Raw genomic sequence first — 144179 nt, 5'->3', positions numbered from 1 at the left:
TTTGACTGAGGAAATTTTAGACGCTGTGTGACAGGTTTTGTCCAATTTCTATTCTTCTCTTTTCTACCTGAAAATATCACATATCTTTTCTCCTAAGTTTGAAAATGCAAAGCCTATGTTGTAAGATTTTCCTTGTAAAAACTCATTTAATTGATTTATACTATTCACACAATAGCTTTTCTCTATTTAGTTATTTATTTACATTATTTCTACATCACTCTTTCCAAAAGACCAGTTTTCATCTTACGTAGTCCTATAAAAACCTTCCTTAGAGAGTAAAGAAGAAACGATCATATTTCAATCTTCCACCAAGAAGATATTTTACGATATTTTTGTGGCCTCCTCCCGAGACCAATATAATTATTCATATTTCATCAAAAGGGTGCTTAGAGAAGATATATACTCTCAAAAAATGATTGAAAGAAAAAATCATTCGAGTAAGGAATATTGATTTTTTGAAAAGCAGGAGACATTCATTATTGTAAGAGTAGAAGTCTCCCTGGTACAATTCCCACCCTGACATTAAATGAGTACATATTAAAATGATGAAGACAGTAATAATATAGTAGAGGAAACTGTCTTCTAATTGCTTCATATTAATATTAATGAAACAATAATTTCTTCCATCAAGACTCAGTATGGCTCTGAATAGTATTGCTCATAGTGAGGTCCATCTGTTCACTGTGGAGAGGTACCCAACGGAAGGGACCTTCTTTCCCTTCCTCCCTGGCCCCATAGGCATGTTCTTGAGGCTCCGTGAAGTTTCTCCATCTTTTGAAAGATTGTGTATACGAATGATAAATACCCTTTCTAATTTTGAATATGACATTGCAGAACCATATTATATATCGCATTGCCCAAATTTATGTGCTTATGATCAAGCTTCTGTCAAGTAAGAGCCAGAAAATTTTGCCCACTGTGCAAATAAAGCCTCTCAATAGCTCATGTAGCAAACACAGATATGCAGGCAGACAATTTAAAACAATAGAATGAGATAAAGTAACAGGGTTCATACTTATTCTCCTACCTCAAAAAGCCAGGCAAACACTCACATAATGGAAAGCTGGCTTTCAGACGTGGTGGCAGGTGGCAGAGCAATGTGATTCCTGAGGCGAGGGCAAAAGTAAGCCTACAGAAAGCACCTGCTTTGGAGGCGGTTTCTGGCATGAACCCCACGGAAATGGAACCCAGAGAACCCGACATTCATGATGAGGTGAGGAGACTGATTTCCAAGGTCCGAAAGAGCAGAGCAGATGGAATGTGTGGAGAATCCTGGACATCAGCAGGCATCATAAAAAAGAGAGTTCCAGAGATGTGCATGAAGATACTGGCAATATTTGGCTAAGCACTGAAGTGTGTGCTGGTAGGAGGTACCTAACTACTCCAGGCAGGAAAATCCACAGAAGGGGATAGGTAGATCCTTTTCTGGAGCTTGCAGAAGGCTGGCAATATTTTCATTCCAAAAGCCAGTGGAGGAAAGAACTTACAACATGAGAAGGCATCAGATAAAGCCCTCAGAAGCATGTTGCCTAAGTAGGTTACGAGGTGGGTACCCCCACAAAGCTTAATAAAAGAAGCCTTACAGACATCTAACTAATTCCAAGTCACTTAGCTCTGTGCCAGAACAAAATGTAACAGTCTGTAAAGGAACACAACAAAATTAAGCAAACAATAATGTATCATTCACAATGTCTGGCACCTAAACACATATCATTCATGCAAAAAAAACTGCAGGAAAATAAGACTAATAATTGGGAGACCATTTATAGAAAGAGATACAAAAAAACACAGAAATGATGGAACTAGTAAACAAAGGTATTGAAAGAGCTAGTCAAGTCATTATAAATGACTTTATATGTTTAAGAATATAGAGGGAAACGTGACAATATGTGGATAATTCTTTCCAAAAAATGGTAATGCTGGAAATGAAAAACACAGCACCTGAAAAAAATTCGCTGGATAGGGATGAAAAGAACACTCCAGAAGTAATGGTTCATGAACTTGAAAACAGAGCAAAGGTCTTACCCAAAATAAAGAGCAGAGAAATTAATCTTTAAACAATCAACATAGCGTTAGTACCCTATATCTCACACAGAAGAAGGAGGGCATTACAAATATATTTGAAGAAATAATGGATGATTTTTTTTCCAAATCTGATCAAAATGAGAAGACCACAAATAAAAGATATTCAGTGAATCAGGAGCAACATAAAACTCCAGTAGGGAATACCAAAATCAAATGGCTGAAAACAAGTGATAAATACAAAACGAGAGGAAGAAAAGATATCTGTATACACAGAGGAACGAAAGGGATGACAATAAAAATTTGCTTGTCAGATATCCTGTGAATCAGGAGACAACGCGCAGATATCTTTAAAGTTCTGGAGAAAAAATCAACTTATAATTTTTTACCCAGCAAAATTATTGAAAAATTAAGGTGAAGTAGAGACTGTCAGACAACAAAAGCAATACAATTCAGATAATGGAGCAGACTTGTGCTCTATGCAGACTCAGTGTTATTAAGATGTCACTTCTTTCAAAATAAATCCAGGGCAAGCCCAACGAAAATCCCAGCAGTCTACTATGGTTAGAACTTTGCAGGTTGAATCTAAAATCTCTATAGATCCCAAGAAACTCCACCAACTAAAACAATTTCCAAAAGATCTAGCCAAGTGTAGTCTGAATTCAAAAAAGCTTCAGAAATCCAGATGGTTTGATTTTGGCGGATGTTTAAATATGTAGAGCAGCAGAACAGAAAAGAGACCTCGGTATATGTTGCCTGGGGTATTTTTTTTAATGACTGTCCAAGATATTGTCAGAAATAATAATCAACAAATGGTTTTGGACCATTTGGAAAACATTGAAACCTCATTTTACGCCATGTAAAACCTAACTAGAAATGGATCACAGATCTAAATGTAAGCAGCTAAAAATATAACACTTAAAAAAAGATTTTTTTTCCCTCATTGGGGTAGGAATAGTTTTTTTAGGCAAGGCACAGAATTAAGAAATCACCAGAAAAACAACCCATACACTTCATTAAAGTTTAAAAATTTATTCTTAAAATGATACACTTGTAAAGAGTAAAACACAAGTCACAGATGTAACTTATATTTGCCAAATATATATCCAGTAAAGAATTACTTCTAGAATATATAAAAAATGCATCCTGATATTAAAGGGGCACAAACCCAATAATAAAAAAAAATGAGTAAATAGTTACTTTCATTTTATGAAAGACTATTTTTAAGTGACAGGAGAACACAGGAAAATTTGCACAGCACCATTTGCCACTAAAGACACAAGATGAAAACCACAGTGTATTTGTCTATGCATCTACCAGAACGTCTAAAATAAAAAATTGCCTTAAGAGTTGTGATCATGGAACAGGAGGAAGTCTCATATGCTGTTGGTGGGAATGCAAACTGCTCCAGCCACTTCGACAACAGTGTGTAGTTTCTCATAAGTTAGGATATCATGTGATACAGAGAAATAAAAAGAAATAAGTCCACAGAGAAACATTTACCCATATGTGCATAACAGCTTTCTTCCTTGGGACCTGGAGAGGAAAGAAACTAGCAAGACGAGAAAAGGAGCAAACCAGTGATACATGCAATAAAATGGACGAATCTCAAAACCAGTCAGCTAGATGAACAAGACCCATACAAACCATGACACCTGCTCTGATTCCATTTGTATTAAATTCTAGCAAAGTCAAACTATAATGAGCGAGAGCTGGGAGAGGGAGCAAGGTGTGGTCTTGACCACAGAAGATGCACAGAGAACACTATGCACATGACGACTGAAATATTGTAGGATTGTTTTGATGGTAAAAAACAAAAAACAAAACCAGAAGCATTATTCAAATTGTACTCTTCCAGTTAGTGAATTTTACTCTATCCACATTATACCTCCATAAATCTTAAATAAAGCTTACTTTCCAAATAGCAGCATTGATTTACATTCTGAATTTGTACAGGTCTTGAATCTATCACCTACTAGGATGTATCAATTTGCTGTATTTTCTTAGAAAGTGGTATTACATATGTATTAGGTCTTTTGCTCCCAAAACAAAATTTGGATTAGGTATTCATTTAGTATACTTTCCATTGACACTAAATTTTAACAGTATATTGGTGGAAAATACAGTTTTGGTGTTAATAAATGGTGGGTCCCCAAAGTGGCAATTTTTTCTTCATGGGGTTTTGATAAGTCTGAACCTTAACTTATATTTTTCCCTGGCAAACAAACACTAAACATTATTAATTTTATGTGATATGGCAGAGAAATATAAAAAAAGATAAAGTATGATATTATTGAAGTCAGAGAAAAGAAAAAAAGGTCAAACAGAACAAAACATGGTACAAGATTTTTTTTCTAATTTATGTCTTAAATTGGTGATTTATTTCCAATTAAAATAATCATCCATCATGCTAAAATATTGTTCTTAATTAGAATTTTACATGCTTTGGTAATTTTGTGTGTGATTAATTTATATAATTTATTTTGGTCTTGTAGCTGAATAAGCACTATGCATGAGGTGTTGAAACTTAATTTATACATGTGACATTAACACTAAAATAACTATAATTTCAATCACTATTAAGGGAACAATATAATTGCATGTTGTTGAAATCACCCATACACTATTCGAGTTTGAGGACTAAAGTTGGGGACAAGTTTGAGGATTAAAAGAAGGATTAAAAATATATTATACACATACTTATAATTGATACACAAAAATATATAAACAAATAATGCATTTCAGTGGAAAAAATAGTACCTTACATTATTTTGTTCTCAAAATTCACTTTGTAAGAGACCATTTTTTTTGGCACTGTCTGGAAATAGATGCTGTGACCTTGAGCAAAAGCAATATGCCAAACTTTACTCATTCGTATAGTAGAAAATTTTTTCTTTTTTCTTATTTTTATTATTTTGTGTTAGTCACCATACAGCACATCATTAGTTTTTGATGTAGTTCCATGATTCATTGTTTGCATAAAACACCCAGTGCTCCATGCAATATGTGCCCTCCTTAATACTCACCACAGGGCTAACACATCCCCCCCACTCACCTCCCCTCTAAAACCCTCAGTTTGTTTCCCGGAGTCCATAGTCTCTAATGGTTTGTCTCCCCCGCTCTTCCCCCCACCCTTAATTTTTCCCTTCCTTCTCCTAATGTCCTCTCTGCTATTCCTTATGTTCCACAAATAAGTGAAGCTATATACTTGTCTTTTTCTACTTGACTTATTTCACTTAGGATAATCTCCACCAGTTCCATCCATGTTGATGCAAATGTTGGGTAATTGTTCTTTCTGATGGCTGAATAATATTCCATTGTATATATGGACAACTACTTCTTTATCCATTCGTCTCTTGAAGGACATCTAGGTTCCTTCCACCGTTTGGCTTATGGACATTGCTGCTATGAACATTGGGGTGCATATGGCCCTTCTTTTCACTACATCTCTATCTTTGGGGTAAATACCCAGTAGTGCAATTGCTGGGTCATAGGGTAGCTCTATTTTTAACTTTTTGAGGGACCTTCACACTGTTTTCCAAAGTGGCTGTACCAACTTGCATTCCCACCAGCAGTGTAAGAGAGTTCCCCTTTCTCCACATCCTCTCCAACATTTGTTGTTTCTTGCCTTGTCAATTTTTGAATTCTAACTGGTGTAAGGTGGTATCTTGAATTCCCCTGATGGCTAATGATTTTGAACATTTTTTCATGTGTCTGTTAGCCATTCGTATGTCTTCATTAGAAAAGTGTCTGTTCATATCTTCCACTCATTTTTTTACTTGATTATTTGTTTTTTGGGTGTTGAGCTTGAGAAGTTCGTTATAGATCTTGGATACCAGCCCTTTATCTGTAGTGTCATGTGTAAATATCTTCTCTCATTCCGTGGGTTGCCTCTTTGTTTTGTTGACGGTTTCCTTTGCTGTGGAGAAGCTTTTCATCTTGAAGTTCCAAAAGTTCATTTTCGCTTTTGTTTCCCTTGCCTTTGGAGATGTGTCATGAAAGAAGTTGCTGTGGCCGATGTTGAAGAGGTTAGTGCCTATGTTATCTTCTAGGATTTTGATGGATTCCTGTCTTACATTGAGGTCTTTCATCCACTTAGAGTTTATCATTGTGTATGGTGTAAGAGAATGGTCGAGTTTCATTCTTCTGTATATAGCTGACCAGTTTTCCCAGCACCATATATTGAAGAGACTGTCTTTTTTCCATTGGATGTTTTTTCCTGCTTTGTCAAAGATTAGTTGACCAGAGAGCCAAGGGTCCATTTCTGGAGTCTCTACTCTGTTCCATTGATCTCTGTGTCTGTTTTTATGCCAGTACCATGCTGTCTTGGTGATCAAAGCTTTGTAATATAGCTTGAAACCAGGCAACATGATGCCCCCAGCTTTGTTTTTCTTCTTCAACATTTCTTGGTGATTTGGGGTCTTTTCTGTTTTCACACGAATTTTAGGATTGTTTGTTCTAGCACTTCGAAAAATGTCATTGGTATTTTAATCAGGATGGTGTTGAAAGTGTAGATTGCTCTGGGTAACATAGACATTTGAACAATGCTAATTCTTCTGATCCACAAACATGAAATGTTTTCCCATCTTTTTGTGTCTTCTTCAATGTCTTTCATCAGCATTCTGTAGTTTCTAGAGTAGAGATCCTTTACCTCTTTGGTTAGGTTTATTCCAAGATATCTTATGGTTTTTGGTGCTATTGTAAATGGAATAAATTCCCTAATTTCTCTTTCTACAGTTACATTGTTGGTGTATAGACAAACAGCTGATTTCCATGCACTGGTTTAGTATCCTGCCAATTTATTTAATTGCTGTATGAGTTCTATTAATTTGTGGGTGGAGTCTTTTGGGTTTTCCACATAAAATATGTCATCTGCAAAGAGATAGAGTTTGACTTCTTCTTTTCCAGTTTAAATACCTTTTATTTCTTTTTGTGGTCTGATTGCTGATACTAGGACTTCTAGTACCATGTTGAACAATAGTGGTGAGAGTGGGCATCCTTGTCATGTTCCTGATCTTAAGGGAAAGGCTCTCAGCTTTTCCCCATTGAGAATGATATTCTCTGTGGGGTTTTCATAGATTGTTTTTATGAAATTGAGGAATGTAACCTCTATCCCTACACTCTGAAGAGTTTTAATCAGGAAAGGATGCTGTACTTTGTCAAATACTTTTTCTGCATCAATTGAGAGGACTATATTCTTGTCTCTTCTCTTATTAATGTGTTCTATCACACTGATTGATTTGTGAATGTTGAACCACACTTGCAACCCAGGGGTGAATCCCATCTGGTCATGGTAGATAATCCTTTTAATGTACAGTTGGATCATATTAGCTAGGATCTTATTGAGAATTTTGGAATCCATATTCATCAGGGATATTGGTCTGTAATTATCGTTTTTGATGGGGTCTTTGCCTGGTTTGGGGATCAAGGTAATGCTAGCCTCATAGAATGAGTTTGGAAGTTTTCCTTCTGTTTCTATTTTTTGAAACAGCTTCAGGAGAATAGTTATTATTTCTTCTTTGAATGTTTAGTAGAATTCCCCATGGAATCCATCAGGCCCTGGACTCTGGTTTTTTGGGAGGTTATGATCACTGCTTCAATTTTGTTACTGGTTATTGGTCTATTTAGGTTGTCAGTTTCTTTCTGTTTCAGTCTTGGTAGTTTATAGCTTTCCAGAAGGCATCCATTTCTTCCAGGTTCCTTAATTGATTGACATATAGTTGCTGATAATAATTTCTAATTATTGTTTCTATTTCCTTGGTGTTAGTCGTGATCACTCCCCTTTCATTTTATTGATTTGGGTCCTTTCTCTTTTCTTTTGGATAAGTCTGGCCAGTGGTTTATCGATCTTATTTATTCTTTCAAAGAACCAGCTTCTAGTTTTGTTGATCTGCTCTAATGTATTTCTGGCTTCAAATTCATTGACCTCTGCTCTAATCTTTATTATTTCTCTTCTCCTGCTTGGTTTAGGTTTTATTTATTCTTTCTCAAGTTCCTTAAGGTGTAAGGTTACCTTGTGTATTCAGGATTTTTCTGGGTTTTTTTTGAGTGAGGCTTGGATGGCTATGTATTTCCCCCTTTGGACCGCCTTTGCAGTGTCCCATAGGTTTTGGATTGATGTATTTTCTTTCTCATTGGTTTCCATGAATTGTTTAAGTTCTTCTTTAATTTCCTGGTTGACCTAAACATTCTTAAGAAGGATGGTCTTTAGCTTCTAAGTGTTTGAATTCCTTCCAGATTTTTTCTTGTGATTGAGTTCCAGTTTCAAGGCATGTGGTGTGAGAATATTCAGGGAATAATGTCAATCTTTTGATATGGATTGAGACCTGATATGTGACCCTGTATGTGGTCTGTTGTGGAGAAAGTTCCATGTGCATTCGAGAAGAATGAATATTCTGTTGTTTTGGGGTGGAATGTTCTCTATATATCTATGAAGTCCATCTTGTGCAGTGTGTCATTCAAAGCTCTTGTTTCTTTGTTGATCTTCTGCTTAGATGATCTGTCTGTTGCTGAGAGTGGAGTGTTAAGGTCCCCTACTATTTACATATTATTATCTATATGTCTCTTTATTCCGGTCAACAGTCGGCCTGTGTAGTTGGCTGTTCCCCTGCGTGGGGGCATAGGTATTAATAATTGTCAGATCCTCTTGTTGTATACGCCCTTTAAGAATGATATAGTGTTCTTCTGTATCGCTTAAAATCTAATTTGTCTGATATGAGAATTGCTACCCCAGCTTTCTTTTGAGGTCTGCTGGAATGAAAAATGGTTCTCCATCCCTTCACTTTCAGTCTGGATGTATCTTTAGGTTCAAAAAGAGTCTCTTGTAGACAGCATATGGATGGGTCATGTCTTTTTATCCAATCCACAACCCTGTGCCATTTTATGGGAGCATTTAGGCCATTCACGTTGAGAGTGATTATTGAGAGATATGATTTTAATGTCATCATGTTGCCCATGAAGTCCTTGTTTCTCTAGATTGTCTATGTAAATTTCTGTTTGGTATCACTCTTGGTGTCTATCTCCTTTTATAGAACCCCCCCTTAATATTTCTTGTAGGGCGGGCTTGGTGGTCACATATTCTTTCGTTTTTGCCAGTCTTGGACAGTCCTTGTCTCTCCATCCATTCTGAATGACAGCCTTGCTGGATACAGTATCCTTGGCTGCATGTTCTTCTCATTTAGTACCCTGAATAGGTCTTGCCAGACTCTTCTGGTTTGCCAGGTCTCTGCACACAGGTCTGACATTATTCTGATGTTCCTCCTTCTCTATATAATAAATCTCTTCCCCCATACACTTTCAAGATTGTTTCTTTGGATCTGAGATTTGCAAACTGTACTATTATATGTCTTGTTGTTGGTCTATTCTCATTGATCTTGGGAGAGGTCCTCTCTGCCTCTTGGACACAAATGCTTGTTTCTTTTCTCAGATTAGGGAAGTTCTCAGCTATGATTTGCTCAAATATATCTTCTAGACCTCTCTCTTTCTCCACCCCCTCAGGGATCCCAATAATTCTGATATTGGAACATTTCATTGAATCACTAATCTCTCTCAGCTTAATTTCTTGAAATTTAATTTGTTTTTCCCATGCCACCCCATTTTCCTTCTTTTCTATCATCTTATTCTCTAACTCACTAATTCATTTTTCTGCCTCATTTACCCTCACAGTCAGAGCATCCAGTTTAGACTGCTTTTCATTTATAGCATTTTTATGTTTATTCTGATTAGATCTCATTTCTGCCCTTAGAGATTCTATATTTTCACTAATATTTTTCTCAAGCCTAGATATCGCCTTGATAATTATTACTCTGAAATCCATTTCTGACATCTTGGTTATATCCTTATCTATTAGTTCTGTGGCAGAGGCCAGTTTCTGTTTCTTGCCTTTTGTTGGGGGTTCCTCTTCTTAGTCATTCTGTAGAGGGTTGGTTGCACGTGTTTTATAGGGACCTTAGGATTGTGGGCCTCTTTTTCTTCCAGCCTGGGGGAGGGGCCTACTGCACTGTTACTCAGGCAACCCTGTTTAGGCAGAGTTGTCCTGCCCCCTGTAGGTGGGTAGGAATGGGCTCAGTGAAAAATGTTTTTGGGGGGCTTTTCTTCTCTGGCAGCTTTCCCTGGTGACTTTCCATGTCTCTTCTGAAAGTCAGAGCAAAAGTGACTGTATCCAAACCTCTGTCTCAGAACAGAGAGATCGCAGTCTGCTCTTCACTGATCTCTCCAGGCCACACTGACTCCACTTCTGTCTTTGCTCCTAAAAACCTTCAATGTCCTGGGTTGTGCACCCCACAGCCGCTCTCCCACCCTCACTCCCAGGGCTGGGCACGTGTCTGTCCTTCATCCTTCTATAACCGCCAACCACCTCCGGTTCCCACGCATGCCCCTGTATCTCCAAGTTTCAGTCTGAGGGACTGTCCTAATGTCCTTTCCCACTGCTACCGGTCTACAAGCCTGTGCCTGGTCCCCAGAGTGGGAGGCTTTGGACTTCCTGGTGCAAGAGCACAGAGCCTCCCTCCCCCTTCTGTTTATCTTCCGATATCTGCCCACAGAATCTTAGCTCCCCATTTCATACCTCGAGACCAATTGCTGGAGATGTTCTGTTTTTAGAGATCCAGATGTATCTTCTTACATCTCAGGCTGATTTCATGGGTGTTCAGAATGATCTGGTAGATATCCAGCTCAATTCAGGGACCAGTTGAAATAGGGTCCCCTACTCCTGTCCCATCTAGCCCCCATCTCATAAAAGAGAAATTATTATACCTTTTCCTTCATGCACGCTGGTTTGTTATAGCGACCCACAGCTAAAAGTGGTCCATTTCTGCACAACATCTGTAGAGAAAGTGTTCATTTCACGGATTCCATACATTATTCAGTTAGAAATATGTAATCAACCAATCAATCCAGGGACAAAGAATTTCTGCTTCCTGATTCCTTTTAAAAATTTGGTTTTATTTTTTTCATTATTGCATTTTTGTCTCTCTGATGTGGTGAAGATTATCATCAGCTTGTCAATAGGAGTGCTTTGAGAAAAAGGAAGGAATCTTGCACAGATTTGCATCATTTACAAATTATTTGACTGGTCACTTCTTTGGAAAAAAACCAAGTCAGCTAGCTGTTAGAAAAGACTGGCTCTCCTTATCATTGATCTTAGTTATTTTTCCCTCTTTGAGAGGATCTCTTATGCATCAGAATTTTATAATATTAAACAACTACATGGGGCACCTGGGTGGCTCAGTTGGTTAAGCCTGCAACTCTTGGTTTCAGCTCAGGTCATGACCTCAGGGCCATGAGATCAAGTCCCAATTTGGGCTCTGCACTCAGTGCAGAGTCTGCTTCAGATTCTCTCTCCCTCTCCCTCCCACTCTCCTCTCCTCTCTGTCCCTCTCAAATAAATAAAATTTTTAAAAATAATAAAGTGAATGACCACATCAACATAAAAGATCATATACAATGACCACACACGCACACACACACACATACACACACACACACACACTGCTTTATTGCAAAGTGTTCTTCAAAGAAAAAATACATTTTTTTAATTATTTAGTTTCCAAATGCTTGTGACAACCTATCATTGAGTACAGTTCATTTTCATATTTTGTTTTCTAGGTAAATGTTGCCTTTCTACATAACTATAGTTAGCATACAGAATTTCTTCTTCATGTTGATCATGTTAATGAGACTAACAGATGCATGTCAGTAATTGCTTTACTGAAAGATGTAATATTTTCAGCTCTTCATGGCTCTTACTTATGAAATACCAAACAGTATGGCATACAGCCAAATAATCATAAACCATGATGACTTAGCTTTTCTGAGTTGTAATAAAAATAACAACAAAAATTACTTTTATTGCTGTTGCTCCAATGATGAGGTTACCTTCCATGTTTCTGGACTGATTGTAATGACAAATGAATGCCTTCCCTTAAAATTTATTTTTCCAAAGACTTCTCTCACATTTAATTTTTGACTGATCAGTAGGAAATTCTGCTATTTTCAAATGATTTTGAGGAGAGGTTATAGATACTCTTATAAAAACGTGTCACTTATCTTTAGCATGGTGGATTTTGGTCAGATAATACTGATGATGCTCCCCCATGTGGAAATTTTGAAAAGTTGGTGTATGGTTTAGATTTATGTGAACAAAAGAAAGAGAGGAGTTGCTGTTTCTTCGAGGTCAAGTTATCAAAACCAAGGGTCTGGGGCAGAAAAAGCACCCCTGAGACTTGAACAGGTTTGTTTTGGGTTTTTTTAAGGCAAAAATAAAAACTGATCAGGTAGAATGATCAGTTGTGTGCTCGGGACTATGGAAGCTAATATGCACACTTGCATGTCTATGTATCTACTGTTACTTAACCTTTATAAGGTCAGTGGTTATGCCTATATTTTAATCCTTTTATAATGAAATATACAAACAAAACCCCAAAGCTATAATGCGTAAAAAGAGAATAAGGAACATAAAATTTTTCTAAAGATAATTCAGGCACTCAAAACTCACTCACAAAATTGATCATAATTTTAGGTTAATCCTATATTTTAAACAAGCTAAAACAGCTGAAAAAAAACTATAGAAGCTAGGAGAACAATATGAATCAGAGATAAAAACTGAGAAATGAGATAGAGACATGTATGATTGGAAAAGAGAACTGTCAGAATTTAGACAAGAGTGAGAAAAAAATAATATATTTCAAATTTGAAAATGAAATCATAAAAGTGCATGCACACACACAAAATCAAATAAACACCACACATAATTCCTAATAAAAAATGCAAGTTGAAAGGAGGAAAATAAAAGTAAATTCAAAGATGTGAAGAAAGAGATAAGAAAAGCTTAAGAGAAATCAATATGTTTTAGTGTCTTAGTTTGGAGACAACTGTCGTGCAGGCTGTCAGTGAGAAAGGCAGGAACAGTATTCCTGTTCTGGAAACTTGCAGGGGCTGGCATCCTTCGGTTTGAGAAAATGCCAGCCTCATTTTTCCCGGCCATTTTGGACTAAGGAAAGCAGAGATGGATAAAGGGAATTTAGGATTTACTTTTTTCAAGTGGGGAAAATAATGTGTTCAAAATGTTGTGAACAGTGAATGCTAATTCATTATGAGTAAACTGTTTGGGATTTCCCCTGCTTTTGTCTGCATGAATCCTATAACACTGATTCTGAGCTTTACATACACAGAAGCAAACTTTGGATTCATAATGGGTCTAGTTGTTCAGCATACAGTCCCTTACTTCTTCTCACCGTGCCCTTCATTTCTGTCTTGCTTTATTAGGCCATTCATGGTCATTTCAGCTTATGTCCTCACATCCTTGCTCCTCCCCTCTTTGTGGTCTGTCTCTTGCCCTGCTTGTTCTCTTCATCCAGCTCCAGCTCCAGTTCAATCTCTCTCCTTGCTTCTGCTGGTTTCTCTCTGAACTTTTTATGCTTATCACAAAAAAATCATTGTTTGCATTTAAATGGGCGCCAAAGACATCCTACACATTTTTTTTTCAACCTCTTACTGTGCCTAAATTTGAAGGCTTTCTCTATCCCAAGCTAGCAATGAGCCCTTGGTCAGGTTTTATAAAAATTGTTAAGAAAATTGGCAAATGCTTACCTTACAGGTATGTTCTCAGGATGTCATGAAATTCTTTAAGGAACAGCATCTAACCTGGTTTCTCACATGGTAGGGATTCAGTACATCTAGCTTTTAATGTTGGGGTTATGTTTTGCCCCAGTTCTGGCTGCAGGAGTATCTCCCTTGTCCATGCAGCTTCACTAGCTAAGTAGTAACACTGGAGAATGTTCTCCAACATCAAGCCATTGAAGGCACCCCTGAACTGTCTTGGAGAGCTTCCAGTAAAACTGGGTGGTGACAAGTGGAAGTGGATGCATCTACAAGGGCTTGAGCCACTTCAGTAACGAGAAGCAGTTTTGAGTCCAGTAGGCAGCGCCGGGCGTACAAATGTGTCTGGCGTAGCTGGCGAATAACACAGATAATTCTGGGTAAACATGCCAGAATCAGTGTGTCCTACACTAGGAAGCCCCCCACAGACACATTCATTTTTGCTGACCCTCTCTTCACCTGCCATCTTCTGCCCTCCATCTCAGGGACTGGTTTCCCAGTCGTCCTTCCTTTGGCCAATTCCTAGTGCTACTAAATAGATTTCTCTTTCCACTGGTTCGTTACACAAAATCACATTATTTTTCCTCTAACTTCCCAATGGAAGCGTGTGTTCCTTTTGGGCCTAAGGCTGTGTTTTTCTCTTAATAGCCATAATGTATGATTACAATTATACTTGTACCATTTCCCTAGGATATATAATGTTTTTAGATGACTAAGAAGTCAAAAGACTGCCCAACTATGCTAATGAATAAGAGGCCTATTTAAGTAATAATAATAGATGTCTAAATTGAGATTCAGTTGCAGTGGACCCTGATTTCTGGTGCTCCATGCCCACTTTCCTTGGTGTTCCACTCAGCGTCCAGAGGGAGAGTTGCTATAGTCGGAAGCAGAACTGACCCAAGGCTGTGTGAGGGGGCTGTCTGTGAGGACACAGATAGGGAGAGCATGTTGGAAAATTGGTTCTGTCTCTGCCACATTAATGTCACATCCTGCCACTGCAGCTATCATGGGACAGTCCAATCTCAAGCAAAGTGGGATGCAGGTTCAGGTCCCAAGAGCAGTGAGAAAAAGAAGTTTTGGAAGGTACAGCTTTAATTACTCTAAATAAAAAAGTGTTTTATATTTCCTGAGTTGTTTTAGTTTGACAACTCCCTTAAGCAGAGTCTGAGTCAAGGATTCGGGTTAGGTAGTTTATCTGAGACTTTATCTAAGAAAGCAATAAAGAAGAGGTGGAAAGGACGTGCATTATTGAGGACAGCAGGGTAGGCAACCCATAAAAATTGCACCAGGACCTCTAAGAAAATTCCAGAATATTTTCTTGAATGATTCATCCAGTTGATGGGACGTTGAGAACTATGTCTGGTCAGATTCTTTCCATTTTCAACCTGTGTTTTTTCACATGCTGAGCATCTCCATGGCTTCAAAAGAAGCTGCAAGATGGAAAAATGGGTCACCAGGTTCAGAACCATGGTGAAGCAGGCCCCTGCCAGTAGGACCCTGAGCATCCCTGTGACTGTAGCTGAGAAAAGAGAGCATCCAAGAGGATGTTACTCCAGTTCTGCTGAGCTGCCGTAAATTAGACATTGTCTGTAATCTGAATGCCCAAGGATGAAGAAGAGATCATAGAAACATGTCCCAACTTATTGACGTATTTAACCTTTATTACCTACTATCTGTTGTTGTTTGGAAATAGTACAAGATGGGCAAACGCCTGCTTTCTTGACACTCTCCTCGGACACAAAGGAGAAGGTTGGAGTCATTTAAACCACAAATGTGGACCAAATCGGGTATAAATGTAGCAAAGGTGGGATTGGTGGACACTCCAATGACTGACACAATGACTGCTTAGAGGAATGATTTCTAAGCTAAGCATGAAGATTCAGCTGGAATTACATAGACAATGAAAGGAGAAAATACTTTCTAGTTAAGAAAAAATAAAACTTTCTAATTCCCGCATGACCATTGATAAGACTTTTTTCATATTTTGTATGTGGCTCTGAAATGGACCGGGACCTATTTACAACATGTGTTAAATCTTCAGTAAGTGTTAGCTCTATTATCACATCATTATCGTCATCATCGATACGTTATATACCTAAAATCATCCCAGGTAATGCCAGCATTTCAGAATCCCTTTGCTAGTACAGTGTCCCAAGAATGCAGAGCTGAAAGCTGACAGTCATAGAGAGTGGCAGGGCCTGGGACCTGTGGGAAATTAATGCAGTGGGAAGTATCTGGTGGCTCATAAGAAGTTCTTGTAAGAAACTTAAATACTGGGAGACACACTGTAAGAGAATGGTTAAGAATCCAGAGTTCATTATCAGAGAGATTTTGTTTTAGCTGTTTCCATTGATCAGCTTTGTGATTTTGATAATAATAAATTCTCTGCCTGCTTTGATTTCTGGAACTGTGAAATGGGTGTATGAATTACATCTAGCCCATGAAGTCGGTAGAAGGTTAAAACATACCCTTCATGCACAGCATTTAATATAGTGTCTGAAAGATCTTTACTTGTAAATAAATGTTCATTATTACTATTTCCTCCTTGTTTTTGAATACTCAAGTGAAGTGACCATTCAACCAAACCACCAAAAATAGTTTCTATAATGGTCCTTTCTTATGGTATCCAGTAGGACCACCCCACTATTCTAATAGTTTCGAGATCACATTGCCTTCCTGCAAATTGCTCGCAAGAATTCATATTCTCTCCATGTTGTTTTAAGTTATAAGCACTTTAGGTATCAATAAAATTCGTTTAGAAATGAGCTCCTTATGTTGAAGTGATTCACGAAGTGACAGAAACAGGTACCTATGGTTGGATCTGACCGAGTTAAGTAGCTAGGGTTAAGACGAGTCACCCACTCTAACCACGGGGAGAACAACCTTCCCCAGGTCAAAGATGGTGCACTGTGTGTCCCTCGGTGCTGAGTGAATGGACAGAAACCAGGCAGTGGGACCAATATCAATGCAGCCTAACTCTCTGCTGCCATTTAGGGGGAGCTGATTTTGTTGTCAGGGTTCACATGCTGGTGAATGAAGGGCACAAAGTGTGCTTCTCAGGCAACATAGGTTACGTGAGGCAGGAAGGTCATGTAACTCTGATGCTCTGAAGAGAAAGCAGTTCTGTCTCTTCATTTCATTATACACCAACATCTCCCTGGGTATTCATCTTCAAGTAAAATTCCCCCTCACGTGTGACTTCTTAGTTTTGTCCTCTGCTACTCTCTACTCAACGGTCTCACTGCAGTGTTCAGATGAGTTTATACAGCTCAGTACAGACAAAGCCATTCTCTTGTTTAAGCTGCTTTCAAACTTCCAGAAGGGAAATGCAGATGGTTTGGGCTGGTATCCACGGTCCTACCCAATCTGCCCAAACCCAACCTGCCATACTTTTTTTTTCTTTAAGATTTTGTTTATTTATTTATTTATTTATTTATTTATTTATTTATTTATTTGACAGAGAGAGAGCACAAGCAGGAGAAGAGGGAGAGGGAGAAGCAGGCTCCCCGCTGAGCAGGGAGCCCAACACGGGGCTCAATCCCAGGACCCTGAGATCATGACCTGAGCTGAAGGCAGATGCTTAATTGACTGAGCCATCCAGGTGCCCCAGCCTGCCATACTTCTGTCCTCACTGCTTGTCTGGATGTGACTTACCACACACTCATGATTATTCTCAAATACACCATTTAATTCATACCTTTATAGCTTTCTGCATGCTGTTTCTGTCTATCCAAAACTGTGTGCCTTAATTTTGTTCACCTGCGAAGCCACCTCAAGGGTCACCTTCTTCATGGAGTTTGCCCTGACTGCCTGAGGCAAAAGCCCCTCTGACCCCTTAACATTGTGCCTGCGTCTTATAACACAGCACGGGACATCTGACCCATGCAAGCAAAAGTGGTCCGTTCCAGCCTCAATCTTCCATTGATTAGAAGCCGTTAATGTCAGAGACCACATCTGATTCAGTTCTAAAGCCCAGCATGCTCTCTTGCATGTAGTAGGCACTCCGACAACAGAACACTACACACAAACTGCTACAGAGCTCACCATTTAAAAATGAAATGTGAAATCAGATTAAGTTCAGCTGAATCAATTTAAAATATTTATACATATCGAAGGGGATCAGCTGAGATATAACTGTACATTGGTGAATTCTGTGCTCAAACAGATTAGTAGCTCCTCCCTGTCGGAGCACAGCACCTCTCGTGAGGAGCGCTCTGCCCAGGGATTTTAACCAACAGAGGATTCCTGGTTATGTTATCCTGAAATATCTAAAAAGACATATTTATACTTCTATGGGAAAAAAGAGTGTTTTTTAAAAAAACGTTTATCAGCAGTGCATCTAATTGACCTCTTGCTAATTACGTGAATTGTGAAAAATATGTTTTATTCCCTGAGTCTGATTTCACATCTCTCACATTCACCTTAGTCAAAAGAAGTTTCTCTCACACACAAAAAATGTCTTGTTAATGAGATTTCAGTAAAAATCAATACTGTGGCACTCAGAACAACGAGAGAATATTCTTGAGGCACCTGGGTGGCTTAATTGGTTGAACATCCAACTCTTGATTTCGGTAGGTCGTGATCTCAAGGTCATGGGATCCATTGGGCTCCCCCCTTAGCAGGGAGTCTGCTTGGGTTTCTCTCTCCTTCCCTCTGCCCCTCTCCCCCCACTCACGTGTTCTCATGCTTTCCTTCACTCTCTAAAATAAATAAAAATAAAATCTTTTTTAAAAAAGAGAATATTCTTTAATTTCCTAGGGAAAGTTCTTACGAAATTTAGGCATGTGAATTTTACTAAAATGGAGGAAGGAAGAAAATGACAGCAACCTATCCAGCACAGATTGTAAGATCCTAGGATGCCTTCCATCATCTGTTTAATGTGTCACATATTTGTTAGTAATGATGAATTATTGAAGTTTGCAAATTATATGTATGTATATATGAATACACACATGTATATATCATATATATCATTTAACAAGTAAGAACCAATATCATCACTAAAATCATTTGTTTTGAATTTCAAGGGAAAAATGGTGGTTGTGTTTATACCCGAAGAATTGCAAAAATTCTTCACTTCTGCATAAAAACTATGGAGAAATACAGGTCTTTTAAAATTATTTACTTTGTTTCAGGAGACTACTAATTTATGTGCAGTCAAATTACTAGAAAATTGCTGAGCATATGCTTTGTAGAGAGAATTATTTTATTATTTATTTATGGAGAATTGAAAGAATTAAAAATATCTTCCCTTTCTTACATGGTTTATATAGATTTGGAGAGATAGAAAATCTTACAAAAGAATATATTATAAATGTAAATAAATTGAAGAAGATATTATTTACATCCTATATAACTATATAATTCTATTTATGCATACGTATGTATGAAATAAATATCATACCCAAGTCATCTGGGCTGCTCTGGTCAGTGCTTACCCATGGTCAGCAGCGAACAAACAACAACAAAAACCAGAAGAAAGACAAGCAGGGGGAAGAAAGGCACAGTGTTTGTAACTCAATATATTTTTCTCTAAAGAAATCGTGGCTGCTTTTAGAACATTTTTTAAATCCCTTCTTCTAAAATGAGAGCTTTATTATGGCTGGGATGAGCATTTAACTTCCTTTGTGTGGCTAAGACCAGGTATGACAGTAGATAATCAATAAACCGCTGCTGATGAATAAATTAATTAATAAAGGATTCCCCTTACTGGCCTTCCTGTGCATTTAGGTTCAACCATTCCTCTTGCTTTGATTGCTTTATACCTGGCCCGATCAGCCCATAAATGTTGAGTTGGAATTCTGTTCCACCCAATTTTTTCTTTACTGTCATGTAATAGGTGAGATCCAGTATGCATTGGTGGGTTTCCACCGAGACTGGAGAGTAGACAGATCTTTCTATTCCTTTCCTGTAACTGGCCCATTCACCCACAAATATGGTGGGCGATCCTCAGCAATAGTTCAACTTCCCTCTAGTACTTAGATTCTAGTCCAAACTGAAAATCTATATTTAATCATCAATTGTTGCTAATACTGGGACATAATCTCACTAGTGGTTTATATTTTACATCACTGTAGCTGTTCTTGTATGATCGAATTAGTTGGTCATTTATCAAAGCTTTCACATAGGGGAAATAATCCAAGTGACATGCCGTGAAAGGTAGAAATATGCACATACTTGCTATAGTGCATTCGCTGTATTTTTATAGTATGTTAGTACAGTTTTTCTTATTATTCTAAGCATTTCAAAGTTAAGGTTCAAACTCATTATCTTCCAAAATGATGCTTTAAAATAAAATATTGACTTTTTCATACATACTAATCACTCTGCTGTAAGCAAGATAGAAGTTGCTGTAGGAAAGCCAAGGAAATATTTTAAAAAGCTTTACTTTCAAGTGTCTTAGAGTAAATTGGATACACAGACTAATTTAGGTGGCACAATAAACAAACAATACAAAACAACACATTGTGTGATGATAAAAATTACGAACATTTTCATTTTTTAAAAGATTCTATATATTTATTTGAGATAGTGAGAGAGAGAAAGCATGAGTGGAGGTGCAGAGGGAGGGGTAGAAACAGGCTCCCCACTGAGCAGGGAGCCCCACAGGAGGCTCCATCCCAGGACCCTGGGATCATGACCTGAGTGGAAGGCAAATGCATAACTGAATGAGCCACCCAAGCACTGAATTTTTATTACTTTTTAAAGTTTTTACTTAAATTCCAGTTAACTTACGGTGTACAATATAGTGATTCAACACTTCCATATGTCAACCCGTGCTCATCGCAACAAGTGCACTCCTTCATCCCCATCACCTGTTTCCCCCATCCCCCCACCCACCAGCCCTCTGGTGACCATCAGTGTGTTCTTTATCATGAAGAGTCTGTTTCTGGGGGCGCCTGGGTGGGTGGCACAGAGGTTAAGCGTCTGCCTTCGGCTCAGGGCGTGATCCCGGTGTTCCGGGATCGAGCCCCACATCAGGCTCCTCCACTATGAGCCTGCTTCTTCCTCTCCCATTCCCCCTGCTTGTGTTCCCTCTCTCACTGGCTGTCTCTATCTCTGTCAAATAAATAAATAAAATCTTTAAAAAAAAAAGAGTCTGTTTCTGGGTTTGCCTCTCTCTCTGTCTCTTTTTTCCCTATTCTTCATTTGTTTTGTTTCTTAAATTCCACATATGAGTGAAATCATATGGCATTTGTCTTTCTCTGACTGACTTGTTTCACTTAGCAAGCTCCATCCATGGAGCTCCATCCATGTCATTGCAAATGGCAAGATTTTATTCTTTTTTATTGCTGAGTAATATTCCATTGGATATATACCACATCTTCTTTATCCTTTCAACAGTTGATGGACATCTGGGTTCTTCTCAAATTTTGGCTATTGTAAATAATGCTGCTGTAAACATTGGGGTTCATGTATACCTATGACTTAGTATTTTTGTATTCTTTGGGTAAATACCTAGTAGTTCAATTGCTGGATCATAGGGTAGTTTTATTTTTAACTTTTTGAGGAAACTCCATACTGTTTTCCAGAGTGGCTGCACAAGTTTGCATTCCCACCAACAGTGCATAAGGGTCTCCCTTTCTCTGCATCTTCACAACACCCAGTGTTTCTTGTGTTGTTGATTCCAGCCATTCTGATAGGTGTAAGTTGATATCTCATTGTGGTTTTGATTTGTATTTCCCTGATGATGAGTGATGTTGAGCATCTTTTCATGTGTCTGTTGGCCATCTGGATGTCTTCTTTGGAAAAAATGTCTATTCATGTCTTCTGCCCATTTTTTAATTGGATTATTCATCTTGGGGGTGTTGAGTTTTAAGGGTTTTTTTTAATGTATTTTGGATACTTATTCTTTATCAGGTATGTCATTTGCAATTATCTTCTCCCATTAACAGCAGACAAATTTTAATAAAATAGCATACAAATAAAGCTAATTTATAATGGTATCACATGCTAACAAAGACAGTGACCTTTGCTCTTCCAGCATATCATGGGAGTCTGACAGTAATGTCAAGTAAGTCTCCATATAAAGTAATGATGTCAGATGCTGTTAGCTAATGGGCGATGTTTTCTTACCCATCTCCCTTTTCTTAACCTCAACTATGAAACTTTCTTTTGATGTTAGATTCCCTTGAAACTATTCTTTACTGTCCAAATGATAGTTCTAGTTAATGAACTGAGAAGTGGCAGGCAGAATTCTAGAATTAAGTGGAAATTAGACTGACATAACCCATTCTTTCTTTTTATCATCTGGGACACAGGTGTGATTCTGGGGGCTGCAACAACTGTTTTGTCTCCCTGAGTTAAAGGCACATGCACGCACGCACACACACACACACATACACCCATACCAGGATGAGAAGATGGAAAGATCCTGGATTTGAACATTTGTTATCTCCTGCATCAGTCCTAGATTGCCTACTTCTGTATTTCTTTGTGAGATTTTTTTGATATTTTATTGCAAAAAGCACTATTAATTGAGTTGGTATCAGGTGCAGTTTAAAACCTCGATTCACTATATTTGCAAAGGACACTACAGATAAAGGACTGGTATCCAAGATCTACAAAGAACTTCTCAAACTCAATACGCGAGAAACAAATAAACAAATCATAAAATGGGCAGAAGATATGAACAGACACTTTTCCAATGAAGTCATACAAATGGCTAACAGACACATGAAAAAATGTTCAAAATCATTAGCCATCAGGGAAATTCAATCAAAACCACCCTAAGATACCACCTTACGCCAGTTAGAATGGCAAAAATAGACAAGGCAAGAAACAACAATTGTTGGAGAGGATGTGGAGAAAGGGGATCCCTCCTACATTGTTGGTGGGAATGCAAGTTGGTACAGCCACTCTGGAAAACAGTGTGGAGGTCCCTTAAAAAGTTAAAAATTGAGCTACCCTATGATCCAGCCATTGCACTACTGGGTGTTTACCCCAAAGATACAGACGTAATGAAGAGAATGGCCATATGCACCCCAATGTTCATAGCAGCATTGTCCACAATAGCTAAATCGTGGAAGGAGCCGAGATGCCCTCCAACAGATGAATGGATTAAGAAGCTGTGGTCCATATATACAATGGAATATTACTCAGCTAATCAGAAAGAACGAATTCTCAACATTTGCTGCAACATGGACGGCACTGGAGGAGATAATGCTAAGTGAAATAAGTCAAGCAGAGAAAGACAATTATCATATGATTTCTCTCATCTATGGAACATAAGAACTAGGATGATCGGTAGGGGAAGAAAGGGATAAAGAAAGGGGGGTAATCAGAAGGGGGGGGGGGGGGTGGGAATGGGATAGACCAGTGATGGGTATTAAGGAGGGCACGTATTGCATGGTGCACTGGGTGTTATACGCAACTAATGAATCATCGAACTTTACATCGGAATCCGGGGATGTACTGTATGGTGACTAACACAATATAATAAAAAATCATTAAAAAAAAAAAAACTAAAAGGGAAAAAGGGGGAATGTTTGAGAACAAGCATATCATAAAAAAATAAAAATGATTCTTAAAGTTAAAAAAACAAAAAAACAAAAAACCTCGATTCACTGATATGATACGGATGAGCTGTGGTCAAAAGGTGAATGGAAGTCATCAAAACTAATGAGGAAAGGAGAAAGTATTCCCAGGACAGAATATTTCTACTTAAGGGTAGTTTTTTCTAATATTTTCCTGGCCTTCCTAAAGCTCTTCCCATCTTGCTGATAGCACCATAATTAATATATGTGAAAAATAAACACCTTATTATTAAGTGCATCCTTTTGGGAATAAAACAAACAAAGTGGGAAGACTTCTCTGTCAGGCTTCTATTTTATTAAGCCAACTAAAATAAAACAAAACAAACACACAGTAAAAGTTTACATTGAATTCTTCTTCCATATTGCAGAGAAAAAAAATCATTTTGAAAAAAATCCAAGTTTATTGCCTGTTACTTTTTGTCTTATATTTTTATTTTAGTTCTCTCATAGTTGTAAAATTACGACACACTTTTCTAGGAAACAGCTTAGATGACTTCATAGTGAGAATTATAAGTGAGAATAGACAACATGGAGAATGTTTATTGATTACGGTTCGTGGTAACACTCAGTGTTAGGAGCCTCCTGCTGTGTTGCAAGTAATAAAAGAAACTCTCAACTATTCAAGCTGTTCATATTATAGAAGATGTCTAAGCTCACTCATACCCATGAACAGAGCCCTTAAATGCTGCTTTTAAACATTTTGCCTAACTGAATGTTTTTATTATTTTGTTTATATTTGCTAGCACGCATGTAGGCAAAAAGATTTGTGATTATATAAAAAAGAAAATTAAAAGTACAAGTAAAGAATACAATAAACCTCATCATCTCATACTTTTAGACCATTAAAAAGGAGGCTTGAAAATAATAAAGAACCCACATGTGGTATAGTGTACAGGACATCTTTGTCTTCAGATAGACTTTGAGAAAAATTCCATCTCTTCTGCTTTTTGTTGTATGCTTCCTTGGAACCTGCAAAAAAGAGAAAATCATAATCAGTATCCTGTGAATGCATTTACCTTATTTAGCATCCATAATGATTCTACAAAGTGGATATTTTGAAAATTATCTTCAGATAAGTAGAGTCTTTATTATAATGACCGGTACCTAGTGGACTTAACAAAAGTTCCTTTGCTAAGACCCTCCCAAGACATTTTTACCTTTTCTTTAGACCAAGACTAAAGCATACAGGAATAGGGCTAAGCTAAAGATGAAGAGAGAAAGTTGATGCACAATATGGGCATGTAAACACTAATAAATCAATTAAAACTACTATTGATATAGCTATTATCAAAAAGGCAAAACATAAATGCTTGTGAGATTGTGGAGAGAAAGGAGACTATGCACTGTTGGTACATATATAAACTGGTATAGCCACTATGGAAAACATTAGAGATTCCTCAATAAATTAAAAATAGAACTAACATATGATCCGGCAATTCTACTTCTGGGTATACATCCAAAGGTAATGAAACTAGTATTTTGAAGAGATATCTGTACTCTTGTGCTCATTACAGCACTATTTATAATAGTCAAGGTATGGAAAAACCTATGTCTCCATCAACAGATGAATGGATCAAGAAAATATGCTGTATATTTGCAACAACGTGGATGAATTTTGAGGGCATTATGCTAAATGAAATAAGCCAGATGGGGAAAGACCAATACCTATGAGTTTGTTGGCAGCAGACATGTTTAAGATATTAACAAATAAGACATGAGTAATTTTAAAGTAGACAAAAAAGATATTATTTCAGAAAATGTTAAAGAATAAGATCTAAGAGATAAAAAAGAGATACCGTATAGGAGATGTTAAAGAAGGGTTCCAGGCAGAGGGAATATAATACTATATGGAAATTTGAATCTACACAAATGAATGAAGGGAACTTAAAAAGTAAATAATGAAAATAAATGCAAAAAGATGTCTTTTTCCTTATTTTAATTATTTAAAAGAAATAATTGACTGTCTAAAGCAGTGTTTACCAGTACAGCCCATTCCCAAAATCAGACTCATGGCCCTAGAAGCTAAGGTTTTTGTTTTGTTTTGTTTTGTTTTACATTTTAAATGATTACAAAGATGAATACAAAAAGAAGAAAGAAAAAGAAGACGCAGCAGCAGCAGCAGCCACAACAACAAACATCATATGTGACCCACAAAGCCTAAAATACTTACTATCTAGCCATTTGAGAAAAAATTTTCTTATCTTTGATCTAAATCTAAAGTAAAAGTGGTGGCAATGTATTGTAAGGGTTATAACAAGTAAAGCACACAAAAGACACATACGGCAGTTATAATACAATGAATAGGAGAGAGGAAATGGACATATAATGTTGTGACTTTTCCCACATTATACATAAAATTGTATAATCTTATTTGAACATAGACTGAGATGAGTTACATATGTATATTTAAAACCTTGGAAGGTCTCAACCGATACCAAAAGACTGAAATTATTCCCTGCATATTCTCAGACCACAACGCTTTGAAATTGGAACTCAACCACAAGGAAAAATTTGGAAGAAACTCAAACACTTGGAGACTAAGAACCATCCTGCTCAGGAATGATTCGATAAACCAGGAAATCAAAAATCAATTTAAACAATTTATGGAGACCAACAAAAATGAAAACACAAAGGTCCAAAACCTATGGAATACTGCAAAGGCAGTCCTAAGGGGGAAATACATAGGCATCTAAGCCTCACTCAAAAGAATAGAAAAATCTAAAAATGCAGTTTTTATATTCTCACTTCAAGAAGCTGGAACAACAACAGAGGGACAGGCCTAATCCACGCACGAGGAAGCAGTTGACCAAGATTAGAGCAGAAATCAATGAATTAGAAACCAGGAGTACAGTAGAGCAGATCAACAGAACTAGAAGCTGGTTCTTTGAGAGAATCAATAAAATTGACAGACCACTGGCAAGACTTATCCAAAAGAAAAGAGAAAGGACCCAGATTATTAAAATTATGAATGAAAAAGGAGAGGTCACGACGAACACCATTGAAATTGGAAGGATTATTAGAAATTTTTATCAACAGCTATATGACAATAAACTAAGCAATCTGGAAGAGATGGAATCCTTCCTGGAAACCTATAAACTACCAAGATTGAAACCGGAAGAAATTGATTCCTTAAACAGGCCAATTAATTATGAAGAAATTGAGTCAGTGATAAACAACCTTCCAAAAAACAAAACTCCAGGCCCGGATGGTTTTCCTGGGGAATTCTACCAAACATTCAAAGAAGAAATAATACCTATTCTCCTAAAGCTATTTCAAAAAATAGAAACAGAAGGAAAGCTACCAAACTCATTCTATGAGGCCAATATTACCTTGATCCCCAAACCAGGCAAAGACCCCATCAAAAAGGAGAATTACAGACCGATTTCCCTAATGAATATGGACGCCAAAATCCTCAACAAGATACTTGCTAATAGAATCCAACAGTACATTAAAAGGATTATCCATCACGATCAAGTGGGATTCATACCTGGGATGCAAGCGTGGTTCAATATTCGCAAATCAATCAGCGTGATACATCATATCAACAAGAAAAGACTCAGGAACCATATGATCCTCTCAATCGATGCCGAAAAAGCATTTGACAAAATACAGCATCCTTTCCTGATTAAAACCCTTCAGAGTGTAGGAATAGAAGGTACATTTCTCAATCTCATAAAAGCCATCTATGAAAAGCCTACTGCAAATATTATTCTCAATGGGGAAAAGCTGGAAGCCTTTCCCTTAAGATCAGGAACTCGACAAGGATGCCCACTCTCGCCACTATTATTCAACATAGTACTAGAAGTCCTTGCAACAGCAATCAGACGACAAAAAGGGATCAAAGGTATTCAAATTGGCAAAGAAGAAGTCAAAATGTCTCTCTTTGCAGATGACATGATACTCTATATGGAAAACCCAAAAGAAGCCACTCCCAAACTATTAGAAGTTATAGAGCAATTCAGTAACGTGGCGGGATACAAAATCAATGCTCAGAAATCAGTTGCATTTCTATACACGAATAACGAGACCGAAGAAAGAGAAATTAGGGAATCCATCCCATTTACAATAGCACCAAAAACCATACGTTACCTTGGAATTAACTTAACCAGAGACGTAAAGGACCTATATTCTAGAAACTATAAATCACTCTTGAAAGACATTGAGGAAGACATAAAAAGATGGAAAGATATTCCATGCTCATGGATCGGAAGAATTAACATAGTTAAAATGTCCATGCTACCCAGAGCAATCTACACTTTCAATGCTATCCCGATCAAAATACCAAGGACATTTTTCAAAGAACTGGAACAAACAGTCCTTAAATTTGTATGGAAACAGAAAAGGCCCCGAATCTCCAAGGAACTGTTGAAAAGGAAAAACAAAGCTGGGGGCATCACAATGCCGGATTTCGAGCTGTACTACAAAGCTGTGATCACAAAGACAGCATGGTACTGGCACAAAAACAGACACATAGACCAATGGAACAGAATAGAGAGCCCAGAAATGGACCCTCGGCTCTTTGGGCAACTAATATTTGATAAAGCAGGAAAAAACATCCGGTGGGAAAAAGACAGTCTCTTCAATAAATGGTGCTGGGAAAATTGGACAGCTACATGCAAAAGAATGAAACTTGACCACTCTCTCACACCATACACAAAAATAAACTCCAAATGGATGAAAGACCTCGATGTGAGACAGGAATCCATCAAAATTCTAGAGGAGAACATAGGCAGCAACCTCTACGACATCGGCCAAAGCAACCTTTTTCATGACACATCCCCAAAGGCAAGAGAAACAAAAGATAAAATGAATTTATGGGACTTCATCAAGATTAAAAGTTTCTGCACATCCAAGGAAACAGTCAGAAAAACTAAGAGGCAGCCCACGGAATGGGAGAAGATATTTGCAAATGACACTACAGATAAAGGACTGGTATCCAAGATCTACAAAGAACTTCTCAAACTCAATACACGAGAAACAAATAAATCATAAAATGGGCAGAAGACATGAACAGACACTTTTCCAATGAAGACATACAAATGGCTAACAGACACATGAAAAAATGTTCAAAATCATTAGCCATCAGGGAAATTCAAATCAAAACCACACTAAGATACCACCTTACGCCAGTTAGAATGGCAGAAATAGACAAAGCAAGAAACAACAATTGTTGGAGAGGATGTGGAGAAAGGGGATCCCTCCTACATTGTTGGTGGGAATGCAAGTCTGTACAGCCACTCTGGAAAACAGTGTGGAGGTCCCTTAAAAAGTTAAAAATTGAGCTACCTTATGACCCAGTCATTGCACTACTGGGTATTTACCCCAAAGATACAGACGTAGTGAAGAGAAGGGCCATATGCACCCCAATGTCCATAGCAGCATTGTCCACAATAGCTAAATCGTGGAAGGAACCAAGATGCCCTTCAACAGATGACTGGATTAAGAAGTTGTGGTCCATATATACAATGGAATATTACTCAGCTATCAGAAAGAACGAGTTCTCAACATATGCTGCAACATGGACAGCACATGAGAGACTATGGACTATGAGAAACAAACTGAGGGCCTCAGAGGGGAGGGAGGTGGGGGAATGGGATAGACCGGTGATGGGTAGTAAGGAGGGCACGTATTGCATGGAGCACTGGGTGTTATACACAACTAATGGATCATCGAACTTTACATCAGAAACCAGGGATGTACTGTATGGTGACTAACATAATATAATAAAAAAACATTAAAAAAATAAAACCTTGGAATAAGCCAATAAATAAATAAATTAATTAAATAACTAATGACCCAATAGTGGAATTGAATTGGAATCATAAATACCCAATCATAAAAAAAAGATAGGAAAGAATGACAAGAATAAAGGATAGGAAAAATATAAGATAGCTAGCAAATGGTAGATTTAAATCCAGCCATATCAATAATTTTATTACTATGGATGGTCTGAACAGCCTGGTTATAAGTCAGAAATTTTCAAATTAGATAAAATATATACTGTGTACAAGATACCTACTTTAAAGACATAGATAATTTAAAATTAAAAGTTTAGAAAAAGATATTGATACAGTTGGATTGCCTGTATTAATATAGCACAAATTAGACTTCAGAATTAGGAGCATCATCAGGAATAAAGAGAAGCAAAACATTTATAAAGAGGTCAATTCAGCATGAAACTATACCAATCTTAAATGCTTATGCAGTAAATAATATATCTTAAAAATACGTAAAGCAAAACTGATAAAACTGAAAGGGAAAATAGAAATAGAGAAAGAATATAAACTCCCTCAATATTTTTTTACATTAATTGAATATGAAAGATAATATATTGGATATATGGTATTAAAGAAAAATATTATTAAAATAATTTTATCTGCCTCTACTGTTTTAATGCAGCTATAGAAAACTTAAAGTTATGTCTGTGGCTAACAATATATTTCTATTTGACAATGCTGCATTAGAGTAGCTAAATAGTAGTGCATTAGAACATGTTTGGATTATTATAAACAATAATCTGTTTCTGGGGTAGTCCCTTCACTGGGTATTCATTGCCTTATACTGTACTCAATTTATACTATCAAAGAGATTATAGTTAACAAAATACAGAAAACTGCTTTTCCTGGGTTACCTCAGTGCTCTCTTAAATCACTTCTCTGATTGTCATACTTTTACATGTTTCTATATAAACAAGTTCAAATGAGAGTAAGTGATTCATTTGGAATTCTTCCAGATAGGATATGAAATTACTAGAATCAGGTATTTTTATTGATTGGTTTATTTTTAAAAAGGCGAGTGAGTGCAATAAATGTGTTTGCTTATTTTTTAACTCCTTCCTTATTTAAAAAAAAACTTGTGAGTTTTAAAGAAGAAAAATAAAACAAGATACAAAAAATGTATTTGTAGCTGAGGTATGAGACACACGAAGAAAACATAGGTGGGAATATCAGATGAAGCTAGTTATAAAATTTAGCCCTCAAGGCACATGTCAGGAGATCCTATAACTTTCACCATCTATAGGTCGGACTTGGGCTTTGTATTTCCTAGCTGCCCTAGAAAAAAATGAAAACACATTGATTTACAACAAGATCCACAGTGTAAAAACAAAAACCAAAATAAATAAGTGAAAATAAAACTTGCTCAGCAGAAGCAAAACTTACTTTAGGAACTAAAATATGTTTCTTTATTTCTTATAGGATGCAATGTAATTACGAGACATAAAGGCATTCTAGTCATAAATACATAAAACCTTTGGGGTACACTCAGTAGTGCAATTGCTGGATGATAAGGTAGCTCTATTTCTAACTTTTTGAGGGACCTCCACACTGTTTTCCAAAGTGGCTGTATCAACTTGCATTCCCACCAACAGTGTAAGAGTGTTCCCCTTTCTCCACATCCTCTCCAACATTTGTTGTTTCTTGCCTTGTCAATTTTTGCCATTCTAGCTGGCGTAAGGTGGTATCTTAGTGTGGTTTTGATTTGAATTTCCTTGGTGGCTAATGATTTTTTTAAATAATATTTTTGTTATTCTATTATGTTAGTCACCATACAGTGCATCCTTAGTTTTTGATGTAGTGTTCCATGATTCATTATTTGCATATAACACCCAGTGCTCCACGCAGTATGTGCCTTCCTTAATACCCATCACCAGCCTATCCCAATCCCCCACCCCCTCCCATCTGAAGCTCTCAAATGGCTAATGATTTTGAACATTTTTTCATGTGTCTGTTAGCCGTTTGTATGTCTTCATTTGAAAAGTGTCTGTTCATATCTTCTGCCCATTTTTTGATTTGATTATTTGTTTCTCATGTATTGAGTTTGAGAAATCCTTCATAGATCTTGGATACCAGTCTTTTATCTGTAGTGTCATTTGCAAGTATCTTCTCCCATTCTGTGGCTGCCTCTTAGTTTTGTTTTTGTTTTTGTTTTTGTTTTTGTTTTTACTGTTTCCTTGGCTGTGCAGAAGCTTTTTATCTTGATGAAGTCGCACAAGTTCATTTTTTCTTTTGTTTCTCTTGCCTTTGGAAATGTGTCATGAAAGAAGTTGCTGTGGCCGATGTCAATGAGATTACAGCCTATGTTCTCCTCTATGATTTTGATGGATTCCTGTCTCACATCGAGGTCTTTCATCCATTTGGAGTTTATCTTTGTGTATGGTGTGAATGTTTACCCCAAAGATACAGACGTAGTGAAGAGAAGGGCCATATGCACCCCAGTGTTCATAGCAGCACTGTCCACAATAGCTAAACTGTGGAAGGAGCTGAGATGCCCTTCAACAGACAAATGGATAAAGAAGATGTGGTCCATATATACAATGGAATATTACTCAGCCATCAGAAAGAATGATTACCCAATGTTTGCAGCAACATGGACAGGACCAGAGGAGATTATGCTAAGTGAAATAAGTCAAGCAGAGAAAGACAATTATCATATGGTTTCACTCATTTATGGAACATAAGGAATAGCAAGGAGATCAGTAGGAGAAGGAAGGGAAGAATGAAGGGTGGTAAACAGAAGGGGGAATGAACCATGAGAGACTATGGACTCTGGGAAACAAACTGAGGTTTTCAGAGGGGAGGGGGGTGGGGATTGGGCTGGTGATGGGTTAAGGAGGGCATGTATTGCATGGATCACTGGGTGTTATATGCAAACAATGAGTCATGGAACACTATATCAAAAACTAAGTATGTACTGTATGGTGACTAACATAACATAATAAAAAATTAAAAACAAAAACAAAAATAAATAAATAAATACGTACATACATAAATACATAAAACCAAAATCAAAAGGCTATTTGCCATTACACTCTTCAGCGCGTATCTTTTATATAACAACAAGGCACAATTTCATAAATCTGATGAACAGGAAAGGTAAATATTTTTTTTCTGAACATGGGCATCATGATCTGGTGTAATGCAAGGATACAAGGCAAACTATGAGAATGATGGATTTCATATCATATGGATAATCCTTACATTTATCTAAGACCTAAGATTTTGATTAGTGTTATCCACTACAGAATTTATAGTGAAGAGTTGCTAACAGATAGCAGGGAGTAACACCATTTCAGTTTGCCAATTCATTCAAATGAAAGTGGAATTAACATTTCATAATGGAAATAGGAGACATCTTCCAGAATAAGAGTTTATCCCACCTCCACTAAAGAAAGGAGAATGAATTTTGAATAAAATGCTTATTTTCCCTTGCAAAAGCATATTTATTCTCAGCCAAACATTTTCACCCTTATATAGGAATTATCTTTAAAAAATACTGTTGTTCAAAATTAAAGGGAAATAGAATGCACACTGGCAACTTGGTTTTTTATTTTCTATTGACACACACATTTAAAAATTGCCATACATTTGAAACACACAGTCTTCCTGTCCAGAATGAGTATTGGCTCATAACTGCAATGTGGGAAGATGAAAGAGGTAAACAAAAAACTGGAGAAGGAAAGAATGCTTCTGGAGGCATTCTATCTAGTAGTTAGTTATAGTATTTGAAAATCATTTAGGTTTAATGTGCCAATACAAATTATGGTGGAAGGCAGTTCTGGGGCTCTGAATAAACAAACAAGACAGATCATGTGTTGCAAATGTTTTGTTGTGTTTGTGTTAAATAAACTTAACATGTATGTTTTCAAGGTTCTTTAGACTCAAATTAGCAAGCAGCACTTGACTATTGATACTGTATTAACATATTTTGCTTTGAGTGATTCATTTTTCTAAAAATGGAACATGCAAAACAAAGATATTGCTATGTAAGGACACATTTTTATATATAGTTTATATTTTTAGCCAATCACCACACCCAGAGGATATGAATGCTTGAATTACCAAAACACACTTGGGTTGTATGAATACAGCACGTCTCTTTTCTGCACCTGTATAGATCCCAATTAAACCATTCTGACTAGAGATTATAGTATTTCCATGGTGCTTTTACATGCATCCCTTGTCTTTGTGGAGATCGGGGATTCTGATCAACAGGGAAGGCTTATCTGTGTGCTTAAGGGCAACCAAAGCACAATGTTATCTGATGCAAAAAATAGTGAATGTCTTCATTAAAGTAAATGAAGTTTGATAGAGAAATGTAATGTTCCAAGGAAATATTCATAATATTTAGATGTTAATTAACTGCCCTCCTCTAAAAAATGTTTATTAAAAAACGTATCGGATTTCCTTTTCATTATTTTAAGTTATTTGGGCACCAAAATTTTCTGTAATGTGGATTTCTTTTTTTAACCAAGGTACAACTAAATGACAATGAAGTCCCCATTTGGCATTATGCTTCAAAAACACATGTACTGGCTGGCAGTAAACAATGGGGGTGTCCATATTTTTACCATCATTCAATAAATAATTTTATTAATATATAGATATATTGTGCCAAGTAAATAACATTTGTGCTTGTCTCTTAATAAAAAATATTAGGGGAAGATTCTTTCTGTACTGCCAGTCATTCTTGAATATACTGCCTGGCACCAGACACAAAGTAGTTAGTTCATTATATTTGTGTGCTGAGCAAATGAATTAATGACCGTTTTTCTAACCAAACACCACACCTTAAAGAACATATTGAAGTATGACAGATAGATAGATGATGATAGATAGATAGATAGATAGATAGATAGATAGATAGATAGATAGAGATGATAGACATATACACACACACATATGTTCACATGTATTTACATATTGTATACTATATCACAAATCATGTGTGCATAGATCCATGAATTTTTGAAAAGTGAACAGATTGAGCAAGCATCTAAACCAAGAAATAGAATCTTATAAGTGCCCGGAAGCTCTCTTATTTTCCTTCCAGTCACTTCCAAAAGTAATTTCTATTCAGACTTCTAACTACAAATTAATGTTGTGTGTTTTTGAGCTTTATATATGTGGAATCTTATGGTTAGTACTATAGTGACTTTGGCTTATTTCACTCAACATTATGTTTGTGAGATTCATCCATATTTTTTTAAAGATTTTGTTTATTAATTTTTGCTGTATCATTATATGTAAAAATGCTTTCCTACTTATTACATCCATATTAAAACTATATATTAAATTTCAATATGTAGCTAAAATATTGTCTTCCATTTTGTGGTTCCCACTTTTGATGGTGTCTTTGATAAACAGAAGTCATAGTTAAATATAGTCTAATTTATTATTTTTTTTCTTTATGGTTAGTACCATTTGTGTCTTGCTTAGGAAATATTTGCCTACCTCTGAGATTATAACCACATTTTCCTGTTTTTCCTCTAAAACATTTTTATTTCTCTATTTCCATTTTGATTTATAATATATTAAGAATTAAGTTTTGTATATAGTGTAATAGAAATTCACAAACATTTTCCCCCATGTGGACATACAGGTGACCCAACACCACTTATTTAAAAGACCATAATTTCTCACTCTTACGCAGTGCCATCTTTGTGTGTGTGTGGGTCTGTGGACTCTGTTCTATTCCACTGATCTATTTGACTATACTTGTACCAATAGCATACTTTCTTAATTAATGCAGGTTTAAAATATGTCTCAATATTCAATCTTGTATCTATAATATCTATATGTATAAGTATCCAGAATTGTTCTTCTGTGTTTGTTGAACACAGTCTTTGTGTTCACAATTATGTATGTTACACTTTATCTGTATTTTTTCTATTTTTTTAATTATAAATGAAAGCTAATATGGTTTTTATTAGAATTCAAATGTATCTATAGATAAAGTGGGGAGAATTTCCATCTTTAAAATATTAAGTGTTGTAAATCCCTTTATATATTTAAGTCTATTTTACTTTATCTCTATAATCTTCTATTGTTTGCAATTTCTGCATGTCCCAAGTCAGTCTCAGAATTTATGTGAATATTATTAGGACAAATTCAATGACAAGTTGAGCTCAGCTCTCTATCCCTCTAGTGTACTGAAATTTTAACTCACTGAAGTCTCTGATATTGTCTCTCTGCATTCTGGAAAACTGGCAATAGTTCTACTGAGTTTCCATGTCTCTTTATCAGATAAATATACTATGGAACATCCATACAATGGAATATTATGCATCTCTAAAAAATGAGCTATGAAGCCATGAAATGACACGAAGGAACCTTAATGCATATTACTAACTGAAAGAAACCAATATTAAAAGGCTACATACTGTATGATTCCAATCATATGACATTATGGAAAGGGCAAAACTATGATGACAGTAAAAGGATCAGCAGTTGCCAGGGGCTGGGGAGGTGAGCAAGAGGGATGTAGAGATGCAGCACAGAGCATTTTAGAGAGGTGAAAATACTCTGTATTATGCTATAATGATAGACACATTTATTACATTTATCCAAACTCATGGAATGTATGATACCAAGAATGAACCCTAAGGTGTAGCCTTCAGATGAGTATGTCAATAAGGGTTCATTGACTGTAACAAGTTGCAACGGTACTGGAGAGGTTATACAAGTGTGGGTCAAGGAGTACATGGGAAATCTCTGTACTTTCCTTTTTGCTGTGAACCTAAACTTCTCTTAAAAAATAAGGTCTTTATAAAAAATTAATAAACCATCAATAACAAACAACTGCTCCTAGACAAGATGTGATTGCTAATCCTACACAAGTGTGATTTTTACTAACTGAATCTGCATTAGAATGAGTATGATTCCATTTAAAACAATTCTTTGTGTTTCTCCTCTTTTTCTCCTTTAAATACAGGCCTCAAAGTAGCTAGTTGCTATGGTAAGACTAATTACTTTTAATGACTCGGAAAACCTGTGACTAACCTTGCTCTTAAGTGTAACAAAGAAAAGAGCAGCTTCACTTCAGTCCTTGCTTATTATGTTCCCTCTGAATACATTGTCTTTTCTCATACACAGTTTGAGCTCTGAGCCAGAGACAGGTTGAAAGACATCCAGTAATCAGTGCAGGTCTCTAAGCGATGGAAACGTAACCAGTTCAAGCAAATGGAGGGAGGGAGGCCTTCCTCTCCGAACAGAACGTAATTCATCATCACAAACCATCATGAGCAATTTGTTCATGGGAAATCAATGCGGTCCTTAACCTTTCCTCTACTCTGTCTCTCTCAGCAAACAAATTACTTGGGACTATCTGAAACTCAAGTGATAAAAATAAAGGAAATTTCATACTGAAGAAGACAATACTTCATTTAATTCAGGATCCCGTTTTTATAATATTGTTCGGAGTCAGTTTTGAGAAGTGTGTGATGGGTTTTTTGTTTTGTTTTGTTTTGTTTTTGATGTCTGCATAAAAAAAGTAATTCTTAAAGTGATTGAATTGGTTTAAGTATTCTGTTTATGGCATGGACAAGAATTGTGGGCTGCTTTGTCCCTGGACCCTAAAAATGCCTTACAAACTGTCACTCAAATATTTTTTATGACTAGAAGTTGAAACTGTAAATACATTTTTATTCTTGTTTTAGTTTTCTCTTTTTGATAATTTTGTCTCTAGAAAGCCCAGCCATGGATTGATGCATTCTGAAAATTGTAATTTTACTTTATGTACTTTTTAAAAAGATTTTATTTATTATTTGAAAGAGAGAGGGAGAGAATGTGAGGTGGAGGGGCAGAAGGAGAGGGAGAAACAGACTCCTCACTGAGCAGGGAGCCTGACGCGGGGCTCGATCCCAGGTCTCTGGGCTCATGACCTGAGCCGAAGGCAGACGCTTTACTGACTGAGCCACCCAGAAGCCCTGAGAATTGTAATTTTAAAAGAAAGATAAATGACAACACTTCCCTGTTTAAGCAATGGAATACTATGCAGCCATAAGAATGAACAAATGATAGCTACAACTAACGATATGGATGAAACACCCAAGCCTAACATTGAATAAATGGAGCCATACACAAATAGGTAATGATTCCATTTACATCATTCAAATGATTAGAATCATTCAAAACGGTTCAAAATGATTACAGTTTGATTCCATTTATACAGCACTCAAAAGCTGCACAAGTAGTGTGAAAGTCAAGGTAGTGGTAACTCTGGGTGGAGGGAGAGGAATGAAGGGGTCTGTGCTGCCAGTAATCTGGGTGCTGGTCACATGGGAATGCAGCCAAGATGTACAACTATAGTTGTTCCCTTTTTGATGTATAAATCAATGAATTGCTAAAATATGTAAGCATTTAAAATACTATTAAAACAAGGCCATTTACTTTTGCATGAAAACAGTTGCGTTAATACAATTTATTTTTTTTTTGCACAAAAAACACCTAGAAGAAACATTACAGTCATGTCATCTGATTAAATTTACTATGTTCATATTAGAGTTTAACTCTACCTGAATTTGGAAACGCTGTGATTTTGCCCATTATCTTCTGTGTTCATGCCAAGAAAACACCCTGTAGGTGTCAGATTAACAAGAGGCAGCACCCAGGTTGCAAGAACTCACTGTTTTCCCCAACAACTTGTCTGTGAACGTTCTTCTCCTGAGCAGCCACGTCCCATCTCATCCCAGTTAGAGAGCTGGGTACTGGAGTCGTGCGTAGTGAGTCATGTACATCAGCGCGTTGTGGGCTAGGCAGTTGTGCTCACCACAATATCACACACTTGTTTGTTGAGCACATTAGAATTGTCTGCAGTAAGCGCTAGTATGACTTAGTGCTAGTGTGGTTTGTTTCCTATCATTTGTTTTCAACACCAAAGACTGAAAATTGTTGCCCCAGGGGCTCTCTATGATGCAAACATGTATTTTGCTTGATCTTCAAAGTTTCTTAAAGTAAGTGAAGGAAGTATTTTTAACATCTGGATCATTCGCACTTTAAAAAAAAATCATATTTTTTATCTTTCTTGAAATAGTGGACCTTTTGGCCTCACTAGGCCTATGTTCCCAGAAGCCAAAAGATGCTTAGTAAACACTGCATCCTTGAGAGAGGGCATTGTACATGTCAGTTCAGAGCATTCCTCAGCTTTCTTTTAACTTCACAGCAGTGATGCCAGAATCAGTTGTCATTATTCTTAAACAACTATTTTTTTACAGAAGACAAAAATGTCTTATGACAAAATCCCTCTCACAAGCAGGAAAATAATATTTAGACTTAAAGCCTGCATATTTCAGGGAGGTTTGGTGAGCACACTTCTGTTTTGTTTCAAGTGAAGACTATTTTTAGAATTTAATATGCAAAAAAAATGTCATTTATCTTATACTCAGATTGTTTCACTCATTTGCAACATGCACGACCCCTAGAGAGAGCCAAATTTTACTTTTTTTTTCCTAAAAAAATTATCATCTACCTTGCAAGCAGTGCCCCTTGCTCTAGCCCAAGTAAGTTTACAGAAAAGACATATGTAGGGAAGAAAGAACAATCACAAAAGATGTGAATGGTGCCCTGGTAAAAAGATGAAAAATAAAGAAGGATCCAGAGCAGCCCAAAGAGACACTGAAAAAGAAATACAAGCATATCCACAAATGACTATAGAGAACAGTCTTCTGCCTATATTTGTCTTTAATTTAAAAAAAAAAGTCAAATGAAAAGATTGGTACGTACCGGTGGATAAAGTTACAAAATCCCCTGCAGGTGGACACGAAGAAAGACAAAAGGAATGTCTTGGAAACAGCAGTGCAGTTTTTGTGTGCATGTAGGGGTGTGGCAAGTGCGTCTCCTCAAACATTCACTTTGACCTAGAATCCCATCCAGATCCGCTGACTGTGAAACTGGATCCTGATCACCAGACACCGGTCAGAGCTCCACACCCCTGGGCTCCATATTGACCTTAATTAGAGCAGTCTCAGATCTTTCCTAAGTAGAAAAATTCTTGGACCCTAAGGACAAACTTATTATATGTCAGGACCCATTGTTTAGACACATGCCAGAACAAAAAATATATATTTTTTTCATACAGTGACACCCCAAAGCCAGGCTGCAAGCTGCTTTTCCACTTGTGTTTAAATAGAAGTAAGAATCCAAAAAAAAAAATCTTCTCTTGTTTCTGATGAATAATTTAAATTAAAATAATGCAAATGTGTATGTCATAGTTTTATGTGACCGTTGATTATTTTGCATGCCTTATGCTGGCATAAAGCTAAAGCTTGCCCAGAATTACAAAGCAAACACCCAGTAAACACTCTCTGCTCTCATGTAGGACTTAACATCTTCACTGATATCCTTTTCAGCTCTTCTGCATTAGCTTGATCAAGAATGAGGGTTCCCAGTGGCAATGGAATACAGAGGAATTTTGTCTTCTGGTCACTTCTTCATCTCAATTCCAGTGAAGGTAGAAACAGTGACTTCTTACTGAGGGCAGAGCTCAACTACTAGATTACAGCTTTCCTTGGCCAAAAAAAGGAGAGCCACAATGGTGGTAGAGCCTAGGAAACAGTAACTTGCTTGTTTTGATGAAAGCATAAGGAAAATTACTTCTGAGACCAGTGGGAAAAGTGAATTTAGATTTAAATTGGATCAAAACAAAGCAAAGCCAGCATTCAAAGATCATTCTATGCTGATGAACATTTGCGGAATCCTTTTAAATGAGCAGAAATCCCATTTGATTCCGAGACCTTATTTGGACTTACCTCCTAAAGCATTTCTGAATGTACGGTTAGGAATTGAGATTTGACTTGTGAAAGCAAAAGTGGCACTGGACAAATTTAAACAGACGAGGAAGACTTTATTCAGGACTATTGCAACACAGAGAGAGGCCAGAATGGAGTCTAAACTCAACTCCACTGGAGCAAATGACAGTGGAGTTTTATAAACTGGGGTGAAGGGGAGATGGTAAGCCATCTGTGTTGGCTAATTGGCTTTAGCCAAAGGAAAAATAAACTTTTTCTTCTTGAGAGGAGGTAGTGTTACAAATTGGACTTAGGAATCTGCTAAAATTAGACTCCTACCCTCCAATAGGAACTGGAGGGAGAGAACCTATTTTCCTTGATGATGACATTTCAGTGGGATGGCTCGTATGTCCTTGAGAAAGATAGTCCTGGGTTGCAAGAGTGGCAAGAGGCTTTTAAAAAGACTTACATCTCAAGAGGCACCTGGGTGGCTCAGACTTGAAGAGTCTGCTCCCGTCGCGTCGTGATCCCAGTGTCCTGGGACCTGTTGGGCTCCCTGCTCAGTGGGGGGTCTGCTTCTGCCTCTCCCTCTGCCTGCTGCTCCCCCTGCTTGTGCTCTCTGTCAAATAAGTAAATAAAATCGTTAAAAAAATAAAAATAATAGATTTACATCTCTAAAGGCAGAGAAGGATTTACAAGGACAAGTTTTCTAAAGTAAATCTTCTAAGAAAAGGAATGTCAGTGTCCTAAAATCAGGAAGAAGCCTAAGGTTTAGTCAAGCTCGGGGGAACATTAAGGCCACCCTGGTCAGACTCCCAGCACCCAGCTTCAACTTCTGTTGTTCTGTTAGAGCCTTCTTATTGTTTCTGTCATCATGTGTATGAACATATCAAATATTAACACATCTGCTGCACATTTTTAAATGTTCATAGCAGTACCAAAGGGGCATATGCTGTCCTTAATGTTCTCAAAGTATCGCAAACAAATTGGTAAAGCAAGATTTTCACAAAGGTATTTGAAATTCAAGAACTGGGTTCAGAGCCTTCCTCTGAATATCACTAGTCACATGGCCTTGGTTACTCTACTAAACCAGTATAGTTTTCTTATCCACAGAAGAGAGTGTAAAAAAAAAAAAATTAAAGTAGGTTGAATAAAAAATAGACACTTTCCAAACCCTATCTCTTGGGAACTCAGTGAACACACCCTCTAGGTGTCACCTCACCCCCCCAGCATGATCCCCACCTCCTGGAGTTCATGCTTTTATTGAATCCCCTCCCCTTGGGACTGTTTGCTCCTTGGTGAAAGAGCGGCAGGATGTCAAGGAACTTCTGGACTCCGGGTGCTGAGGGCAGCCTCCATTGACGGACCTGGATTTTTATCTGTGGAGCATCTTTTCACTCCTTGTGAGCTAGCAAGTGACTATCTTGCTGAATCTCAATTTACCCACCTATAAAATGCAGGAATGATTGCAAAACTCCCATTCCATTCAAGAGACCAGAGCACTGCAAACACTTGAGAGGCTCATAAGTTAGGAAGTTTAGAAGCAGCACGTACCTCTTTTCTATGGACAGTTTAGTTGATGAAATGACTTAACACCCTATTTTTTTTACATTTCTCCGTATGCCACTAATGATACTTACTTTTTCACCAAGTATTTGGTGCTTTGCGACTTCTTTGATGCTTAATATTGCACTAGACACACAGAAAAAAAGTATTGCTTAAAACAAGAAGGGCAGATTGTAATCACACCATTTGTTGCTATACAAAATATGAAATGAGAGTATCATTAACTTGATCATGTTTAAACATAGTTGGAAGGGGAAGTGCTGCTGGGAAGTTCAGAAGGTGATGCTTCTCTTGTACCAAGAATAAGAAAATTATCTTCTTGAAATGTTTTATCAGAGTAGCAAACCCTCTTCAAGTCTTAGGTGATTCTGAAATCACGGAGTCTTTACTGGATATAGAGGTTATTCAAAATGTATTTGCTCCAGGAACTCCCAAAATGTTTTGAAAAGCCATGTGTATCCTGTCCTAAGTTCAAGTCAGCATCTAAAACCTTATATCACAGGGTTAAATAATTTATAAAATTGTAATTTTCAGTGATCAACATTGTAAAGCAAAACAAATACTTAAAATATATATATAAAAATACACGTGACACAGTGGTTTAATACTTCCAATTCAATTTAAAAAATAAATGGGTGAGATCTTCATTAGCAATTGGAAATATTACATCATTTTCTTATTTTCCTGGAATCATAACTATCTCAGATTCTATCAATGTTTTAATAATCTTTTAAATTTTAGAATGGTTTTAGATTTATAGAAAATTTACAAAGATAGCACAGAATCTGATGTTTCCCACGCAGAGTTTACCATACTACTAATATGCTAGATTCGTGACATCTTACAGGAGTAATAATGAACCAATACTGACACATTATTTTTAGCCAAATTTGGTGCTTTATTCAGGTTTCTTAAGTTTTCATCTAATGATCTAATGTTCTTTTTATAGTTTAGTATCCCATCCTGGTACCGCATGACATTTGGTTGTCATGTTCAGTTAGGTTTCTTTTGGCCGTGACAATTGCTAAGTCATTTTTGCTTCTGATGATCTTAACGGTTTTGAGGCGTACTGGTCAGATATTTTGTACAATGTCCCTCAATTCAGATTTGTCTGATGTTTTCCTCACAATTAGACTGGGTTTACTTTTTTCTGGGAGGAAAGCCACTAGGGTAAAGTGACATTCTCATCACACCATATCAAGGCTGTAATAGCAATGTGGCTTCTTACTGTCGATACTGACCTTGATCACCCACTGCAGTTTTGTCATATTTCTTCAACATAACATATTCCCACACTGTACTCTTTGGAAAGTAGTCACGATTCCTAGCCCACACTCAGGGACAGGGAGTTACACATGGTAGTGGTTGACGCTGTTTGTGCATGGGAGCAAGGGCTGTACAGGGACCTCTGTTGTTTCCACTCAGTTTTGCTGTGTATCTAAAACTTCTCTAGGGGCGCCTGGGTGGCTCAGTCGTTAAGCGTCTGCCTTTGGCTCAGGGCGTGATCCCGGCATTCTGGGATCGAGCCCCACATCAGGCTCTCCGCTGGGAGCCTGCTTCTTCCTCTCCCACTCCCCCTGCTTGTGTTCCCTCTCTCGCTGGCTGTCTCTCTCTCTCTCTCTCTCTGTCAAATAAATAAATAAAATCTTTAAAAATAAATAAATAAATAAAAATAAAACCTCTAAAAAATTAAGATCTATTTTATTTTTTAAAGATTTATTTATCTGGGAGAGAGAGAAAGTGGGAGAGGGGCAGAGGGAGAGAATCTTCAAGCAGATGCCCCGATCAGCTCAGAGCTCCCCTTGGGGCTCGATTTCACGACCCTGAGATCATGACCTGAGCTGAAGCCAAGAGCCACACACTTAATCGAATGAGCCACGCAGGTGCCCTAATAAGATCTCTTTTTAAAAATTAATAGGCCCCTACCCTCCTGGAAGCAGCTTAAAACCTACTTGGAATACATTACCCAAGTGAAAAATGAAGTTCTTTGCTAGATTTTTCCAAAAGAAGATATTCAGGAGTAGGTTAAATAAGGACTATCTTGTCTCTGAGAAAAGGCAAGGATCAGACAAGAAGGTTTGTAATTATGACTTAGATGGAATGGAAATCAAGAGGTTTGAGACACATGAAGTATAGACAGGGGATTGTAATGCTGGTCCACAGGATTAACCACATTTTCTTAAGACGCGATCCTGTCTTCTCATTTTCTAGAGTAATCACAAAGCCTTAGGAACTTTGAATCCAACCTCTCACATATTCTTACAGTTATTGTTTTAACTGCCATTCAAACTTTAATTGATGCTTTTTAAAAAGATTTATTTATTTATTTATTTATTTTAGAGAGAGAGAGAGCACACACTTACAGGGTTGGGGGGCAGAGGCGGGGGGAGAGAGAACTCAGGCAGACTCTATGCTGAGCATGGAGCCGGGTGCAGGGCTTGATCTCACCATCCCGAGATCCTGACCTGAGTCAAAACCAAGAGTCCAATGCTTAACCAACTGAGCCACCCAGTTGCCCCTTAATTGATGCTTATTAAAAGCCTATGAATTGCTAGGTTCTGCACTGGAAGGTGGAGATAAAATGATGAGAAAGAGACTATTCCAATCTTCAGAAAGCTAATGAGTGTTTGTTTTCCTTTGCCTGCACACCATAGGGGAAAATGCATGCAGATACCTCATGCCTCCTCTTCCTTCATTTCCTGGGACACTCTGGATTGGAAGGCATTCAGTTCCACATTGATCACCATCCGGCTTAACCTTTATACAGTTAGTCCCAGCCACACGTGCTCTCCTTCAGGCAGGGGCAGCCGGAGGTGCGTGTCTTTATGGGGCTGTCTCTCTTTTTCCTTGAAACCACCACACTGGAGGTCCAATCGACACAAAAACCTGCACATGTGTGCTACATACAACTCCTTGAGTTTGGCAGTAAATACGCTCATGAAACCATCACCACATCGAGGCCATAGACTTATCGATCACCTCCCAAAAATGTCCACCTGTCTCCTTTAATGTTTTTTAATTTATTCTTTAAAATATTGTGTGTGTGTGTGTGTGTGTGTGGTAATGGTTCTGTATTGTACAGTTAATTTGCTAAAACAGCAGATCTTATGTTAAGTGCTCTTACCACAAAAGAAAAAAAGCAAACAAACAATGTGGGGCTCTCTTGGAATCAGAGGCTCTTCCAGAGAGCTGTCAGCCCACCCTGCCCTGTAGCCTGGTTTGGATCCCAAGTATGTAATGTATTTGTTCACTTGCAGAGTGACACCTGTTGTTTATTGCCTTATCAAAGCAATCTTGCCAACTCAATGATACAGTAGTTATCATTCCTCCTTTACCCAGGAAGAATCTGTGGCAGAATTAAAGGAATGGTCTGAGATCTCTGAGGTTTGGGTAGGTATGAATCTAAGTGGAGACCTATGGATTTTCAGTTCCGTATTCACCATATTCACCTCGCCATTTCTGAGGAGTTGTAATGATGCCACCTATTTTTCACCTTTGTTCTTGTCTGGGAACATATCCTTTTTGATAGGGTCATCTTTGAAGTTAAATCCATGATTCAACAATGATTAAGGACTCCTAACTTTGAATGAGTTAGTTTTTATCGCATGCTCAAAATGGCAGGATGGGGTATGACACTCTTGCTTTTACACCCTTCTAGTTTATGCCTTCCAGTAGCTTCTTATTTTTAATTTCTACTTTGCAATATAAAATTACATATATTTCCACATTCATTGATTTCTCTTATGTTCATAATATCCTCACATAGAATTTAGTTTTTGTTCCCAACCACCAACTGTGTGAGGTGGTTTAAACCAGCATATAGTGCTTTATAATGAAATTCCCTTCCGGCTTAATGTTTCTACAGCTTTTATCCTTATAATTTATTGTAAATCAGTTCTTGGTTTTCATAAATAAAACTCCTTTCAGTGCATCTAAAATGTTATCTTTCTTCGCAGTCTGCTTATTCCTTCTGAATTCTGTTTTCCACCTAAAATGATCCGTATTTACTTATCATACAAAAGAAGGAATTAATGGTGTGTGTGAATGGCAGGGAATGGAGGGTGGAGGTGTATATATACATTTGAAATTTTATTCAAGTCTCAATACTAGATAGACTTGTGATACGTGGTAACTGTAATTTTAAAGGTTAAGTTTAGGGAAAGGGGGCCTGCTTGTAATTTCTCATGGAAATTCTTTTAGATTACTTTGCAGATCATTGCCTTGAACTCTCCGGTTCACCCCAGCTTTGTTGTCCCAGGTCTGTGTGTGCATTTTGCAGTATAAAAGTCTCCATCAATAAACATCCTCACGAGGATGGAATTTATCACAATCAGTAACTAAGCTGGATCACCCAGCATATTTATTTAATAATAAAGAGCCCATGCATATCCTTTCCTGTGGAATTGGAAATTAAGCTTGTGTGATGACTTTTTGATACTCATAAAATAGCTTTACACTGGGATTTAAAAAATGTTTTACAAATACTAATCCTTGTAACACTTCAACAGATAAGGATTATAAATTGTATTTTCTGAGAGAAGCTAAGAGATCATCCATTGGTGCCCCAAATTGCCAAATGTGAAGCCAGCATAAGAAATAGATTTTCACCGTCCGCTACTCTCTGGTACTCATTCTAATCAATGGATGCCCTGCTCTCAGTAAATGCCAGCCACCAGCCTGATTCTAATTCAAAAATGAACCTTGAGAAATTCAACGTTTCCCAGAAGAAAGGAAGATAATATGTGAGAGAAAAGCAATGAAATATCCTCTCAAAGACACAGGAGTACACTGTTGTAGGTTATTTTGAGAAATGTTCGTTCTGTAGAATGTTTAACAAAACAGTGTCTTCAAATTCACGGTTGTTATTAACACTGATTATCCTTATTTTGTCATGTAATTATTGTAACAGGGCAGTGAGCTATATCTTTGCTATTCTACCAGAAGGAAGTCAAGACTCAAAGACATAAAATATGTCTCAGTTGGTGTCTCAGTTCATTAGTCGTGAAACCAAGATTTGGGCTCTTCGCTGGACCATTTTGCCTGCTAGGGGACTATCTATCATTTATTAATTTATTTAAAAATCCCCAAGCAGTCAGTATTTGTATGTTCTTTACACTCTCAAACTTGATAACTTACAGTGGATGGGCAAAAGGAATCACAACTCACACGCTACTCTCAGAAGCGTTCCAGAATTCAAAATGTAAAGCATGGAGTCGAATAGCAACATGCCGCATGTCTGGAAACTCACCTCCAATGCTCTGTAATAGAGCAACGTGAGTGACTGTTGACAGCCAAAGCACCTCCACGTAAACAAAGCTGGGGTCGTCAGACACGGGAACTAAAAATCCATTAACTGTGCATATTGATGGGGCCTCCATTATATCGAAAGGCAGATTTGGAATTTAAGGCAAATTATAAATAAAATTTGGGGAAAAGGCAAGGAAACTACTGTAGGTAGTAAAAATGGTGAAAGCGAGAGTTTATTGCAAAACAGGAAGAGTTTATTGGAAAAGTGAAACAAGTTACATTTAGGAGCAATCATCCATATTTTATTCGGGAGCGTTTTGACAAAAGACAAACATATTCATCTGAATAGGATTTGTGGGCATCACTGTACTGTAACATAAGTTCATTGTGAATGACCCTGTGGCATGCAGAATTCTAAGGCCTGCGAGGTTCTCCCCCATCCTGCTGTAGGCGCCCTTCATAATCGCTGGGTCTGTAGAGACGACGGTTCTACCCCCACAATTAGGTTATGTTATACAGTCCAGTTGACCTTAAAATAGGGAGATTATCCAGGTATATTTTAATCACATAAAATAGAAAGTTGTTCCCAGCTGGTGGAAAAATACAAAGTCACTCTGGCCTAGAAGAAAGTAAACATCCATGCCTATTGTGTCACAAGAAAAAAGGACCTGAAAATGGCCCCGGGAGCAAAGCAGTCTAGCAGACAGGCCGAGAGGGGGCCTCCATTCTACAACACAACCTAGGCCATTCTTTACACAACAACAAGGATCTTGGAAGTGGATTTCTTCTCAAAGCTTCCAGAGGAGAGCTCAGCCCAGCTCAGACAGGTGTGTCAACCCTGCAGTAATATCCCGAGCAGAAAATGCAGCCATGCCTTTCCAGACCTCTGACCTGAGAATTGTGAGCTCAGAACTGGGTGCTATTTTAAACTTTGACACTTGTGCTGATTTGCTGTACAGCAACAGAAAAATTGAACAATTTCTACTAATGAAACATTAAGTTGCTTATAAAAAGTATATGTTTTAGAAGCATCTGGGTGGCTCAGTCAGTTAAGCATCTGGCTCTTGATTTCAGCTGAGGTCGTGATCTTGGGGTTGTGGTATCAAGCCCTGCGTGGGGCTCCGTGCTGGGGGTGAGGGGAGTCTGTTCGAGATTCTGTCTCCCTCTGTTCCTCCCCCTCCTTCTCTCTCTCTCCCAAACAAACAAAAAGGATGTGTTTTAAATTTTTGTGCCTAAACCCCCATTTGTCATCAAGAATGATTCATGCTCTGGAAGGTATGGATCCCTAAGGAGGTGACATCTGAAGTTTCTCATGTATAGATGCATATGGTACACACATTCAAATCTGATCACCTCTTCATTGCTAAAGATGTATCTGAGTATTCCAATTAGAGTCAATGCATACTTTCCTGTTTAACTGATTAACATAAATACTTGGATTTGATGAACAAATACAAAAGTATATTTGTATACTTGAAACTTCAGTTCTTACCATGATGAATAGCATTTATAATGCACAGTTCATTCTAGGAAAAAAAAAAAAAGCTTGATTTACTCTCATTTAGATTGCAACAAATGCATTAGTTGAAATTTCTGAATAACTTTCAGCAATTTTTCTACATTGTTATAAATCTATTTCAAAAGACATTGGTCAACTGCAATGATGCTAATTTAACATTTTTTAATTATGAAAGACTTTGCACTTACTACCAGAGGTGGAAAAGAACTAAGAGTTTGCAAATTAATGTTTACATTTCCAAATAGTCCAGGGATTGGGAAGACTTCAGGAAATAAGTAGCAATCGAGAGGTAGACCAGGAGTTAGTATTTCTCAATGGGGGATGACGCAGAACCTCAGTGAGGGAGCAGTGAGCACAATGGTGGCCTGGAAAACATATGACCTGTCTAAGATGGGGGCAGCTCCGCTCAAACTGATTGTTGACATACAGGAATGTGTGGTCTCACCTTCAGATTTTTCCTGTTGACACCAGAGACCTGAATCTTTAGGTGAAACTTCCTGTTTTTAAAAGCACTCAGTAAGCCAAAACTATATGAAAAGAAGAAAAAGGTAGGCAAACTTGTCTTCAATTGCATATAGTATAGTTTGTAAGTTGTAAATATGCCCTCTAATTTTCTGTGATTTATTTTAAGAATGTATTGCAAAGAAATCCAGGTAATTGAGAGCAGTGAATAACTGAGTTTGGCTAAAAAATAATTATCCTATATGAAACAGTGACTTTTTGTCACTCTGCATTTATGTGGAAAACTGCCTGAATTTAAATGCATTTTTCAAGATTCTTTTGGAAGCAGCTATTTTGAGTTAAATTTGTGTGATTTTTAGATGTTAAGTGTAACACTGAACTCTATTATACTGCAATTTACCATATTTCTAAAATATCTCAATCTTCCACAAGCACATTATTATGTTTCCATTTTTCAGAATTAAAGCATTTGCTGTTTTTTGGGGTACAGTATAGATACTTTTTGAATACAATTTTCTTTTCAGTGAAGGTCTGAGAAATTTGGAGCAGGAGTTAGAGGGAAAAACAAATATTGATGTCATCAGCCAACCTATAGATTATTTATAGATAATGAAATTATTATTAGCAAATGTTTATCAATTTGGGTAAATAAGGATTCATAGAACAAAGAAGTTTGTTTAGGTCATCAAGGACGAGATAGGATAAAAACTGAATTGTATCATATTGTATTATATCATATGCATTATATTACAGTGGAAATAATAGGAGCATGTGGATATACTGGCATAGCAATGTAATTTAAAATTTAACAATGTTATTTGTTAACAAGTTAAAGACAAGAGGGAAATCTAGTGTGCAAAAGATATGTGACTATTTTAAAGGCTAGTCTGAGTTGCTCTGGTGACTAAGATGAAGAGAAATATAAAAGGAAGAATCTTCAGAGTTTGAAGAAAATAAGAAGTGGAAAGAGATCACAAATGTTGATGTGGTTATACAGGGAAGTGAAATAAGCCAGGAAGAGCAGGTTAGAAACTTGCCAATCATGGAAACAATTTTGGCCATCAGGAGCCCATAAGACGTTTTGACCAATAATGGATATTATGAGTCATGATAATACATTCTCTTCCAAACTGACTAACACAGTTTTAGCTTGGAAGAAAGGCCAAGCAGTTGGGAAAGTTTTGGCAATAGACAAAGAAAGAATAAGCTCAGACTCAAGAGTTTGTAAAGAAATTGTCCTGGACTCATGTGGTGAAAACCTTCTTGAGAATTATATATGTTATTACTTCTTTATATGATACTGTGTCATTCAGAGTGAGTGAAGTAAATGCTTTCATGGACCCAACTAATCACACTGACCCATACCTACCAACAGGAGTACAGGGAAGGGATTCTGCAGGAGTTAGTCTGGTGGGGGGCACCTGGGGTATGGAAGAGTGTGGGGGGTCATTGGAGATAGACTACACACTCACCAATTGTATTTCAGCCATTCAGTAATTTAGATTTCAGATAAATTCTGCACTAGTGATATTTGTTGTAATTATGTAAATGAATGAACACTTAGCTAATTGATTTTAGGTCTTAGGAAAAGTAAAAGATTAACTTACAATTGTTATTAAGTCTCAGTTTTTACATAATGGATAGGCATTATGTAAATGTGATGAGAGCATCACAGATCGAGGTATTAACAATCAATAGGAAAATCAATGGAAATAAAATAGCAGCTCTCTTGATATTTAACTCAGCATCATTAAAATTTACCGATGAGATGGTTATTTGAATAAGTATTGGTTGCAAATTGAATTTTAATCTAATTTAAGAGACACTAGATTTATTTTGATAGTAGGCTAAATTGGTTTAAAAAATCAATAAAATAACTACAAAACCTTCACCATGGAACAGAGTGACAAAGCGAGATAAAGTGTTGGGGATTTGGAGACAGGAATTAAAACTCAGATCTCAGTGAGTTTATTTAGCTAATTAGCACTTCTTTGAAACTGAAATTGAGGTCTTTATTTTCCTCATCCACAGACTCCAGGGGTTTTGTTTGCTGGCATGTTTTGTTTTGCTTTGTTTCACTGAATGTGTTTACTTGGAATGCAGGAGGATGAAGGAGCCCAGTGGAAGGTTCTGTGACAGCCCGTGTAGGATCTTAGCCATAACTGCAGTCTGAGCGGCCTCACAGGAGGCTCATTGCGTCTCCTACACAATTCCATTAAAAATTGCTAAGGGATTCTGCCCAGACATAGGGCTTTAGTTCTGTCAGAAAACACACAGCTGCTGATTGCCATTAGGAACCCACCTATCATCTCATGTAAAATGACGGTTATACTTTTTTTTAAAGATATTTATTTTAGAGAGACATCTCGAGCAGGGGGAGAGGCAGAGGGAGAGAGAGAAGCAGACTCCCCGCTGAGTGTGGAGCCTCATGTGGGGCTCTATCCCATGACCCTGAGATCACGACCTGAGCCGAAACTAAAAGTTGGACGCTCAACTGTCTGAGCCACCAGGGTGCCCCAATGATGGCTATACTTTAAAACAAACAAAAAAGAAGTGACCAGAGTAAAAATTTCTGATTTGAGGAAAAGTAGGCACTGCTGTTTACTCAGTTCTTGAAACACTTACTCAAGTTGAACAAATATGATGAAACTACAGATAGAAATATATTAATTGCTGGAGGGCTCTGACAAGATACTTGGTGTAGCTTCTGACTGCCCTTTGTCTTTTCTTAAGTATTTAATATTTAAATCTGAGACAGGGAAAACAAGAAGACTTCTAATTTTCCTCTAAGTGTTATTCTTTCAAAATGGTTTTCAATTTCCACAAAATAAAAGCTATAACTGTCTGAATATACTGTCTTGATATGAATCATAAACCTATGAATACATGTGAACATTTGGCCATAATGACCATGTGGTTATAGCTTTCTAATGTTTATTCACAGAAAAAGCATAATGTTCATCAGTTTTTAATATCCTCTTATGTGAACCAAAGAAAAAAACTGAGTTTTTATTGATAGGCTCTGTTGTCTCAGGGATAAAATAATATTTTATATTATATTATATATATTCCAATACTGGAATTCATGTGTTCCTTCACACATATATGACATCCATGGAAGTTTTCCAGAAAAAAAAAACAATAGTGTATTGTGTGGGTATAATTTCTAAAGTTAACAGTATACAAAAGTTTTTATGTCAGTAAAATTTATAATTTCAGTAACTCCATATATCTCCATTTAAAAAATATCACAGAATTAGGGGTGCCTGAGTGCTCAGTCGGTTAAGGATATGACTCTTGGTTTCAGTTCAGCTTATGCTTGCAGGGTTGTGGGCTCGAGCCCCACGTCAGGCTCCACACTCAGCATGGAGTCTGCTTGAGTTTCTCTCTCGCCCTCTCCATTTGCCCCTCCCCCCACTCACATGCACACTCTCTCTTTCTCTCTCTTTCTCAAATAAATAAATAAATCTTTTTTAAAAAATACTACAGAATTTATTTACCTAAAATCATTATCTTTGGGTGTTGAGATTTCCCTCCCCATTTATATGTAATTAATTGAAATAAGCATAGTTTATTTAAATAACTATGCCCACTCATAACTGTCCTTAGAACACTCAAAAGTAGAGTTAAATAAAATTTCTTGAGATTTAGAAAGCCTTTCATTTAAATTTTTCTTTTTTTCTCCCTTAAAAAATTCTCTTCTGGCTTTCTGTTAAGTCTTACCAGCTTGCATCCGGCTGTATGTATAATAACACATTCTTCCCCGCTCTTTCTTCCATTGAAGGAAAAAAAATAGTAATTGTAGTAGTAAGTAGAGATTAGTTCTCAACATTTGTTGCAACATGGACGGCACTGGAGGAGATAATGCTAAGTGAAATAAGTCAAGCAGAGAAAGACAATTATCATATGATTTCTCTCATCTATGGAACATAAGAACTAGGAAGATCGGTAGGGGAAGAAAGGGATAAAGAAAGGGGGGTAATCTGAAGGGGGAATGAAGCATGAGAGACTATGGACTATGAGAAACAAACTGAGGGCTTCAGAGGGGAGGGGGTGAGGGAATGGGATGGATTGGTGATGGGTAATGAGGAGGGCACGTGTTGCATGGTGCCCTGGGTGTTATACGCAACTAATGAATCATCGAACTTTACATCGGAAACCGGGGATGTACTGTATGGTGACTAACATAATATAATAAAAAAACATTAAAATAGAATAAAAAAATAAAAAAAAGAAATCTATTGTGTCTGCTAATTTGATAGACGAAAATTGTTACTGCATTTTAATATCCACCGTTCTGACTGTATTTTGTGTTTGAATTAGAATATATGTGTTTGAAGCCAGGGGTTTTGTCGTGTTGTGCTTACGGCTGTCTTCCAGGCTCTTGAGTGATGCCTGGCATGTAATGCAGATGGTGCTCTCGCAATGATGCTTGAGAAGCAGGTGTGGGAGCCATGCAGATGCCTTCATCCCATTGAAGGGGTCAGACTGCCGCTCTGAGGAGAAGGGGCATCTGGTGGTTGGGGTATGGGATAGGTACATGAGACAGCTGGCTGGGCAAAGTCCCGTGATGGAACAGACTCCACTGGGTGGGGAACAGAGCAGGCTGGAGGAACCACAAATGCTCCAGGTGCCCTGATACACATTAATATGTCTCAGTCATGGTGAGTGGTCCTCTGTAATGAAGAGGTCCTCTGCAGGTGCTCTGCATTCTGCCACGGCCACGTAAGGATCTAGAAACGAGGCACTCTACACCAGGTGCATGGCTCGACGGGAACAGGAAGGACACCTAAGATCAGCATGAGATGAGACAGTTAGTAGATCAGGCTACAAAATATGGCGGTTTTCCATACAGAGACTGAGCTGGCTAGGATTTTGAAAAGGCGGCTTTCGTGACAGGCTTTGCTAATATCGGCTTCAACAACAACAACCATAAAAAAATCAAAGTGTGATCTTTCTTTGAAATAACATCATGAGTGCAGCATAGCTCAACACTAGTCGTAAACACTGTTGGCCACACTATTTCTGATCGTGAAGAAGAGCAGTCCAAGCCAGTGTACAAAGTTCTGGGACAAACAGAAATAAGATCCCTCCCCATTTTTAGTTTTTGATTCCATGCCATGCTTACACTTACAGTTAGTAGGATTCTATTCCATCCACATGTATCTGCTTTAACCAGCTGATTTGTTGCTTTCCTAAAGTCATTTGAGTTGACTTCTGTAGTGTTCATACATTGGTGCGTGGCAAATACGCCAAAGCTCAGAGGCATACAGCAGCATTCTATTGCTTACACATCTGTGGGTCAGCTGGTGTGGCTCTCCTCACTGTGTTTCTCCTTCTTCTGGCAGGAGCAGCCACACAGGGCATGTCATTCTCACTGTGATGACAGAGAGGCAAGAGAGCAGGTGTATTTCGAGCCCATGCTGAATTCACATCCAGTAACAGCCCATTGACCAAATCAAATCTCCCAGCCACGGCCAACGTCAATGAGACATGGGATCATTCTCTCCCCACAGGAGGAAGGAGAGGTAAGCAAATATTTACTGATTAATGTTCAAAGTATCCTACTCACGAAGCCAGTTAAACAAGCTATTTGGAATTACACAATTTAATTAAGTGCTGTGCAAACCAAGCATATATATACCCCGGTAAGAGAGTTGTTTTAAAAAGCCAGTGCTTTGGGTTGACTCAATAAAAAATAGATGCCAAAAAAATGAATTTTGTTGAATCAGACATAGTCGACTTTATTGTAAAAAGGGGAAGTGGTGACAAGGTGAAATGAAGGTCTAGATGATTCTGCCCTCAGATGGCTTTGGAATGATCTTTAACTTCTCATTGCACTTTTAAAAACTAATTCCTGATTGTTGAGTGACTCTAGTTAACTTGAAATCATGTAACACTCCAGCTGGGAATTTACAGCACTAGAATGGCCTCAGCTGGACATCAAATGCGGGGTGTGTGTGTGTGTTTAAATTTAAAATAAAATATTTAGAATATTTATTCATAGAGAGTTGTGATTTTCTAGAATATCATTCTTTTAATTAACTAAAAAATTACTGCCCTTGATCATATCAGAAATAAGGGCATCCTGGTACTAAAAGTGGAGATTTAATCATTTAAAGGGAAAAAAAAAACAGATTTTAGCATGTTTACACCTTTAGCTAAGTACCAAATCTTCAGAAACTCACTTGACCCTTCTCCTCTTGAGGACAAGATGAGTAAATTAGAAAAGCAGTTTCAAGCGAATAGAATTCCCAATGAGATTTGTAGCACTTTGATCTCTTTATTACTCTGGGAACATTAGCAAAACAGCCTTTTATAAATGTCTCCTTTCACCAGATCACCTTCTGATCAGTATGTTCAAACAAAGGCGCTGTTCAGTGAAATTAACCAAATCCTACCCCGGCTCAGGAGACCTTCGTTTACAACTGACGCTTAAGACAATGTGCGTGCCTGCTTGAGAGGGTCTTTCTTACCTGCCCAAGTTCATGGACAGATAGGGTTTTGGCCCTGGGAAAACCACCCAAGAGAAGTGTGTATGGTTAATGTTTCAACTGAATTTAAGCTTTAAAAATTGGTCTAGATATATTTTCTAGGCTTTATTTTTAATTATTTTCCACATAGAACATAATGGATTCCTTCATTTTTTGTTTTCTCTGTACTAATAACTGACAAGTTTGGTTAAATTCACTTTCTGCATGTTTTCAACAGCTTCCTGCTTTGTTTTGTTTTGTTTTTTATTTATTTTTGTTTTAAGATTTTATTTATTTATTTGACAGAGATAGAGACAGCCAGAGAGAGAGGGAACACAAGCAGGGGGAGTGGGAGAGGAAGAAGCAGGCTTATAGCGGAGGAGCCCGATGTGGGGCTCGATCCCATAACGCCGGGATCACGCCCTGAGCCGAAGGCAGACGCCTAACCGCTGTGTCACCCAGGCGCCCCTTGTTGTGTTTTTTAAAAGTGACCTCTTCAATTCTATTTTTGTATCAAACTGCTTTAGTAGAACTGATTCTTTTAAATAAAAAGCTACCACTTTTTTTTTATAAGTTTCCATTCCATTATTTAATATTGAATTAAAGATATGATTGCTGTATTTTCCTAATGGTTTCCAAGCTAGTGTCTTCCAAGCAAACCAAGTACAATGGATCAATTTATTTCAGGGTCTTCGGTTTCTTTTCTTTGCTGATGGACCATGTAAGATAATTCTATGATCCTTGAATCACTCCTTTCCTATACACTGTCAGCTTCATCTTCTTAAACACAGTCACATTCTTTAAAGTGCAAGTTTCATCTAGAAATCTTTCATTGCATTTTCTTGACACCGCTAGTTAAATGCTCTGCAAACATACAGATGGACAGTACCACATGCTGGCCAAAAATAGATCTTCCATTATAAAGGAAGCCTTTCACAGATCCAATATCGTGATGAACTTAAACATATCTGTGTACAGTTTACCCACTTATGTTGTCATAGAGCCTGAGGTAAGGAAAGGATATTTACAATGAAACATTTATTGACTAATCACATACATACACTCTTAATCCTAATAGGAGTCTTTCTTAATGCTCTTAAAATAGTTACCGCAATACAAAAGAAGAAACAAAAGATTTTTAACTCTTTGAAATGTTTTTATTATCTTCCTATAGTGAGTTTTACCAGGTTATTACTACCTAGAATTGGTGAGGCATTTAAAATACATCAGGAAAGAATTGTTGGTTCTTCTGCCCTGTAGCAAGCCACTTTTGTTTTTCTGTAAGATGTTTTTCAGAAAGCAGCATGCACAACTAAAATTATTGTAGAAATTCATGGCAATTCCCTTTTGAAGTTGAATTCCTTAGAAGATGGTCAGAGAAGTAGAAAAATGAAGTAGAACGGTTCTTACAGTTTGAATTTTCTAAATTTAGTTGATTAGTGCTCCTTCCATGTGGCATTTTAGATGGGGTAAGTGCTTACGAAAATAGCCAGGCAGGGAAGTAAAATATTCAGCCTGACCAAACACAAGTCAATGCAGTGGGTTTTATTATGTAAACTAATGATTATGGCCATTATATTCAAAATTAGAGTGATTGTATTCTTTGTTAGATAATGGGACCCACAATATATGAACTTAATAAATGAGGTGTGTTTGTTACATGAATTGTGAGATAAACTTTATGTCACTTTTCCTCTGATTTTTGACTCTTGTTAACTGTTGGAGAACAAACAGTCTTTTGTTCAACAAACTCAACTAAGTTATTCTAATGAATAGTGAACAGTAGACTAACCAATGGGCTGGGCATCGACGCGGTCCTAACTCACCCGATACAGTCTGGCTGCACGAACTCTGGCAAATGCTTTCTTCTCTGATTTTTCATTGGGGAATAAACTTTTGAAAGAGTTGAAATCCAAGATCTCTTACAGAGAAATTTTAGGATTCTACTTGATGGTAAACATTCTCAAGCATTCTTCTCAGAAAAAAAAGGAAAAGGGTCACCTTAAAAAAATTCAAGCGCTACTGCAAAACAGCTGCCACTTATTTTGGTAAACAGTGTCAAGAAAAAGGCCTCCTAGTTAATGTTTTACAGAATTAAACAATTATCTACGACCTACTAAAAAAGAAGAAGCATTTATAAAAATTAAAATATAGAACCCTTCTAGTCATTCAAGGCGTTAATCTCGAGGTTCAACCACTTGGCCATGTTAAGATGCTGGTTGCATCTGGTTAGCTGCGGCGGTGTGTCAGCAGGGGGCGCTCTAATACTGTTTTGTTTTAGATTTGTTCACCACGGATTTAGGGGAAAGCACGTATTTTTAATTTGGTTGTGAACATTAATATTTAAATCTGGTAAACCTCCAAATACGATAGTACCGCTTGTTCAAAATGCCATTATAACATTAAAATCTATTGTGAAAATTGTCAACTATCTTCACAAAATTCATCTTTGGTAAAGTATGTTTCTATTGATTATTCAGAACCTCCATGAGTTATAGGAATATAAGATGTGTGTAAGTTGTGTGTGTGTGTGTGTGTGTGTGGTGTGTGTTAGTGTGTGTGTGTTTCCAATTTAAACATGAAGAAATTGAACTGCCAACATGTTCATATTCTTTCAGAGTGGTCACAAAAGCAAATTTACTTGCTCCAGTTGGAATGTTTTTTTTTTGCCATTTTTAACAATACTTTTCAATACTTTTCATAATTCTGTGTACAACCTGTCCAATATCCTTGTGAGTATTGTTTTTCCAGAATAATATTATCTAAATGTGAGCACAGAGAGATTAAATGAGATTATCTCCATGACCTAAAATCTTATATATCCAGACGTACTCAAGATTAATCCATCATCAGGGATCCAGGTGAACACTAAGATGGCAAGATAGTAATTTCTTCTGCTTTTAAAACGAAAACTTGGGGGCACCTGGGGGGCTCAGTCAGTTAAGAGTCTGCCTTCAGTTCAGGTCATGATCTCAGGGTCCTGGGATCCCCATGTTGGGCTCCCTGCTCAGCAGGACGCCTGCCTCTGCGTCTCCCTCTGCCTCTCCCCCTTGTGTGCTCTCTCTTTTTCTCTCTGTGAAATAAATAAATAAAATCTTAAAAACAAAAACAAAAATTGTGTATGAAAAATGTGGCATTTCCATTGAAACGGAAATATAGGAAATAATTTGTGAAGCTCTTCATATCCTCTCCCTTGTCCTAATCCCTAAAGGTAATAATCTTTTGGAGTATAAGGGGCCCTATTTGGCCAATAACATTGCCTATCCCTTGTCTAAAGCACTGCTTTCTCACGTGTTAATATGAATATCATTCACCTGGGGATCATATTAAAATACAGATTCTGACTCAGTTGGTCTGAAATGAGACTTGCACAAGTGGATCCGTAGCGCCCTCGCAGGGCTGCCCCTGCTCTTGTCCCTGGACCATGCTTGGGTGCAGAAAGGAGATGCCATCGAAATCTCCCATGCTCCATATCTTCACTGTTCTTTCCTTGCTGTCAGCTGAAAATGACCATGGAAGGCATGCATTGAAGGAGACAAAGTCTTTCTTCCCCAGCCTGGGTCTCTGACTGCATGAGCACATTCCTTTCTTTTACTTTGAATATAGTTGATGCTTAATGTTACATTAGCTTCAGGCATAGAACACAATGATTCAACATCTCTACGTGTTATCCTGTTTTCGCTGCATGTGTAGCTACCGTACAACACTATTATAATACCATTGACTATATTCCCTGTGCTGTACCTCTTATTCCATGATTTATTTTCAGAACAAGTTTTTTTTTAATAATTCAGTATTGAATATTGGATTTACTGAGTAATTCAATATTGAATTGAATCATTATAATGAATGATTTATTCATTCCGTAACTGGAAAGCCTATATCTTTAACGCTAATTGGGAATAACCAGTTGGATTTACATGTGAGAAATAAACTTTTACTGTATTAAGCCACTGAAATTTGAGGTTTATCTGTTACATGAGTGAACCTTACTTTGTTGATAAATGTATATTGATAGTATTTTAATAAAAGTCCTTTCTACAAATGTTGGTTTATACTTGTTTGCTTTTGTAAGAAAGGATATATGATAAATTCTAAAACATTCTTTACTCAAAATGGATTACAAATTTTAAATGATAAATATTACCAAATTGAAATTTTAAAATATTATATCAAGTAATACACCTAAAAGGAAAGAAAATATCTACTTTCCAAAAACCTCACCTCCATTAAATAATTTTAATAATTTGTGCATGTGTGGTTTTTAAAAACCTTTTAATTATGATAAAAACACATGAAATATATCATCTTAACCAGTTTTAAGCATATAGTTCACTAATGTTAAGTATGTTCATTGTGGTACAACTGATCTCTAGAACTTCTTCATTGTGTGAAACTCTGTACCCATTAAACACCACCCCATTTCCCCTCTTCCCAGCCCTTGGCAACCACTACTCTACTTTCTCCTTCTATCAATTTGACCATCTTAGATCCCTCGAGTAGGTAGAATCATGCAGTATTCCTCTTCTTTTTGACTGGCTTATTTTACTTAGTAGAATGACTTCAAGATTCATACATGTTGTAGAATATGACAGGATTTCCTTCCTTTTAAAGGCTAAATAATATTCTATTCTATACCACATCTGGTGTGCGTGTGCGTGTGTGTGTGTATAGAGAGAGAGAGAGAGAGAGAAAGAGCATGAGTGGGGGGGAGGAGCAGAGGGAGAGGGAGAGAATCTCAAACAGACTCCTTGCCCAGTACAGAACTGGACGGAGGGCTCAGTCTCAGGACCCTGAGATCATGACCTGAGCTGAAATCAAGAGTCAGACGCTCAACCGACTGAGCCACTCAGGGGCCCCTAGGGTATATTTTTCATATTGCCTAGAAATTTACCAGTTTTTCTGGTAATTTACCTATTTCTAGTTTTGTTCTCATTTTTACCAATTTTTCTATTGGACATTTTGTATTGATTTGCATAAGCTCATTATACGCCATTGGTTCTTGCTCTTTAGATGTTACATATTTATGTTCATCATGACAGCTTAAAATAAATATGCAGTCAGATCTGGAGATATTTTCTCACATGACTTCTGGACAACAGTTATTTTGGTTTTATATGTAGAAGAGAATTGGGCTCTATGATTTGATTTTTAAATGGGCCCTGAAATTGAACATTACAGTGCAGAAGAATCCTGAGAGGCTATATTGTCCCTACTCATTTCCCTAGCATAAATTTTAATGCAAAGGAACTCAATAAATACCCAATGCATTAAAATTTGAACCAATATAATATATCATGAATTATACTTAGAAATTCCCAGTAACCATTTTATTGAACAACCCACACACATTTTCCTAAACTTCGACTCTTTTTCACTTTGTCTCATGTTGAATGTAGAATCTCCTTAAAATGAGGATTAGCAGCAAAGCGTTGGTCGCTCTCTTTTTGTGAATTGTAAATGCAGTCGTCTCTGAGAATAGCCTGACTGCTTGGAGACTTTCTGAGTGTGATTTCTGAATCTCCCACATTGAACTTAAACCTGCTTATCCTTGTTCTGTGCTGAANGGAAAGAGAGGACATCTGGCCATCGGCCTCCATGTAATTAGCCATCATATTAGAAGATTAGAAGGTTGAGCCTTTGCCTTCTGCTTATGTCTAGCCATAAATCCATTCTATATCTTCGTATCACAAAATTTTAAAAATGGGTAAGAACAAATTCTTCTTCCTATGGTGATGTGATACGTGCAATAGTGGGAATAAGTGGTTAAGAATCAGAAAAGATCAGACCACAGGGGATTTTTTTTTATAGCTAAACATAAATTCAGAAGCAAGAAATAAATTTCAACATCTGCCAAACGGCTCAAATTTCTGTCTGATGGAAATTCCAGATAAAAAGAAATGTAAACTAAATTGGATTTGCAATGTCTGAATATTATTATGGGGATAGGAAATGAGACTATCGTCATTTCCAAATCTCTCTACTACACAACCTCAAGAAAGATTTATTTCAAAACTCCCTGTTTTAATGATGACTGAGATCCAGAGCTAGTAATTATTTTTTAAAAATTATGGAAAGTCAGATTGTCTGGCATTTGCAAAAATTAAAAATTTGAAGTTGCATTAGGCAGCCAATTAAGCCATTTTGACATATTTAAAAAAAACACTAAAAATCAAAATGGAATGAAAAATGTATTTCAATAAAGTGCTGCTCCAAATATACACCACTCCACTGATGGCCCATAAAATATTTGGGTATAGAGCTTGTTTGGTGGAAGGTTTTCTTAGGAAATGCACTCTCACTTTCGTCGGTTTGGATCCCTGGAAACACTGAGGTGGAAATTAGCATGCAGAAGGTCTGGTAGAAATGTTCTTAAGATCAACATCTGTGAAAAGGAAGGAAGGATTGGACAGAGGATGAGCTGGAGCAGGGATGTAGTTTCTCTGCAAGTCTCAGCCAACCCCCTGCCATGAGATGGGATAGCCCTTCAAAGCTGCCCCGGATTGGGCAGAGTCAAGCCTTTGCAGAATTACTGAATTCAGGCTGACACCAGAAGGGGGAATGACCTCTAGTGAATTCCAAAAGGGCATGACAACCAGGTGCTCTTTATTTATTTATTTATTTATTTATTTTAAAGATTTTATTTATTTATTTGACAGAGAGAGAGACAGCCAGCGAGAGAGGGAACACAAGCAGGGGGAGTGGGAGAGGAAGAAGCAGGCTCCTAGCAGAAGAGCCTGATGTGGGGCTCGATCCCATAACGCCGGGATCACGCCCTGAGCCGAACGCAGACGCTTAACCGCTGTGCCACCCAGGCGCCCCAACCAGGTGCTCTTTAAATAAAAAACAAGGGGTAGGCTCCAATGATGGTAACTACAGCTGTCCACCTTCGAGATAAAAAAAATCCCCAAATTTTTTATTCTCCAAGCTTCTCTTTGATGTGTAATTGAGACCTGCATTTCCCAAAAATATTTCTTTTTATTATTTTTTTCAGAATTCATTCTGCTTCTTCACCTGAAGCATTTTGAAGAAAGATTATTGAAGATCAGTAAAAAGAGATTTTTTTAGAAACCTAGATGAAGACATTTGCATGACCTGGAAAATAGACGGGGACCAAACCAGTGCTGAGAGGGTTCATAGCATGAACCAGGACAGGCATTCTCTGGTTTTCCTACCAGTCCTGTGATAACTTTTCCACCAGCCCCAAACCGAGGCTCAAATCATCAGTAGCTGACCTTCTGGCTAAACTAGACAATTTATAAATTTGGCTTGGCTTGGTTGGACTATCACTTAATATCTGTGTCTTTTTCCAGGTGAATTAAATTACTTGAGTTTCAGTGTCCTTATCTAGAAAATGCAAATAATTATTCTTTTCTTGCAAGATTGAAGTAAATTTTATTTTATTTATTTTTATTTTTTTTAGAGAGAGAGAGAGTGCGCAAGCAAGGGGCGGGGCAGAGGGAGAGAGAGAATCTCAGGCAGACTCCCCACTGAGCACAGAGCCCGCCTCAGGGCTCCATCTCAGAACCCTGAGATCATGACATGAGCTGAAACCAAGAATCAGACGCTCAACTGACTGAGCCACCCAGGTGCCCCAAGATTGAAGTGAATTTTAAAGGAAGTAACACATATAGAACATTCATCCAAATGCGTAGTCAGTAACATAAATAATTGTTAGATTTCCCACAGGCGAGTAGAGTGGGGACCATAAAAGCAACAGATAATAACTAGTACTTCTTAAGGCCAAATAGCAGATGAGGTCTACATCTGACAGAGTCTATGTTTGATATTTTCTCTTTAGAGGGCCTTACATTTGCTTGGAGGGAACCAGTCCTATGACATTCTTTAAAGTCAAAGATGATGCCAAACTGCTTTTTTAAAAAATGCATTAGCATATTTAAGTCTCATGATAGCTCTGTGAGGCAGTTATTCTTACCCCTGTTGTATAGATCAGAAAATGAGACACATAAAGTTTAAGCAATTCTTCAACACTCACACTTTTTGTTAGCAATGTGCCAAGTATCCAGCACAAGAAGTTGGTGCCAGGCGCATGTGTTGAACCAACTCTCCAATAATAAATTCCCCCATCTCTCAGGAGTTGTGATTGACACTAGTCACTTATTTTGCGTAAAATCTTGTAATTAGGCTACAAAATTAGTGTGCATGTATACAAAAAGTGTAACATGACTTGATCATTCTTAATATGGGAAAAAAGTATGATTACAAGTATTGATCTGCCGTAATTTAATATTAGCCAGCAGCATAACTCACTTTTTTATTTTTATGTGTTTTGAAAAGTTCTTCACCACTTTATAACAAGAATAATCTTTACTCTGGTTGTCAATATCATGTTCCTCATTTCCATTGGAGACTTCTTCAGAAGCACCCTATGTTTCTGTCAACTGTCTTCAAGGTATGGTGGACAGTTTGTTCATGATCAGTGGCTCCTGAAGATTTCCTGGAATCCAGCCCTCATACTCCCCCAAACCACAGAGCAGAACTGAGGGGCAGCAAACTCATGGCGCGCTGGGGTCTCAGGGCATGGTGGAGGGCACAGCAGTGAAACTAAAGAGATGATCCTGAGCTTTCTGAGCTTTAAACAGGATGCCAAGGTATCATCTGCTTGAGCGTGGACGTGGAATAGTAGAGCCCAATGGCCTGAAGTATAACCCACTTTATAACAAGCAAACCATTGCCTCAGAAGGCAGTAATATGGTTGAGATCCATATCAAAATTATAATCATATCATGCTTCATACCAATCTTATATCATCTAAGATATTGCGTTTAGTATAATGCAAAAAAAAAAAACAAAACAACAGCAACAAAGGTATGTCCAAAATATGAGGACCAAGAAAAGGAGGATTCCTGAAGCCAGGTCCTTTAAGGACATCTAAAGGAAAGCAGGGGAGTAATTACATACGTGAATAACTGGCATGTAGAAGATTGAAGAGATCTCCAACACGATTTCAATCTATTATAAGACATTTTTGAAGTAGTGAAATTCAACATGGTTTTCTGAAAGGAGTGACCCCCATGTTCCTGGCTTGTTCAAGTCAAAGGTAGATTATCTTTATTCAGAAATAGTATACAAAGTAGAAAAGTTAATCTCATAAAGGCCCCCAACTGATGCTTAAATCATCATCAACTGATCTTCTAACTAGACAAGTGATAACGAATATCCTCTTAACCCTATGACTGAATAATACTGCAATTCTAATAAATTATAAGAATAAAGAAATCTCTCTGGGGCACCTGGGTGGCACAGTCGGTTGGGTTTCTGACTCTTGGTTTCAGCTCAGATTGTGATCTTGCAATTGTGGGATAGAGCCCCACATAGGGCCCTGTGCTCAGCACAGTGTCTGCTTGGGACTCTCTCCCTCTCCCTCTACTCTCCACTCCCCCCACCCCATGCTCGCTTGCTCTCTCTCCCTCTCTCTCAAATACATAAATGAATCTTTAAAAAGGAAAGAAAGAAAAAGAGATATCTCTCTGTCATTGTGTTCCAGGCACTGTGCTAATAAATACGTATCTGCTTGGGCACTTACTAACTGTAATCCTGAACTAGTAACTGCTCTCTACCTTTAGTTCTTCACTTGTAAAATGGGAATGATCGTATTGCCCACAACTTCAGACACAATTTATACTCCTGCCAAGGTTCATTCAGCCCCATCCACCTGAAAGGCCTTTAGGTAAATGCAAATACCTCATCTCCCAACACCATCAGTTTATGCTGCTTCTCCAATAAGATCGCCTTGTCTCTCAGGTCCTTAAATTTTTACTAGGTGCCTCATAGCCAGCATCAGTCAGGAAAGCATGGTGCAGGAGTTAAGTGTTTTTCCCAAACTAGTGTGCAATTTGGCTCTGATGGCTTGTTATGTCCTTTATTCATTCTTCAGTGATACAACAAGATCTTGCTAATGTCACATGCTAGACAACAGTTTGTGGAATTGAACCCCAGGTGCTTGAGACATGATTCTACTTCTAAAAGGTATCATCAAATACATTAACTGAAGACAGGAGCATTCTCCATTTTATAGGAAGGAAAGGTTTTCCTCTTTTAGTTTCAGACTTCATTGGAAATTTAATGTGATGTCACAATTTTATAAACAAATGATACAAATGGCAAGCAGGGAGAATCCAGAATTTCTCTATGGAAATGGCTCAGGAGCACCAAATGGTTTGGAGTAAGACTTGAAGATGTACTCTCCTGATTCTCCTTGGGAAACAGTAATGGTGGGGCTGATTAACCCTTGAAATAATGCATTTTTAGGAGTCATAAACAGAATAATTTTAATAAAAGAATAAAATTGAGGAATAAAAACCTCTCACATTTTAAGGGCAAGTACTTGTTCTTTGGAAACATTTATTTTTGTTTACATTTTAACATGTGTATATTGGGTGCAATGGTTATCTATTTTTTATAATAAATTGTTCTCCAAAAGAAAGCCTTAAAACAAAAAAAAAAATGTATTAACTCACAGTGGATCATTCAATCAGGAGTTCGGGAATGCCTCAGAGTCTCTCATGAGGTTTCAATCAAGATGCTGGCCAGGCTTAGAGTCATCCCATGGCTTGACTGGGGCTGGATGGTCTACTTCCAAGATGGTGCACTTAAGTGCTTTTCCACAGGAGGCCTCAGTTCCTTACAACATGGCAGCTGCCTTCACCCAGAGCAAATTTTCAAAAGAAAGAGCAAGACAGTAGCCCTGATGTCTTTTATGGATCAGCTTTGGATGGCACATTCCATCAACTGCACCATTCCCTTTTGGTTACAAGAGTCACTCCTATGTAATGTGGGAAAAGACAATGAGATGATGAAAATACCAGGACATAGTGATCAGCACAAGCCTTCTTGTGGGCTGGCTGCCACAAATGTTTACAAGATAAATATTTCCCTTACTATAAGTCACAATCAAAATTGGTTTGATAAACAAAATATGCAGCTTTTATAATCAGAAGACTTTACTTTGAAAACCAATTCTTTAATCATGAGTAAATTATTTCATCTTTGAGCTTAATTTTCTTCTGAAAGGTGAGATAAAAATATTTCCCTTTCTTTTTCTGCATTGATGATGGTACTGTTAATCAAGACTATGAATAAATGTTTTGTCATAGATTAAAATTAGTTTGTTCCCTTATACTCTGTAAAATATTATTAGTACTATTAATCCTTAAGTAAAACTTTAAGTAAAGCTATCACAAAGCACAAATGTTGGTTTCATTATTGCAATGAAGATTCAATTAAAAAACAAAATTTCTAATTTTAAGGATTGACAACATGTGAAAACTAATGCTGTTCTTTCAATATGCATATCTCATCCTTTTTCTTCTTTATCCTACTGGGTTTTTCATATTTTTAATATATTTAATTTTAGGGGCCTAACATATTCGATTAGATGTCCTTATCTTGGTTTTGGCTCAGGTCGTGATCTCAAGGTCATGAGATCGAGCTCTGTGTCAGGTTCCATAATGAGTGGAGAGTCTGCTTGAGACTCTCTCTCCTTCTCCTTCTGCCCCTCCCCACCGCTCTCTCTTTCTATCTCTTTCTCAAATAAATAAATAAATCTTTTAAAAAATATATATATGTATGATTTTATGCCCCAAATGAAAAATCTGTTACTGAATTTGAACATATATTTTATGTGGGCTGTGATTAACACAATAGCATCCATAGGTACAAGCACTATTTACTTTTGTCCAGGCTATTGGTAAAATGGTGTATCATCACATAGACATTTAACTAACTAAAATTTATCTATACTCTGTGGCAAGAAGAAGTATTAAAGTATAAAAAGAGAAAGGAAGTGATAATCATAAAGAATTTACATTGTGTGCAATCACACCTGCCTTTCCCATCAGTGAACCCCTAATGTGGCATTTACTATATTTTCTACAATTTATATTTTACTATAGCCAGAGTATGTAAGTCAACCTTAATCAATCCCTAGGGAAAGATATTTAAGAGTTAGTATCTGAAATCCTCTCGGAAGATATCCACAGTAAAAAGGTAACTAACTACAGCAAGCATCATAGGGGTCTTTGATCCATAGAAGGAATGCCAGAAATTATTTTTCTTTGGTAAAGCGGGTGATATTAAAGAAAATGTGATTGCAAAGAACGTATAACCCATGAGGCCTTTGCACGATTATTTCCTCTACTTGGACTGTTCACCATGACTAATTCCCTCACCTCCTTCAAATCTTTTTTCCAAAGGCTATTTGTCAATATTGTCGACTTTGACCACCCTGTTTTAAATTCTACCACCACTTCTCCCTGGCAATCTTGGTCCCTTTTACCCAGTTCTATTTTTTCTCTTTTCCACTCAAATTGTCTTTTAACTCACTTTCTGGTTCACTATGTTTTATTGTCTGACTTTTTCCTGTAAGCTTCATAAGGGCATACATTCTTGTCCTTTTTAAAAATGCTGGGCACCACGGGAGCCTGGGTGGCTCAGTCAGTTAAGCATCTAACTCTTGGTTTCAGCTCGGGTCATGATCTCAGGGTTGTGAGATTGAGGCCCGTGTGGGGCTCCATGCTGGATGTGGAGCCTGCTTGGGATTCTCTCTCTCCCTCTGCCCTCCTCTACCCCCCACCCCTTGCCTCCTGTTTGTATGTGCATGGGTATGCACACGCTCAAAAAAATTAAAAATAAATAAATTAAATTAAAAAACAAAATCCTGGGCACCAGTTTCTAGAACATTGCCACTCAATGGGTGTTTAATAAATATTTATTGGATAAATGAATGTATAAGTACTACTTCTCTTTCTCTCCCTTTACTAATACATCTTTTTGTACCTAAAGATCTATACATAGGGTATCTCTAATTAATAGAGGTTTTTTTTCTTCTACTTTAAAATTGTCCCTTCTTATCACTTCTGTGATGAATCTTCATGGTTTACAAATATGCCTGAAGTTGGTAAACAGACATTTTTTATCCTATAAAACAGTAATGCTCAAACCTTGGTGTGATAAGAAAAAGCAGAGGAGTGTGCTAAAATTGCAAAATTTCAGTTGCGATTCCCCAAATTCCAATTCAGTAGGTCTGGGAAGGAACCCAGACATCAACACCATAAACAACCAACCCAGATGATTTAGACACAGGTGGTTATCTGGTAACAGTTGAGAGATACTTCGGGTTGCTCACAAATTGATTATGGAAAGCACCTCTCTGAGTGATAAACATTCCTATAGATTTTTAACTAGTAAAACTGCAATGCATTTGCAGTTTGTTTTACATAGGGTGGGTTAAAATAGTAAAAGACAAATAATTTCTTTGTTTTCTGGTGCATTTATTGATCTCTTATATTGATTTATGTTAAATAGCTATGTGATAATTAACAAAATAATTTCCAGTTCAGCAAGAAGTTTTTCTCTGTCTTGGCTGATTTTCATGTATAAGTAAATTTAAGTTCTACTTTTAAGAGTAAAACTTGTAATTACCCCCCAAATCTCGTTGATTTAGACTTGGTAATTAAATTGCAGTCATTTATTTTCCAGAGAATTCCAATGATTAGGACAACTTAAACATGCTCCTGTCAAGGCTGCTGTAGCTACATTACCAATTCAGACTCTCATCTCAATTTATGGAACTCTTTGCAAATTATTATGTTCTATTTTTTTAGGCTAAATTCCATTTTATTTGCAGCAGTAATTATTGTAACCGATCTTGACAGGAAGATGTAGATGAATCTCTGTTGCAAAAGACAATTTGTCATTCTTGGCATACACAGAATCTATCTACCTGCCCAAAATCTATTCATCTGTACAGAAAAATTTGAACTACCATAGAAAGAGAAAATAAATAACAATGTGACATAACATAAAAGCAAGTTAGAGTAGAAGAAGTGAGGTACGGTTCCGACCACTTTCCATTTTTATATCAAACTCCCAATTACTAACTTTTTGACTATTTCTTCAATAGTGCTTCTTAAAAACGTGAGCACTGCTGAGTTCATGGCAGCGCCACTGAAGTTTACAGTAAGGAGCAAAGGATTTATGTCTGAAAATTGCATTAAAAATGTGCATTTGCTTCCTTCTGGCTATAGACATGAAGATATTTTTTGCAAAGAAAAATAAGAGCTGAAGTGCTTCCCTCTTAAACTAAACACAGAAAAAAAGTCAGTTTTAACTGAGATATTATTGCAAATATATTTGAATTATTCAGGTTTTCTCAGAAATATCCCCCTTAGCTCTGTTTAGACCATGCCTACTTGAGGTCATCCTGGAATTATAGTCGTTTTAGGTTTCGTTCCGCGGTCCCTCAATAGAGGGGCCACAACACTGGTTTGGAAACCAATTTTATTAGCATCTATTGAACACATATCATACAGAAAGTATGTGCTTAATGCTGGCCAGGAATAGGAGAGTGCAGGTAAATGAACAGACCCTACAGTAAACATTGTGTAAGTAATACAACCAGAATCAACAATGAGTTTGTAGACTGCTGATTCCACACAGGCAATTATATATATAGCTTCAGCAGACTGTAATTCATACCCTTGTAATGAGAATTAGCTAAGTAGGTAAAAAAAAAAATCAGTTTTTTAGGTTTGGGTTTTTTTTTGGGGGGGGGTTGGTTTTGTTTTACAAAATGCTCAAGTAAAGATAATTCCTCTTAGAAGCTGGACCAATGAAAGACTGAATTTTCTTTACTAGACATCTACTAAGAACAATTGTTGGTGACAGAGAGAGAGACAGCCAGCGAGAGAGGGAACCCAAGCAGGGGGAGTGGGAGAGGAAGAAGCAGGCTCATAGCGGAGGAGCCTGATGTGGGGCTCGATCCCATAACGCCGGGATCACGCCCTGAGCCGAAGGCAGACGCTTAACCGCTGTGCCACCCAGGCGCCCCTGTTTTTTTTTTTTTTTTGACTCATCAGATCTGAGGGCATAAAGTCACCATTATTCTGCTGTTTTCATCCATTGCTATTTGTCAAGTTTTGTGTTAAGAATTTGATAGGTGTTACCCAAGCTGTTTCTAATTGTTTGAGTCCCCAGTGACTTTTTAAATTTCACCTGTGTAGAATGGGCAGAATCTGAGAACCAAAGTGCTCCAATGGAAAAGAGAGATGTGATAGGTGAAAGAGCAGCAGAAACTATCTTTCTCCTCCTGCCACCCAGGGGTATGTGACAGAGTTTGTCAGATTCATTGTTTATTTGTTTTATTTATTCAAATTCAAGTTAGTTAATATATTGTATTATTAGTTTCAGGGGTAGAATTTAGTGATTCATCAGTTGCATATAACACCCAGTGCTCATTACATCACGTGCCCTCCTTAATGCACGGTGACCTGTTACCCCATCTCCCAACCCACCTCCCCTCCAGCAACCCTCAGTTTGCTTCCTAGACTTAAGAGTCTCTTATGCTTTTTTTCCCACCCTGATTTTATCTCCCTTTTCCTTCCTTCCCCTATGTTCATTTGTTTTGTTTCTTAAATTCCAGATATGAGTGAAATCATATGGTATTTATCTTTCTCTGACATATTTCACTTAGCATAATACCCTCTAGTTCCATCCACATCATTGCAAAGGACAGGATGTCATTCTTTTTGATGGCTGAGTAATATTCCATAGTGTGTGTGTGTGTGTGTGTGTGTGTGTGTATACATATGTATATGTATATATACACACCTCTTCTTTATCCATTCATCCATCAGTGGACATTTGGGCACTTTTCATAATTTGGCTATTGTGGACATTGCTGCTACAAACATTAGGGTGCATGTGCCCCCTTGGAATCAGTATTTTTGTATCCTTTGGATAAATACATAGAAGTGCAATTACTGGGTCATAGGGTAGCTCTATTTTCAGCTTTTTGAGGAACCTCCATACTGTTTTCCACAGCAGCTGAACCAGTTTGCATTCCCACCAACAGTGTAAGAGGGTTTCCCTTTCTCCGCATCCTCACCGACATCTGTTGTTTCCTGACTTGTTAATTTTAGCCCTTCTGACTGTCGTGAGGTGAAATGTCATTGTGGTTTTGATTTGTATTTCCCTGATGTTGTACTGTTGAGCATTTTTTCATGTGTCTGCTAGCCATCTGAATGGCTTCTTTGGAGAAATGTCTGTTCATATCTTCTGCCTATTTCTTGACTGGATTTTTTATTTTGGGAGTATTGAGTTTGATAACTTCTTTATAGATTCTGGATCCTAGCTCTTTATCCAATATGTCATTTGCAAATATCTTCTCCCATTCCAGAGGTTGTCTTTTAGTCTGTTGATTCTTTCCTTCCCTGTGCAGAAGCTTTTCATCTCGATGAAGTCCCAATAGTTCAGTTTTGCTTTTGTTCTGCTTGCTTCCAGGGATGTGTCTAGCAAGAAGTTGCTGTGGCCGAGGTCAAAGTGGTTGTTGCCTGTGTTCGCCTCTAGGATTTTGATGGATTTCTGCCTCACATTTAGGTCTTTCATCCAGCAGATATGTTGTTTTGCAATGGCCAGTGATTTGGGTGGTAACTACCCTCTCAGGGCTGCAGGCACCTCTGACCATTGATAGTCCCTAGGTCAGCCTTCCTTGAATGTTGCTCCCCGCCACCTTGCCTTTGATGAATTCCTGGTACAAAATTCCTTTCTTTGTGAATCCTGGAAGATTTATGTTTTCCAGAGTGTATCCTGACACTGATTCTTATAAACTGTTTTCTTTGCAGTGAGTTTAGGTATGTTTAAACTATATATATATGTGTGTATTATATACATATATATAATATAAATAATATATAATAAATATATAAATAATATATAATAATATAAAATATTATATAAATATATATATAAATATCAAAACAGAGAATGGTATTCAAATCAATACCTTTATATCGAGGAAACAGTATAAACAGATTTGCTTTTATTTGCAAAGTTTATAGAAAATTTTGAAAGCTTGAAAGAAAAGATTTCTAAAGATAATAGGTAAACAGATTTATGTTTAGGTTAAATTAAAACAATTCCCTTTCAACAGTAGGTGTGCAGAATTTTATTGGCTTTTAGATATTATATCCATAGGTCCTTTTGATCTGTTCTGCCAACAAAATGCTCCAATGACATTGTGTAAACTATATTTGAGAATGGATGACAGAGGAGAATCAGAGAGGGCAGCATATGCATGTGTCCTGAAGCAGAATCTGGAATTACATTTGATAGAGATGTAAGTTAAACTTTAATACATCTCATGTATTTTGGATGGTCTTGCTTCTATTTATTCTAACATGAATGTGTACAACAGACAATATTGTCTATACCCTTGAGGAGCTCAAAGATTATTTTCAAATTGCCCTTTTCTTATTCCATGGCCTAACTCAGAAAAGCTCCAACAAGCACATTAGTTCAGATGTTGTAATGGTTAGGATACAAGTTATTTGACAACTTAGTCATATAGCTGTAGTAACATGGGTAGCCTCTGTTTCAGCCCATATCCCAGGATGTATAGCTCCATCAAACTAAGAAATGGCAGTAATATAAGAACATGTGTTGTAAATGGGGCAGTTTAGCAAAGCATTTAACGATAATTTTGCTGGAGATTGCAGTAAAGGGAACAAGAAGTTCACATTTCAGGCCTGCAGTGCTCTCTCTTGTAAACATTTACAATGAAGTGATTAAAGGATCATTTGCTCTTTATGTCTACCATTTCACCATTTGAGGCTTTGTACACCAACTTTTAGCAGCAAATGATTACGGTTCAGAAGACAGCTACCTTTTATTTCTTGTGATGTGTTTTTAAGGGAAGTGCAGAGGTAATTTATCTAGAGTGAATGCAGTAGTTGAGATTATTTGTTGGCTGGAAAATCAGATTATAGCTGCTAATCTGAAGTGTGTGTAATAAATCAAAGTGCAAAAGATCTAAACGCAAAAGAGCTTTCACCAAGTATACTAGAAACTGTATGTTCCTTTATTTAATATTCAAAGAAACAACTTCAATTTCTGAGTTAAGGGTATAGTTTGTGATCATTTTTGAAGGCAAGAGAAAATTTACGTGTAAAACACAAAGGCACATATTTAAAGGTGTATTCATTGTAATTTTAAAATCATTCTCTCTGTAGATGAGGTGCACAATATAAATTGTAATTGTCAGCTAAATCTATAGGATTCCAAAGCTTTTAGTGCTCTTCATGGGTGATGAACACTTGCTTTTTTACCAAAACGGTGACATTCAGAGCTGAATTCTAAGGTGTGTGTCTATGGCTAATCACTCAAGATTAGAAGGCAAGCCCCTTACTCCAGGTGAGGACCTCCGTGAGGCCTCCTGAAGACACTTCCCCACTGGAATCAGAAGAGGAGGAAGGGATGGAGGGCCAAAAGGCCCTATACTTGAGGGTGTAGTCCAGATTAATCACGTGGGGAGTGCCATCGTCCTGTGGGAAATTAATAATGGACACATGTGCAAGGTCTGAGGTTTGGGGTGTTCGGGTAACATGCACCATGTTTCAGAGTGAAGGAGATGCTGGAGCTGCTCCAGGTTCCAAATCCAAGGTAGGTCTGCTCCTGCACCAGATGGACCAATGGTTATAAACACAGACCCATGTTTCTCATTAAGAAGAAAGATAAAAAAAATGCAGGGTGGCCTATCAGTGATGGTAGAAAAAACATGAAACTCCCTTGCCTTAGAGTTCCTTTCTCTAAAAATATTTGATAAAAATACCTTTTAGGAGCTCACCTTTGAAGCAGAACCATATTTGGTTCACTTGTCTTTTGATGTATCTCCAGGTTGGCAGCTGGTGTCTCTCTTCAGAAAGAGTTCTTTCTGAAACATGAGAAGTTATCATGTAGCTGTGTACTCTTTTTAAAATACAAGAGTTTTATGAGGCTTTAACTGGTTGGATGGTTGGTTTTTAGTAATTTTTTCTTGAGTTCATGAATTCTATATTATTATATTTTAACTTCTAAGATTTTCTGCTCTTTCTCTCCAAATTCTCTTCTAGAATCCATTTCTGTAGAACAGCTCTGGAAGTCTCCTTCTTGGGGTGCAATGTTAAACCGATGACATACTTGTGCTTTTCTGTCCTTGGGTTAGCTTTTTGTATGACTCTTTTCCCCCTGAGAGTTCAATAATACTCCATAGAACTTGCAATATTTCCATCAAAATGCACCTTTCAATTATTTTCATACTCTTTTCTTTGTTCCCAAATTGAGTTGGAGATTTTCCACTCAAATGTTTTCAAGCCCCCTTATAGCGTTTGCTTAAGCAGAGACACTCCCTAGAGTGAATAATTTTTTTAAATTTTTTATGTTATGTTAGTCAGCATACAGTACATCCTTAGTTTTTGATGTAGTGTTACATGATTCATTGTTTGCGTATAACACCCAGTGCTCCATGCAATACATGCCCTCCTTAATACCCATCACCAGCCTAGCCCAATCTCCCCTCCCCCTCCCTTCTGAAACCCTCAGTTTGTTTCCCAGAGTCCATCGTATTTCATGGTTAATTCCCCCTTCTGTTTACCCCCCTTCATTCTTTCCTTCCTTCTCCTACTGATCTCCCTGCTATTCCTTATGTTCCATAAATGAGTGAAACCATATGATAATTGTCTTTCTCTGCTTGACTTATTTCACTTAGCATAATCTCCTCCAGTCCAGTCCATGTTGCTGCAAACGTTAGGTAATCGTTCTTTCTGATGGCTGAGTAATACTCCATTGTATATATGGACCACATCTTCTTTATCCATTCGTCTGTTGAAGGGCATCTTGGCTCCTTCCACACTTTAGCTATGGTGGACAATGCTGCTATGAACATTGGGGTGCATATGTCCCTTCTCTTCATTATGTCTGTATCTTTGGGGTAAATACCCAGTAGTGCAATTGCTGGGTCGTAGGGTAGCTCTATTTTTAACTTTTTAAGGGACCTCCACACTGTTTTCCAAAGCGGCTGTACCAACTTGCATTCCCACCAACAGTCTATGAGCGTTCCCCTTTTTCCACATCCTCTCCAACAATTGTTGTTTCTTGCCTTGTCAATTTTTGCCATTCTAACTGGCATAAGGTGGTATCTTAGTGTGATTTTGATTTGAATTTCCCTGATGGCTAATGATTTTGAACATTTTTTCATGTGTCTGTTAGCCATTTGTATGTCTTCATTGGAAAAGTGTCTGTTCATATTTTCTGCCCATTTTTTTATTTGATCATTTTTTCTCGTGTATTGAGTTTGAGAAGTTCCTTATAGATCTTGGATTCCAGCCTTTTACCTGAAGTTTCATTTGCAAATATCTTCTCCCATTCTGTGGATTGCTTCTTTGTTTTGATGACTGTTTCCTTTGCTGTGCAGAAATTTTTATTTTGATGAAGTCCCAAAAGTTCATTTTTTCTTTTGTTTCTCTTCCCTTTGGAGAGGTGTCATGAAAGAAATTGCTGTGGCCAATGTCAAAGAGGTTACAGCCTATGTTCTCCTCTAGGATTTTGATGGATTCCTGTCTCACATCGAGTTCTTTCATCCATTTGGAGTTTATCTTTGTGTATGGTGTGAGAGAGTGGTCGTTTCATTCTTTTGCATATAGCTGTCCAATTTTCCCAGCACCATTTATTGAAGGGACTGTCTTTTTTCCACTGGATGTTTCTTTCTGCTTTGTCAAAGATTAGTTGACCATAGAGCCAAGGGTCCATTTCTGGAGTCTCTATTCTGTTCCATTGGTCTACGTGTCTGTTTTTGTGCTAGTACCATACTGTCTTGGTGATGACAGCTTTGAAGTATAGCTTGAAATCAGGCAACGTAATGCCCCCAGCTTTGTTTTTCTTTTTCAACATTTCCTTGGAGATTCAGGGTCTTTTCTGGTTCCACACAAATTTTAGGATTGCTTGTTCCAGCTCTTTGAAAAATGTCATTGGTATTTTGATTGGGATGGCGTTGAAGGTGTAGATTGCTCTGGGTAGCATAGACATTTTAACTATGTTTATTCTCTGATCCATGAGCATGGAATGTTTTTCCATCTTTTTGTGTCTTCTTAAATGTCTTTCATCAGTGTTCTGTAGTTTCTAGAGTATAGGTTCTTTATCTCTCTGGTTAAGTTTATTCCGAGATATCTTATGATTTTTGGTGCTATTGTAAATGTAATCGATTCCCTAATTTCTCTTTCTTCAGTCTCATTGTTCATGTATAGAAATGGAAGTGATTTCTGAGCACTGATTTTGTATCCTGCCACATTACTGAATTGTTCTATGAGTTCTAGTAATTTGGGGGTGGAGTCTTCTGGGTTTTCCGTATAAAGTATCATGTCATCTGCGAAGAGAGAGAGTTTGACTTCTTCTTTGCCAATTTGAATACCTTTTATTCTTTTGTGTCGTCTGATTGTTGATGCTAGGACTTCTAGTACTATGTTGAATAATAATGGTGAGAGTGGGTATCCTTGTCGTGTTCCTGATCTTAAGGGAAAGGCTCTCTGCTTTTCCCCATTGAGAATGATATTCTCTGTAGGCTTTTCATAGATGGTTTTTATGAAATTGAGGACTGTACCCTTTATCCCTACACTCTGAATGGTTTTAATCAGGAAAGGATGCTGTATCTTGTCAAATGCTTTTTCTTCATCAGTTGAGAGGATCATATGGTTCTTAACTCTTTTCTTGTTGATATGATCTATGACACTGATTGATTTGCGAATGTTGAACCACCCTTGCACCCCAGGGATGAATCCCACTTGGTCGTGATGGATAATTCTTTTAATGTACTGTTGGATCCTCTTAGCTAGGATCTTGTTGAGATTTTTGGCATCCATATTCATCAGGGATATTGGTCTGTAATTCTCCTTTTTGATGGGGTCTTTGCCTGGTTTGGGGATGAAGGTAATACTGGCCTCATAGAATGAGTTTGGTAGCTTTCCTTCTGTTTCTATTTTTTGAAACAACTCCAGGAGAATAGGTATTATTTCTTCTTTGAATGTTTGGTAGAATTTTCTGGGGAATTCATCAGGCTCTGGACGCTTGTTTTTGGGGAGGTTTTTGATCACTGCTTCAATCTCCTCATAATTAATCAGTCTGCTTAGATAATTGATTTCTTCCTGTTACAGTCTCAGTAGTTTATAGGTTTCCAGGAAGGCATCCATTCTTCCAGGTTGTTTAATATATTGGCATATAGTTTTTGATAATAGTTTCTAATGGTTGTTCTATTTTCTTGGTGTGGGTCATGATCTCTGCCCTTTCATTCATAATTTTATTAATTTGGGTCCTTTCTCTATTCTTTTGAGCAAGTCTGGCCAGTGGCTTATCGATCTTATTTATTCTTTCAAAGAACCAGCTTCTAGTTTTGTTGATCTGCTCTATTGTGCTCCTGGTTTCTAACTCATTGATCACTGCTCTAATCTTGATCACTTGCCTTCTCGTGCGTGGTTTAGGCCTGTTCTTCTGTTCCAACTCCAACTTCTTGAGGTGAGAACATAAGGACTGCATTTTAGATTGTTATGTTCTTTTGAGTGAGGCTTGGATGGCTATGTATTTTCCCCTAGGACCGCCTTTGCAGTGTCCCATGGATTTTGGAACAATGTGTTTTTGTTCTCATTGGTTTCCATAAATTGCTTAAGTTCTTTAATTTTCTGGTTTACCCAATCATTCTTAAGCAGAATGGTTCTTAGTTTCTAAGTGTTTGTGTGTCTTCCAAATTTCTCCTTGTGATTGAGTTCCAGTTTCAAAGAATTGTGGTCTGAGAATATGCAGGGAAAAATCTCAGTCTTTTGGTATCAGTTGAGACCTGTTTTGGGACCAGTATACGGTCTATTCTGGAAAAAGTTCCATGTGCATTTGAAAAGAATGGGCATTCTGTTGTTCTAGGCTGTAGCATTCTGTATATATCTATGAGGTACATCTGGTCCAGTATGTCATTCAAAACTCTTGTTTCTTTGTTGATTTTCTGCTTAGATGATCTGTCTGTTTCTGAGAGTGGAGTGTTGAGGTCCCCTACTATTAACATATTATTATCTATGTCTGTATTCAGTTTGGTTAAGAGTTGGCTTATGTATCCAGCTGTTCCCCTGTTGGGGGCATAGATATTTATAATTGTTAGATCCTCTTGTTGGATAGACCCTTTAAGAATAATATAGTGTCCTTCTGTATCTCTAACAGACTCTAAAGACTGTAGTCTTTAGCTTAAAATCTAATCTGTCTGATATGAGAATTGCTGCCCCAGCTTTCTTTTGAGGTCTGCTGGCATGAAAAATGGTTCTCCATCCCTTCACTTTCAGTCTGGATGTATCTTTAGTTCAAAATGAGTCTCTTGTAGACAGCATGTGGATATATGGATGGGTCATGTCTTTTTATCCAATCTGCAACCCTGTGGCGTTTATGGGAGCATTTAGGCCATTCCCATTGAGAGTGATTATTGAGAGATATGATTTTAATGATGTCATGCTGCCTGTGAAGTCTTTGTTTCTATAGATTGTAAAGTTCTGTTCTGTATCACTCTTGCAGTCTTTTTACTTTTATAGAACCCCCCCCTTAATATTTCTTGTAGGGCTGGCTTGGTGGTCACATATTCTTTCAGTTTCTGCCAGTCTTGGAAAGTCCTTGTCTCTCCATCAATTCTGAATGACAGCCTTGCTGGATAAAGAATCCTTGGCTACATGTTCTTCTCACTTAATGCTCTGAATATGTCTTGCCAGCTTTTTCTGGCTTGCCAAGTCTCTGTAGACAGGTCTGACATTATTCTGATGTTCCTCCCTCTGTACGTGAGGATTCTCTTCCACCCTGTCCGCTTTCAAGATTTTATCCTTGGATCTAAGATTTGCAAATTGTGCTGTTATGTGACGTGGTGTTGATCTGTTCTCATTGATCTTGGGAGGGGTCCTCTCTGCCTCTTGGACATGAATGCTTATTTCCTATGCCAGATTAGGGAAGTTCTCAGCTACAATTTATTGAAATATCTCTTCTAGACCTCTCTCTTTCTCCATCCCCTTGGGGATGCTGATGATTCTGACGTTGGAATGTTTCATTGCGTCAGTCATCTCCTGTATTCTAATTTCTTTAAATTGGAGTTTTTTAAGCCATGTTTCCTCTTTCTCCTTCTTTTCTATCACCTCATCTTCCAACTCACTAATTCGTTCTTCTGCCTCATTTACCCTGGCTGTCGGAGCATCCATTTTAGACTGCATTTGATTCATAGCATTCTTAATTTCTGCCAGATTCACTCTCATTTCCACCCTTAGAGATTCTATATTCTCGTTAATAATTTCGTTAATATTTTTTTTCAAGCCTACAAATCATCTTGACCATTGTTACTCTGAACTCCATTTCTGACAGTTTGGTTATATCCATATCCATTAGTTCTGTGGCAGAGGCCACAGTCTCTGTTTCTTTCCTTTGTTGGGGGTTCCTCCTCCTTGTCATTCTGATGATGTGTCTTTGTGGGAATATACAGAGCCCCAATTATTGACCAGGACCCAAGCAATGTGTACTTGTTTTATGGGGACCTTAGGGATGTGGTCTTCTTGTTTTCAGCCTGCCTTCTGGGGGAGGGGCCTGCCGGGCTGAGACTCAGGCAACCCTGTTTGGGTAGAGTTGCCCTGTCCCCTGGGGAGGGGGGGATAGGCAGAGTGCGAACTGGTTTTCCCGGGCTTTTGTTGTCTGGGGGCTCTCTGTGACTCTTCTGAGTCAGAGCAGCAGTGGCCATATCCAAGCCTCTGTCTCAGAACAGAGTCTGGTCTCCACTGAGCTCTCTTGACCACTCTAACTCTGTTTCTGTCGGTGCTGCTAAAAACCCGGCATCGTCCTGGGTTGTTGAGCCCTACAGCCACTCTCCCAGTCCTCGCTCCCAGGGCTGGCAGGTCTCTGTCCTTTGTGCTTCTAACACCGCCAGCCGCCCCTGGTTCCCACACGCACTCCCGAGCTCCCTGTTTCAGTCTGGTTTCTCAGCGGCTACCAGTCCACAAGTCCAGCCCACTCCCCAGTGCAGAAGGCTATGGCTTCTGGGGGCCCAAGCATGCCAGCTCCCTCCCCCTTCCATTTATCTTCTGATATCTATGCATAGATTCATGGCTCCCCGCTTCATACCTCAATACTCAGTGCCAGAGATGTTCATTTGTAGAGATCTAGATGTATCTTCCTATGTCTCAGGCTGATTTCATGGATGTTCAGGATGATCTGGTAGATATCCAGCTTGGTTCAGGGGACCAGCTGAAAAAAGGTCGCCTACTCCTCCACCATCTTTTTCTTCTCTAGAGAGAATATTTTATCTGATTTCTCTAAAACTGTCCTTACTCTTTATTGAAAATCACATCATGAAGTTCTTTAATTTTTTTGACATGATTTCAAACATTTCCCATTTTACTGTTCATGAAGATGATAAATTATCTTGATCATCAGGAGGAATTCTGAAAACAACAAAATAGTAAAAATTATAGGATCTCAGAAAATTTTGGAAAACCAGGCCCAGCCTTTGGTGCTTCAGATTATATTTTATAACCATCATATATTTCATTATATATTTTTAATTAAAAAGAATTACATTTAAGTGTGTTATGAGGCTTTGATCTTTCTTGGCCAAAATTATCTCAAATGGTCACCTTCCTCCAGTATATATAAACTTTTTCTAGATATTTTCACTCCAAGATTATTATTCAGCTCTCTTGTAGCCTTGTTTTCTGCTGAGTTGTGTGCCTCATTCATTAACATTGGCTTTCAGGAGTGTCTTTTGGGTTATTTTTCTTGTTGGTTGCAATTGACCAGTGGGTCACTTTTTTCCTGTGAAATCTGCTTCTAACTGAAGTGTGGAGCTTTACCTAAGGCACAAAAGTGTTGTGCTTCTCATTTCTATGGTGGGTTTCAACTCTGGCTCCATAGCTAGTGCAGCTGTCCTGGTGACCCTCATATGAAATCAGATCAGGCTGTGAACAGCTAAAAACTCATCTAGGAAGATGGCTGAGACATTGGAAATTCCAGAGAAGCACCACAGTAGCCAGTGTGGCAAAGGCTGGCCTGAAGCCGGAGACCATGACTTTCTTAAACTCATCTGTGAGTGCCCAAAGAGATTTAACCAAAACACTACAGTAGATGCATCAATGCCTCAATAACTCAAAAGAAAGCTGGAAGGGGAAATAAATTAATTTTTAAAATAATGGAATAAGCAGAAAACAAGGAATACTATGGGGGACCTAAATCCAAACACATAAGTAATCACTTTAAATGCAAATTATCTGAACATGCTAGTTAAAAAACAGACACTCTTAGATTGGATAATAAAGTAATACCTGACTATATGTCATCTACAAGAAACTTACTTTATGTGTAATGAAATAAGTAGGCTACAAGAAGAAGAATGGGGGAAATTATGCCATCCAAACTCTAATCAAATCTATTATCTGAAAAATTAGACTTAAGAACAAAGAAGATTTTCAGTTACAAAAAGTCATACTACATTGTGATAAAAGGGTCAGTTTGCCAGGGAGACATAACAATCCTAAATAATTATGCATATATAAACAGAGCTTTAAAATATATTTAAAAAATGGAAAGGAATGAAAAAAGCAATAGGATAATCCACAGTTTTAGCTGGAGACTTAAACACTCTTCTGTCAATAATAGACCTAATAGACATAAAACCAGCAAGGATATACAAGAACTAAAACTACTATCAATGAACTCAATCTAATAGACATTTATAGACTCCTACACACACCAACAGAAAAATATTCTCTTTAAGTGTTTTTGCCAAGGTAGATCATATCCTAGGGCATAAAACAAACCTTGAAAAATGTAGGAGAATTGAAGTCATACAAGTATGTTCTCTGACTATAATGGAAATAAACTAGAAATAAATAACAGAAAATCTCCAAACGCTTTAAAATTAGACTGCATATTCCTATACAATACATTGCTTGAAGACAAAAGTCTCAAAGGAATTTAGAAAATACTTTTAACTGCACAAAAATGAAAATATGGCATATCAAATTTTGTGGGATACAGCCAAAGCAGTAATTAGCAGAAAATTCATTGCATTAAAATGTTTGTATTAGAAAAAGAAAAAAATCTAAAGCGCTCAAGAAACCAGTAAAATAACCAGTAAAAGAAGAGCAAAATAAAGCCAACAAAAGCTGACGGAAGGAAATGAAGATAGGAACAAAAATGAATAACATTGAAAACAGGAAAACAATCAAGAAAATCAATGAAATGAAAAAGATGATTCTTTAAAAGTCAATAAAATTGGTAAACCTCTAGTAAGACCGACAAAGAGAAAAGGAGAGAAGATACCAATTTCAGGAATGAAACTGACCTATACCAAGGATAAAAAGTAATACTGTAAAAACAACTGTGCACACGAATATAACAATTTATATGAAATACGCTTGGTCTGAAAAAACTCAATTACGTGAGATAGATATTCTGAATAGTCTTATAATTACTAGAGAGATTAAGTCTGTAATTAAAGAGTGGGTGGTGGGGTAACAGATCATCAGTACTGAAAGGAGATATGAGAGAAAAATCAAACGTGACCATTCAAGACTTCTTAGCCAATCCTTTTATGGCCGTTTGAAGTTAGTAGAAAAATAATATACTAAAAATTGTGTGTATTTTATAAAACTCTCTGTATGATAGTTTTAATTTTACATTTAAAAAATGTTCTTGAAGAGCAGGTTTAATCATGAATATATTTAGAACCAAAGCAAGTTAGTGTAAGATTGTTAACATAGGATAAAATACAGTATAGCCAGTTAAATGTTAATTTCTGATAATCAATAAGTGATTTATTTTAGGATAAATATGTCCCATGAGACATTTGGGACATACTCCAAGTAAAACCTGACATGCAAAATCAAGTACTCTGGAAATTAAAAAGCATCTGATAAAGAACAAAGCACTTCATATAGTATTTCACTTAGGAAGTCCACAATTTATAAATAATCTATCTAGAAAATATTTTTTTAATAAATGAAATACAGGATAGAAGAAAAAAAGTTCCTCCCTAAACAGTTATTAGCTAATCTTAACATTGACAAAAAAGAAAAAAAATATTGCCACCAACCATAAATCAGATAGTGAAGAATAAAATGTTTTTAAGTTGCTGAAGAAAGCATTACTAAGTAATAAAAATCACAAAGCAGCCAAGAAATGGCTATAAATCATTCTGCAGTATCTGAAAACACATGACAATATCTGACACCTACGGGCCATGTGCTGATATGGCCAAGACAGGTTTCCACGTGTGGTGGTGCCCCCTTTTCTGTGGGTTTCCCTTTCTATGGTTTAAGTTACCTGAGGTCACATGGTCAACAGAGGTCTGAAGCAGATGGTCTTCCTAGTATTCTCAGGTTACTAGTGGTCTAACACTATGTCACACTGTCTAGTCATTCACTTCTTTTCACTTCATTCCATAGACATTTTTATTATCTCACATCATCATGAGGATGAGAACAGCACAATATTTAGAGAGAGAGAGAGACCACACTCACACTACATTTATTACAATAGATTATTATAATTGTTCTATTTTATTATGAATTATTGTTGTCAATTTATTACCATGCATAATTTATAAATTAAACTTTATCATAGGTATGTATGTATAGGAAAAAATGTAGTATATATATAGGATTTTGTATTGTCTGTGATTCTGGGCATCTGCTGGGGGTCTCGGAATGTATCCCTTATAGATAACAGGGAGTACTGTTCTTTTTAACTTTTTAACTTTTAACTAACTAATAAATCAGCTCTTGTAGTTTCTAGTACTTTGTGGTCACTCTCTATTTCCTACCATCAATACTACAAATGAAAGATTCTACATGAATGATAGGTACCACAAAAATGAAAGATTTTAAGGCTCTTCACTTGTTCCTGGGAGAAAACAAGCACTTACTAGCTCATGAACTCTGTTTCCAGTTAGATGGTGTTGTCGTTGGATAAGTGAGTTCATGTGTCATTGGCTCACTCTATTTCTCTGTAAAATAACTGGGATTCAGTTTATTCTATACTTCTTAAATTGAAGCATAAGTGTCGATGGGGGTAAGAGATAACTTTCAGAGTATCCAAAAAGTCACAATAACAAATATGAGCACCTTGTTAAAACACAGAATGAATAAAGGACGATCATTGCACAAGTTCTTGGCATGCCGATTTACAGGGTTGTTTAAGTATTACCAGAAATATGATGGAATCGGGTAATGTTATTCAGAAAAAGCATTATTCAAGTGTTAATACCAAAGGACATGCTGTATAAGAGGTAGTAGCTAAATTGTGTTCTAATATGGCAAGTCCCCATTTGTTGATAACATGGTTTTCATTTTGCCTAATGGGCAAGTTAAAGTTTAGATCTACAGCCTAATGTCTGGACACAAGAAAGTAACCGTCACTCTGAGCACTGTGACCAGATTCCCTCCTTCTCTACTTTTGCCTGAAGTAGAGCAAGGCTTCTCCGCCAAATATGTGCTGAATAGGATTATTCCCTATTGGTTTTAAGGAATGCAAAATTATTCATGTGTTCAGTATAACAAATGTTTAGCCTACTTGATCTTTCATCTGTGTTGATCATTCCTGAAGTATCTGTAGATTTATATAATAAAATACAAACTAGGGATACTATTTTTAGTTTTAGAAAAAGTACGCATATCAAAAGAGAGTTCTGCAGCTGTTTTAAGCTCTGTCTTCGGGGACTTGAGACACCAAGCCATTCTTTTTTGTGCTTGGAGGCACACAATATAGGAGTCGGCAATACCGACCTCCCCTGCAGCTGGATGACTTCGTATATGCTTACTGGCTTTGCTAATTTACAGAATCCCAGCACACTACCTTTGGGGGACAGAACTCGAAATTAGAAACTGTTGAGTGTAGGGAGAGGAATAGTAAGTTTAAGGAGTTTAATGCCACTATACAATGGCAGTGAACCTTAGAGTTCATTGTCCTGTAGCTACAGAGTCAACATTCCCACATGTCTTAACAGGTTTACCTCCTGACCATCCACGTAGAGGAGGACCATTAAGGATTTATTAGGAATTCCTAAGTTTTAAGTATTCACTGTCATAGAAACATTCTCTTCTAAATGCATATTTCTCTCAGTCAGAGGATGGATCCTGTGAAATAAAAAAAATGAAGTCCTATTTGAGAGTTTAGAAAAGTTTTCCCTGAATATAGATATACGTCCCTTGTCAAAAGCTTACAATCTGAGTTTCAGTGTAAGCCAGCTGTCAAATGTAGGGGTTGGTCTGGTGACAGCTTATTGGGTTTTGCTGGTAAAACAGTTACCATTAGTGCCTTTTCTCTGAGCTTGCAGACACATTTTACAATTGCATTACAATGTTCTTATAGACACAGGACAGAGATGCTTTCTGTTAGAACTTTGATGGATAATTAACTGGGAAAATGGTTTACTTTAGAGCCCTCACCAGGAATTGTTCTAATAGGGCCAAGGTATGGAGCTAAGGTATTTGGTCCTATGACTGAAGCTTAAAATGTCCTCGATTGAAGATTGTCCTCACCTTTCTGAATGGGCAGACTCATTATATGACACCGATTAAGGAGGTCTATTAGTGCTCTGAAATTGTAAGCAAAGTGCCATGTGAATGCCCATTTTTATGGAATCCAGGAATTAATTCTCAAAAGAGTTCATAAAATTATTTAAACTGCTCGAGTTCTCAAGAATCCTTTTAAAAAAGTAATAACTTCTAGATTCAGCTCATGTAATTCTAGGAAGCCCTGAGTGACAAAAACTTAGAAATATAAATGAAAGTTCTTGAAAGGCTTTCTGCACTAGGAATGGCTCATCACAGTGATTCAACACTTCCAGGGACAGCCCATCCTATTAAAGTCATAGACCCAGATTGGGAAAAACCCAGTGGTTTCCAGTTCATGTCTTTTAAATGTTTGTTAAATGTGTCAGCTGGTTAAATAAGCAGATTTTTTTTTATTAGTGTAACAGAGAATCTGATTGTTTTACAGACTGACAGTAGTCTTCATATTTATTCATTTGCTCATTTTTAAAGATAAAGTATTTGTCGGCAAGGCATGATGCAAAGCCCAGAGTGTCCGTTGACCAAGGTAGACAGACTCTGTTCCCTTGTTCAGGTGATTACTAAAGAAGTGATGATTATACAGCAATGACAATTGACTAGAATAAATACCACAAGGGAAACATTACATTGTGTTATAAGAGTATTTTGCTGGATCAGCTAACTGCATCTAGGAGTGAAGGAAAACTATTCGAGGGAGACGATACTTCAGTTGATACCTGAGGGATGTTGGACCACGGGGCAGGGTTAAGAAGAGGAAAATAATTCCAAGTGAGGGAAACAGAAATATGTTCCTAGCATCTATGATATGAAAATCTATATTTAGTCCATTTTTATTTTGTACTCAGTAAAATGGAAGAATCTTAATTATTTTTTAAAGATTTTATTTATTTATTTATTTACTTACTTACTTGTTTATTTATTATTGGGGGGGGGTAGAGGGAGAGGGAGAATCTCAAGTAGACTCCATGCCCAGCACAGAGCCCAATGTACGGCTCAATCTCAGGACCCTGAGAGCATGACCTAAGCCAAAACCAAGAGTTGGTTGCTTAACCAACTGAGCCACCCAGGTGCCCCTATTTTTCTAATAATAATTATGAGACAATGTCATGCTTGTATTGTCTTTAAGCAATTCCCAGACAAGATCTAGTAGTATGGGATTAGAGGAGAGGCACTTAATAACTATAAAAAAACAGTATGTTAATCCCTGTATCTATCTATCATCTATCTATCTGTCTATCTATCTATCTATCTATCTATCTATCTGTCTATCTATGTGCCTATCTATCATCTCTCTATCGTTTGTCTATCCATCTACTCTACCATCGATCTATTTATCCATCTATCTCCATCATCGATCGATCTATCTATCTATCTATCTATCTATCTATGTCTATCATTGATCTGTCTTCTATTAAGAGACAGAGGAACAGAGAAAAAGAGAGTTGAGACTTAAAGAGATCAGTGATCTGGAAACCAATGAACTTGCTTCTAACTCAAGGGAAAAAATGTGAGGCTGGTAAACTTCACTTACAGAAGATACAAGAGAGAGAACTGGGTCTCGCAGGCCAAAGTTTGCACTGGGGCAAATGAGGAGGTTCTCTTTCCTACGAAATTCTGAGCTGTGAACTTTGAAAACTGACAGATCTAGAGGAGAAGAAAAGACCTGTTGAACAAAAGACCATTTAAATGAATTTGGATAATTGACTTTTTTTTTGTTTTTGTTTTCCGAGTAAAGTTTTCTTATTTTTCTTTGTCTATTAATTTCAAACCAAGATCTAATTAGAACCTATTAAGAGGCACACCAATATGACAACTGAAAAGTGAAGACTCTATGCATTTAGTCGATAAGATAAAGCGACAAGTTTATAAGATAAATCAACTTATAAAATAAGGTATATTTTGTATTTTGGTACAAGGGGGGAAAGAGGGATGTTAAATTTCATTTAAAGTCTTCACACATTTTATTCATATGGTTTCTCTGATTCCTTTCCTTCTTTATGATTAGGGTATAACAAAGAGTAGATATGAAATATTTGTTTATTTTTGAATCTTTTAAACTAGATGTATTGTTCTGATCCATTCCACACATGCAGTTTCAGCTAAAGAAAAACCAAGAGCCACTTGGCCTCTACTTTGCAACTTAACAGATTCATTGAAGAAATCATTGAAGTCAAAATAGCCTGGATAAATCCTTTTCTTATGGAGAACCAGACCACCTAAAACTTCCTGAGATTTTTATGGCAGTTTTCAACTCCTCCTGGAGCCTGTTTTCAAAGCAGAGGAATCTCAATGTTACTCACTTTCAAATCATTTTTCCTCTCAACCTAAATCTTTTAATGATGTGTGTTATTCTCAGTGTCAAAATGGCTGGCTGCCAATGCTTTCTTTAACAATTTAGAGTACAGTATTATGTATTTTGGCCTTTGCCCATATATATATCTGGAATGCAAATGTATGTTCTCAATAATTTTATTCTAGAATGATAAAATATGCATAAACACAAGTAGCTATGGGCCAGGGTGCATCTTGACAGCACTGAATCAGAGAATCTCAGGACCGAAGAGGCCGTGCGGCTTTCAACTGGGCCAGGTTCTTCACACTGAGCAGTTGAATGCCCCAAACAATGGAAGCAGGTGGCTGTCTATTGCATGTGTCATATGGAGCCATCATACAAAATGCATGTTTCCCATGACTCTTGGGAATCCAGAATTTCACATCTTCATCACGAAGCCTGTCACTGAAAAAGAGCAATTTCGTTTGTACTCCAATCTTCGTCTGAAGATTATGCATCTCTGCATAGTATGGAAGATGTTGGGTCAGCAGAACTCTGTCTCCTAACTCTTTATATACTTCGGTGGCTGACATGCTAATGGTGACAGGACCTACCTGTTTATTTAAGTAATCACTGATGGTGCCACGAAGGTATGGGAACTGTGAGAGAATTAGTCCTGCTTCTTAATGGGACCCATAGCTTAAATTCATTATCTAGCTGACAGATTCTTCTGTCAATCAAGAGAAATCATCTTTCCTCCTCATCTTGGTAGTTATTCATGCATTACTTTAGGATTTTGTTTTGCTTCCAGTTGAATGACTATTTCAAGAAGGAGAATCCAACCCGAGAAAGCCAAGAGAGTTATGAGAAATATGGGACTGGAGCGCCAGTCTTTGGCCACTTATCAATGACAAATGGCATTCTTTGTGACTCCTTTCTTGTCAGGGGCTACAGAGCTAACTGGTAAAGGGAAGAATCAGAACGATGATTCAGTACGATTACAGAACAGGGAGAAGGTCAAAGTTCTACAATTAAGTGTTATCTTCCAGGGGACAGATGAGGCCATAAAATCCCAACATCCAATTCCTGTGACAAAGCTTGTAAAAAGAAGAGAAAACAGTGCATCATAAATCCAGCCCTCTGCCACTGACCGGAGCAGAAGAGAACCTGGTACAATTTCATCTGTTTTAGTTACAAGGTTAAGAATGTAATCTTGTGAAAAACAGTTCTATAATCACGACTAAGCTTCAGGGTCCTCTAGATAAAGAGCTTTGGGATAGAAAATTGTAGAGCAGGCATAGAGCAGTGTTCTCAAGCAGTCTTTATTTCCACTGTATTTATTTCTTTTAAGGGTTTGGTTGGGGTTTTGAAAGAAGCTCTGAGATATAAAACATTTCAATTTGGATAATTTAAAATTTCTAATTGTATCAAGAGATATCACAGATATAATAACTACCAATGTAGGGGCGCCTGGGGGGCTCAGTCGGTTAAGTGGCCAATTCTTGCTTTTGGCTCAGGTTGTGATCTCAGTTTCCTGGGATGGAGCCCTGCTTAGGCCCCGCACTGAGCATGGAGCCTGCTCGGTATTATCTCTCCTGTCTCCCTCCATCCCTCCACTTCCACTCACACGTGCCCTCTCTCTCTAAGGAAATAAAACTAAAATAAAAAATTAAAAAAAAAACTACCAATGTATACATAACTACCAATTTATAATATAACTACCAATTTGGAAAATAATTTTTACCTAATCTAGCTCACTTTTTAGGTCTTTGTAATTGCAAATATTTTGAGAGACAGTGTATCAATTTATGGAGACATCAGTTTGAATTACGTTTATGATTAAATCGGGATTGCCTGAAGCATTTTGCTCTTGTAGATTTATGTTTGTATTTATATTTTTGCTTCCAGCCTGAAAACATTGCCAGTCAAAACTCTAGAAAAGTCATTCCTGTTTCATAATGTTGAAATCCTTTTAAGTTCTTTCAATTCTTAGACTCCTTACTCTATCTCTAAAGGAAATCTCCTAATTTTATCCATTTCCATGGCTTTTTTGCCATTTAATAACTCCCAAATATATACTTTCAACTCATATATTAATTTACTCCTGGACTTGCATTAAAACAAAACCAAACAAAAAATTCCTGAAACACTGACCTTACTGCCTTCTCCCTATAGAATCCAATGTTCATGAATTCCATAGGGATGAAGGACACTGCCACCCACCCAGTTGTACGAGGAGGGAAATCTGGAGCCATGTTTCATCCATTCCTCTAACTAACTTCCCATGTCCCATAGATTACTAAATTCTGTAACACATAACTCCCGAATTTTGTGAATCCATACACTACTTCCCATCACCATTGCTCAGACTGCCATTTTCTCCTGCAGAAAATACCACAAAATCTTCTTCACTGATCTTCCCTTCATACAATCCAGTTTCCATACTGAAACAGAGTTATTTGTTCAAATCTGAACCTGCTCAACTCGTTAACATTTTCCATCTCTCTCTCCCACTCCCAAATCTATGTTTCAAACACACTATTTTTTTTTAATTTCCTGAAATAAGCTTCTCTCTTACCTCTAGGAACAGCTTGGCATAAAGCTGTTCCCTATGCTTAGAATATTCTCTCCCTGTTTGCTAAGCTACCTACCAGTTTTATCCTCTTTGCTAATTCTACCTACTTATTTTTTCCCATGTCTTTTCCCCCGCCCCAATTCTGGACTGCTACCCCTCCATTATTCATTTTCTGGCACCTTCTTAGAAACTTGTTATTTCTTTTCCATAATATTTAGCAGAGTCTCCTGTAATGGTGTGATTACTTGTCCGAGTTCTGCAGTATAATCCTTTCAAGGGCAAAAAACATGTCTACTTAACTATAGCATACTCATTAACTAACAGTATCTGAAACATTTAGCACTCAGTAGGTGTTCAGTAAATGTCAATGGAATGAATACGTGAGTGGATAAATGAAAAATAATTAAATCAAAACGACATTTGATTTTACTACACAATAAAATGGCTGTGTTCTGAGCTTTAAGACATGGAATTTCTTTTCAGTTAAATCTCTAAGGATATGAGCCATCCAATTCTTCAATCCTTTGTTTTGTTTCTTTCTTTTTGTCTATTTTTGCTTTCAAGAAGACATAGGAAATTGGTTCATCATTTCTCTCGTATAGTTGCTGCCAAGTATTTCTCCACTAAAAATCACAGCCAGTTCTAAATCAAGGCAACATCCAATCTTCTTCCTTGCTGGCTATCTCTGCACAAACATATATACCTTTTTAAAATCAGTAGACTTTATCTTTAAAGCAGTTTTAGGTTTACAGAAAAATTTAACAGGAAGTATACAGAGTTCACATTACTTCTTCTGCCTCCTCACAGAGTTTTCCCTATGATGAACATACAGCATTACTGTGATATATTTGTTTTATAATTGATGAATGAACATTATTGATATATTTATATATATATTGATATATTTATAATTGATGAACATTATTACTAACTAAAGCCAGTAGTTTACATTAGGGTTCACTCTCCAGGCTATACATTTCTTTGGGTTTTGACAAGTGTATAAGGACATGTATCCACCATATGTTGTCATACAGAATAGTTTCACTACCCTGAACATCCTCTGGGCTTCATTCCTCCCTCCTTCCCTTCGAGCCCCTGGCAACCACTGATCCTTTTATAGTTTTCATAGTTTTGCCTTTTATGCAATTTTGTATAATGGGACTAACACAGATTGGCTCTCTTTCCCTTAGCAATACTCATTTACATTTCCTCCATGTCTTTTCAAGGCTTTATGGCTTTTAATGGCTGAATAATATTACATTGTACGGATGTAGGTCAATTTGTTTATTCATGTGTATATTGAAGGACATCTTGGTTGCTTCCAGATTTGGGGAATTATGAATTATGCTGCTATAAACCGTGTTCATGTTTTTGTGTGGATGTTAAGTTTTCAACCCACCTGAATAAATACCAAGGAGTGTGACTGCTGAATCTTATAATAAGAGTAAATTTAGCTGTGTAAGGAGCTGCCTTAGAAAGTAGCTGCACCATTTTGCTTTCCCACCATGAATGAATGAGAGATCCTGCTGCTTCACGTCCTCCTCAGTGTTGGTGTCTGCAGTCTGTTGGATATCGGTCCTTCTAATTGGTGTGTAGTGATATCTCGTTTTGGGGTTTACTTTGCAATTCCTTAATGACATATGATGTTAAGCATCTTTTCAATATGCTTAGTTGCCATCTTTACATCTTCTTTGGGAGGTGATATTCACATCTTTTGTCCATTTTTTAATGAAACTGTTTTCTTATTGTTGAGTTTTAAGACTTCTTTGTATATTTTGGACACAAGTGCTTCATCAGATACATGCTTTGAAAAGATTTCCTCCCAGTCTTTGGCTTATACTGTCATCTTCTTATCAGCGTCTTTCACAGAGCAAAAGTTTTTGATCATAATGAAATCTAATATTCACTTTTGTTTCATGGATTATACCTTTGGTGTTGTATCTAGAAGGACATTGCCAAACCCAAGTTCACCTAGATTTTCTCCTATGTTAATCTTCTAGGAGTTTTATAGTTTTGGATTCTTCATTGAGGCTTATGATCCATTTTGTTTTATTTTCTGTGACAGGTGTAAGCATGTGGATGTGTAGTTGTTCCAACACCTTCTGTTGAAAAGACTGACTCTTTTCCACCCAATTATGTTCATTCCTTTGATAAAGACCAATTGACTATATTTGTGTGAGTCTTTCTGTGGCTCTCTACTCTGTTCCATTAATCTATTTTTCTACTCTTTTGCCAATACCACACAGTTTTGATTTCTGTAGCTTTATAATAAGTCTTGAAGTTAGGTAGTGTCAGTCCTTCAACTTTGTTCTTCTTTAATGGTATGTTGGCTATTCCAGGTCTTTTGCCTTTTCATATCAACTTTATTTTTTTTTAAGATTTTATTTATTTCAGAGAGAGAAAGTGAGTGTGTGAGAGAGAGAAAGAGAGAGCACTAGTGGGGAAGGGAGAGGGGCAGAGGGAGAAGGAGAAGCAGGCTCCACACTGAGCAGGGAGCCCGACATGGGGCTTGATCCCAGGACCCTGAGATCATCACCTGAGCTGGAGGCAGATGCTTAACCAATTGAACCACCCAGGCGCCCCTCATATCAACTTTAGAATCAGTTTGTTGATGATGACAAAATGACATGGATTTTGATTGGAATTGCAGTCTATAGATCAAGTTGAAAAGAACTGACATCTTTACATGGAGTTGATCTGATATCTTGAATTTAATTTTTATCAGATTTATGCCCTGTGTTCCCTTTCAGGAACAGAGTCATATATGAAGGAATTGTAGTATCTAGTTAGGAAGTCAATGTTTAGGACAATTTTATTTTGTAGAAAAATTTGAAGTTAGTACAGAAAGGTTTGCATAGTGAAATGTGGATTTTAATGTAATGATAAAAGTAACATGTCATTTGCTAAATACATGTGATTATATGAGATCAATTTCTCTATACTTGATTCAACAGATTTAAAACACTTGTTGAGCTTTTAAATTATATTATTAATTATTCTCAGAGGAAACTTCATATCTTTCCCCCATATATATATATTTATTTATTTATTTATTTATTTATTTATTAGCTCCTTTACAGATTTGAAATATTTTTTATAAAATTAAAGACACACATCAAACTAGATTGTATACAAAACACTTTTAATACTGGTTTGTTGTGAAGCACAAACTAAAAGAGTAAAAGATCAAATGAGAACATTCTCTTCTAACGAGAAATCTTTATAGTCAAATGTTCTTTAAAAAGAAGTCTATAAAGATTCAACTTCCTAGATATAAAAGTAAATTCCCCTTCCAGCAAATCTATACCTAGCTTTCTTCTCAAAATTTTGCTGCCACCGGAGGTGAACCAAATTAAAATTGTCTTTGGTAAGATTTCTTTCAAAGTACTGTAATATATTACACTAAAATGAGTGGCAAATGGGGAAAAAGGATTTATTTTCTTATACCTTGAAATAAATAAAATTTTAATTTTCAATTTGATTTTTTTAATTTAGTAATTATTTTTGGTGATTCTTTATCCTAAGGCTTTGATGCATTTCAGTATTTTCCCTTCTTTGTAATTAAACTTCCTGCACATAAAAAAATACTTCTATTCTATGGCTGAAGTTTGCCAAGCATTTAAATGACATATACGAGTAAGTATTTTAATTCTCTGCAAGTGTGGCTCGCTTTTATGGCAGATCTTTTCCATGTTGTGTTCTTATCTAGGATTTCATCTTGCCATATTATCGATTGGTGTGACAAGCAAATATTTTTTAATAAGTAATTGATTTTTTTTTCTCACATTATATGTGACTTTTAGACCCTGGTCTCTTATTGCATACCTCTTCATCAACACCAAACAGCTAAATCAACTTCTGTACCTCAAGGAAGGGACGTGTAAAGAAGCCCTTTGCAACTTGATGTCCAACTGACTTCCTTATACCGTGGATAAATCATGGGCTTCTAGGCTGGTATGTTGGTATGTTGGAACATCAGTGGATTTAAAGGGAGCTGTGGATGGGACCCAGCCTAGACAATGCACATGAATGTGAGAGTGTGGACAGATGTCTCTGAAGACCCTTCTCTTCTCCTTATTCCTTTACGATGTAGTGTACTGTAAGCCTCCTTTGGATCTTAGTTACAAACATAAGGAATGGGTGAGAATGCAAGATTGCCTGAATTTATTTATTCTACTCTGGTGAAATAAGAGTTACAAAAAATTATAAAATAGCCATTACAGAAATAGAGTAAAATGATTATATATAAATACATTTCCCTTCCAAACACACCCAATCACTGGACTGAACGTTTATCAACTATTTGGCATGATGTTTTGACATTTCGGTAACCTGCCGTGCTCTCTGTTCTTGTGTTTCCCCCCTTCTCTGATACACCTGCATCTTCATCACCTTATTCCATGTATGAGGGCCCTGCCTTTATGTTTATGCCCCTCGACTACCCTGTGTGGAACAACTCAATTGGGTATGCTCGTGACGTTTCATGTGGAACACTGATCCAAAGAAATCAACCAATCCTATGAAAAACTCAGGGAAAGCAAGTGTTAAAGTGAACTTGGTACCCGCTCTTTTATTTATGTTATTAGTGGGTGTTTCAGAAACACATGCAAACTTACAGATGCAGATGGTTAAACTCAGAAATATGGAATGCATTCAACAGATACGGATTTCAGAGATGAATATACTATATGATTATAAATATAATTCTGATTATACCCTTTTATATGTGTCTGCCTCGCCCACATTGCCATAGCCTCCCATGATCTGGCCTATGCCTTCCCCTGCGCACCTGTGACTCAGTGGTCTGCAGGCATCTGGTGTATCTGCCTTCTCTTCTCCCACTTCAAACATGCAAGTAGTTTCTGCCTTACAGACTTTGTACAAATATTCTTCTTCTTCTGGTCTTGCTCCCAATGATCTTCAAATAGATGTCTCCCTCCTGTCATTCAAGTCTGAGCTGCTGTGACACTTTCTTACACATGTTTACTATTTATGATACACCTTGTAGCAATTCTCTGCATGGTCCTAGTAACCCTACCCCAATCCAACACATAATTCCTTTATTCTGATCAATTGATTTCCATAGCACGTATATGCTTTTAAATTTTACTTATATGTTATGTAATTATTACTAGAATGCAAGCTAGATAGAGATTTTTATCTGCTATGTTCAGGGTTTTATCTCTAAGAGGGACTCAATAAATATTTCTACAGCTGTAATAAATGTTATTATTAATCTATTTATTAGTTTATTATATGCATCCCACCGTTAGAATTTAAGATGTATAAGGAGATCTATACCTCCCATCATAAATTTTAGGCCTGTAGGATTTCACCTGCCTTTTTTACTATGTAGACCAGTGTTTATTTCAAACCTAACAAAGTAAGGACTCCATGTGTATTTGCGAAATGAAGTATTTCCATTTTGATTATAGTGAGAAATTTTTTCAGTTCAATTTCAGAATTTATATTTTTGTCCCTTACTCCCAAGAGGGACAACCTATAAATACTCAAAATTTATCTGAGAAATTAAAGTTCATTTTGTTAGCTTCTTCTGAAACTCATCGATAAACCATAATCAGAGGTTTAAACCATGATAACACTTAGGGCGGGTGAGGACATGAGGAGGTGCTTACTGTCATGCATCAGAAAGAGAATGTAATTGGCACAATTTTTAAGGAGGGCATTTAAAATTGTGCACCTGAACTTACAATGTTAATACGCACAGTGTATGGTGGGTATTTCAATATCAAAATAATTCTACATCTTTTAGTAATAGAGACAGTTTCAATCAGTGCCTAAAGATTGTCTCAAAAGGAGCACACCTGTATCCACTTTAGGAAATTCCCTGATCCAAAACCCCAACTGAGGGCAGGGAGAGAAGAAAACAAACAGAGAAAAGAAAATGTACAATTTGTGGTGGTAAGTTGTCTTAAACACTTCAGTAGAATATATTTACTAATGAGTCACAGCCCTATATAATAACCTTATAATATAGCTGTACTGGTTTATCAAAAGAAAAAGCTAAAATAAGATCCATGGATTTTTTTTTTAAATGTTGAAAACAACTCTTATATTAGTGCTTAGAGAAAAAATTGGCACTTAAATTGTGAATTTCAGTTATTTATATAGCTTAGTTATGTGGAAAAACAAATTTACTAATGATCCTACTTAATTATTATATTAGTATAAATAATCACGCCAGACTTCCGTGCCCTTTCTCAAAGCAAGAGATAAAAATAATTAACTTTTACCAAAATCCCTTTGGCATTTTAACACTGGACTTAAATCATCTGTCACATTTTTTTATTGAAATAATAATGCTAAAAAAGTAAACATACCTCGTACCGACTCATTCCATTCTCTTTTGTACTCATTCAAGAAGTACATCCTTATAAGGTACCATTAAAAATAATTCCTGCTGCTTTCAGCAATAGCCAGCCAGGAAATAGATAACAAAGCCAACTTCCCATGGAGGGAAGATGCTGCCTTTCCCGGGAGGAGCAGTGTAGACCCTGTCTGGGAGGTGACAGCTGCTAGAGCTAAACCATACAGAATTAAGAACGATGCTCTCTCTCCCCTCCAGGCAATCCTTCATTTACTTCCTTACATCATAATGCTCACCGTTCTCTACTACTGAGGAAAACGTCCAGTTGAAATAATTGACTATCATTTCTATTTCTTCAGCACCCACCGTGCACCTGCCATCCTAGTAATGATAACAACACTTACTATTAGGCGTTTGACGATAATCTGTGTCATGAAGGCAAACTTCTCTATACTTTACCTTCTGGAAAAAAATGTGAACACTCCTTTACATTTTTTCTAAATCTACTTGCTGTGAGTTTTATCAGTAGAGCATTTAGCATTCAAGCTATCACTCTGTCTGTAGGAATGACATATGTACATGCACGTGCATCTGTATAGATTTCGACGGACAGACAGACAGATGCATTAAGTTCTAGCTGTGTTAATCTAGATAAAGTCATTTAGCGTATGGTCTCTAAGCTCCATTGATAAAATAGCCATGCCCATCAAGCATCCTTCTGGGGCTTTCGAAAGAGTGTGTTTTGGGGGTACCTGGGTGGCTCAGTCGGTTAAGCGTCTGCTCAGGTCATGATCCCAGGGTCCTGGGATCGAGCCCCACAATGGGCTCCCTGCCCAGCCGGGAGCCTGCTTCTCTCTCTGCCCCTTCCTCTCCCCCCCCCCAGTCTCGTTCTCTCTCTCTTTCTCTCTGAAATAAATAAAATCTTTAAAAAATAAAAATAAAGAGTGTATTTTGTGGGTAAGAGTAGGCTTGGAAGTGGAGGTGGGTCCGTGCATCTCACATAAAACCAAGGCCATTCCTATGGCTCTGCCTTGCCTTCCCGTGCCCTGCTTGGTTGTTGACATAGAATATCATTTTCCTTTTCCCACGTCAGAGTTCAGCCCTTCATTAGAGGCTCCCCCCAAGAAGGGGGGTGTGAGTTGTACCTCCCCGCTCTCTCCTGCCCTGAATAGATGTGCAAACCAGGATCCAAGACAGAGTGAGTTCATAAAGCAGAGTCACACCAACTCAGGACGACAAAGGCCTTTGGATATCTAGGCTTCTAGGCTGCCTTTATTTTGCACCAATTTCTTTTTCCCCTCCAACACCTTGCATTTTCTTCCTATGATCGGGCTTTTTCCAGGGCCCCACTAAAATCCCGGAGCCCAGGTACTTGTGCCTTAGCTCTGACTTGACACCTTATGCCCTTGCTTCAAAGTAAAGCTTTTCAGTGTATATTTTATTTTATTTATAATACAAAGATGATTTGGCTGTGAGGAAACTCTCCATTGATTAAATCTCCTGCAGTCGCATGCTGTCTTGGTGTGAATTTCTGAAGGATCATTTTCTTTTAAGTTATGTATGATCGTCTGTGAGATTATATGTGATTCTGAAAAGCTATAATCTAGTGCTGCCATTAATACTAGGAACTCTTCATTCTTACTGTTTTTGACTTAAACACCTGTAAGTGTTTTCAGTTTCAGTTGACTTTTCTGAGTGGGATGATGTCAACGATGACATCGCCTAGTAAGCAGAGGAAATGGCATTCCAACCTGGTCTCTGAATTCACAAGGAGCTGTTCCCCTGACCCACAGCACTGCCCTCTGTGACAGTGGGGGGCTTCCAGAGCACTGCTTGGTCCCACACAGCACACAACGTGCATCAGCGGTGGGGACGCAGACCTGTCCCCCTTCCTCGATGCTTGACACTTAGTGGGAGCTGAATGTGGGCCGCATAGTGTGGAATGGACACTGCATTCAGGGTAAACATAACTATCTACCCCTTTTGGAGTGAACGTATGCCGACCAAGTGGACCTAACTTCTGTGTGACTGGGCACGGATTTGCATTCAGGCAGTCTGATGGCAGACATCTCGCCCCTGCCCGCTCTGCTCTTCCCCAGTGAGGGAAACCGGACACTTATGCAGACCTACAAATTGACTGGGTTTTACTTTTTTAATCAGCGTTCATTGCAGATTAAAACCAGAAAATACAGTGGCTTTCAAAGTCGAAACATTGTACTTAGCAAAATTAAGCGTTAGAATTCGAGACTATGTTCGTATTTTCATCAGTTTGCTCTAGATAGGAAATTTCTTAAAAAAAAAAAAACTTTCTTTAGCTTTAACTCAAAGTACTTTATTGCTCAAACTTGTCAGGGGACCTTGACATCATTAGCTGTGTGGCCCTATTTGGGGTCCATTAAGGCTTCTTTCAGATGCTGGACCCAGGAAAGTGTTTTTTGGAACTGGGGCTTGATTCGCCAGCCCAAAGCTACTACGTTCACCTATCTTCATATGCTTTCTAGACATTCATAATATGAAAATGTTTTTCATGTAGGCAAAGACAGCCACATGGGCTAGAGATTGTTTTACTTAGAAACACATGTACTGAATGACTTGTGCATTTTAATTATTTCCTCATATTTCAGTGCGACAATTGTTCAGGACTTGAAGGGTTTCGGAGGCCAGATGGGAAGCCCGAGGACCCACATGCATCAGGGCTTCTCAGCTCTGGCACCATGGACGTTTGGGGCTGAATAGCACTGTGTTACGGAGGGCCCTCCTACACATTGTAGAGTATTTAGAGAACTCTCAGCTTCCCCTCACTGGATGCTAATGGCATTTCTCTGCGTTGTGGCAACAGCAATCATCTCCAGACATTACCGATATCTCCTAGGGCACAAAATCACCCCTGGTCAAAAACTGTTGATTCCATGAGAGACTATCGACTCTGGGAAACAAACTGAGGGCTTTGGGGGTGGTGGTGGTGGAGGATTGGGCTAGCCAGGTGATGGGTATTAAGGAGGGCACATATTGCATGGTGCACTGGGTGTTATACGCAAGTAATGAATCATGGAACATTGCATCAAAAACTGGGGATGTACTGTATGGTGACTAATATAATAAAAAATTATTATAAAAAAACATTGATTTAAATGCTCACATCTATACAATCATTTGGCAAACTATAACTAAAATAATCCCATTAAAAAAAAAAGTAAGAGGTTTGTGGGAGAAATTCTCTCTGAAAGTATTTAGCCCTCAAAAAAATAGTTAATATTTTACTTAAGATAATTTTTATATGTAATATACTGTTATTAAAAATGTATAAAATTTGAAAATATATAAAATATAGAGAATGTTTATAACAAAATTAATACAAATGTAATTTTTCTTTGCACCAATTGGAACTTTTCTATCAAACACATCATTTATTTGTTCATTATTTATTATATATATATAAATATATATATTATAATTATTTCTTCAGATAATTCAGATTTCAATTTTGCTTCAATTTCCAAATGAAGAGTATATATAGCATTTAGGGCATATACTTCTCAGTGAAGACATATCTATTTTAAGGAAGGTATAAGTCAAAGGACTCATTAGTTTATTTAAATATCAGAGAGATAAATTGTCTGCAGGAAGCCTTTATAGCTAGCTGAATGGATTTAAATGCAAACTATATAATGTCCCATAGGTAAGATGAACTCTCATCCCAAATGAGAGATTTGATAAAGATTCACTGGAAATTTGGCCATGAATATTTTAATATCCTTTTTCTCTACTAATTTTCTCCTCCTTGAGATTGACATAAATGATACATTAACAGTCCCAAGGCTCTGGTCGATTTGATTCTCTGATAAAAGACACTTTATTTGCCTTTATTATCACACTTCCTTTCTTTTTTTTTTTTTTTAAGATTTTATTTATTTATTTGACAGAGAGAGAGAGACAGCCAGCGAGAGAGGGAACACAGGCAGGGGGAGTGGGAGAGGGAGAAGCAGGCTCCCAGCGGAGGAGCCTGATGTGGGGCTCGATCCCAGAATGCCGGGATCATGCCCTGAGCCGAAGGCAGACGCTTAACAACTGCGCCACCCAGGCGCCCCCATCACACTTCCTTTTATAACCCAATCTCTCTGAATCAGATCTTGTCCTGACCCTCATCTCAAAGGACAAAATCACTTCATGTCATTTCAGGTCCTGCCCTCACCATTTGTGATCCTAGCTGGGTACTCTTGCTCTTTATAAGATTAAGTGAGATATTTCAAGTGATGGATATACTAAAAACTCGATATTGTAAGCAGGTAGAACAGAACGTTTGTGGGCTTTGCAGAGTCATGTCAGAAATGAAGGTGGGATGCCTGGATGGCTCAGTCAGTTAAGGGTCTGCCTTCCGCTCCTGGGGTCCTGGGATCGAGTCCTGTATTGGGCTCCCTGCTCAGCGGGGAGCCTGCTTCTCCCTCTCCCTTTACCCCTCCTGCTTGTACTCTCTCTCTGACAAATAAATAAATAAAATCTTATTAAAGAAAAGAAAGAAAAAAAAAATGAAGCTTCCTCTGTCTCCACTGCAGATAGATCATTAATGCTTAAGCCACTAATACTATTATTGCCTGCACGGGGTTTGACAAGAGGTCCTTAATAAATGCTGCTAAGTAGGAAATTTGCTCTTGTTATTTACTCCTGTGTTTGTTTCCTAAAACCAATGGATAATGGTTTTAAGAGCTAGAAGAGCCATATATTTAAAACAGAAATAGTCAACACATTTTTGTCATTTATTCACCACTCAATGATATTTTTTTCAATTTCTTCCTTCTCTTCTACTTCATATTATTAAAAGTCGTTAGTTTCTTAATCAATCCCGTGATCACTAGCTGTCCCCGAATACACCACAGGGCATGCCCTACTGTGTCTATCATAGTACTGTGAAAAGATTAGTAATAAGCATATTGTACAGAAATGAATGGAGCAGATGGAAGCTCACAAGAAGTCATACGCTTACACAGATACAGGTTTTAGACACTGTGGCAGCTTACCGACCACAAGACATAGCTTAATGAGAGCAAGAGGCCACGTTTTCAGATCTTACCGTTTTCCAGCAAATTCACGTGCAGCCTCTAAAGGATTGCTGCGCGCATTGCGACGTTTCTTGACATTCCTAAGATTCCTTTCTGCTGTTTGAAAATAAGTTCACAATATTCTGTCATAATGGTTGTTTCCATAGTTGATGAACTATTGAGGCACTCCAAAGTAAAATAGCATGGTAAGTTATTTTATCTTTGATAGAATGGTTTCTCCATTACAGTGACCAAATTTATACATGACGTTTGCAACCTCAGCACAGATTTAAGTGAGTTCTTTGCTAGTCTTATAATTTTTTTTGACTGGAAACAGATTGTTACAATACTAGGTTTCACAATTCATACAGGAAATCATACTAAAACTTTTAATTATTTAAAAGTCTATTACATAAGGGTCTCAAGCTGACCCTTGAGAAAGGGAAGAATTGTGAAGGGCAGTCAGTACTCACTTGGAAGGCATCTATCAAGCTAAATCTGTGAAGTGCCTCTGCACTTGTTAGAGTTGATAAGGAAAAGAAGATAATTTAAGAGGGAAATTATGCACAGTTAATGTAGGCTTGTGTTTAATGCAAGAAGCAGCAAAAACTAAATTCCTTGCAAATCTGATGTTGTATTAAGTGGTAATTGAATAAAAGTGGTGACGTGGTAGCCTGACAATACATTCCATCAGACTTTAGCAACAAGGAGCACGGAACTGAGTCAAATTGCCTCATACCGGTGAAGTAAGAGACAAAAGCAATGCTATCCTTCTGTACGTTGAGGGGGATGAGGCCTGGAGCGTTGTGTGGACATATACAATACTATATGGCTTGCGGCTGACCCAGAAGTAGATCCTGGCTCTTACAACTCTTGGTCCACGGTGGTCTGCCTGTGCCAGTATGAGAAGGGTGGCCGGAATGCTGACCTCCTTGCACCAGCTTCAGGACATAGGACAATTAAAGAGCTCAGACTTTATTATATACATTTTCACTGCTTCCTAATAAAAAGGCTTTGTTTTAAAATATTTTATTTTTTCCAAGACAAAAAAGAATAAGACCCTGATTTAGCCTGGAATCACACTGACATTTAGCCATGTAGCCTATTTGTTATAATTTAAGGGGGGGTGTTGAGTGAAATAGTTTTCTGTTCTAAGGAGAGACTATCTCCCCATTTACTGATAAACTCAATTAGAAATGTTTTTCCTTAGCATAAAGTATAGACATATGCTATGCTTACTATTATTACCTATCCTGAAAGAGGCTATCCACTCAGTCATTTTGCCTGTGATATCAATGTGGTGTAGTGTGGGTTTTTTTAAGATTTATTTACTTATTTAAGAGAGGTGGGGGAGGGGCAGGAAGAGGGGGAGAGAGAAGCTCAAGTAGACTTCTTGCTGAGCTCAGAGCCTGACGCAGGGCTCTATCCCACGACCCTGAGATTATGACTTAGCTGAAATCAAAAGTCGGGCGCTCAACTGACCGAGCCACCTAGGCACCTCTATGTGGTGTAGTGTGTTCAGAATATGGGCACTGGAGTCTGTCCGGCCTGTGTATAATCATCATCACCCCCACTTAATGTGATACTTTAAGAAGGTTCCTTCACTTTTCAGCTTCAGATTCTTCCTCGTTTCAATGGGGACCATTAATCCTACTTCCGGCTTTCTTGTAAGAATCAAATGAGACTTTATGTAAAGCACTCAGCACCCTGCCTCAGTGAATGACTGTGATTATGAGTATATTATATCGCCACGATCATTATTACTGTATTACTACATGTTTAGTAGGGAAAAATTTTAAAATAAAAGGTAGAGAAATATGATATCCTTTTAAAGATTGATGAAATCTTTTGACTCTACCCCTACTTACCCTAAATTAACATAGACATATGCAAAGTTTTAGAAAGTATTTAAATATGCCAAATCCTGCTTGGTATTTGCAATCAGGTCCATGGACATTACGCTAAGTGGCGCCATCCAAGAGCAAATTTTGCCTAGAAAATAAATAGAAGAGACGTGGAAAGCTGTCTATGACATGAGGAAGGAGACCAGGGCATTGCGTAGATGCGTGATGGATTCCAAAGCTAATCTATATGGGCTCTAATCAAAGGAAGGCAATAGGAACATGTTAGATGAAATTTCGTAACAGCATTCTGGCCAGTGAACCACAGAAAACCAAATTCTTTTTTTTTTTTTTTTTTTAAGATTTTATTTATTTATTCGACAGAGAGAGAGACAGCCAGCGAGAGAGGGAACACAAGCAGGGGGAGTGGGAGAGGAAGAAGCAGGCTCATAGCGGAGGAGCCTGATGTGGGGCTCGATCCCAGAACGCCGGGATCACGCCCTGAGCCGAAGGCAGACGCTTAACCGCTGTGCCACCCAGGCGCCCCAGAAAACCAAATTCTGTCCCTGATCCTTCGTTGCTTCCCACACAGCTCCTGGGGAGAGTATGTGCATAGAACCTCAACAGGGAAAGCAAGACACCCCTCTGTTGTTACCCAGGACGTTGGCTTTAAGAACCCGTAGTTCAATCTAGTAGACTAAACTGCATTAGATTCTTTTATCCACCCTTAGTTAGGCCTCTACGGCCTGGTCCTACTGTATCTCCATACATACAGGAAGGAGCTAGGAGGGAGGGAAGGTTGGGGGGACAGAAGATGGGAGAGGAGGAGAGAGAATATTGGCCTCCATACCTTGATGCTAGCTGTCTTAGGATGGAGACTGAAGGTTTTCTCAAATCAGGGAAAGAATCTGGGCACTACTATTTCTGTGCATAGGGTAGCGCTAATTTTTAAATTTTTGTTGAGGTTATTTAAATTGTATTTTTATTTGAGGAGAAGTAATTTATGTGTACACAGTGTGTGAATGTGGAAAGAATAGAGAGAGCGGTATTAAGTGTTGAGTCTTTTCTTACCTGTAGAATGGGCTCCTCTCCTTGACTAAAGATGCCAAGAATGAGGGGAGGGGGTGGAGAATAGAGGAATGCATGCAATACACGCTGATTTTTGCAATCATTGAAATTTTCCACCATCAGAATCTTCAAATCTTACAATATCTCCTCCTTTAAGGTGCAGCATTTTGCCCTGGATTTTGACTCATTCGTTTGAAGCAATGGCAAGTGGGGGTGGGTGGAATTTGAGCGAGAGAAGAAAGGTGGCGTGGATCCCCCCAAAGGGAAGTTTATGTCGTCTCCTTATTAGCTAGTAGAGATTGTAAAGGATTTTAGCTTCATACATGAAAGACTAAACATACTACCACACACACACACACTATGAAAATATAGCACAACATAAATTCATTATAACTTTAGTAATAAATTCCGAAGCATCTATTACAAGATTTACACATGGCAGGTACTTGGCAACTATATTTTTTTATACTTTACATTTTGCCATTATGTTGACTTTTTTTTTGCATGTTTTCAATATGAGAACCTTGCAAGTGAAGGATGGCGGTCTGTATGCAGCATTGCACACACTTTCAAAACAAAGACAAAAATCACTGTCAAAGTTCACATTAAAAAGACTTTACTGGGTGCCTGGGTGGCTCAGTGGCTTAAACATCTGCCTTCTGCTCAGGTCATGATCTTGGGGTCCTAGGATTGAGTACCGTGTTGGGCTCCCTGCTCAGCGGGGAGTCTTCTTCTCCCTCTGCCCCTCCCCCCTCCTGCTTGTGTGTTCTCGCTCAAAAATAAATAAATAAAATATTTTTAAAAAATTAAAAAAATAAAAAGACCTTATTTGGCTGTTGTCTAAAAATCTCTGACTAGAAGCTCATTGCATCACCTTTGACACCATTTGTGTGTTTTTATGAGACATGTGGACTGACTGTGGGGAGTTCACTAGAGTAGAATTATTTTGAGAACAGTAACTATAGCACATGGCAGCAGCGTCCTTCATGCTTATGATGGAAGATAATAAAATAACCTCAGCTCTTTCGGAAAACCATTTTCCCCGCTAGATGATGTTAATATATGACACAATTTCATTTCCAAGAATCTATTATAAAAATCAGTCTATGAAATTCTTTTTTTAAATAATTTTTTATTATATTATGTTAGTCACCATACAGTACATCCCTAGTTTTTGGTGTAAAGTTCCATGATTCATTACTTGCGTATAACACCCAGTGCACCATGCAATATGTGCCCTCCTTACTACCCATCACCAGCCTATCGCATTCCCCCACCCCCCTCCTCTCTGAAGCCTTCAGTTTGTTATACAAATGCATCGCTGTATATCACGTGAAAATTCTCAAAGGTCAGAGGATGTTAATCATATCTTAATTCGTACCATTGGTCTTGATTGTAATGTCATTGCTGGGGAGGGCGGGGAGGGGAGGGTTGGGTTGTCTCAGATGTCGGAAAACAACGGACTATTTCTCAAGGAATTCTTACCACCTCCAGTGTTTCTTAAATTCTCCATAGTAAAAGGAATTTGTTTCAGGTCATCTAACAGAAAACCCAAATAATAGTGGCTTATGTATAATATATTGTTCACATAAAATAAGTCCACAGGCCAACAGTAAACGGAGTATGAACTCCACAGTGTCACAAAGGGTTCTACTTCTGTCTTGCTACTTTATTTTTTAGGATAGATGTTGAAAATCCACCTATAATATTCATAAGGTACAATTTGTTTTACTGTTATAAGAGAATGTTGCAATGAAGAGTCTTAAAAACTCCTTTTGAGATTCTCTATTATTCAGGATAAATTCTCAGAAGTGTAATTATTAGCTCAAATAGTTGGATCCCTTAGTAAATAAAAGTACTACCTTTCATTAACTTTTAACATTTTTGAGAGTTAGAACCCTATTTAATCACTGACATTCAGACAGGGAGATGAAAAATGACATTTAATTATTGCTGTACTCTGAATTAATTAATTATTACTGAGTTTTGCAGGAGAAACTACTTTAATTCTAGCAGATTGTGTGTAAGGATCCTGTATAATATAATTCTTGCCCCCCCACTGCATTGGTAGTTCATACTTGTTCTGGTCCTGCTCCATTAAAAATTGTAATATCATGTTTTCAACACAAATGAAGGCAAAACAGTTTTGAATTCCCCAATGCATGAAATATTTGAGAGATTAGTGAACTTATGAGACTGTATTAAAGAAATATAAAAAACAATAAATATTTATTGAGAGTCTCTGTCAAAATCATTATAAGGCTACTCCAACAATTTGAAATCTAAATGAAAATGTAACGTCTCCCCTAAAAAAGCAAATACTATAATTCGGTGCATTGAGAGTGAATGCAATCAACGTGAAGCACTACAGATATGTTTTTAAAAAAAAAACAAAACAGAACACTCCCAGGGTAATCAAAGACAACTTGATTAGTATTTGAAGAAAGAACTTCAAATTTTTCTCAAGTACTGGCTAAAAATTCTCCCCTTTTCTACTCCCTGAACTTAATTGCAACACAGGGATTATGAAAGGAAGTATGAGAAAATCACTCATTTTCCCCCCATTTTTTTCTTAAATTATGGATGAAAAGGTCTTCCTTCACTCTTTTATGAGATTCTATATTATGAATACAAATGTCTTCATGGGACTATTTAAATTTAAAATGCCATTCAAATTGTAGGTACGGTGATCGTCTGAACAGCAGAACTTTATTGCGTAACTCTGTATCAAGACTAGTGGTTTTATTAAAATGCTGTTACCTCATAATATTTTATATCTGATCTGCTTTTGTCTCTAATAACAAAAACTGGAAATCTGTGAAAGTTAACCTGAAGTAAAAGAACCAGTAAACACATAGTGAGAAGACATTAAAAAAAAAGACTTTCTGATAAGTCTTTCTATTTTAACAGAAATTTTAATTTTTTTTAGTGGGGAAAGGGGCAGAGGGAGACGGGGAGAGAATCTTAGGCAAGCACCACAGCTGGAGCTGAGCCCCATGCGGGGCTTGACCTCATGACCCTGAGATCATGACCTGAGGCAAAATCAAAAGTCAGGAGCTTAACCGACTGAGCCACTCAGGACTCTATATGTCTACATGTTAACAGAAATTTTAAAAGTATGCTGGGGCTGACATGGAATTTCAATTATGCAATAAAAATTTCAAGCAATAATGTATAAATCATTTTATGCCTTTTAGATTTATTATGACTATTTTTTAACAAACCCTAGAATTAATGAGATGTCTCCATAATTTACCACGATAACTATTTATAACTTTAAAGGATTAACATAAAAATATTTTTCAAATTTACTTAAGAAAACTCATTTTATTCTGAAGACCATGAGCATTTCTGTGGTTCTTTTTCTTGTTTTTGTTTTTGCTTTCATTATTAGCTTAAGCTAATCAGAGCACATTATGCTCTCCTGGAAAGCTTTAGTTAGGGACGCCTGGGTGGCTCAGTCAGTTAAGTGTCTGCCTTCAGCTCAGGTCATGATCTCAGGGTCCTGGGATCGAGTCCCTCAGTGGGCAGCCTGCTTCTCCCCCTGCTTGTGCATGCTCTTTCTCTCTCTCTGACAAATAAATAAAATCTTAAAAAAAAAAAAAAGTCTTGGTTAATAATTTTAAAGCATGCAATGTGTGACAAACACATTAAATGCCTGATAGCTTCCCCAGGAAAGAACATTGACAAAGGCCACAGTGCAGCTGATAAAAATATTTCAAAACATCCAGCAGTGAGTGTTGACATAATTATAAAGTATAAACCATTTGTAATCTGTTGTTAGGAATAAATACAGAAAAAATAAATCAGATCCCCTCATGCCAACTCCATGTACCAGCAGCATTGATTTCCATCCAACAGCACCAGGTCCGAGAACATGGGCATCAGGCAGAGTGAGTTGCATGAAATAAGGAATATTACTCTAGGAAATGAAGGCCCCCATCCAGCAGCAGAGCTGATGCTGACATCCCTCTGGGCACGATCAGAAGATATCTGGATGAGTCTGCGTCCCTGACTGCAGTTTAAGTAAAACGATTTCAGATTACCTCCCAAAGCCAAAATTGGAAAGTAGCAAGGGTTTATTTTAGAAACAGAGAAATTGGATTAAGTTACAATTTTAAAAATTATTATATTCCGGTAGAACTAAGTCTTACAGGGGTAAGGATATCATATTCGAGGTTTACACATTTTTAGATATTATTCTAAATGTCATCACTGCATTTTGCCTGTGTGAACAGACCCACCTAGCCTTGTGGGATATTTTGGTATTTTAAAGTGTGCGTGTGTGTGTGTGTGTGTGTGTGTGTGTGTGTGTTATGTTACAGGACTTGCATTTACTAGGTGACGACTTTGTGTGGGGCTCTCACACTCACTTGCACGTTGGGGACTGCTAAAAGGTAAACTGAACATATTAAAATGTTTAAGAGCATATTTGAGCAAAGATGGATTTGAATTGGGCCACGCCGGAATTGGTCAGGAGCTGGGGGGAGACTTTTATAGAGAAAAGGCAGCAAAGCAAGGACATTACCTATTGACTGTTACTTGAAGCCAAGTTAACCGTTTGTAATTGGTTGTCACAAAGTTTCAATTGTATGACCTTTTGTGTACATTTATAGGACTAGATTTGGTTTGCCCACATAGACCACTAGAGCATGAGAGTACCTAAGTCTGATGGCCTCCTTATTTAATTGTTAACAATATCTTTATCTCCTTTTAAGGGCTAGGAAGACACTGAGGCTTAGAAGCATTCCTGCNNTAATCCTACTGTGGCAGAGTCATTACCTGTCACCGGAAATTCATATTTTTCCAAGCAATACAAAGACAGTTAATGATTTGCCCCAAGTCACCGCAAAAGTGATTGACAGGCAAGATTAGAATTCTGGGCTTTGGCTATAGGGTCAACGTGCAGAGCCAAGACTCAATGATATGAAAGGTTTGTGTAGCAATAAGCCATTTCCACAGTGGGACAGGAATACTTAGGCAGATGGGCGTATCCACTCAAACAGTATCCCCACATTGAAATATCAGTATCAAAATAAAAATTTAAAAATGTGTGTGTTCTATGTGTGTACGTGTGTGTGCATGCATATGTGTGCAGGGTTTGAATGGGATCACGTTTTTTCTAGCCCAGTGTATCTATCTGTAGGAAAATCTCTCTAAAGAGAATAAATTTGGGCTCTGTGCATGGGAAAGTTCACTAGGTGGAAAACAAACAAACAAAAATCAATGCTTTCTACTGCTAAGGCCTGTCACTCTTTCATCTACCACTTACTGGGGGAGTAAAGGGTGCCATTAAACTTCACCATCCATCCATCGCTAGCCTTGGAATGGATTGATTAATGTCGGGGCAGTGTGAAATTGCTACACATCCATATGACTGTGGATTTATGTTGGAAGAATTGAAAAACTAAGAAAGCTTATTATAGAATATGACCTGGTTGATATGATTTCTAGGCATGGAGATTACTTTAGCCATAGAGATCATCATAAAAAATGAGATGCCTTTTATGTGGTCTCAGGAGTATCAGAAAAATTCTATTAAGGTTCACCAAAGATGTGGACAGACATGCAAATAACGTATACAAAATGAGATGGGTGAAATAAGATGCTAAAAACAGGCGAGAGGTTTTCTTGGCAAGAGAAAAATGTTGAAGAAAACAGAAACAAAGCCTATAATCGCTTATAAGATAGCTCATAGTCAGTTACAAAATGAAATTTTGATAACATTTAATCTTCAAAGAGCTGTTGCATCCCTAGAATGATGGTCCAGTGACATTTGGTGCACCCGGGGGAGAAAGTTGCCCCAAGGCACCGGAAAAGATGTATTAAGTTGCTTGTGTCAGAAGTGATGTGCTGTTAAAATGAAGTAGATTTAACAGCAAGCGAACAAGCAAACAAAACAGTCTTAAAACACACAATAGCAACTTGTGAGTCTGAACCCAGTCCCAAGAGGAAGTACCTTGGGATTTCCTTCCAGAGAGAGGGAAAGACTTCATTCCTACCTCTCATGTGCTGAGGGAAAAATACAGTGATGGTCAAAACCCCCATAGATCTAGACAAACCTATCACTCTCGAAAGACCCCACGAAAATGACTCTACCTTGCGGCCACCTATTCTCATTGTTCTGTTTCACTCCTTAAGAACCTATACTCCCTCCTTCTCCTCCCTGTTCTAATACCATAGTGATTTTTTTGACCACAATCTCTATTTCTTTCTCCTCCTCTAGGTAAATAAGCCACTCAGTGGAACTGAGAAAAGACCCAGCTGTTACTGGGTGTGGCTTTTGCAGAATCACAAAGGGGACATCAAAGTTACCACCTGGTCCTAATGCTTCCCCAGGAGGCCATGGATGTTCCAACGGAATCAAACCTGAGTGTAATTATTTACTGGGAAGTACGGAGCCAGCTTTTCTTCAGGGTAAGGTAGATATGCCTGACTTTCTAAAACTAATATTGTATACAATTTTACATACTTGAGATAAAATATACTCAAGGGAAATGAACAATAGATACATCTATAAACAAATAAGATATTATTTTAATGTGAATGACATGCCTAATGTGATCTAAAGAAGACTATATTAAGGTAAATGTTTGTAGGAATTATAATTGAGAAATATTTATTCTCTTATATTTTATTTCAAGTTAAGTGATTAAAATATAAATAAGTTAAATAGGCACATGAATTTATTTTTTTAATTTTTAAATTAAAAAAATTTTTTGGCATATGACTTTAAATGACTATTTCCATAAGAGGAGATACAAGTAGTATCAAATACAGCAAAATATATTTAACAAGCAGAGTTTAAATTAGGAGGACACAGATGAAAGAAAAAAAAACACCCATTAAACAAATAAAAATGTAAAATAATAACAAAACTATTTGCCTATCTATACTAACAATATTCTTCTGCTTTTCTAGATTTTACTGAAATTCTTATATTCATATATCACTGTTGGTAGTGTAAATAGTACTTCTTTCTGGAAGTCATTAATGCAACAAAGTGTAAACTGTTTAGACCAGTAGTTGGAAAATGTATTATAAGAATGTGAGGGGAGCTTGGTGGCTCAGTTGGTTAAGCCTCTGACTCTTGGTTTCAGCTCAGGTCATGATCTCTGGGTCATGAGATTGAGCCCCAAGTCAGGCTCCACCCTCAGTGAGGAGTCTGCTTCAGGATTCTCTCTCCCCCCCTCACCTCCCCCCTGCCGCTCATTCTCCCTTTGTCTAAAATAAATAAATAAATAAATAAATCTTTTTTAAAAAGAATGGGAGAAAGTACTAATCTTATTTATCCTAAAATAAAAGAAAAAACTTTATTCATAAATATGTTTATTGCACTATTATTTATGAGATAAAATCTGAATGTCTAATAATAATGAGAAGAGCTTATGAACATGACGGAGTTCTGTCTCAGGTACTGAATGTGTTGGTGATGTAACAAGCAGCCTTCTCAATTCTGTGCTCAGTGGGAACCAGGCCAGCTACTTCCTCCACCGACTGTGCAAATCTTTGAACAGGCTGCAAGGCATGAAATGTGACAAACAACACAGCAGAAAATTTCCCAAATGTTTTATCATCTCATTCACACTTCTGTTCCCTAAACTGTCTCTGCCCTGCCCGCCTCTGATCTTCCTCCCACCCAACTATTCACCACTCTTTTCTTCTGCTCCTCACCGGCACATCTCCAATTCGGTCTCTTGTAAATGATCCCAGTCAGAAGCTCGGAAGACGATGCATGCAGATACGGAAAGGAGTAGGAATTTTCAGTATTCACCTTTCAATATTTTTATTTCCATTACGTAGTTGTGAATAATCCTGATCTAAAGCTGAAAACCAGGTTAGCTAGCTAAAGCTGTATGATGGTCCTGTGTCTTTACAAAAGAAAAAGTTAAAAGCATTGTTTCACTTCTAGCATTAAAACAAAAAGAATAATATGTAAAGGAGAGATTACATGTAAACTTTCACAGAAGGCCAGGATGCTTGGTCTTCAAAACAAGAAGAATAATAAGTGGAACAAATGATTTTTTTTCTTTTTGTATTAATATATAAAATCTCAGGGCACCTGGGTGGCTCAGTCAGTTGAGAGTCTGACTCTTGATCTCAACTGAGGTCTTGATCTCAGGGTCCTGAGTTCAAGCCCTGCATTGGGCTCCACGCCGGGCATGCAGCCTACTGAAAATCAATAAACAAAAAAACAAATAAATACAAAATCTAAAAATCTAAGATTATGGAGTTAATTTTTCTACATGTGATCTTGGAAAAAAGTGGCAGTTTGCAAATAATATAAATCAACTTTGCTCTTAATAGCATATATATGAACATTTAAAATATAGAAAAACAAAGGAGATATTTTAAAATGTGGAAGAAGAGAGACCAGGACTGATACACAGAGGAGAAAACTTCTTAAACATGAAAAGGACTATTACTAGTGATGGGTATTTTAGAATAAAAAGATAACAAATATTGCATAATTACTAAAACAAATATCAGTCTGAAAAAATTCTTTGGACCAATATCACGGATAAAGGCTACACATGTGGAAAGTCGCACAGATTAATAAGAAACGTCCTACCACTCTGTGCACATAAACAGACAATTCTTAGGAAAAAAAGTGCAAATTACCAATATATGTATAAATTGTTCATTCTCATGAATTAAAAAAATGTTTACAACATGTTGCCAATTGCCTAGTATAGTTGAACATAATAAATAAATGAACATAATTCAATAGTGAATAAGGAACGAATAATGGATATTCTATTTGTTCTTGAGATATTAAAAATAAAGAGCTTATGCCACCAGTTTTAATGACTGCAGTTTAAATGTTTCTCGTACACAGAAGCATTTACATGAATGTAGTATTTGGACCTGCAGTGTTAACATTTAACGGACATATGGATCAAGAACAAGGATATCCTCAACTTCCTCTAGAGATTTTTCCTGAAACAAATTTCTTAGAACCTCACTTCTAGCTTAAATTTTCAAGATTTGGCTATTTTCTTCACACAATGCATAATATTTTAATCCAACTGTATCCATAGGAAACCCACCGACTACATGGTATATAAAATCTTTGGCCATCTTTATAAATCCCCTCAACCTGCTGTGCGTGTAATTTTAGATTTATCAGGTTATTAAAATGATCCGTGAGCTAACTTCCCTCTTCGCAGCCCATGCTACTTTAATTAAACACACTACTTGTTCCTACCCAGCCCAAAGCCCATCTGCCTGCACCTGTACCTGCACAGAGTGTCCATGGGAACGTGTTCACGTAGCAAAATGTGTTCTGCCTGTCAAAAAAAACTAACAAAATTATAGAGGACACCACAGCCCGGAAAAGAGTCAAGTACCAAAATGTCTAGACAGGATTGCTAATTTCTCTCTGCTTTGATCTGGTCACAGGCTCTGTGTACAGAGAGAGAATCTTCAATCGTGAAAGGTTTTCCTGAATGCCCTAAACAATTTCCCGTTCTAAGTCAGCTGCTGAGTCACGGGAGTCTAAGTTGGGAGAAGAAAGTAGTGGAGAACAGGGTCCACATTCAGATGATTTAGACACAGCTCAGGAAAAAAATGAGAATGGCATCAAACTTGATAATGGCCAATACATAAAACTGTACGAATAGAAAAATGTGAGTACTGTGTTCTTCCCACACAGGAGAGAAGTAAGTAAGAGCCATTCTGAAGGCAAACAACTTAGATGTTCCTGTATAAATACTAGCAAGGGAGTCAGGGAAGAAGCTGCAAGAACAAAACCAAAAAAATAAAGTAAAACCATTTATATTAAAACATGAGAATAACCAGTGCCTTTAGGAGGACTTGAGACTAACTCTTCATTTGCTCTCACTCTGTTAACTCATTCGTTGTTTTATCATTACTAATAACAAGTAAAAATTGGAAAAAGATGTGTAGCTGTTTGAGGAACACCGATTCAAATAATTTGAATTGGGAAACTGCAGAACAAATGTATGGATACAAAGAAAGTCATGTTTAAAAATGATATAACAGCAGAACAACGTCTGCTTAATTTGATAATTCGGTAGTACGAAGAACTTAATTAAAAACAGATCTAGGAGGGAAGAGCAAATAGCCCCCCCACCCCCATGTGTTGTGCTTATCAGGACGTCCCTGTGGATCTGTACTACCTTTCTCTCTTTTCTCTCTGTAAAATAGAGATTTTTATCTCCATAAAAATAGAGATATTTATTTGTTAAATATCTGCCATAGCCTTACAGAACCACTGTATATAGTTGGAATTTCATGAAGGTAAATTTATGGTTCTTTCTATTCCCACTTTTATAGCCACCCCCCAAAATGCCTTCCATATTCTCACTTTGTTTTGTGCAGGGATTTTTGTATCCCTAATTACTTCACCTTGACTTTGAGTTTGGGGGTGTATTTTGAAATGCTCGTTCTTTGAGAGTGTGTGCGTGTGTGTGTGTGTGTGTGTGTGTGTGTGTGTGTTTCCTAATCACAAGCTAACATCTTTCTACACTGTGTGAAAGGAAAATTTCTTCACTCCTTGGTCCTCCCTATATGAAATTCTCCAAACTCAGTCTGATTGAACACAAACAACACCTCTTTAAATTCAACATAATCTATCCCTGTTATAGCCCTACTTGCCCCACAATTTGATTTTAAGTTTAATACAATATTGATCCTACATACACCTGAATTCTCTTTTCCCTTCCATTTTGTGAGATTTTGTTAATTCTTTAATGCTTCCTTTCAACTCTATTTTCCAGTTGCTCCTGTTTGCTCCTCCAAACATTAAATGCTTCTATTAAGTTTTACATTACTTCTTTACATAATGACTTCTTGGCTATTTTAGGGGGTATAAATCCTGTTCATCTCAGTTTAGTTTCTAAAGTTTGTCTCTTTTCACTCTTTCCCTATTTATGGAAGTTTTTTAACCCATCTGATTTGAGGCAAAAGAGTTGTCTGTGATTGTCAGTTGTCAACCCAATATCACAGCCACTCCCTTCTAAGCTCCCCTTCAATGAGAGGAAAAGCCATAATTACATTTTCCAAAACCCTTAGATTGTATGGTTGTGGTCTTGAGTTTGTCAATGACAGGTGCTTTGTAGAGTTTGGAGGGCCCAGGAGAGGGTGAAGCCATTATTCTGTAGAATTCCTGCAGCCATTTACAAGGCTCGAGTCTTCTCTTTGCTAGAGATCTAGAATTCTCTAGATTCTAGTTCTGTGGTATATGATTTCAGTCACCTTTTCCCCTATGCTTTGAAGTATATTCAACATATTCCTTTCTCCAGTGTATTTGTCCTCGTATGATGTTTCTTCTTCCTTGATAAAGGGAATGCTTTCCTTTATTGATTTTGTAGGAATTCACCTTCCCCGTTTCTCATTTTATTCTGGTCTATCTGTGCTGATTGTACTTGTAGTATGATATGGGTAGCCAACACTTTTTATTGCATGTGATATTTAAAGAAGGAAGAAAGAAGTTTCTAACTTGATGTATGTGTTGGTGAAGATAAAGTGCATACAAAATTTTAACTATGATACTATACACTAACATGTAATTAAATATAGCAGAGAGGGGAGGCATAGATCAGTCTGTTAGGAGCTTCGGAGGGAAAGAGAGATCTGAAGATTGCACATGACAAGTAGATGATCTCAAACTATTCTGCCCATTTTACCCTTGAACATGACAGGAAACTGTCTCTTCACAAGAATCAGTAAGTCCATACGTTCATACAGGGCCCTGTGATTGGCGCACTCAGCTGAGCCGTCAGTCTTTGATGGAAACTTGTTTCCCAGTTGTGTGTGGATACAGTTGTGGAGCTGGAAAGAAATTTTGAATGAAAAATGATACCATTATCCAGAGCAATTATGTCTGCTTGACTATTTCTGATTATTTGAAAAGGAAGAGTTCCTATCTTTCCAGATGTAAATACATTAGAAGATAAGGGGTTGGTTTACTCAAGCTAGACTTCTGTCTTCGTATTTCTCAGATTACTTGCCTTAACTCTACCATGCAATTCAGATCTTTTATATTTTTGTCTGGGGTTGTGAATGGCATTTGTGTATAACTGAAGACACATCAGATACTTTCTCTGTAAAGAACAAGTTGTTCTTTGGTTCTTTTGCCTAAATTGTAAAGCTATCTCCAAGGCAATCGACAGTAATTGTCCATTTAATTTGGCATTTTCTGGAACATTGGTTTCTAAAACAAAGCCTTTTCCAATTAAATTCGGTGACATGTTTGTCCAACACATTTTCCTAGGGGATTGGTTTCCTGCCGTGGACCTGGGTCTTACACCAACCCGTTGGAATACATTAATTACAGATGCAGGCCAACCACGGCAGACTCCCAGCCACTATCCCCACTCAGCGCCACTCCTCTCAGCACACTGCTTGATTCATATCATACCTTCTCACACAGAAAGCGGCAATTGGAAAAGAATCTGAGAGTATCAGTATAGTAGAATAAAAGTCCATGTACACACACATACACACACACACACAATTTTATATATGTATAAATAAGTCAAAGGAAATAGTGAATATTTTAAAGAAATGGTCTACTTTTGACAGTATTAAAGAAAATATCTGCGCATCTTTTTTTTTTTTAATTTGGTTATTGAGTGACCTAACTTGCTTGATGAGTAAGTTAAAAGCCTGATTTCTGTTTGGGTAGGTTTAATTCAATTCTAGCTTTTGTTATCATATAATAATGAAAGCCTGATATGCCCCTGCATTACTTTGGGTGTATACGAAATGATCATAGTTACTTTTTTTTTGAATTGGGGAACCAATGTAACAAACAAAGGTAGACTTATTAAAAATAAAATCAGTAACTAAGACTCAGGCCCCATCCCCAATCAGCACCAAGGCCTCTGCTTGGCCTGACCAAAACAATAGTGTCACAAAACACTAATTCAAAGGGATACATGCACCCCTATATTTATAGCAGCATTATTTACAATAGCCAAATTATAGAAACTGCACAAATGTCCATCAACTAATGAATGGATAAAGGTGATGTGGTGTATATATACAATAGAATATTACTTAACTGTAAAAAGGAATGAAATCTTGCCATTCACAATGTCATGGGTGGAGCTAAAGAGTATTATGCTAAATGAAATAAACTAGTCAGAGAAAGATAAATACCATATGATTTCACTAATATGTGGAATTTAAAAACAAAACAAATAAGCCAAGGAAACAGAGAGAGAGAAATCAGGAAACAGACTCTTAGCTCCAGAGAACACACTGATGGTCACGGGAGGGAGGAGGGTGGGAGGATGGGAGAAACAGGTGATAGGGATAAAGGAATGCACTTTTCATGATGAGCACAGGGCGATGTACAGAAGTGTTGAATCACTATTTTGTACACCTGAAACTAACTGTATGTTAACTACACTGGAATTAAGATTTAAACTTAATATAGGGGCACCTGACTGGCTCAGTTTGAGTTTGTAAGCATGCAACTCTTGATCTCATCATCATGAGTTTGAGCCCCGCATTAAGGGGTAAGGTTTACTTAAAGAACAAAACAACACAAAAAACAACTTAACATTAGAAAAAACAATCATGGTACCCATTGAAAAGGCCAAAGATGCTTTTGCCAAAATTACTGACTTTGGTTACCTTATAAAATATGTCTGTGAACGTAGATGCTTTTTCTAGCTGCACAGGTGGACTCTTCTTCAAATGCTGTCTTGTAAATTTGCAGTTCACTCCAACATCACCCCTCATCCACACACAAACCTCACAAAGTCACAACACCTCATGAGGGTGAGAAAGCATGTAACTACAAAAGCGGTGGCAGATAGTGTGAGAAATCTAAGATGTAAGCTGTGTAAGATAAGAAATCATATATGTGTCTGTGTAGTAATAGGACAAAGATTGCATCATTTCAATAAATAAAGAGGGTACTTTATAGAATGGTCTACTCCTACTCTCAGCTTCTCTTCTTAAAATACCTTCTACCTGTGCTGTTAAATGAGACAATGGATGATGAGTGAGGGGTATGGTGTTCTACTCTTATCCTATTCCATTAAACACATATAATGCCACTTGAAATAGCATCCTTTCCAGATACTTCTATGTAATTTGTTTTGTACTTGCTAGAAGACTCCTATCTTAAAGGAACTGGCTATATATATATATATATATATATATATATGAAGATTTTATTTATTCATTTGCCCATGTGTGGGAGAGAGAGAGAGAGCATCCAAGCAGGGGGAAAGACAGAGGGAGAGGGAGAGGCAGACTACCCACTGAGCAGGGAACCTGATGTGGGACTCCATCCCAGGACCCCAACAACTGGTTATATTTTTCTGAGTTAAGAGGCAAGTGATTAAAAGTCCATAAAATGTGGTATCAAATAAAAATATTGACATTGACATTGACAATAGAATTTTGGCTCATGCTGTGAACAGATAATTCACAAAATAACAGATAAAACAAAAACATGACAAAATACAGTGAGAGTGAAACTTCACTTGTATATTATATATCTATATATCTGTATCTATATCTATCTATAGATGAATGTGTCCCTCATAGGGCTCCCTGCTCAGCAGGGAGCCTGCTTCTCCCTCTCCCTCCACCCCTCCCCTCCCTCTCCCTCCACCCCTCCAGCCCCTCATAGGGCTCCCTGCTCAGCAGGGAGCCTGCTTCTCCCTCTCCCTCCACCCCTCCCCACTGTTCATGCCCTCTCTCTCTGTTAAATAAATAAATAAAATCTTTAAAACAAAGTTTACATAGTTAAAAGACTATCATGTCCTTATTGGGGGCTAGCATGCATAAACAAAGAATAACACAAGTATATCTATCTCTCTGTCTGTAATGATGTAGAATGCTATGATATTAAACAAAAGGAAAGTGACATTATTGCATATGGAGTAGGAACACAGTTGTATAAATATGGAAAAAGGTAAAATTGATTGTATTGGCTGGACTTTCCCCAAATCTCCACTTTGAAAATAAATGCTAGAGAAAGGCTATAAATTTGATTTGTTTTTTATTGCTATTCGATATTAATTAAGACTAGTTTAAAAATAACAAATGAAGTTTCCGTTATTGACCTTTCCCCCATTTTTCCCTAGAGAGCTGCCCTCAGTTTGTTGCATGCTGGAATGAATGGCAAAGATGAGAAACATTTAGGGAACCTGTCCCCCACACTGTCCAGCGTCGGCTTTCAGCAGCTTAAGTCCTCTGATCTCCTCTGTTAGCAACAGGGAATCGGTACGGCCTGACCCAGTCCCAGCCAGTACTCAGGATACTTCGCGGATTGCATGGAGCCTTGGAGGTGAGGAGAATTGGCTAGACGATCTCCAATTTACCAGTCCTCTTATCTCTCTTTCTTCTCTCTATACATCTTCATTATTCCCTTCATTCCCTTTCCTTCATGATGCCAAAAAGATTAAATAAAAGAGACTGATACCTCTGTTCCTCCTCCTCTGGAAAAATGAGACAAAACCAGATTTTCCAATTCCCTGCTTGGAAAGAAAGAAAAAAATCCCTCCAATCTACTCTAACTCCTTACCTAAGCCTCAATGTAAAGGAGTAAACTAGGAGATTATTTATTTAAACTATGACATCCATCAGCACCCCAGGTGCAAGAGAGGATACGTACACGTCTGCATATCGGTGTGCATTTCTAACCTAACTTTGAAGAAAAAGAAGCCTGTTGCAGGTGTCAAAAAGTGTTCAATCAAATAACCGTTTCGTGTCATCTACGTAATAGATAGCCAGCACATAATGGTATTGGCAGATTTGGACTTTGAAGTGCTCCTTCCCGAATACATTTTTATTTAGGAAAGTAGCCTGCATTTTCCTAAAACTGAATCATTTGTACTTCTGCTGACATGTTTCAGGAACCCAAATTTTTACAAACCATTCAGATTGAGTTTGCTTGTTTGTATTACTCTAAAAATTGGAAGACTGTTTGATGTTCCTCCAGAAGCATAGAGTGATGAAACCTGTAGAGATAAAACACTTTACCTACCCCATGAAATTGACCTTTTTAAAAAGAATTTCTAGAAATTTCTATAGATCCCATTATAAGAAAACCATTTTTCAACAAAAACCAGGGCAATTATATTTGGTTGTGAAATTGATGTCCTATTTATATTTCCCTTACTTTTTTTTTTTCCCCTGGTTATCTGTTTTAATTATAGCTTCTCTGGAGTCAGATTTTTCTTTTTCCTTTTTTTTCTCTTAAGAAAAAGATGTTTGCAGCTAAAGTAAATATACTGACCAGGGAGTCTCAAACCAATTAACCGCCCTACTTAGAAAATCCAGCTTAGTTTTTGAAGCTGAAACAGTAAAAGAAATGATCTTATGATAAAATGAAATACAAATGGATAGATTGTATGACCACACATAACTATATTAATTTTTTCATGATTTCTTGTGAGACTAGAGCACAAGACTATATTTAATTAGACTAAAATGTAGCATAACCCAGTGGGTTATATATGCATTAACCAAATCAAATATTGCTCTAAGTATTATCTAGACTCGTTTTAATGCTAAGGTTTGGTTATGCAACAAAGTGTATTCAGTATCCATTATGCACCAGCAAACTGCAGTCTTCACACTTCGTTATTGACAAGATACATTTCAAGTTATGTTGCAGCATGTCTAAAGAAAAGGCACATATTAAGCCTAATTATCAAGGTTGACTGCCTACAGCCAGGATTTACTAGGTAATTGTGACATTCTCAATTTATTCCTCTTAGGAGGACCCAATTGAGTGTTATTTCTTCGTTCTAGCATTCTAAAGCCACAAGATTTTACAATTATACATGTATCTATCTGTGATTTTAACTGTAGAGGAAAATTTCTCTTTATATTTAGGTATGTGTTACAGATTCAGCTGAGGTTTTCATATAAATCACATGAAACCTTTTTGACTACCCACTGTGTCAGGTACAAAGGAGGCAAAGGGATGGATTCATGGTTCCCATTCTCCATCCAGCAAATTCTTGGAGACACAAGGACAGCTGAATCCTCTAGCTAAATGGTGGCTTAATTCTGCCCTCACTTCCTGGAGAAAGGCTTGCTACCAAAAGAGGTAGAAAAATCTTGGGTAATCTGGGATCTTTGCACGCGGTTCAGAAATCTCAAAGACCATAATTACAAGCAAATGTTCTTTTTCTTGTTCTGTTTTAAACCATTGGACTGAGACCCACATCCTTTTCCAAGATTACACTAAAACTGGAGACCAGGTCTCCTGAGCCTTTTTGAGAGCTGTTCACATAAAAGGGCAGAGTCTCTTTATCAAATGTCTTGATTAAATTGCTTACATTTCCAATAAATTTAATCCAGGATGTCTTTCTTTGGTGTGCAAGCCTTTCATTATTTTCATTTACAAAACTATGTCACTTAAGCAACTATTAGAAACATGAGAGGCTATCCCAGGTAATTTCTTTCATGAAAGACCTGTTTTCATGGATTTAAAATCTGGCCTCAATTTTGCACATCTTTATAGGGTTTCGTAAGTGTTAGGTACATTTAATCCACAACATTGTATCGGGGGCAGAGTGAAAGGCTCCTTCACTCCCTGAAGAGTAAGAGAAATCTATTGAATGGCAGAAATCCACGCAATGGCCGAGTTTCAGTTTAGGGTAGAGATAGCACCTATGGTTGGAGTGGGAGCAGTTTTTAAATCTAATGGATTCATCACCTCTTTCAGTAAAGCAGCAGCTGCCCAAGGCCCTTTCAGACTTTTGTCTTATGCTTTTGCTTCAATTACAATAGATTCTAAACTGTAAAGAATAACTTGATGCTGGATCTTAAAGAAAATGTGCGACCGTGCAACATAGGAACACCACTTGAGGAAAACGATCACAGCTACCGTAGACTCTACCCTCGTGGCTTCTCTACACCAGATAATTCTCCTTTAAACTATGCTTTCTATTCACCCTGTGAGAAAGCAGGAGTAGCTTCTTCCTTAGAATGTGGTCAGTCAATGAAAGCGAACACACTGCTTATCGCTAAGTTGGCACATACGGTGAAACTACATTTGGACTCTATCTGTTTGATGATTGTGAGGCTGGGGATTTTGAATATCTGACTTGGACAGATCAAGGGCCTTGTTTCTGAGAGAAGGACACCATGATCTAGCCAACTATGACAGCTCCTCTCAACAGCCAGTCACACTCTGTGCCTTTCCCCATGCAGTCTGACAGAGTTGTCCCAGTACTGTTTTTTCTCAAAAATAAATCAATGGCTTAGTGTTATCAAACATTTTCTTCCAGTTTTGAACTGCTCTACGTATCTAACATAGTGTCATACAGTTAGAATATGGAAGCACATAATGTAGATGATCTCTCTGTTCACACTCCTAATTAAATCTAATTAAACATTTTCCTTCTTTTCATAATGACTGCTATCTTGCCACATGAGCATAGTAAGACTGCTCCTGTGATTTCACTATTCCACCATAGAAGATAAAAATCAGAAGCCCTGAGACACAGGATCCGCAGATGTCAGGTTGTGCATATTAACATAAGATGTTAGAGGCTGATATCCACAGACCCTCCTAGACTATGTCTTTAGAAGAATTCAGGGAGTTGATTTTCTGACATGCATCCTCTCTGAGATACACAACCTTCTTTAACACAATTCCAAGAGCTGCCCATAGATAGCTCAGTCTTCAAACAAGGGAGTCAGGTTGATTCTGCCCTGGAGCAAAAGTCTATGAGCCTGACAAGCGCACAGAAGATCTTGAGTTCAAAGGATGACCTTATAGCAAATTCTCAAGAACTTTTTCCAGACGTATTTCCATTCTGGGTGTTACCATAGGAGAAGCCTGGATTCAATCAACTACTACTTGGTTCAGAAGGCAACTCTCAGTGCAGCTTCCTGCTGTGTGTGCGGAATCATGCACTGCCCCTCACTCTTCCGCTGGGGCACACCTGAGAGTTCATGGCAGCCGTAGAAGATTCTTTTGGGTAATGCCCATTTGTGGATATCTCCAATTTTTTCTGCTGCATGTTTTAAGTCTCAATTCTTTGCAATAAAAAGCCCCCAAAAGTTTGTAAATTCGAAGTGAATTCTGCCTGTGAGGCTGTAAGCATGTTTATTTGAATCTCTGGATGAAATATCCTGTAGGAAACACAAATTTGCCATCAGCATAGTTCCTATTCCGTATTCCCTTCATAATGAAAACAAAAGTTTTTAAAGCCTTTTAAAGTGTAGTCTGGGAAGAAAGGAGATTACAAACGTGTTAATGGCTCTTTAAAAAAAAAAGTTGAGTAAACAACATATGTAATTATTTTGCAGGGAAATGCTGCTAATTAAAACCAAAATTGTTCTATTAGTATACACACCTGCTACTGCACGGTCTGTTTCTTACCAAAGAATTTAATTCTGGAACAGAGCTGAACTCCCTGTTCATCACCTTAAGGAATGTCCACTTTATTATATTCTTATTCTTATTATTTGAGAGCTAGAGAGAGAAAGAAAGCACGAGTGGTGGGGAGGGGCAAAGGGAGAGGGAGAGAGAAAATCCCAAGCAGGCTCTTCACCCAGGGCAGAGCCCAACACGGGGCTCCATCTCACAAGCCCAAAATACTGACCCTGAGATCATGACCTGAGCCAAAGCCAAGAGTCAGATGCTTCATTGAATGAGCCGTGCAGGCGCCCCAAGAAATGCCCACTTTAACATCCTGCCATAGACTTACCTTGCCTGTGTTGATTACTGATCTCTCTCAGAGTCATCAGCACAGGGTACCAAAGGGAAAGCACAATTTTATCATGATAGTTGTCTCTACAAACGTAACAGTCCTGGATGGGAGAGAAGTAAGAATCAGTCTCTCCTCAACATATTCAAAACTCAGTTATCTCTGCTCCAAGGTCACAGATTTTTCTTAAAAGCCTCAAAGCACAGACTTAGTATTTAAGTCAACATAGGAGGAGAAGAAATCATATGTGCCTTTCCTTTCCCGAAGCAATAGTCTCCTCGCTTTGTATTAGAAATATTTTAAAGATTACCGTGTTCTAGGGGCGCCTGGGTAGCGCAGTTGTTAAAGCGTCTGCCTTCGGCTCAGGGCGTGATCCCGGCGTTCCGGGATCGAGTCCCACATCAGGCTCCTCTGCTATGAGCCTGCTTCTTCCTCTCCCACTCCCCTGCTGTGTTCCCTCTCTCGCTGGCTGTCTCTATCTCTGTTGAATAAATAAATAAATAAAATCTTAAAAAAAAAAAAAAAGATTACCGTGTTCTTGAAATCATTACCATGTTAAATCACCCTTGTCCAGTGCTGCACCCTGTTTACCCATGTTTAAAACACTGATGTCAGCTGTGGCTTAACGTTCACCTCAACAATAGGACAACAGAAATAACAAGAGTAAAGATGTATAAGACATGTATTCTACACCAGTCATGTGCCAAGTAATTTAAATGCATGCATATGCATTTTCTTATTTTTTGTTTGCTTTTTGACAATACATCACATTCATTTTCATTCATCCCTATAAATGTCAAAAACTCACAAGAACATTTTTCAATTTATAGCCAATCCCTGGCATCAGGGCTATTAATAATTTATTCTCTTTCATAATATATAACTAGAACCTATATTGGATTTTTTATTATGTAGTAAACCACAAATAAAATAAAAATTACCCATAATTTCTCTGCCTATATATCCTTGGTCACTTAAACAATAATACCATATTATGTGGTTAGAAAACCTGAATAGTATGAAAAGGTACAAAATAAAAATGAGATCCTTTTTACCCAGTTCCTTAATGTTAGGTAATCAAATTTCTGGTGGTTCTTCCCAGATTTAAATGTATGTATACACACACACACACACACACACACACACACACACATATATATTTATATTTATATTTAGCATATATTAAATAGTAAACATATATTTATATGTAATTCATATATTTATAGATAGTTAATATTAGATATTAAATGTATATAAAAAGTTCTTTTCCTTAATCAAATCTTTTCTAAAATCAGCAAACAAAAATATATGTCATTCATGTAATGACTGCAGAGTATTACAGAATTTTCATGGAGTATTATTTAGTTAAAGAGTTGCTTATTGGGGCGCCTGGGTGGCACAGCGGTTAAGCGTCTGCCTTCAGCTCAGGGCGTGATCCCGGCGTTGTGGGATCGAGCCCCACATCAGGCTCTTCCGCTGTGAGCCTGCTTCTTCCTCTCCCACTCCCCCTGTGTTCCCTCTCTCGCTGGCTGTCTCTATCTCTGTCGAATAAATAAATTTAAAAATATCTTAAAAAAAAAAAGAGTTGCTTATTGATGGCCATTTTGTTTGTCTCCAGGTTCATTACCATAAAATTGCTGCAATGGCCACCTGTGTGAATGACCGTGCAGTAGGTACATTGTGATTGCCATTAAACGCTGGAAGAAAAGAAGGCACAGGACATTCAGGTAGCTTGCCTGGGATCACTTACTTGCCTAGTGGAATGAAACTACAAAGGCAGGTGGCCTGTGTGAAGATCCCAGGCTCTTACTGCTTATGTGTTTCTAGTTAGCAGAGGTGGCTCTACTCATAGCCTTAATGTCAAATATTTCAAGATGAGCTCTGAGTTTTAGAAGTTCCAGAGCTTTTTCCTAAGTAAAAATGTGCGTAATAAATATTAGTTTGTGACTCAGTAAATGCCACTTAGCTCTTATCTACATGGAATAAAGAGAACGGATTCCTATAATTTTATGCTGAAAGGTGAGACGCCGGAATCAAGACATCCTTGTAGCAGAGACATTAGTGATGCTTTGGAAACCAAATGTCAGTTTAGACTTGAGAATATAGAGTTGCATGGCTCTTCAAAAGAAGACAGGAGGAGTAAACTTGTGGGAGAAAAGATCCAAGGGAAGAGGGGGACAACCAGGAATCTGGAGCATATGAGAAATAGAAGCAGTGTGATATCCCTAATAGAGCATACTATGATAGCAGAAAAGCACTGTCGATGAGGGATGTCTCATCTTCATTTTACATCTCTTTTGGCACCGTGTGTGTGTGTGTGTGTGTGTGTGTGTGTGTGAAAGATAGCCTGGAAAGGAGGCTGAATTCCATATGTGGGTTGGCAAAGAACAGAGGAATAAAGACAGTTATAGGAAAGTTTAGTGGTACAAGTGAAATGGGGTTTCTGCCACATAGGAAGTTGGTGTTTTCAAAAGGGATAATGAGGGGGCACCTGGGTGGCGCAGCGGTTAAGCGTCTGCCTTCGGCTCAGGGCGTGATCCCAGCGTTCTGGGATCGAGCCCCACATCAGGCTCCTCCGCTATGAGCCTGCTTCTTCCTCTCCCACTCCCCCTGCTTGTGTTCCCTCTCTCGCTGGCTGTCTCTTTCTCTGTCAAATAAATAAATAAAATCTTTAAAAAAAAACAAAAAACAAAACAAAACAAAACAAAAAAAAAAAAGGGGGGGGATAATGAGAGTACCTACCCTGCCATGAGAACTTGAAGACATCTTATGGACAGTATTAGATTTCCTACAGAACCTGAAAAAGAAGAACTCTTGACATTTATTTAATTACCTTAAGGCAAGTTGTCCTCTGCTAACACTGGAACTACAAAATGATTTAAGAGGCAGTCTAAGGAAAAGACATCCACAAAAGAGCAGAAACCTCAGCCAACTGAGAGGGGCATTTGGAGAAAACAAGACAGAGCAAAGATGGCAGCTAAGCACTATCCCCCTTCACTTTCTTTCCTTTGTTAACATTTTTGATACCATTTCAGAACTATAAAAATTTGCAAAAATAGTACAAAAAATTACTAGACACCTTAGATCCAGACTCACCAAATGCTAACATTTAATTACAGTTTTTACTACAAAAACTTAATCGTCCCACTTTCTAGGTCAGTCATGATATCTGTCTATCGTTTATCTATTGAGATATACATAATTTATATATAGTAACATACATTTTTCCTGAACTGTTGAAGAGCAATCTGCAGATAGGATACTCCTTTATCCCCCCAAACTAACATATGTATTTCCTAAAAATAAGAAATGATTTTACATAATCACAATACAATTACCAAATCAGAAACTTAACATTGATGTAATGCCATTATCTAATCCTGGGGGTGGAAAACTCATTCAGTTGAGTGTCAGACAGTAATTATTTTAGACTCTGCAAATCTTTCTTGCAACTACATGTCTCAGCTGTTGTATTTCAAAAGCAGCCAGAGAAAATATGTACATAAAAGCACATGGCTATGTTCAGTATAAATTCATTTTCAAAAACAGGTGGTAGGATGGCTTGGCTCATGGGTCACAATCTTCTGATCTCTGATCTAACACGTAGATCTCACTCAGATCTTCCTTATTGTCCGTGGAATGTCACTTATTGGAAAAGAAAGTAATTTTACTCTTATATTATGAGTCTCAGACTTGGAATCGGTCATTTATTTAAAGGAACCTTTGCTCCTTTAGGTAAGAATGGTATTTAGAAATCAAGATATGTGAGCAGGTGTGGCCATTGCTGCTTGGTTTTTATTGCTTCTAGTTCCTCTTAATGGGCAGAGCTATCATCTATCTTCCCATGAGTTCACACTGACACCTTTAATTCCAATCCAACATGGCAAGATTTATTCTATCCTTCCTTCTATTTTCCATATATGTAACTCTCTGATAGGAGAAACCTGGCTCTCATTATCCATGACACATTTACTTATTTGTTCAATCCTCAGACAAACAAAACTAGTTTTAGCATTACTAATACACATTTAAGGGGAAAAAAACAACTAAACCTTAAAGCCTAATATTTGATTTAAATTATTTTTGTCTTTAGCCTGAGGGGATTAGTCCAAACACTGCCTTGAAAGTTACCTGGGTTAGCCCTTGCCTCACACTTCCTGTTTACTATGTTTATATTCATTTGTTTCCATTAATACACGGTTTTGAATTTCCTCCTATATTTGCTGACTTGATTTATTTAGTTTTAGAGTACATGAAACATTGCCATGATTTCAAAGTCAGTATGGTACCAGAAAGAATCGAGAAGGCATTCAACTCCTTTCCATTCTTTCCACCACTTACTCTTGTCCAGTAAATGACCCATCTGGTTATTCATTGATTTATTCTTTCTCCATTTCTTGTGCTCAGATGAGCAGACACTTGCATATTTATTTTTATTTTTTATTTCTTCTTTTCACAATATAGGTGGAGCAATATGGTAATTTATCATATTTTGCTTCCTACATTTAACTATATCACATGGAAATCATTCCGTGTAAGTTCCCAGACATCTACATCGTTCTCTTTTACAGCAGCCTAGAATTCTAATTTTGGATGTGTCCATTTACTTTCCAGGTGTGAGCACTGAGATTGTTCCGGATGTTTTGGGATTACAACGAAAGCTCAAATGAAAAGTTTTCTGCAACATGCATTTTCATAGGGTCAGAGGTGTAATTTTAGGATAGATCCCTAAAAGGGGGATTACGGGCTCAAAAGAGAAACATGCTACATTTTCTCTTCTTTTATCTTTCTAGATAGAGATTTTGCTTTTCCTCTTCAGCAAGTGTGGTGCCAAATCCTTTTCTACTTAATCTGTGCAGTGGTGAGTGTATTAATAAGACCGTAGTACATACTTGCTAAATGAATAAAGTTCTTTCAGGTATGGGAAGGTTGTTGAGCGGTGAATCTTCCCTGCCTTAAAATCCTGGAAAGTAGAAGTGGGTTGTAGGGAAAACTCTGAAGGAAAAATAAGAAGTGGGCCTCACAGAAAATACCAAAAGGTCAGAGCTCACGGGGTGACTGGCTCAGCTACCAGTTGCAGGAGAGGCTAAAACAAGCTCTGGGCAGAAACGGGAATCAAGGGACGGACATCATCATTTTCAGTCTCATCAGTGCCCATGTGAGCAACATCGGCAATAGCGTTTTTCAGATACAAAATACCCTACACAAAATCAGCTCCCAAATTTAAATCCTTTGCAGAAATTGAACCTGGGCTTCAGAGAACACAACAGCGGCTTATGTAAATTTCTGCCAATTAAATTGGTAAAAAATATATGAAAGCTGTTGAGTCCCATTGGATGGATTTTGTGCCTTTTTTTTCCCTACAGAAAATAATTAAAGTAGTAGGGAAATCAGTCTCCAAAGTAGGAGAGTCTGTTACTTCTTCACCGAAAGAAATGGACAGAATCATAATGCTTACACAGGCTCTCATGTAGCGAGGTGCATCAATTTAACACAAGCCTGTACCAGCTTTAAAAAAATCTATTACAAGCTTCTCCCTTTCATTATTTTTCGTTGCTTAGTTCGGATTCAGAAAAATGTGAATAATGCATAAGCTCAAATGCTCTCCCCATTATGGTGAGTAACTCCACAGTGAAGCTGCTTATTTTGGCAACTACATATTGCTGAGAAATCTCTCCCAGACCTTGCAGCACGTCTCTATAATAAGGTGTCTGCCCCTCTTTAAGGCCAACCTGTGTGTTGTGAAATCCTGTTTTATTTTCTAACACTTAAATTTATTAAAATGCTCTTCTGTTAATTCTATGATTTCCCTTGACAGTCTTTTTCCACATATTGCCGGTGCTATTGGTTGCCCTACATTTGACACTTAGGAAAATTTGTTAGGTTTCCTATGCGATCTGACTTACTCACCCTGTTTCGTGAATCCCTTTAGAGCCCTCAACATAGCTGTTATCACCTGCATTTTGCAGACAGGGAAGTCGAGGCCCAGAGATGTTCGGGACCTACCTTGTCATGACAGAGCAAAGGAGATCACGGAACTGGAGTTTCCATTCGACAACAGTGGCCACATTTAACACGTACGTGGACTTGCCTTTCGCCGTCCTTGCTGGGCGACAATGCTGTTGGACTCACAGTTATCATTTGACCGAGCCAGACTGTGAGGATGACTTGTAGGTGTCTCTCTTCCTATCGTCCTTATGGATATTAAATAACAGTTGCCCGCGAGAGTAGAAGTGGCCTCCTCCGCATGCTGATCGTCATTAGAAGTCCAGATTTAGAACATCCCCAAATAGAAATTTCTCCTGTAGAGCTCACTTTCAAAATAGTCCCCGTTTTATAAAAGCGTACCGTTCCTAAGTTTCTAGTACAAGCCAAGCCCTGAGCTGTGAATTCTATGTAATTTGTGCCCTTTCCCCCCGATGAGTCTCAAACTCTGGGCAGGTCCGACAGCAACACTTGGATGCCCAGCTGTCCCTTCTAACTGTGAGCATCCCTCCTTCTTGAGCACCTGCTTCCCTCCACTTGCTCTGCATCTTTGGCATGTGCACCAATATGGCCTTACTGCTCAGGCCAGGACCCTGCGGGTCAGACTGGATGGAGTATGTTCTGATCTCCTGCATCCAATTTATTGTTAAGTCCTGTGGATCCAAATCTCCTAAGTAGATCTTCAAGCCAACGGCTTCTCTCCATCTTTGTTACTGTCACCCTAATTCAGATCCAGGTATTTCTTACCTCACTTCCTGCTTTCACCTGCTTCAGTGTCTGTGCCTCCAGTCCAGGCTGGACGCTTCGTCTCAGGGCGGCAAGGGTGGTCTTCCAAAAACATCCATCAGATCATATCCATCTCTGCTTGAACATCTTCCTACTTTTCCTAAGTGGAATCCCATGGTCTTATCAGAACCCTGCCTGATTCTTCAGTCCTATCTCCTTGCTAGTTTTCCTCTACTTGTAATGTCCTTCTTTTAGTTCCTTGAATATTCTAAGGTTTTTCTGGGCATGGGGACTTTTATTGCTGTTCTTTCAACTTGGAGCACTCTCCCTCCAAGCTTTTCACACAGAAGACATTCTCTTATTCATTCAAATGTCACCTTCTCATGATGCCTCTTTCACCTACACTCTGTCATATCTCAGTACATATAATATACGTATAGTAGATGCCACCATCTATATATTTCTTATTAATTTGTTTATTGGCTATGGCCATAAACCAGGATGCAAGCTAAAGAGAAAAGGGTCTGCCTACCACATCTAGCTAGTAATAAATCGCCGTTCAAAGAAGGCGTTGAATGGAAGCTCACAACACCTCTATGAGACGTAAATTATTGTAACCTCACTTTGGGGGCCAAGAAAATCAAAGTGCAGAACATTACAGGAAATTTCTGAGGGTCATAAATCTAGCAAATGACAGTGCGGTGATTTAGACACAAGTCTGCTAACCCGGAGACCAGTCACTAATCATTTTAATCATATGTTCTGCTTAAAATTATTCTGCTTCTAAAATAAACGACACTGAGCTGGTATTTTTCAGACACCCTGACCCTGGGCTTGCACTTGACCTGTAAATCAGTTTGGAAGGTAAGGACATTATACTAACGCGGCTCAGTAAGCCCTTGGGATTCAAGCCCGTTACTTGGAGCATCAGAGTCTGGGGTGAGGCTGTGATGTCACCACCTCTCCTCCATCTGAGTAGAAAGTTCTGGAATGGCCAATTTATTTCCCAGGTCATTACTAATCTGGGCAGCCTGGGCCTGCAGGTACCTCTGATAGATCTACTTGTCACAATAATGAGTCACTTTCTTACAGTAGCACAGATTAGGGGGGAAGTGTTTTTCCACTAAATCACTAGGGAAACGATTTTCTGAAGATATACAATATATCATTTCAGGTTATAATAAATCTTATAACACCATAAAATACCACAGAATTTGCCTAGCTATGGAACTACATTTCTCCCTACACCTACCAAAGATAGAATAATTTGTCAACAAGGGCTCCACATAGAGTTTCTATTAAAATGGCTGTAACTTCCAGGATCATCAAGGAATTTTTATAACAATGCAAGGGAAATAATTTTTCTCCTGCAAGACATCCATTTGATTGATCTTCCCATGTCTATCTTTAGATATTTATTGGGTAGTTTTCATAGAAATTTTGAGAAGTTTCTATTTATCTATCAATAAATATATAATTAAAGAATGAATAAAAAGTTTTACTGAAAGTTCCCATTTCTACTAATTTCCACTATTTCCCAAAGAAAGCATTCATGGCAGCTCAGGAGTCCTGGATTTATTCTCTACTCTGTTGGTACATAGTTTCCTAATCGTAGAACTTGCAACAACTACAGTAGAAATCAGACACCAAGGTTATACAGTGGTGGATAAGAGCACGACTGTCTCTCAATGCAATATGCATTTTGTTTCCTTTTTCCGGTTGTGTAGTGAGTCTCCTGAAGGGCAAAAGTTTTCTGCCTGTTTTGGCCCCTTTCGTGTACATACTTTCCTGAAATTTATGGTAAAACATCCTCCAGGGGATTGCGGTGGCCTATTTGCCTATCTCTGTCACCCATGAGGTGCTTAGTCTCCAAGGCAGAGATGAGTCTTGGCCTTGTTTACGTCACTTGTCTTCACTTTGCATATCTGGCTTCACCTCTGCAATCATCAGTCAATGAGAGAATGAACGCTCTTTCCCCTCTTCCAGTTCTGATGAATATGTATTTGGCAAACAGCAACCGTTCATGGATTCAAGTTTTAGGTAACCAAGTGAAAAGGGTTGTTGTTTAAAGTGAACAGGGCAGACATGACCTCACTGATCCTGAGTCTATGCTACAGAGATCATTTAACTGCAATTACACTGGCTGGTAGTTCATCATTGCCTCCTACTGCCTATCTTTAGAACAGCAAGAACAACTTTGCATCCTCTACATTAAAACCCAAGGGAGCCAATGAGGCAGCGGGATTCAGATTTCTAAATACAGTCCTATTCCTATTTCACCTGATAAACGAGAGTCTCAGATAAGGTGTTTGTAGAGCTAGGTATTTTCCACCATTAAAAGTAGTGCTCTCTGGAATGTAATTTTTGAAATGAGCAATCTTGCATGATTACTTCATTAAATCACCCAGAGCTAGAAAAGTGTAATATCAAAATAATTACAATGTTGGGCTTTTTAAAGTCTGTTCCTTCAAAAGTCAAATCCAGAAGATCTGGGTATTATGAATGAAAATGAGTAGGAGACACAGCTATGTCCCTCCGTTTCACAAGGGAGCTAATTTATAGAAAACTGAAGGTGAAATTTTATGACTCAGAACTGTTTCATGATCACATCTGTAGCAGAAAGAACCTCTTATCTCTGTAGTAAGTAAAAGTTACAGCATTGAAGTTACTGGCAAAAGGACACTGGCAATTTCTCTTTTCCTTTTGCACACCTAAGAAAGCAAATAGCAACTTATGCATTGAAATGTGTTTAAGATATTACATTGCTTTAAGAAAAGATACATGTTTAAGATGTGTGTTAGTAAGAGGGTGGCGTTGAAACCCGACGTGTCTTATGGCTGGGGAGTGGGCGTTCGTCCGTGGCTGGTAGGGCTAAGCAGCACCGAATGGGAGTGGCTAGAGCTCCTTCCCCAGCTCGCCTCCTGATGAGCTTCATCATTCGCTTGCAGGCATCCTGTTCCGGAGGCAGGAGAACAATATATGTGTGAAATGCTTCCCTCCCTCGCTGGCATCCCATTGTTGAAAGTGCCACAGATAATTAATGGAGATACTAAGCGACTGGCATTCTGCCTGCTGCTGACCTGGCAGGAAGTTTCTGGGAGGGAGTCAGAAGGGCATGGCATCACCTGCCAACTAGCCTCCTTCTCCAACAGTCAAGCTAATAGGGCTGAGCTTAGTTTAATAGAGCCCAATTCTCTTTTTGGTTTCCTTGGTTAAGATTGTGTGCATATTAACCCATAACAAAGGGAGGTCTCTCATTCTGCCCCGTATTTAGATGAGGTCACTACGGTATTGAAAGGTCAACTACTGGCAGAACCGTAATTCAAGCTCTGCCCCAGAGTCTGTGTTTAAAACCCCGCTCTATGCTGGTAAGACTTTTATATGGTCATAAATTTCAGTAGAGGAAGTTCATGCTGGATTAGTCATTGGCTTCTAGAGGTCTGATGCTAACAAAACTCTGTAAGGCTATGTAGGAAAATCTAGAGTTCTTTCCTCTTATTTTGTATTTATTCAAATCAAAGGAAGGAGACAAATAAACTACAAGCCATCAGATGAATAAAACTATAGCAGAATGAACTCTCCACTCTTTCTTTCTTTCTTTCTTTCTTTCTTTCTTTCTTTCTTTCTTTCTTCTTTCTTCTTTTTTCTTTCTTTTTTCTAAACCAGGTTCCTCCATGTAGATAACATCATCTATAATCCATAAGGACTTAATCTACTTTCTGAGTGTAGAATTCTGCTATGGGCAGAGCAGAGCTGTGAATTGAATCAACACCCAGAAGAATTGGGGAATGGTGTTAGTGGAGAAAATGTCTCTGTTGAGCAGTGTCCAGAATGGAAGTGGTGTTCAAGGACACCTTAGGGACATCCAACACAGCCCTGGCGATGACGCATTAAAGCCTCTCTGGCTCTGAGAATAATTTCCCTTTGATCACTTTTCCAGTCCTTGCAAGGCACAAAGGTATTGTCACTTTAACACAATTATATGAATTTATTTTCAACATTTCTGTCAAGACTTATTTAAATGCCTTTTCTCTTTTCTGTATTTGATGCCTTTGCCTATTGGTAACATTATTGTGTTGTTTATTTGAGTAAGTTTTGTTTGAGCTGATTTACACCCCCCATATGCCATACCCCCCCCCCACACACATGCACACACACACGCAGAGGCTTTCCTTGTTCAAGCCTTCAATTTTTCACACAAGCTTATTCACAGCTTTTATATGTGTTGAAATTAATGACTTTTGAAAACACTCATCTCGGGTAGGATCTTTTTCTGTAATTAGTTTTCTTTTTTACTGCTTTACTTTATCCATCCATAACTCTTCTATTTTAGGTCAAATAAAACTAGCAAGTAGGTCCAGAACCAGGTGGTTTATGATACTATAAATGTTTTTCTTATTCCGAATCTGCACTATTTCATTTCTTAGCTTTATCACTGTAGGTTGGGTTGCTCTCATTAACCTATGAGCCTCTAGGCCAAGGAAGGTGCTGTGTCTGTCTCTGTGCTCCACCGTGGCTGAAGCAAGTGTCCTCTCCAGATCCTTTCTGAACACGTAAGAGGCAATGGGAAGGTGTTTCTGACAGATTTCATGTGAGTTTCAAAGGACCACACTAGATAAGTTCTAACATCAGAATATCACATGATTATCTAATAGATAAATAATTCTGAAATGCCACCACAGCGAGGGACCAATGTGTAACTAGGTCCTAAGTTACTTCAAAGATGTGGAAATCAATGATTGGTGTTATCACTTTCTAGGCTCTGCATATACCAACTTGCAACCCCCTTACTTCCCTCCACGCGTACCCAGAACATAAACAAAGGTGTGCCCACTCATGGCCCTATGCACCTACCACCACGTCCACTCAGTAGATGATATTAAAGACAAGTGAGCGAGAAGAAGGGTTGTCTAGTCTTGAGCACTACATCAAAAACTAATGATATACTATATGCTGGCTAATTGAACACAATAAAAAAATTTTTTTAAGAACCAAAAAACAAAAACTGTACATAGTTGTAGTCCGTGGACTTTGGAATTAGACTGCTTCGCTCCGACTAACTTGTGACCAAAATATCCCTAGGTCTCTGTTTTCTGTTTTTCAAAACAGGGATAATGAAGTTATCTAATTAATAGTATGTCTGTGATGATTAAGATACTGAATCTCAGAACCTTAGTGCACCATCAGATAGGAAGTATGAACACAGTAGACATTGTGCATGGCTTTCTATTTTTCCCTTCTAAATAATATAATTGAATAATATATGTTCCAATATGGTTTTGGTTGCTTGTACCTTTTCATACACTTGTATTCATAACTCATTACTGGGAAAAAATAACTCATTACTGGAATGACGCACAGATGGCATTGGAGAATTTCTGGTCTTTCAAAGGGTGTACCTACATGATAACAAGCCATTTTCTGTAAAAAGATACATTCTTAATCAAAAAAAAAAGTAGCAAGGCTATTTGGAACTGAACTTGCAGAAGAATGTAATTTACCAAAAAAGGCAAGGGCCCTGTGTTAACGTCTGTCACTAACTAGCTGTGTGCTCTTGGGTGAATTGCTTATTGAATTAACAGTTCATTAGTAATATGAAATCATTCTGCTAGATGTATACTAGCTTAAATGAACTGGTGGGGACCTGGCAGTTTCTATTATCAAGTCAGAATAAAGAATTTTAAAAATTCCAGGTCGGAAGGGATCTTACCTTATCTAGTCCAAAGATAGAAAACCAGAATGCCTATAGAGCCGTGTAGGTAATTAAAGTGAAGAAACGGTAACAACAGCTCAAGTAAGATGAGAAATAACAATTAGTACTTAATGTTGGGAATGTACGAGAAAGCACTTTTATCTGTGGTTACATGGAGACAAGAAAATTTGTCTAAAGGAGCCAGTAACTCCTTGCCTCTTATTTATGTTGCCATAAATAACACAGTCCAATTTTGCCAGATTTTCTGATATTCAAGTACCAAGAGATATACTAAGAGATGCAGGAAATTAAGATTTTCATGCTTAATGTTCTAAATTTTATATGCAAACAAATTTGTATCTTTTTTTGAGATTTTTAAATTTATTTGAGACAGAGAAAGAAAGGACGAGCAGGGAAAGGAGAGGGGCAGACTCCCCACTGAGCGGGGAACCCCATGCAGGGCTTGATCCTGGGACTCTGGGATCAGGACCTAAGCCAAAGGCAGATGCTTAACCGACTGAGCTACCCAGGTGCTTCAATTTGTTTCTTTTTAAATAATATTTTACAGCCAAACAAAGAAATCATGGAGCTGCATTTAGCCCCCAAACCACCCAGTTGCCACCTACTCAAATACAGTTTCTCATGATGCTTGGATTTGGCCACAGCATCCCTGAGAAGTGATGGGTAAGTTTATGCCCGAACAACCTTTCAGATGGTGTGCTCCTTACTATCTTGGCCAACTATTCCCATGTCTGGGCAGTTTGGGTAGAAATTTGTTTTATTGTATGGTTTTTGTTAAAATATAGTCTCAATAACACATATGTATTTATTTTGTTTCTGTTTCCTAAACCCTAGTATGCTTATTTTTTTTTATTAAAGAAAATCATCACATTTCTGCCCCCACAATAATGCCAAAGTTTTTTCTTATTTTAATGATTTCACATAAACTTAAGGTTTTTTCACCTTTCTGGTTGGAACTGCTGACTTGACAGACTCTATTTTATGAGTGTTCTAGCAGCTAAATGCTGTAGTCCAGGTGGGACCCCATCAGTGCAGAGCTGGAGGGCTAGCTCATTACCGCAGCGTGACACCACACAAAATCCTCTTTGTTTCTGGAATGACTCTGCTCTTCAAATTAATTATTGCGACTATTATATGCACACTATTGTCCTCTTCACTTTCTGGATTTTCTTTATGACTTTTGCCACTTGACCCAACAATGAGATACCTTCAGTTTCCTACACTCAGTAGAATTTGGCAGTGCTTAGCCTCAAATAGTACAATATTTCCCAAAAGTTCAAAAGTCGTCTTGCCATGATTTATATTTGTATAATGATTTATGCATTTCATGAGTGGTTTTGATAATAGTTTTGGATGACAACCTCCGAGATTATTTTTAGAATTAAAGACATTTTGGGGTGCCTGGGTGGCTCAGTCAGTTAAGTGGCTGACTCTTGATTTCAGCTCAGGTCATGATCTCGGGGTCATGAAATCCAGCTCTGTGTTGAGCTCTGCTCTCAGCAGGAGTCTGGTTGAGATTCTATCTTTCCCTCTCTCTCTGCACCTCCCTCCCCTACTCTGTCTCTCTCTCAAATAAATAAATACATCTTTTTAAAAATTGAAGACATTTTTACAAAATCATTTTGTAATTTTCCTTTAAAAATCAAGACAATTTCAACTAGAAGGACTACAGTGACACAGTTTTGTTTGTTTGCTTGTTTAGTTCATTAGGAGTTTGGCATAACTCACATTATCTTAAGAAGGAGCATAGAGCTTGTGAAATCTCAAATATGGAATTGGGGGTAATATTGACTAGTGTGTCAAAGTCACGTTCTCTTCATAAAGGCCACTTTATGTTTGAGAAAAGGGCTTGGTGACCAACTTGATAACAGTCGACTACATCATGGTCTAGACTCCATACTAGTCCCTTCCCAATGGCTTTTAGTTGATTCTAATTATTTTATTTTTCTTCCTCATGCCCTCTGTATTCTTCCCCTGCAGGAAACAATCTATGAGTCTCTGAGAACAGTTCTAGGCTCCATTTTCTGATTTACTAGTAAGTCATTGTGTAAGAGGCTATCGCTTTGCCAAGTACACAGGGATGCATATTAGCAGTAAGGTGGTGAGGTAATGGTGCCCTGAGTGAGTCATAGAACATGGAACGGGGAGCCCATAGCCATGCGTCATCTGCATCTTCCCTGCATCCCTGCCCTGGGAGCCTCATGAGGTCGTTCAGGGGCGCGGTTTTAGCCACAACTTTGAGAGCTATTTATTACTAACTTCACATAGGAAAGTTTTTCCTCTTGTGTCTCTATGAGAAATATGTGCTATGCTGACTGTTCATGTGAGTAAATTTTCATAGTTTTACATAAATCCTATTATGGGGGGACAGAGAGACAGAGACACAGATTTGAAGCCGCCTCTCCAGTGGCTTAGCTGCCTGAGTTTGTGAAAGAACAAGAAAGAGTGATAAACGTTCCCATGCAGTCTGCAAAAGGAACAAATTCCTGTTGGGAGTGCTCTTTTTTGGTGGAAAGAACAGCAAAGGTCTGTGGATCAGCACCTCGATGCCCTGTCTACTCCTTCTTTCTTAGACTTGCATTTCAGCTGGTCCTGAAACCAGTTCCTTGCGACCTCCCTATTCTCCAAATCGCTCAGAGTCCAACTGTCTCCACCTGCTGTCTTCCCACATCTGCCCTGTTTGTTTTCCCTACCAGACATTTCAGGAGAAAGTTGCATACTTTTGCTAACCGGCTTTATTCAAATATGGGAGCGCACCTGGGAGATACTGGTCCAGGGGCAGACACTTCCATTTAGACGAATGACTGCTAGGGATGTGAGGGACAGCGTGGTGACCGTGGGTGGGAACTTGAAAGTTGCTGACGGAGATGTGAAGTATTCTCAGCACACATAAAAAAAGTGATCTTTCAATCTTATCTATGTACAATGTTTTTGTTTATATGTGAAAGTGTCACATTCCCCAGAACTGCCATTTCCAGTAGTTACCATTGTCCTCAAATTCCCAAACCATTGGCTCTTTTTCTAAAGCTCACCTCAGTTCTTTTACTCTTGTTTTGATTCATCCTGAGCCACAGGTCTTCTCTATTCTCTTGAATAGAATAAAACATGCTTTAAACTCTGTGGGGATTCTTTCTTTCCTCTACAAGCCCCTCTGTTACAATGGTGGCTGATTTGTTTAGCCATAGGCAGAATGTCCCAGCTGGCCTCCACAGGGCAGGCTGCAGGCTCATGGCCCCTCAGGCCACAGGTGCACCCCTCAAGGCTGCAGGTGTGCCCCCACCCCCGTCACACTGCAGGTTCACCCCCAGGCTGCAGGTGCGCCCCCCAAGCTGCAGGTGTGCCCCCCAAGCTGCAGGTGCGCCCCCCCCAGGCTGCAGGTGCACCCCCAAGCTGCAGGTGTGCCCCCCAGGCTGCAGGTGTGCCCCCCAGGCCACAGGTGCACCCTCCCTCAGGCTGCAGGTGTACCCCCCTCAGTCTGCAGCTGCAACCCCCTTCAGGCCACAATTGCACCCCTGCAGCTCTGTCAGCCCTTCATGCTCATCACCCCCTCGCTCTCCATTTTGGACCAGGTTCTGGCTCCTCCGTTATGTCCTGTTGCTCGTGGGTGTCTGTCCCTGCACCTGGTGTATCAGATGTGTGCTTCCATGGACTGGTGTCCTTGCCGCGCGGCTTGCAGGGGTTCTGGGGAAGCAGAGTCCCTCTTGTGAGCCCGTGCGAACTAGCCTAACTTTTAAATGCCTCTAATTACAGTGTTCCTACTTGAAAAACTGAAGGAAATTTAATGTACCAAGGCTTTTCCTTAGTTTCCATTGCTGCGTAGCAACGTTTCCCAGCAAGAGCCCTTGAAAACTGCACTGACTGATGATGTCACGATCTGTCTTCCCAGGGGGACAGCAAGGGTTACCTGGGCGGCTATTCAGAGGCCTGCTGGGAAATCAGGGAGTCAACCAGATTTCCCATTTCTCCTGAGGTTTGCAGTCCCTCCCAGAATCACTGTTGTTATCCACAATTTAGTTCTCTGGTGTTTACCACCAAGATCCCTGCCCTCTCACTCCCTTGCTGACCACAGTCCCCTGCCTTAGCTCTGAGATGCCACCACCTTCCCCCACAACGGGACACTTTGCTCCTTCTGACACAGACAATCTCCCATGCTTTGAATTTCTTTCTTTTTTTCATCCCTCGCCTACTTGGGCCATGCCCACCCTGCAAATCTCCTTTCTGATTAACTCAGAGTCAACGGATTGGCAATATTATATATGTCTGTAGAATTCCATCTGTGATATAGAGTCATGTAATCCTGGGAGCAACGTTACCTCATATTCACAAGTCCTGCTCACACTCAGGGAGGGGATTATTGGGAGCATAGTCGTGTGGGCCTGGGAATCTTGGGGAACATGTTAAAGTTCTGCCTACCGCAGACATTCAACACACAAAATCACTGTGAGGGTTAAGCTATAAAGCATAGAAAGTACTTGATATTATGTCTGACTCATAGTAGATGTTTAAATAGATTTTAACTCACGACTTAATCATCAACTAATCACCATCACCCCTGATTGCTTCCTCTATACGCTGTGGGAGAATAGAACCCAGCCCGTTTTTCCAAACTCAGATCCCTCCTTCCAGCTTGCTCACTACATCCTAGGTCCTAGCAATCAAAAGACTGGTCAGCAGATTACTGATTTAGGAATTCTATCGTTTAGGTCTTGGTGGCATCTGACCTGCTTTCTTAAAAACAGTAAACCTATAATGCCTTCCAAATTTGAGCCAGGCCAAATTTCTATTATAGCTTCTAATAAAACAACAGACTGCCAGTCAAATACACCTGCGGCATGAATTACCACCTGAGTAACTGAAGCGGAAATCTGGAAAAGAAATTAAACACTGCCCCGAAGTGAGGAATTTGAAGAGAGGAGGAGTCAAATGAGCTGGAATACAGAAGAAGCAGGCAGGCAAGAGGCACTAAGACGTCAGTCTGCCAGCGATTACTCCGAGAGTTTCCTCTCTTTATTGGCAGCTTGATGGCTCCTTCGAATCGATTTTGCTCAAAAATTAAGGCAAATCAAAATGATTTGTGTTCCTCCCTTCTCCTTGTAGTAATAAATCAAAAGTTTCTCGGTTTTGAGCAGGAAAAAAAAAAAACATCTTTTCTCTCATTATTGACACCAGGGCAGCTGTAGGTCACCACTGAACGTCGGATTGACCCCTTTCCGGGGCCCTCTGCAGTGTTTTATTGATAAATTGTTATTTTCCAAACAACCACTGTTATTTCCATGCCCCTTATGGTGACTGTGGTGATTTGGAAAGAGACTTCCAGTGGCCACATCGGTCCCACCCTGTCACAGGATATTTCCCTGCATGAACCCAGGAGCTTACACTTTGCATGGCTGGCAACATAAGGGACATGCTGAGCTGAAGCTAATGAATCTCCATTCCAAACAGAACGGCTACATTGTTTCCTTTGTGTTAAACTCCGAGCAGGTGGTGTTTTCTGATCACTTGCATTCGTCTGCCGTAGGGAGCAAGAGGGATCCGAGACAGGCCCTCTAGCTGGTGTGGTGAAATGATGATGAATAGAACAGGGCTGCGATGCTCTGATCAGGGGAACATTTAATTTGGAATCCATGGCAACGGAAGTGTGTGAGGTGGGGCTGGGTCCTGTCCTCACCGTGAAGAACTAACTCAACATCATCCAGCGATTCTTCCGCTTGGTTCTTGTTGCCATTGAGAAATGAGGAATGAGAGCAGAGAATCGGTAGAAGTGGCGAGGTGTTGCCTCTAGTGAATAGAGCAAAGTCGTTCTGCAGCAAGTGGAATTTGGGCTGAAACTGGGCTAAATGTTTGTCCTCTAGGCTTTCAAAGCATTGCATTGTAACCATTAGCATGACCCTTAGCTCCTCGATGATATCGTGTGTTAACTATTTATCTCTGTCACAGACTACATCTCTGAAGGCCCTCCGACTCCCACTTTCTCAGTTACCTTGTCCAGTGCTTGAGAGCTTGAGAATATGTCCAGACGCAAATACAGACACTTCCCTTTCACATTCGACTGAGAGATCTCGAAGCTACCAAATCCTGGCACTGTCCCATGCTCAATGATACCAGTAATTTTTAATGTCTGACTTTATGATGAGCAGGTCAATAAATTGTAGGAAGCTCTCTTGCAGCCTTCTACAATTGCATGTACATTAAATTAATAAGGTAGAGATGACGCCTGTCATTGGAACAGCTTTTACAAGTAACAGTTTCCCTATTCGTGGGGGCTGGACTGATAAATACAAATAATTTCCTCTTTGTAAGTGTAGTCTCTGTCCCCTCTAGGGCTCTCATAGATACTGCAGGGACAAGCTTCACCATTTTAGGGCCAGATTTGAGATTGGGTACATAACTGTTTACAACTGGAATGAGACATTAGGGGAATGAGGTTTCAACTGGAAAGCCATTCAGGATGCACCCAGAGGGCAATTGTCAACACAGCAATTTCCTGCAATAAAATTAATATTTACCAGCAACCTGTGGAGTGGTATCAGTCACAATAAAAACAGTTAACCGAGACCATGTTTTATTCATGGTGATTTCTGACTTGGCACCCACTTATTTGTGGGGTGTAAATTAATGGATGAGAGGGAAAAGTAGACTCGGTGGGGAGGAAAACAAAGTCTTTCTCATTGCTATGTGAAAAGACTGGAGCACAAAGCAGCCTATGGTTAAGACACATGTACTCTCTGGGCTTCTTACCTTCCTGCAAAACCAAACATCTAATAATCTTGTGAACTTCATGCTCAATGATTTACTTGCATGGTTCCTAGAAGAAGACATTTAGGGATGCCAACGGAAAACGCTTCAGGTTCTAACATCAATCATAATACCTAAAAAGAAAACAAAAGCAATGGATATAATTCTCTATGTGCAATGCTAAGTTATTTTAGAGGAAAAAGCCGCTAGTCCCTCATGTGCACTCTCTGTGTTTTTAACGTTGGGAAAAGGCTCTTGGGTGAATGGGAGGTTATGAAAGAAAGAATTTCTCTCGATAACTTGAAAGTTTAGTTTGAGAATATAAATAGAAGAAAAGAGAATGAATACATGTGTACCATTCTGCATCAATAGATACAGCTCAGAGACTGGGAGGACCCAAAGTTAAAGAGCCTCTAAGTCAGGTGGAATCAGGAAACTTTCTTAAAAACCAGATTATTTTTAAGGCTGTCCTCAGGGCAGAAGCATACGCCAGGGAAGAAGAGGGGAATCCAGAATAAAGGCATTCTGAAAAGCAGGGATACTTGACGAATGGAGATCAGTGAGACTCCGGGGGCAGGAGCCCAAGGGCCACTCAAGAGAAGAGGCGAATGGAGATTAATGAAATGTACTCATTGAGGTGGTCCTCACAGAGCCGGGTGTCGCGAAGGTGAGGGAAGTACAAAAGGACCTTGTTTAAGATGATAAAGACTGCTAACATGCACGGAATGTTTACGTACCAAGAAATACGTCTTAACTCCCTTCTCAAGGCAAACCTACGAGGCAGGTGCGTCATTGATCCATTAATTCCATTTTATGGAAGAAAAAAATGTATCAACACAGAGCAATTTCAGAACTTCCCCCAGAGACAGAGGTAAGTGTTAGTGGGGATTCTCATCCAAAAACCCTTCACCGAC

The sequence above is a fragment of the Ursus maritimus genome, unplaced genomic scaffold (assembly GCF_017311325.1).
Source record: "Ursus maritimus isolate PB19 unplaced genomic scaffold, ASM1731132v1 scaffold_7, whole genome shotgun sequence".
NCBI classification, from domain to species: domain Eukaryota; kingdom Metazoa; phylum Chordata; class Mammalia; order Carnivora; family Ursidae; genus Ursus; species Ursus maritimus.
This window is presented reverse-complemented; position numbering follows the sequence as displayed.